We start from the raw sequence: 116,308 nt of genomic DNA on the forward strand, positions 1-116,308 counted from the left end.
CTCCTTCACAGGAGATACTCCCTGTACCCATCAGCTCTGCTGACAGCACAAATGACCACCCTGCTATGAAACACTGACTCCAGTCTCTTGGGAGGAAGCAGAAGAGAACCGTGTCATGGGCGAGATTCTTCCTTTAAATGAGACAGGGCTGAGTTTTTTCGCTATCTGTGCTCTCCATTTGTGCTCACGTTCTGCCGGAGGCTCATCGGTATCGCGGGATAATGGAATAAATGTTACCGTCCCCTGCTCCCCCTCCCCGACAAAGCCGGGTGTGTGGCTGTGGGAAGATTTTCAACCACCATTTGAAGCTTCAGGGCAAAATACGCTGCCTGCCCACGCAGCTCTCATTTGCATTCACCATCACCTGCCCCGAGCCCCCACAGGCAGCCGGGCTGTGGCACACCAGCCCTGCGGCTGCCGCACTTCCCGCAGCTGGACTAAGGATGAGAGCCACTTCTGTCGTTGCCTCTGTATCTCATGTACACAGACCACAGTTCAAAAGATCATTGAACACGATTGTGCCTAGTGACCTTTTTGTATTCCTGCCCGACTGATCTCCACAGCGCCACCAGTTCATATGGAAATCCGCCGCTGTAGGTAGTCAAGCTTTCTGTGGACAGCAATGATGTCTTGATTCCAGATCCGTCCCTAATGCTAAAATAGCATGGCCTATGCCATCAAAATACAAAGACGAACTCTTCTTCCTACTGCGTCTTTGTAACTTACCTGCATTTCCTTATCCTGACCAGTGACAGGGTTTTCTCCCCGAGGAAGGCATTCAGACAGACCACGTTTCAAATCCCACGTTTCAAATCCTTGTGGAAGTTCAGCCTTTGAAGATGAAGAGTGGTCTTCCTCTCCAGCGCTGCTCTCAAGCGAAGCAGCCCACAGGAAACAGCAAAAGGGACCTCTGGCAGATATTGCTGTTGCGGGGGACTTGGACTTACTAAGCCCATTAGCACATCCCTATCACATTCATAACGCCCACACAGGTTTTGTAATTCTCTTCCATTGTGTAGATCTACACATGGATTTTCTGCAGTCTCACACTGTCATTACCATAGACCACACATAAACAGAGACAAATCCATCCTATCAAGTAGAACAGCATTTGTTAAATTTTTCCACGTGCAGGACACAGAATTGATCTTTTTGATAACACAGAACAGATGAGTAAGATTCTACAAAGCACAATTTTTGCCAAGTTAATCTGGAGGCACGTTCCCGACCTCTGAGTTTCCTGGAGTTTTCTGGCAGTTTGTTTTAATTCGTGTTGCAAAAGGAAATAAAGGTTTGGGCAGAGATCACTATCTTGACTTGTGGACAGGACGAGATGCCAGGACAGATCTTCTATCAAGAAATTCATCACGCTCGCTCCATGTGAGTCCAGGATGAGAGGTATTTAAGCAGGATAGCTTTGGTTTTGTTTTCTCTACTTATCCACTTGCTAAGTTAATCCACTTACCTGGAATAAGTAGATCTTTTCTGGAGGAAAAGGAATTCCAAAAGGAATATGCCATATTCATAGGGATGAAAATATAATGCCGATGTCAGCAAAAAGAGCACCATTTTATTTTCAAGTATCTTACAGCCATGCTAGGGTCTAAGTTAAGCTTGCTGTAAAATGTAGTAGGATGTTTTACATGAGTAAAACAGCTGTTAATGAGATGACAAGCACTGACATCAAGGATAGAGGACACAGTGTCCCTTTTCCTGTGGTCTGAACACTTGTCTGCATCATTTCTATATCCACCAAGCAGCAGCTGGAATAAATGGTCCCACAATGCCAGAGATCCGAGCTTAGCTAGGAATAAAGATGTTTCTGTATGCAAAGAAACAGTTAAAGAATCCAGGATAATCTACACGTTGGAAGAGTTGTTTCTTGCTTACTCAAATCGAGTTCATGTGAAATTCTCACATTCTGATGAAATCCAGCTACTAACCTAGTACCAGCAGGGTAGTGGGTAGCATTGGCAAATCCTTAAGCATTGTAGCATTGCACTGCTATCACAGATGTACAACTAAATTACCTTTTGTACCACCTGTATCTATATTGAGAAGCCACGAAGGTCATAAGGAAAAGCTGAGATGATCCTGAAAAAAGCACCTGAGTTGGTGGAAGGCTTAGTTTAGCTACTCCAACTTTGGTCAGTCTCAAAGTATGCCCTGTGCCTCTGACTAAGCAGCAAGACGTGAGGAATGGTTATCCACATCGAGAAAGAATCCGTACAGAAAAATAGTAAAAGCTACTCACCTTTACACACTGAGAGCCCACCAAGTACCCGAGCATTACTCTGAGTCTCCTCCATGATAGGAAGGGGCGAAAGCCTAGTTAAACTATTGCAAAAAATAACCACGAGTTTCGACATCCCGAGTTCAGTTCATCCATCGGAGCTCACGGACTGAACGTTGGATTCTTAGAAAAGCAATTACAGCCCAATGGCAAACACCAGCCGCAAAGTTCGTCTCCTGTCGTTCTTTAGACAGTGAAGAGCCAGACAGACTTTTCCAGGCATATTTGGAAAGCTCTAGTTCGACCCCCTCTAAACTTCAGTTACGCTTTGAGACAAGAAATGGAGAATCGGCAAGAGGGAGAAAAGCAGCAGCTCCGGCAGAATTGCTGCCGTGACACAGGACACTTCCAGCTTTACCATCCCTGAGATGGAAAGTGCCGCAGAGCAGCTCCAGATCAGCCGACTCAGGGCGACTATCCTCGTCGTCGAGGACTCGGAAAGAAGAGCCCGTCCCCTCCTGAAGGGCAGGCGAGCCCCGAGCTCACATTGTCGGATTAGTCTTCCTGCGAAGGGGGTCCTTCACGCCTCTTTAACGCAGTTTAGCGGTTAGAGCACGGCACAGAAAAGCCAAGATCTGGTTTCAAAGCCCTCCTGAGACCGAAAGCTTTTAAAACAGTCTCCTCCCCCAAACAAGAGTGCCCTAATCACTGACAGAAGGACCGCCCGTATGGGGTCCTTCTGCGGAGCGTTCCGCCCTGTGCAATGCCGGCCGGGGGTGACCTGGTCGCTCAGCGGCTGGAGCACTCACCGCCGCGAGGTTTAGTCACCTAAACTTCAGCATCACCTTCAACAACCACCGAATACAACAGGAGCAAGCTCAGACAGCAGGGAACGGACACCAAACCCGTCCCTTTTCCACCTGTTTTCAGGACGCTGGCAGAGCTGGAGCCTCCCTCCCCCGGCGTTTCTTGGGAAGCTGCCGGCGATGTCCATTGCTTTGCACCCAACCGTTGCTGGCTCTCAGCCTGTCACTCGGACGGTGGCAGGACCCACCGCAGGGTCACGCAAAAACCTTCCTGCAGGCGCCCTGCTGCCGGCCCCAGGCCACCCAGCTCCTCCCGACAAGCCCAGCGCCTGCCTGCGAGCCCGGTCCTTGAGCCTGGCGCCGCTCGCCCGGGGAGCGGCCCAGCTCCCGGATCGGCCGGGCTCCCCCGCCGCCATCCGCGGGAAGCGAATAGCAGTCCTGGCCGGAAAGCGCATTAAAAAAAAAATATTTTAAAAAAAATCTGCCACTTCCAAACCGCTCCCAAGTCAGTGCGTCCGTCCTCGGCAGGGCACGGAGCCGCTTCTCGACTCCGGCGGGGCCCCGCAACGTTCGCAGTGCGCTCCGCGAAGCAGGCGGAGCCCGGCTCCCGCTTCCGCCCCTCCTCCGGAAGTACCCGGCAGCCTTTGCTCCCGCCGCGGCGCGCCGGACCGGAGCGGGCAGGCGTCCAGCGGGCGACAGCGACAAGGCGAGCGAGGAGCTGCCACCCCGCCTCAGCGACAGCTCCGGGGCCGGGTTCCCCAGCAGCGGGTGCTGTCGCCCCGAGCGGGTCTGGGCTCTCGCTGATCCCCCTTGAAGGGGAAAGCGACGATTTTGCCCGCTGTTAGCCGTCGGTGGGGCAGGGCTATACAAACTCAGCAACCCCGCCGGAGCAGCGGCTGTGCTTGTTCTGTTTCTGCCTCTCTCTCCTGTCGCTGTAGGTTTCATCCTCAACCGCCCATTATTTAGGCTGGAGTTCCTCCGAGTGAGGTTTATGGGAGGCCGGGTTTTCTCACGTGTTAAGTGTTTTAGGGGCACAGTGCCTGCGGCCTCCCCGATTCTGGGTTCTTCCTCTAAGGGAAGGCGTGTCTGCTAACACAGACCGCACCCGATCGTGCTCAGGCAGAGATATCCTCCAGCAATAAACCTTTTGGCTATTTATCCCACGGTGAGAGCTCAGGTAATAACTTCTCCACGCTGCCAGCCTTCCCCAATTAACATCCCTGACATCTGGGCGTTCGCAGCACCCCACACGTCCCCATTTTCCCGGGGGATAGCAGGCACCGAGACCCGGCGGTGGGCTTGAAGGTTAGCTGCCCTGCCCGCAGCGTTGCGGACCCGCGCAGGCAGCCGTGCTGTGTTACAGCCAGCCCGCCTCTTCAGGCTGCCCAGCGTTGAGAGGAGCTGAGCTGGAAATCCTCGCCATCTGCTCCGAGAAAACACATCAGGCACCGTTAGAGGTGGAGGATAAATAGTTATGGGCGGCAATTAGCACTGACCGAAGGAAAGGCGGGCGAGATCGGCTTCCCCGTCCGGGGGCGGGGGACGCGATATACAAGGCAGCCCCTGGGAGCGGGGCTCTCCCTGGCCCAGGACCCTTTGATTTCTGGAATGGATCTCGAAAGAGAGGGCGAGTTCCCCGAAAGCTGGCCGAGCTCTGCGAGGCTGGAGGGATGATGCCCACGCTCGGCCTGAATCCCAGTTCTCTGCGCATCCGTGCGCGATCCTGTCCCGGGGGTGGCGGAGCCCCCGTGTTGACCCACCCTGGAAAAGCTGTGCGGAGACCAGGCACCCCGGGAGCCCGGCTGGCCCATCCCATTGCCTTTCATTTGCTAAGTTCATTCCCCAGAAAACATTAGAACTACCTCTCCGGAGCAGATGGTTCCCCTCCGTCCCGAGGTTCATCCCGGACAGATTGCATACCATTTATTAATAACCCAACAGATGCTCGGGCACTTTCCAGCTCAGATTATATTTCCTAATTGCTCAGATCCCGGCGTGGGGGAGCTGTTCGTTTATCTTCCGCCGCTCCTCTTTATGCCTTATCAGCACCGACCTGACAAGGATGGAAAGGGTGAAATTCGTGTCGTGTGCCCCCCGCCCCGATCCTGCGTATAAGCGTCCGGGAACTGAACTAGGTCTGATGCCAGCCTTGGTTTGGCCCTGCCGGCCCCCGTGTCCAGATGAGAATCACCGCTGCGTGCTGCCGGGGCCGCCCCGCTCCCCGCGGGAACAGCACGGACGAGACGTCGGGTCCCTCCGGTGCTGCTCTCCGCGGCAGGGCTGGAAGCTGAGGCGCCCCGTTAGCAGCCCGCCTCGCCGGTGCCTGGCAGGGAGCGACATGTCGTGACAGAGTAAACAGCAGGAGTCGGGACTCACGCCCTTTACTTCCCAGGGTTATGCTAATTGGGTCGCGGAGAGCCAGGTTCCCCCTCCCGGAGCAGGTTTCCGAACAGAGGGGATCCCTGTATCGAGGTGAAATTAAAACAACCCAATTAAGAAAAACGATAGGCCCTCGACAAGAACTCCCCCAGCCTTGGGCAGTACAGGCAGGAAGACAGGCAGAGCTGAGGACCAGTGACCCCATCTCCCCCCCGGATGCAGAGAGGAGTGGGATGTACGGGAAGAAACTGCTTATGCCCTGTGAGACCCCTCCTGGAACTAGATAAGATGCTCTGAGCTCCAGAAAAAGCCATCACAGACCTTTCAGCAACGCTACGTTCAATTTTAATGTATAAAATGGGCTTTTCTTTGTTCTGTAGGGAGAAGCACAAAAGCAGCAGGTTGTTTATACTACTGAATAAACTAAATGCAGGCCTCTGAGGGATCTTATGCAAACCACTTACCTTGAAACACAACCCCACGGGAAAATGAGCAATGGAGAGATGCATCGTTAATGTTTTACATCTTCAGAGCAGCTTCCAAGTGGCTGGCTCAGCGCCAGTTAGCATTAGGTATCACGGAAGGTAGGGGCTGTGGTTATAATTCAGAATGTAGAAGTCACTTGTAAGGTATAAGTAGCAGGACATTTGGAGTTGAAGTGTAGTGGAGCATGAGGTAGGGGTTAACCCTAAAGGCTGAGGGCTTAAATTAAGTCTTGAAGCTGAAGGTTAATTGTTAAAGTGAGAGTTTGGAGGGAAAGTGCATTTATTGTCAGGATGCACACCATAGTGTAGTTTTAAAATAAAAATAGGAAGCATGTAAATCTTTCTGCTCAGTAGCAGCTGGGCTCAGTAAAAGGCACTTCACTTTCTGTGGATGCAGGTGAGAGACACTCTCAGCAATAACAGCAGAAGAATATTAAAGTCTGTTACATTTTTCATAGCTCCTGACATGTGCAATATAATTCTACTTCCTTGCCTTCACCATGCTCCCCATGCCCAACAGATTTAGTGCAGGGGTGAGTTTTCTTCATTTCAGCCTCTGTGAATAAAGTGAGAGAACTACTCAGTTGCAGGAAAAATAATTCCTTCCTCTTTGCTCGACAGCAATAGGGAAGAACTGCATGAAATTATGCCAGCCAGGCTTGCCGCAGAAAGGAGAATCAGGATGTAAAAGCGGGGAATGTTATGTTAAGATGGCCAGTGAGCATGATGTGAAGGGGGGTTGTGGGCTATCAGAGACTGAGCTCTTTGCAATTTCAGGTGGAAACCGTGTAATACCTTACACCTTGCTTACACAGCAATTTTATTTCACAGCAGAGGTTTTCCTAATACCTAGGTTTTCCTAATACTTTCTTACACAGCATAGGTTCCCCTAATACCACAGATTCCCTGAAATGTCCACCAGAAAGGGAATGGAGGGAAATTCCAATGCTGGTACAGGGTTCCTGGTCAAATAGTGGCTATTTTAACTAGCTTTCAATGTTCTGCCCATCTTCCTTCCTTCTTCCTGTAACAACAACTACAAATATTATCCCATGGCAGAAATTCTCATAGGCTGTTAAATTAGCAAAATCTCCCACCATAATTTTTTTCTTTCACTTTCCTTTGCTGCACACCAGCTGTGCAGGTCCTGAATGCCATCTCCTTTTTTCTTTCACAGACCTCCCAAATACATACGTCCTCACTGAGTTTCTTAGGCCAGGTCACAAAATAAAGCAGAGAATGAACAAAACCAGCAACAGCAACAAAAATATTTTCTGGGTTGATAAATGTTCTTCAGTCACTCACCACTTTGTGCCCCTGACAAATTGTCATCACAATGAGTAAATCTTTTTAAATAACATACACATTTTAAAGGAATATGTAATTATGTGATCTGTTGATGTTTTGCTATTTTTTCAGTCCCAACCTCCTAATTGCTGAACTCAAAAAAGGGGAAATATGAGGCATATCCAAAATAAAAAAAGTTGCAAAGTAGAACCTTGTAACAAAACAAACAAACAAACAAAAGTCAGGAGGATTCACTTCCTGCATTTTTTTGCTTTCTTTTCCATCACAACTGCCTTGAGAGTGAAAGGATCAGCTATACTCTTCATCACTTGGAGGACAGACATCCCAATAAAGACAAAATGGAAGTGTGCTCTGATGATCAGCCAGCATATAAGTGCAAAAGAGAACTCACTGGGGAACTTCAGCTCTTTCCAGAGCAAGGGCATGTGGAAATGTTTGGGGAAGAGAGAAAGAGGTGGGGAACCAAGGCTCATGGGGCACTTATTTGAAGTAGGAAAAAATACTTCATTACCTGCAGACTCTGCTTCTGCCTGTACAGATTTCTAAATAGGTACCAGTAGTGATGAGGGTGCAGGATCAGGCCCTGGGCGTTGTCCTTGTACAGTTTGACGGGAAGGCACAAGTTTTCTCTAAGATACAATCTGCTACAAACCTCTGCTCACATTGGAGGCAGAAAGGGTTGAATTATCATCAGTGGTTCCAGGGGCTTGGGCAGTTTGGAAAACTTCTGTGACCAGCTGGTCTTCTTCCACCTCTCCTAGGTCACACCACAGACTTAGCTAAAACCTCTTCTCTCCTCAGTGCCTTAATTCCCCAAACTTCCAATGTTTGAGCTTAAGTGAATGATCCTGGGCATTGTCATAGAAAGACACTTGCTTCTGCTCAAGCAGTACCAAAATTACAAGGTTGCCTGATATTTGAGGGGGGAGGCCACAAGCTGGGGCAGTCAATAGATCCTGGCTGGTGTGCAACTGGTAGCAAGACATGGTTAGTACAAGGCACATCCAGGCTTTGCGAGGCTTCTGCAAAGCATGGCTCCAAATGAGAGAAACAGAAACTGGTTTGCTTGATAGCTACATGGAATATTGCATTGGGCATTGTTGTAAGCAAGTGTGATGCAAATATGGAAATGGCCAAATTGTCTCCTTCCTTGCTGTGGCCACAGCAACATGTCTGTCTCTTTTGGGTTAAGGAAAGGAAAAAGCTGTGATCACAGAATAGTTGTGTTTGGAAGAGATCTCTGGACAACATCTAGTCCACTCTGCTCTGCTCAAAGCAGGCTGCCCAGGACTGCATTCAGTCAGTGATTTTACTCCACATGTTTCCTTGGGATCAGCTTTCAGAATTTGGAAGCTGAAAAAGTGGATTTGTTTGAAGAGTTTTGCTTGGTTTGTTTTGTTAGAGATATGTCTGCATCAATCTTGTTTTGGAGGTCTTTCTGTGCACATGAGCTTAAAAATGTTCTCTGCCTTTGTCAAGCCTGCTGTTCCCTACTCATCTTTAAGGCAACACCTAGCTGTATCCGTGCCAAAAGATTTTACTGAAAAAATACATAAAGCAGCAAGCAATCCAGTTAAGCCAATGAATGACAGTCCCACAACCCCAACCTAGAAAACACTGAAAGCTGCATCTAGATTGATACTTCATTTGCCACCAAAATAAATAAATAAATCAACCCTTAAGCACCATGACGTTCATCAGGGAAACAAAAGCTAGTGCAGATTAGCAGCCTCCTCACTTGGAACTGGGGCAGGAAAAAAAGATAACTGAAGCCTGACTCACAGTCTCAGCCCTTGTAACAAATCCAGATAACAAGGTCTACTATATTTTGCAAACTATAGGATACGAGGGACTGCAAATTTCCATCAGCCACCCTGGTTAGACTTGGAGCATGGACACCTGTCCCCAGTCTCTAATTTTTTTTGCTTTCCTCAACCTTTTGGTCTTTTTTGGGCAGAAGTGCACCCAGGCCTGCTCCACATGAAAACATACGCTTATGAGAAGATCTGCTGTCTCTGGTTCCTGCCCAAGGCCTTAGTTTGGCCAAAAGGGTCACTAGAAAGCTGTAGCTTGAGGCATTCTGCAGCTGCTTTATCTCTTCGCAAGGTCATTGGGCAATGCTGTTCTCCTGATTTTTTGCTAATACAAACTCCTTGCAGGCTTAATCCACTGCCTTGTTTATCACTTCTTTGCTTTTCCACTGAATCCCAGAAAGAAACCAGACACACAATCCTAATGGAAAGCTCGGCAGGTAAAGGGAGAATTTATATTTCACTTCTTCCTTTGCTATTGGTTTTACAAGTGATTGCTCATCAGAAACCAATTACCCCATAAAGGCTTGGGTTTGGGTCCCTACTGATGTTAGCAGGATGAATAGCCTCATTTACAATCTCTCAACTGGAAAACACAAAGTAACGATAATTAAAAAAAAAAGTCTTTTCTAATTCTCTCTGCCCCTGTTGTAATTCACAAGAAAATTAAAGTAATAACTCTCTCTGTGAGAGTGTTATGCGGATGCCAGGAGTCAGGGATAAATGGATGAAACTATCCCAGGCAAAGTCTCCAGGGAAGGAATCTCTGAGCAGACAACTGCTATGCCTTGCAAGATTCAAAGCTTCTCCAGCAATGCAATCTAAGCAGAGGGGAGGATGTTTCATTTTTCTTTCTTCCTTTTTCCCCCCTCTTTTTCACTTGAATTCCACCTGCAGGCAGCAAAACTTCCTTGATTTTTTTGCTGGGCTCATTTCCCACTCCATTTCCTTTTCCCATTTGCCTATAGACATCCTTTGTGAAGAAAATTCTCCATGCCAACAGAATCAAGCTTTTCACAAGCGGCTCCCAGAGTGGTCTTCCTTCCTCATTCCTTCAGCAGACAGACAGTGCCTTACTAGACAGAAAGCCCTGGGAGAAGACACAAGGGTCCCTATTGTGTTTCCAAGCTCTGTGCTGTGATTTGTCCCTGCAGCTCAGATCCAAGTTTTTAATGTATTTTTTATCTTTTTAAGAAGGTATAACATTAAAATAAAGTCTGTAACTTGCCCCTGCTGGTCTCCAAGATAGGAGGAGCAGAAATGATCTTCTAACTCCTCCCTTGTAAGACCGGAAGTGTCTTGCTGGTCAGCTGTGATACCCCACATAGATCCACCCTGGTTTTCAGACACCACAACACTGCACACAAGATGGCTCAGTAGACACAAGCACAGCAGATAGGATAGTTTTGTCCCAGTTGGGTGCTGGTGGTGTTGTGCATCATGGGTAACATGGAAGGGATACAATTTCACTAGGGATTTCACAGTTAGCAGCAAGGGATCTTAATGGATTCACATGATGACTGAGACTGAAAGGGATGCCTGGAAGTGATTGGGTCACCGTTCTGCTCAAAGCAGGGTCATATTTGATCCAACCTCACTAGGAAACTATAGCAGATATAAAACTTGAGCCAAAAGAGAGGCAGAAAAGAGGGCATGAGGGTGAACCCCACAGCAACAGGAGGAGCATGCTGAAGTCTGTTCAGATATCAAAGGAACATGACCATCACAGTGAGCACCATCTGACAGCCATTGAGGGAGTCAAATCGCTCATGTCATGTGGCACAACCAGACAAGAGGACTCTTGAGGAACATGGGAAAAGAATTCAAAACCAGCTGTAGATCTCCCTACATAGTGAGGCAACTACCATACTATTTTGCAGGGGGAAACTAAGAGGAAGAAAAGATGGTTTAGGTAAGCAAACTGAGTATAACAATGCATTTCGTGGCAACAGAAAATTTAAGCTTTAGTTTTAGGAACTGATTTCAGGATTACATTCCTGAAATTTGGTCTTCTAGGGGAGACAAAGCAAATAGCAAATCTGTTCCTTTGGTCTCTGATAAATGCCACTGATAGATAGGTAGGGCTTTATCTCCACTTCTTGTAAATTATATTAAAGGAATATCAAGGAGGAGACTGGGGACAAGAGAGATCCTACAGGTGGGATGCAGCCTCAGGTCAAACTCCTTACATTTCCATACCTGGGTGGATATGTTCCATCTGTTCCATTGGGGGAGCTTTGGAGATTTAGTCAATACAGATGGAACAACTGCAGAGCAAGAGCAGTCATAAACTGGGTGCAGAAGAGCAGCAGCTCTTTGACAGAAAAATTAAGCCTAGAGCACTCAGCCCTCACCCTTGGCAGTATGAAAAAAACTTTCTGTTAGTTAAAACAGCAAGAAATATGAACATGGACTTAAGAGGAGATTCATCAAACCAGCCAGGCTTCCGTGTGATGCTAGAGTCTAAACTAACCTCTGAATTTGGATACAGAAGATTTGGATACAGAAATTCAGTGATTCATTGCAATAGAACACAAAAAATTCAGACAGCTCATCTTTTCTCTGGGTTCACATAGCAATTTAACCCCAATTTTTCTATTTCACATGCAGCCTGCTATCACAGAGTCTCTGCATCCTGGCCTATCAGAAATCCTGCTAATGCTCATAATAATTTTCTTGACTGATGGTTGCTTTTCCTGCTTCTCTTTCCTTAATATATGATTTACTTTCTGTGCAGGCAAGTATGCAGGCAGTATGATATTTCTGGAGCTATTTGATGATATTTTCTGCTGTAGACATTATTGAAATGAACGGATTTGATGTGAAGACCTTAGTCTGGGAGAAGAGTCCCCTTCTGGGAATCTTCTCTCTCTCTTCATTTCTTCTGATGCATTTTTTCACCTGTTGTTGCAGATATTCCTAGCAATGAATTAAAATAAATACCTCACCACAAATGCCTACAGATCCTCTGAATGTATTTCTGATGGTTGACTGCACAAATGTTTTATTTTTCAATCTGTTTAACATGAACTTGTTTGCCCTGCTTCCTGGCATTGGAGAAACACTCTGAATTCCAAATGCTGAAATAAAAATCCTGCTATTGTTTAAAACATGCAAAAATGTATCATTTATTCAAATGTAAGATTTGTAAATCATTTAATTTCATGGGAGATTAATCACTAGTTAAAGTGCAGACTGCACTAGACGTCATATTTAATTTATTTTCAAAGCCTTCATTTATGCTTTTTGGTCCAGTATGTCATAAGATATTCAATACACAAAGGTGTCTACTTATGTCTCACAATAATTAAGCTGATTAAGTCATATTAGTGCTAACAAGAAGCATTAATTCCACTTGAGTGAACGCTGCAAATAGAGTCAGTGACATTTACACCACTTAAACTGCAAACACATTACAGGCAAACTGGGGAGGCAAAAGCTTCACTTAGCCCAGGCCTGTTTCTTCATCTGATCTCTGTGGAGGAGTTGGCAACTGATGTTTTCAGAGCAGTAAAAAAATGAAAAGGTGCAAAGGAGCAGAGAAAATCAGCATGTGACAATCATACAGACTATTTTTCAGTGTGGCAGAAGATAAATTATTATGACAAAAACTAAAGAATATTTATTTCTACAAAACATCTATTGAGATCAAAAAGGAAGCAGGAGGAGGGGATCCAGCCAAGAACAGCAGGCTGCTCTGTAGGGTGAGTCCAGGGAGATATTTCAGACACTGAGGCAATTTAAAAAGAAATCAGGATGGACCTTGACCCAGTCCTGGCTAAATTAAGGTATGTTCATTCCAGCATAATCTTAAAGTGAGAACAGAATAAAAGGAAACAAAGTCCTAGCATCTTCCGAGACTGTAATTAACCACTGAGTGTCACAGACTTCACTGTTAATTAACCACTGAGTGCCACAGACTTCGGGCTGGATCCAGAACCCTCCAAAGTAAATGCGCAGACTCCCACTGGTCCCCATGGATTTTAGCTTTGTCCTGTCAATACCAATCCCTCTGGGGAGCTGAGACCGCTTGTATTCGTGGCTCTACCCAGCCTAACCTGACCGCATGTAGAGTGCTGTGCCCCTGCTAAAGTTTCCTATGGGCTTCACTGACTGCTACTTGACTCCATGTGTGGCAGACCAGAGTAGAGCTGAGCACCAGCCCCTCTGAGTCCTTCTCTCTGGCCTCTTTTCTCTGTACCTCTGGATTCATTTTGTCTCTCTGTTACAGGCTTTCAAGTCATTACAGAGATAAAAGTAATGTTTCCATCCAAAGAGTCTATTCAGCAATAACAAGAACACAAAAAAAAACTATTTATGCTGGTGCCCAGAAGGACTATGTGCCTGCCTAGCATGGTCTGCAGCATTTTGCAGCCACTGCACCACGTGGCAGCTTTCCTGCTGTTGTAGAAGCAAATCTCAAGCTGGCTGGCAGGTCCCTGAAAGTCAGATTTGCCTCTGGATCTCTGAGAGAGCTGGAACATATGAGAGGGGCATATAGAGAGCATGCTGTTGAATATGTCTCCAAAGTGGCTGTCATGCCCAGTGCATTACCAGACTACAGAAACCAGCTAACACTCATGAACTGTGCAGACGTGTAAGCACAGGAAGAATTGTAAAAATAACTGGTTGTAGGGCAAAGACCTTGCATTTTTAATGACACCCTGTCCCTGAGGGAGATCTTCAAAGGAGATCTCATCTATCTATTAGATGGACAATTCTGAGCAGGCATGCCCTTTGAAGAATGGAGAGTAGTGTGGTTGAATTAGGTTTAAGCGACTGCTCTCTCCCTTAAAGCAAGTCCCTTTTTATTGTCCTTTTTATCGATACATTGATTGAGAAGAGAGATTGAAATTTAGCTCTTGTCAGTGCAGGACTTCCTTCAACTAGGCAAAAGGAGATCCTCAGGGAATGCGGGGTGTTGAGGCCTGGGCTGGGCACTGTGTTGACCTGCAAATCCCTTTTGGAAGAGGCCTGACCTGTATTATGGTGCAAACTTAGGGATCAGCAAGAGGCGCAAACGTGTGTGTGAGCCTTAGCAGTAGCGGTTAAAAAATGCCAACAAAATGCACTGGAGAGTGACACACTTGTGGGGAGGTGGCATAAGCTGGCTGCTTCGGTGCTCAACCTCATGCATTTCCAAGGACAGGGGTGCAAAGTGTCCATTTAAAATGCCTGTGTGTTTTGGGGCTCAATTTTGAGACCTCCCTTTGGGAAGCCACACCTGGGAATCTGATACAAAGCACCAGCTCCACGCCTTCATTTCGATCCTGGATACCATGAAGCACAGGTACTGGGCACTTTTGCTATGTGAGCTGAAACACAGCTAATGGCTTGGCCCTGCTGCAGAGGGGCTGTGGCTGAGCCCCTCTGGGCTTGCTGGAGAGGAATTGCAGTCCTCTCCTAATGCCTGACCAGCACCACCTGAAAATGGCAGGGAAGACATTACCAGAGCTAATCCAATAGAGGGAGATTCTCACTGCCCCTGCAGGGAGTCAGGTCCATTTGGTGTTTTTATTACTTCTTGAGGCTGTTATTAATTGTATTGTATCGCTACATAATTTCCTTGTTCTTTTGAAGCAGTGAAACAGGCTAATGCTGTACAGGGGTTCCAGGCAGTGGCTGTTTGGGGTTCTTTTTTTGCCCTTAACACTCTGCAGGGACCATTGAAGAATGCACTCGACAGCATAAAATCCTTCGTCCTGCCACCTAATTGGGACAGGGACTATTTCATCTACTGACAGCCAGGCAGATGTGAGCTGGGACTGAAGTCACCTGAAGCACCCAGGGCCCTTTCATGTCCAAAGCACTGTCCTCCTGGGTCCCTGACTCCCATGGGGCCCTTCTGAACATTCCCTGCCCTCTGCTTCCAGTAAAGAGCATGTTACCCACTTGTAGACAAGGACTTTTCTAGGGTAATCCCAAAAGCCACACTGTAGCCTCCCCAAGCCAGTCACTGGGCAAGCAGGGGGTAAGAGAAGGACAGCCATGGTGTGGCCATCTCAGGACTTCATCCAAAGGTGAACTGCTTCCCACATCAAGTCAAGAGTCATCCCACCAGCAGATACAGGCAGTTTGGTCCCAGGCAGTTGGTCCCTACACCTGGCACACATCCAGGTTACCTCTACGACTCCTGAGGCAAGCTGGTGGGTGGTGAGCATCCAGGGTAAAGCTTAAATGAACCATAGAAAGCAATGCACACTAACAACAATAAGCCATTACTGCCAGATCCAGCGCCCCCTCCCCAGCAGTTCAAAGCCCTTCATGCCCACGCCTTTGTGCAAATCCCTGCAGTCTCTGCCCAAGCTGGAGCATGGAGCAAGGAGCTGTGTGACATTTCCAGCACAAAGCTCCTCCTGGCCGTGACCCCAAAGTGCTCCTGAGTCCAGGGAGGGAGGCAAGGGGACCTTGAGCTCCCAGCATCCAGGTGAAGTGAACAAAATGAGTTCTCCTGGGCTGCTCCAACTCAGGAGGCCAGAGGGATATGCATGTTTGCTGGAGCTGAGAGCCCCTGCTCCAAGAGCTGCACAGCAATTCCTGCTGCTGTGTGCAGTTCAGGGACAGTCAGGAGACAGGGTGAGCTATGAAAATACAATTTATTGGTAAAAGTCAGACACTGTGCAGCAAACTTGGTTTAGAAAGAGCTGTCATGTTCTGCACAGATGGATTGGCAATGAGCCATCCTGTGACAGGAGCGATTGGCAATGCTGGCAGACAGACCAGGTGGACAGGTGTCGGGTGAGCAGGGCAGGGGGAGAGACTGTTCTGGGACTGGAGTCCTGCCCTTGAGGGCTCCTGACAGCCAGCTAAAAGTCCTCAAAGAGAAGCAGGGCACAGTGGGAGATGTCTGTCCTATGCAGGTGGGGCCCCCAGTGCAGGAGTTACCCCAGGCGTTCAGGACCTGGGGAAAACAGATCCAGGTGAGGGCAGGAGGAGGAGGGAAGAGGACTGTCACCTGTGCTGGGGCCCCTCCGATGGCTGGAAATTGTTTAATTCAGATGATGTTGCCTTGGGCTAGACAGTTACCCAGCAGGGCCTCACCTTGTGCATCTCTCAGCTGCTTAAGCTAACAGCTCTTCCGGCCATCCCGCCTGTGTGTGCTCCAGCCCATGCTGCTCCCAGTGCAAAGACTGGCTGTGTCCTGGACTTTGGGTCTCCAGCCCTGCAAGTGTCGGGTCAGGGTTTGAAGGGAAGCACCCATAATGGCTGGGTTTTGCACTCACTTCCCAGAGAAGCCAGCCACCAATGGCTGCTCTGGACATGCAACACTGGATCCCACTGGATCTCAGGGACAGAGCAATGATCACTGCCCCAGTATGTAGGGTCAGGCTTGACTGAACAAGGCTTGATCTGCATACGTTTTCCATGCCTACTGGGACAGAAATACAGGCATGCAGCTCAGTACATTCACACAGACAGACAAGACAAAGGAGTGACAACGTTTACAGAGATGGATGGTCCCTAAGGGGACATGGGAATGAGTAAACTCAAGGCAGATTTGCTTAAACCTGCTCATATGGACCCCCAACAGCACCTGCTGTCAACACAGGTCTGCAGGATGAGATGGGAGAAATGCGCCACCCCCTCCTCCTCCTGCCCATCCCTATCACTTCTCAGTCTCTTGCTCCTTAAATCCTTTCCCCATGCCCCGGTGAGCCACTATCTCAGCAGCCTGCGAAGTCCTGAGTGGTCCATACATGGAGATGTGTGCTGCGGGTGGACCTAGCAGCTGAAATAATGCGAATGATTCCCAGGGCCTTGGGCAGAGCCATCCAGGCCCAGTGCTGGTCACTATTTCAGGTCATTGCTGATAACCACACTGTCATGCCTGTCACAGTAAGTTGTCATCTTCTTCCTCTTGCCAAAGGTGGAGAAGCTGTTCTTGTTCTCCTGGCCCAGGAAGAGGGGCTCATCTTTGCTGGAAAGCAGAGTGGGGGTGCCGGGGATGTAGATGTTGTGCTGATAATCCAGAGCTGGGATGTGCCCTGGGTACAAGGGGCTGTACTGGGGTGTCCAGATGCTGTTGGTGCCTGCCGAAGCCTTCCGAAACTCTGGAGGAAAGATGTGTGAGACTGGCTCAGGGGAGGTCACATCCATAGCTCAGTGGGACAGTGACATCCATGTGTCACCATCCTCCCTTCTGGGGCAGGGATGTGTCCCCCCTACTGCATCTTCACCAAGAGACAAGAAGGTCTGGTCTTCCCAGCCCCAGCACCCCAATACTAACCAGAGACAGGGGTCACTGTTGTGCACAGCCTCTCGTGCTCCTTCTGGAGGGCTCTGTGGATTTCCCCCACGTCCTCCAGGCTCTGGGAGCTAAAGAGAGGAGACTGGTTCAAAGCTGCATTGGAGATAACCTCCCTGTCCGCACATCCCCCTTCCACCCACTCCCTCTGTTCCTGCAGTGCCAGATTTGGTACCTCTTCAGGGCAGGTCGCTGCATGTTTGGAGGTAGCCAGTCCATGTTGGGCTGTTTGATCTGGAAAACACAGGGAAGGTCAAGGCTCGTTATTGGGACCCTCTGTTAATCAGCCCTGGGACCCTCTGTTAATCAGCCCAGCCCTGCCAGCGCAAGGCTTCAGTATCCAGGGATGCAGGACTCCATCTCCTCCTTTGTGGAGACGCAAGCACGTTCCCATTTTAGGGAAACTGAGGCAGTGTTGAACCAGCCTGTTCCCTTCTGGACCTTTCCCACCCTCCTGAGACACTGGGGTTGTCTGGGGCTTGGTCTCCATCTCTGGGAGTTTAACTGCCAAGGTCTGTTCTTCCAGGGAGAAAGAGGGGCTTTTCCTATTTCTGTTAATTTTAAAAAGCCTTTTTTGCAGATGCAATGGTAACTTAGCCCAGGTGTCAGGCAACAAAGGGTGAGAGGTGCAGAAATTGGCTGCATACCCAATGTCACAGGGGGGTTGCAAACAACTAGGGGAAAATCCCATTAATGTATTAGAGAAGCAAGTCCAGCAGTGCAAGGAGACATGCAGGGAGAGCCTCTTGGCAGCGAGTCTTGGGCTCTCCTTGGAAAGGCTGTTTTATTAAAAGTCAAACATAAGTGGATTAGATGCCTCATCACTCTCCATCCTTGTAACCACATTTCGGAGAGTCTTGCATCGGGAAAATTAGACGTTCCTCATTTCAATACCTAACAAACATTGACATCAAAACCCCACCCTGAAGACCCCACTCCCTCCCTGCCAGCACAGCCCGGTACGGCACAGCGGCTGGGCCTGAGTGCCAGAACCAGGGCACGAGCGGTGCCGGCGGGGCCAGGACCGACCCCGGGTGCAGCAGCGGGACACTGCCGACCCCTGCTGGCACAGGGGAAACGGGGCGGCGGCGATGCGCAGGCTGTCCCAGCTTGAATGGCTCACCCACATGAAACAGATGCCACCCCCACCGTCCCATCATCCCCCGAGCACGGGAGCATTGTTGCCTGCACAGCATGTCCGATGCCTGTAATGGATGCAAAAGGCAGCGGGAAGGGATTTCCTCTCGCCTCAGCCGAGCCTGACACTCCCCCGGTAATTAGAACCGTTGGGAAGCTCGGTAGAGAGTTTCCCGCTGCCTGACGGCCCCTAATTCCCGCACCGATCAAAGGCGCCGGTTATTCTCTGGGAAAAGCCGTGCCTGGTTTCTCCCACAACAGAGGCTGAGGGAGGGGGCTAGGGGGACCCGTGGAGCACCGGTAAGCAGCGCCAGGCGTGGCGTTACCTGCTTGGATACATAGAGATGCTGGCGAGGCCGGGACTGCTTCCCGGGGTCCTTCTCATTGTTCCGGCGGGAGCTGCAGGGTTTGAGGAACATGAAGTCATGCTGGATAGATTCAGGACTGAGGCAGACCTTGTAGCAGTAGCCCGGGGGGACACCCCCGGGCACGTCGAGGCAGGTAGCAGCCATGGTCCCCGCAGGGGGCTGCACCGTCAGGTTGGACGTCTTCAGACTATCAGGGGAGGATCTAGACTGGGGGCAGCAGTGGCAGCAGGGTGGTGAGCAGCCATCACCTTTGCGGGAGCGGTGCTCTCCACGGCACCGAATGGCTGTGAGGATGAGGATGGTGAGGAGGAAGGTGAAGGAGATGGAGCCCAGGGAGACAAGAAGATAGACAGTGAGTGGGGCTTCTGGGGGGAAGCTGAACTCGCTGAAGTCAGAGAGAGTCTGAGGCATGGTCTCCACCACTGAAAGCAGAATGGACACAGTGGCAGAGAGGGCTGGCTGCCCACTGTCCCGCACCTGCACCACCAGCCACTGCTGGGTTGCATCCTGCTCCAGAAAGGAGCGGAGGGTGCACAGTTCACCCGTGTCTGGTGCTACACTGAAGAGGGTGAAGTCAGTGGCCTGGAGGAGCTGGTAGGAGAGGCGGGAGTTCAGCCCTGTGTCCGCATCCACCGCCGACACCATGCCCACGAGGTAGCCAGGCCCAGCTGATCGTGGCACCAGCTCAGTGGCCACGGAGCCGTTGCGCGGCATGGGGGAAACAATGACCGGAGCATTGTCATTCTGGTCCAGCACGAAGATGTGGACGGTGACGTTGGCACTGAGTGGGGGGAAGCCCGCATCCTGTGCTTGCACCTGGATCTGGAAGCTGCGGATCTGCTCATAATCAAGGGAGCGCAGGGCATACATGTGCCCACTGTCTGAGTTGATAGATACATAGGTGCCCACAGGCATGCCATGGATGTGCCCATCAGCAATGGAGTAGGATAGGTAGGCATTTTGTTGGCAATCAGGGTCCAATGCGCTGACGGAGCAGATGGAGGCACCTGGAGCGTTGTTCTCCATCACGTAGACGCTGTAGAAGGGCTGTAGGAAGCATGGGGCATTGTCATTCACATCGGACACTGGGACAGTCAGGGTGCTGTGGGTCAGCAAGGCAGGTGAGCCCATGTCCTGTGCTGTGATGCTTATGTTGTACTCGGGCACAACCTCCCGGTCCAGTGCCTGCGTGGTGACCAGCGTGTAGCAGTTGTGGAAGGAGGAGCGGAGCTCAAAGGGTACATCGGGGCCAATCTCACAGCTCACATGCCCATTGTCCCCAGAGTCCCGGTCCAGAACACTGATGACAGCGATGACAGTGCCTGTTGGGGCATCCTCCAGCACGGGTGTGGACACAGAGGTGAGGGTCACCTCTGGTGCATTGTCATTCACATCAAGGAGGTGCACGAGCACCCGGCAGTGCACAGCCACGGCCGAGGGTCCACGGTCCTTGGCTTGCACGTAGAGCTCGTGGAGGCTTGCCCGCTCATAGTCCAGGGGGCCCTTCAGCAGCACCTGCCCACTCTGGGGCTCTATGTGGAAGAGCTCCCGGACGTGCGGTGGTGCGTGCCCACTGAAGGAATACTCGATCTCCCCGTTGGGGCCCTCATCCAGGTCAGTGGCATTGAGCTGGATGACCAGGGTGCCAGCAGGGGCATCCTCAGGAAGGCTCACGCCGTACGAGGGCTGGTCAAAGGCAGGCACGTTGTCGTTTGCGTCCAGCACTATGACGAGGATGTGAGCTGTGCCTGAGCGCTCAGGGACACCACCATCAAGAGCAGTGAGCAGCACCCGGTGCGCACGTTGCTGCTCACGGTCCAGGGCGTGCTCCAGCACCAGCTCTGCAAACTTGCTGGTGTCACTGCGTGTCTGCACCTCGAGTGAAAAGAAACCATTGGGGCTGAGCCGGTAGGTGTGCACTGAGTTGGTACCCATGTCAGGATCCTGGGCGCTCTCCAGTGGGAAGCGGGCACCAAGCACGGCAGACTCAGCCACCTCCAGCACATACTCTTGCCATGGGAAGGTGGGCGCATGGTCATTGATGTCCAGCACCTCCACCTCGATACGGTAGAACTCCAGCGGGCTCTCAACGAGGAGCTGTAGATAGAGCAGGCAAGTTCCCCCGGCCTCGCACACCTCCTCCCGGTCAATCCGCTCGTTCACGAAGAGGATACCGTTCTCCAGGTTCACCTCCAGGTGCTGCTTGGCTCCGGCCCGTGACACGATGCGGAACCGCCGCGCCGACAGGGTGGACACGTCCAGCCCCAGATCCTGGCCCAGGTTGGCCACGAAGGCGCCGTGCTCCAGCTCCTCCGGCACGGCGTAGTGCAGCTGCCCGCCCGCCGGGCGCGGTGCCGGAGACCCGGCCAGCAGGAGGAAGAGGAGGGAGCGGAGGAAGAGCTGCCCCCGCCCAGAGCCTGCCTTGGCCCCCATGGCCCCGCAGCCCTCCCGGGGACGCGGGGTCCCACCCGCGCCGCCGCGTATCCCCTCGCCTTTGCTCGCCCCTTGCACTTCCAAAGAGTTTCGGGCTCCCGGGGGAGGCGGGGAAGGGCCCTGCCCGGAGCTGGGGGGCCGAGCCTTGGCCACCGGCGGCCGCTTAACCCTTTCCCTGCTGGCCCCGGGGAGGGGATGCAATCCGGGCCCCGATGCCACACCAGATTCGGTCTACCGGAGCCGGGCGCACCTGGGGAGGGGCATAGCCCCGGAGAGGTCCCGTTAACGGCGGTGGGAGCTCCAGCGAGACCGATCGCTGCCCGGAGCACTGGTATTACCCCGCAGATGCTGCGCTCGTCCCCGCGGTAGATTAAGAGGAGCCCGGATCGCGGCGGTTGCCAAATCCCCCCGCCGCGTCCCCCGCCGTGCCGGTCCTAACCTTTACCAGATGGTTAAGCTTCTCCAGACTTGATTACATTTCCCTGCACACCGTTTTCCTTGTAATGTGGAGCTTTTAATTACCGGAGCAGGGGGGATTACAGCCCTGGATAAAGCTGAGCCATTCAGCGCGGAGGCACAGAAAGACACGCCCCTCCCGCTCCTTCCCTGCCTGGTCCCACCCCCGACACTCCGCCTGCCCGCAGCCCCGCGCCCCTAATCCCGGTCCCCCACCGGGCACCCCAGTGCCAGCCCCCTCGGGGTCTCGGGGCACGATCCCGCCGGAAACCCGAGGACCTGCGCCCCCGCGGCGGCTCACCCCGCGGACACAAACTTTCCGCCCCCCGTGGAAGGCGAGGGGGAGGCGGCCGCGGACCGAGCCTCGGGTCTCCCACCGGCCCCCTGAGGGAGACAGACGGAGCCCCCTGCCACTCCCCCTTCCCCTCCCCGCCCCGGTACCGATCACGGTCCCTCCGCTGGCCGATCCGTTCTCCCCGCAGACCGGTCTCCAGCCGCCGCCGCGCCCGGGCAGCTCCACCCGTCGCCTCCCACCGGTGTCGGCCCCGGGGGCTCTCGGTAACAGGACGGGGCGGCCGCCCCCCACGCCCCGCGGCTGCTTAGGGCGCGGATAATCACCTAACGATCTAGTTAAGGGATCGGCGGGGCTCGGAGCGGCTTTAGCCGTGCAGTGGTATTTCACTGCCTTTGTCTCTGCCTCCCGGTCCCCGGTGGGAAGGGAACTGCCGGCCCCAACCGGCCCCCCCTCCTCCGCACAGGGACCCGCGTGGGAGGCAGGATCCAGGGGCTACCAGGAGACCGGAGGAAGCCGGAGGCGGCGGGGCTGGAGAGGTTTGTCGGGCTGGGGAAAAGGGATTTTTTCCCTGGGAGCAAAGCGCAACCCACTCGGGACGTGCCGCGGTCATGGGGCCGCCGATTAGGGAGAGGCGCGGGAAAGGGCGGGGTGGCGCCGCGGGGCGAGCAGGTGGAAGGAGCGGCGCGTCTGGGTCGCGCGTGGGCTCTTGCCGCTCACGAGTGGAATCGGGTGAAGCCCAAGCTGCATCGGAAGCACCGATCACGGCCGGCCCGTCCCCGGCATCATCTCCCACGCCACGGCCACCCCTGGCGTCGTCATTGTCACCCCCCTCCGCCTTGATCTGTTTCTTTCTCATCCCACAATCCCCACCCCCTCCCCCAATCCCCGACCTGCCTCCCCTTCCCCGCTCTGCATCACCACCCAGGCCTGCCCGGGGCTGGGACCCCGGAGGTGGGATGGCTGGGGTAGGGCTGCTCCGGGAGCCCCCCAAGGGCTGCTCAGGCCAGAGCGGGATTTGGGGGGCAGACGACACTGGACGCACAGATTTTAGGGGGGTCTCGTTTCCCTCTCTCCAGTCCTTCCCCGTCTCCGACCAAGTGCGTTCCGGGAAATCCTCGGAGCGGCTCTCGCCCTTTTGTTTGATTCAGATTAAAATACTCATTCTCCCCCCCCACAGGTGCAACCTGCTCCCTGCGGGATCCGTGCCCCCCCACCCTCCTGCCCGGTCCTGCCTGCCCTTTTCCAGCTCTGCTCGGAGGTGCCTCCCTCGCAGCTCTCCGCCACTTCCTTGTGGGGGGGATCAGTCGTCCCCCTGCCCCTGTGCTTCCCTTCCCTAAGGGAGGTCACGGGATAGTCCCATCCTGTTCCTTTTCCTCACCTCCCCAAACCTTGGGGTCCTTTTCTGCCCACCCCGGTCCCCACGATTCCAGGGGACCAAGGCCAAAAGTTGGGGGCTTGAGAGGGGACACAGGCTTATTCCGAGGATCCCTTTGCTGAAGGAAATGGCACAGGCTGGGGGTGGCTGGGGGTGCTGCAGAGGGTTGGGGGATTCAAAAAAGAGCCTTGTTTGGAGGGGCATAGCAGAGGAGGGTGAACAGCTGGATGGGGGAGATGGCATGGGGACAGTCTGGCCCAGCTAACACCCCACTTCACATCCTGTAGATTTTAAGTCCCCTCTTGTGATGCAGGGGAGCGTTCAGCTGCCAGCCCTGTTCTCTGGGGTAAGGAATCAGGACACAGCTAGAAGCTGGTTTTTGGAAGACACTGGAAGCTAGAAGAAGGGGAAGGTGTCTCTCTGAGATGTCTTGGCACAGGGGAATGGGTGGCCGGTTGCCACAGGTCAGCACTGATGTGCCTTGGCAAGGCCAGCCGGAGAGATCAGGGTGGGATGTAGCAGGAGACGCCGCAGGTTGAGCTGCCTTGGAAAAGCCACACAGAGAGCAAAGAGTTGAGGGACTGTCACTCAGCTGCCTGCAGGCACCAAACCTTGCCCAGCCACCACCGTCACTCCATTTTCCTGCCTGCTGCATTCTGGGGCAGCAGAAGGGTCTGCAAGAAAAGCTGTCCCTGCCAGACCACGCATCCCTTCCCCCAGCTCCCCAAGGCACCCGTCTGCCCAGCCATGCATGTGGGTTCGCTGCTCCCTTCTTGCTCAAAGAAAGAGCAGTTATAGTTTGCAGTGCCCAGGAAGGGAACCATGGTGGGAGGAGGTCTCCTGATTGAGGATGAGAGCACCCCTGGTCCCGTGGCTGGTAAGTCACTCCTGAGTTGCTTGTGCAGGGTCAGGTGCTGGGGGCTTGGTCTTTGAAGCCAGAAAGCTCTGTGCAGCAGGATGCCTTGATCAGTGGTCCTTCCCCTCTGAAGCTTTGGCTCCCTGCCTTTCCCTGAAGAGGATGGTGGCCATCTTGGTGTGTTTGTCTGGGCTGGTGGGGCACTCTGCCTGCCCTTGCATGCTGGGATGCAAAACATGAAACATGCCCAGTCTCCTTTCAGAGGCACACAGGGATGGGATGAGAAGCTATGGGCACAAGCTGGAGAAGGGAAATTCTCATTAGGTATTAGGAAAAAAAATCTTCACTGTGAGGGTGGTGAAACACTAGCACAGGGACCAGACTGGGGCAGGAATTGCCATCCTTGGAGATCCTCCTGAGCAACCTGATCTACCAGCCCTGTTCTAAGCAAGGATGCACCAGGGATCTTCAGAGGTCCCAACTGATCAAAACTATTGTGTGATTTGGAAAGCCCCAGTCTGTAGCAACCCACCCTGAGCAAAGGTGAAGTGGTCACCAAGGCAAGGGTGCCTAGAGAACCTTGGTTTCAAGGGAGTGCAGGTCCTGTGTTTGTCAAGGAGCCATTTCTTTTTGCAGACGCCTTGCCCAGAGGTGGGGTATGGAGCAATGAAGGATGCTGGGACTCCATTCCCACTGAAAGTCCTAGTCCATGGGCTCTGTCCTGCAAGGTGCTCGAGTTTCTCAGCACCCTCATATTCCCTGGCAGCAGTGTAGGTAGACCTTTCACACCAGGCAGGTTTAGACCCAGGGTGTGTCAGTAAAGTTTTCCTGAAGGTCCAGGTGGTTTGTAGGTGAGAAGAAGATGCAGCTGAGGTGTCCAACTCAAGGGCCACTACTGGTAGAGTAAACTGGATTCTCTTAGCCAGTGACACATCACAAAGCATCCCCCAACCCCTCCTGCTGGGAGAGATAGAGGCTGAGACACAGGCCCAGCTCTGTGCGGACCCTTAGTAGACATTATCTACTTTTGAGCATTTTCAGTACATGGAGGGCCAGTCCCACTCAGCTTCTGGGTGGGCCAGTTCTGGCTCCCTGTAGGACACAGACTTCACTGGCAGCTCAGGAAGCCAATGTCTCCACTCCTGCTTCAGAGGGGAGGATTTTCTTGCAAGCCCAAGCCTGCAAAGGCAGCTGATTTCATGGCTGGTGTCTTGTTCCTCTTGAAGTAAGAAACCTTGGACCCAAATCAGAAGAAGGGTCCCCATTATCCTGAGATCTGGGACTTGTACTGCTCTGGGCACCTTCTTAGAGGTTCCCCCTAAAATGTCCTGTGGGAATGTCTCCTCTCCCCTGGGAAGGACTGAGAAAGAAGGAAGGTCAGTGAGCAGGAAAGTAAGGGTGAGCAACGGTGTGATGCTTGCATGGGGGAAGAGCAGAGGCTTTGGGAGAGAGGAGTTAACAGCTCTCCTCTGTCAAGCACCAGTGTGACTTGTCTTGGAGTACTGTGCATAGTGCCTACATCTGAAGTTTTGAAAGAAGATTAAAAAACTGATTTAAGGCTTGGAAAAATATCTTACAGGGATAAGCATAAGTGAAACTGCCTGAACTCTGTGCAAAAAGAAGGCTTGATGGCAGGACCAGGGAGGTGTCACAAGGAGGAAAAGCTGAGGACAACTTGACAGGTAAGGGCATGTAGACCCATGGCTTGAGCCAGACAGCTTCATGCACTGGACAGTGAGAGGGGATGGAGCTATCAGGACTGTTGATGGTGTCCATGTCTCTTGGTGTCTGCAGATCCATGTGGAACAGAAGATGTGGGTTCATCGAGCCAAATTTCCCCAGTGTATCTTGGTGAAATGGGAAGTCTGGCCCTGGGGAGGGGAGTTCCGATTGACCTCACCTCCTCCAGCAGAGAAACCACTGCAGATCTCCCCTCCATGTAGGTGATCCTGCAAGAAATTTGACCTGCTCTTTCCTATGAGAAGAAGGTCCTGTACTGACAAGGAAGTATCTTGTCAGCTCCCAAAGGGCTCCAGGGAAGGGGCTATAACCCTAACATAGCCCAAACAGAACCCTAACAGCTTCCCTTGGCAGGACTCCATGACCCTGTGCTTAGATCCTGAAATCTCCTCTCCTCTCCTCTCCTCTCCTCTCCTCTCCTCTCCTCTCCTCTCCTCTCCTCTCCTCTCCTCTCCTCTCCTCTCCTCTCCTCTCCTCTCCTCTCCTCTCCTCTCCTCTCTCCTCCTGAAAAGGCAGAAAAAAGGTAGAAAAAGGCATGTTCTCCTTTGTCTCAATTTCTGATTTTTAGCCATCTGCTTCTATGGAGCCATCCTAGATCTCTGGGGATGCATCTCTGGAGAAGAAATTCCAATTCTTCTAGTCCTGGACAGATATGGGGATGTTCCCTGCTTCCCTGCCTCCCTTTCACTTAATTTCTCTGTCCCCATTCCCAGTATAGGGACCACCTCTACCATCCCACCCTCCCCTAGCCTCTGCCAGGGTCTGTGTGGCCCCCTGAGACACCCCCCAACATCCTCATCTGCTCCTGGGAGCTTTGCAGATCCTCCAGGTCTCCCTTTTCTCCCCTATCAGCCCTACTTCTTTCCTCTCTGTCTGGGAGATCAGTCATCGAGGGTGTTGACATGCACTCACCCGACTCCCCTGGGAGGATGGGGAGCATTGAAGCTGGGGGTGGTGTTCTGCTGCGAGAAGGCAAAGATGCCATCAGCAGGTGCTTTGATCTACAGACAATTACAGATGAGTGTAGGACCTCACTCTGCTCAGCCAATAAATAATGGAATTTGTGCGTTGACACAGACAGATTTTCCCCAGACTTGTCAGAGAAGGGAAGACAGAGAGTGAGCGAATGGGAGCCTGGGTGGCTGGAGGGAAGGGGAGAGGAGCAGGCAGGGGAAGGGACAAGGAGAGCCTGTGGGAAAACAGGGAGAGGGGGCAAGGGAGGAAAAAAAGAACAAGTTTGGGGAGGCAATGCTGATGGGGGAAGCCGGGCAGGGAGGAGAAGGAGCCTAAGGAACACATATTTGCAGAGGGGAAGGAAAATCAAGACAGGAACTGTGGGTGGAGGGGGAAGGGTGAGTGCTGCATATGCAGCAGGCTGGAAGCAGAGGGGGGAAAAAAATCTGAAGGTGGAAAAGAAAGAGAAGGAGGAATAAAGGCACGGCAGTGCCCTCGGGGCTCCCCGGCTACCTGGCAGATCACACGCACTCTGAGCAGGGACCATATTCCCGCAGCCCCCTGCAGAGTGGCTCTGACCGCCCCCAGGCGCTCAGCGCCGTGAAGCCGGCAATGAGGAGGCACGCGTGAGTTGGTGAAATGGTGCCACTGGTGCGCAGCCAACAGCAGAAATTTGCTCTGAGATCACAAGTCCCCGAAAAACCTCCTGCAGATGCCCTGTCTCCATGCTCCCCACGCACCTCCCCATCACCGTCCCCATCTCCCCCTCTCCCTGATCCATCTCCAGCCTGAAGCTGTTTTTTCTCTGGCTGATGATGTTTTTTTATTTTGCTCACAACAAAGAAATACCTCCTGAGCAAAGGGATATATTTTTCAGATCTCTGAAAAATATAAAAGGGGTGGGGGAGGGGCCCCCGGCGTCCCGGTGGGGTCCCTTTGCTCAGGAGCCCCCCACCGAGCCCAGCAGAAACCAGCCATCCTTCCAGCAGCCCTCCAGCCCAACCTGGCTATGGCAGCAGATCCAACAGGTATGGGGGGAGCCACCGGGACTGCCTCCTTCCTCCCAGTTTGGAGCACTCAAGGGCACCCTTACTCCCCTCTTGGCCCCATTTGTGGCTTGACCTGGCTCAGCCCTGAGTATTGAGTGTGTGGAAGGTGGCCCAACTTGCCAAGGTGTCCAGGCCAAGCACCACTTCGCTGTAGGTGTCCTCTGCTCCCTGCATGGCCCTTTTTGGAAAACAAGTGTCCAAGCTTCCCATCCAAGCTCCAGATGGGAAGCAAACACCCCCCAGCCCAGGGACCGCCCCCCACAAGTCTCTACCTTCCCCTACCCCAGCCTCCCATCCCTTCCCGCTCCCTTCTGCGGAAACACCAGCTCCAACCAGGTGTTGGACCTTTGCCCTTGCATAGGTTGGACACCTTGTCCCACCAGCTGAGGAAAGCAGGACAGATTACAGGTTGGGCCAAGGGTTGACTGATCGGGGTGACACTTAGTAAACAGGGTGCCCATAGAGCTGGGGGGGGGGGCAAAAATACTGGCTCCAGGGTTGTGGGGGCTGGTACCACGGCAGAAGGTCGGTTGATGGGGCGCGGGAGACCAAGGAGCCTCGCAGCCCTCGGCAGCCCACCCCCAGCAGAGCAGGGCTTTGGTGGTACATCCTCCTGGCACTGCCATTACAGATCAAAGAGAAGCAGGAGGGGGGCTTTCTGTGGATATCACCCATGGATGTTGTTTAGCTTAATGATGGCAAACGGCAAGAACAGCAGCCTAACTGGGGCAGCAGTAGCTTATGGCCTGAACAGTGGGAGGACTGGAGCTCCTGCCAAGCTCTTAAATGTCTCTTTTGGGAGTGCGGGATGTAAAACTGGTGTAAATCACTAAAGAGCTGGGTCTTTTTGCTAATAAAGTCACTGAAGCAGGTGATGATTCAGCTGGCCAAGGCAGAGTAATGCATGGAGCCAGGCTGGGACCTCTTCTTCTCCAGGATCACTCCAGGTCCCTGATCCCAGTCATTTTACTGGGATGGTGGGAACTGTGGGCTGGATTCAGCTGCTGCTGCTCTAGTCCCGAGCAGAACCCAAGGAAAGTGATGGGAAGGTGGGACAGCAGGGAGGGCAGGGTTGAGGGGGTGCACAACAGCCTTCCAGTTCCCTCTGAAGGAAGGGGGAAAAGCAGCTTCACACTGTGAGTGTTGGTGCTCAGCCCCTCCACGAGGCTTCAGTCCTTCCTCCCAGGATGAGACCAGGGAAGAAGATGGCTGGGAGAGAAGTGGTGGGGGCAAGATAGATTTGTATTTTCTCTGAGGTCTGCTGTGATGCCCCAGTGCTTCTCCAACAGTGCCATCAATATTTAATGGGGTGGAGCTGTAGTAGTCCAGCTCAGGCTGACCACGGTCCCCAGCCTAGCTGGGATGGAGGGGGTGCAGGTAGGTCTGCTGAATTGGGAGATCCTCTCCCCAGGTCCTCTGAGCCACATGCTGCAAGGAACTGCTCTGTGGCCAGGGCAGAGCCTTGCACCCTCTGCCCAGGTGCTGAGAACAAGCACCAAGCTGGCTCCAGGCACCTCAAAACACTTTCACAGTGAGACTAGGCAGGATATCCCAGCCTGGATGTGGGAACCATCCCTCTTTACTCCACCAGCTCCCAGTTCTAACCCATGGAAGAGCTGCACCAAAAAGGGCCACAGCTCTGGCAAGAGCGATGTGGGAATCAGCAGGCACAGAGCACCCCAGCCCTGTTTGCTGGTGGGGGGAAGCAGGAAGGAGAGCTGCAGAGCTGGGGCCCCCCTCTCTCCAATTAAAACCCCAAGCCCTGACCCACACAGGCGCATCCAGCACCAGCAGCCTTACAACTCAGCGTGGAGAGGGAGAGTGCTAATGAAGAGTCACAGAGAACCACTGCTCCAGCACTGGGGCCAGTGAGCAAAGGGTTAACACCCCACAGCAGCACTAAGCAGCAGTGGGAGCAAAGGCTTAACTTGGCAGGTGCAAGGAATGTTATCTGTCTCTTCTCTAAATATTATTTTCTCCCATGAAACCAGCTTTTCATCCTCGGCTAGAGGCAGCTCCTGCTGCTGGGAATCCAGCAAGAGCTTGTATTTGCTGCAGCACACAACACTGCTCCCAGCAAGCTGTTGAGACAAAGAGCCGCGCTCCCCTGATGAGAGCAGCCCCAGCACTGGGACCAGGCAGCAGCAGTGCAGAGATGCTGGGGCTGTGGCTTCAGCCCAGAGGATGCAGATGGCCGCAGGATGGAGTTTGGGTATCACAGGCTTTTTACCAAAGAGGAATCTCATTAATGAAAGCCCTCTCCCATCCCGCTGTACCACAGAGGGATTTCCTCCCCATCTCCCAGGATGGAGAGCAGCAGGCAGAGGCACTCGGAAGGGCTGGGTCAGGCCTGGACAGGCTCCAGCCCAGCGGCAGGAGGCTGCACAACCCTGGCCATCTTCCTGGGAAGGTTTTTCAGGGGCTGCCCATTTCACACCTCACCCCTTGGGTGTGCCGGGATGGAAAAGAACAGCAGGATGCTCTGTGGGGAAACACCAGCAGCAGCCAGTGGCTCCAAGGTCACAACCTGGGAAAGAGGGAGGGCACAGGGCAGCCCCTGCCCCTTCCCCAGAAGTCCAAACCATATTCAGGCTGCAGCAAGGGTCTGGTTGTCTGTAGAGCTGATGGCTGGGATAAAATGGCTGCTGCTAAATCTTCTCTGAAACGTCCTAAACTTTTAATGTGTATGAAACCACGGCAGCATCCCTATCACACCCTGGAAGGCACAAAGGCACAAGCGTCTTCTCTCTCCCATTCAGCCAGAGCCACGTGCTGCAGTCTGAACAGCACTAGGTACGTGGCTGGAATGAAAGTTGCCTTTCCAGCTTGTGTGCTCAAAGAGCATTTGCTGAAGTCAAAGGATTGCCAAGATAAAAGGGTCAAACCTCCAAGGACAGTTGTAGCTCACTGGCTATATATCATTTCAATAGCATTTTCAACAGGGATTATAATCTGAATTGAAGCGGAAAGACCCAAGGCAATGAAGCTGTCAGCAGTCTAAGATTAAGGAATTAAAACAGCAGCAAAGCATTACAGGATTTGTTCTAGATGTATTAGAAAGAGCAGGCTAAACACACTGCAGCCTTCCTTGGGTCGGAAATTTCACAGGAGTACAGAGAAGGGCAAGAGCAAGGATCTCATCAATATACATAAAAAGAGAGAGGAGAGCAAGAGCAAGCTATGGAAACCCAGCCACACAAATATAAATCCTAACTGTAGATGGAAATGAGTCACACAAGGTTTGACTGAGGTAAATAAAAGCAGAAATGAAGTGGATTTAAGGGATGGCAGAGGTGAAAAGACAATGATAGCCAGTAGACAGGAAAAAATGGCCCTTAATATACTAATGCTGGTAAATTCTGGAGCACAGCCCCACCTGCTTGTGGACTGCCTGATGGAAATGCAGGTCCCCAGTCCTGTCCTCCCTTCCCCTCTCTTCCCTCCCCCCTCCCATGTTCTTACACCCATCTCCAGAATTACTTGAAAAAGCCAAGAATGACAACAACTGCCTGCAAATGGGAGCTGGCAGCTGAGCCAAGAGAGAGGAGGTGACAAGCCTTGCCTTTGCCTCCATTGAGGTCCCCAGAAGGCCACCACCACCTCTACACAGCTTGGGAGATATCAGCAGGTCTTCTCAGTGGGAAGAAGCAGCTCTCAAAACAAAGAAGGAATCAAACTCCCACCAAAGGACCCATTAAAACGATCCATTTATTTCTGGCAAATTGCACACACCTTTCTTTCATTTGCTCTATCCTAGATCAGTCTTGGGGAGGAAGTTCTCCCCTGCCTTAAAGATACCAAAGTTATGGGACGAAACACAAAGAAAAGCAGGGAAGTATCCCTTGCAGATAAAATACACAAGAAAGTTTCAGTGACCCAGACTCCACGCAGCCACCAGTTCTGCTCAGCACAAGCCATAAAGATGCAGGTTGTACCGTGCAACACCACTTGCTGTGGCACATTTCCTTCAGTTACATGATCCAAAAAGAAACTGGATCACTCCCTGCATCTCAAACACACAGCCTGGTTGACAACTAAAACAACTAGGGCCCAGAACAACGATGCCTGGTTGACAACTAGATTATTCCCGAACCAGGCCATCTGTACAGAACAGTTGCACTTTATTGACACAAAAATGTACCCAGCAGAACACTTCCCTGCACACACAAGGCCATAGAGCAATGATGAGCAGCCAGATCTAGGACACAGAAGGAGATGGGAAGCTAATGACAGGCGGAGCTTGTTCTGCAGCACAGGTAGAGCACAGAATCGCTTTTGGACTCCTCCAGCCAACTTCTACTGGAAGATTTACATACAAGTCCTCAATCAAGTCTTTTAAGAGATATCCAGAGTCCCCTGGGTAAAAACAATCTGTTTCAAGAAAGAGGAGAGTCCAGAGCTGCTCAGTGATTCTTTTTGGTTGAGCCGAAACCAGAGAAACCCATCACAGCTGCCATTTCATCATCCTCTTCAAATGTCAAATCTTCCTCCGCCCGCCTTTTCTTCTCTCTCTGCTTCTCCTTCTTGTAGGCTTTGGCCTTCTCCTCCTGCAGCAAGGGACAGAACAGCAAAATAATTTGAACCTCCTGAGCAGAGTAAGCTTTTAAGACACCAGGCACTGCATAGTTAACCCAAGTCCTACCAACAGCACCCAAGTTGTGTCTGAGGAAATAAAATAGCCAGCAGAAATCCTGGACTACAGTCTCCCAGGAGGAGGTTTCCCACTTTCTCCAGACTACCCCACTAACCACCCCAAGAGCAGAGTCACACAGAGGACGTAGCTGAAAAGAAGTGTTATGAAACTCTCTCTTCCAAACAAACATTGGAAGTTTTGTCTGGAATCAACACTGAGGCAAGAAGGAGCTGTTTTTAAAGCAGGAGACGTTTCCCTCGTAGGATGCCCTGTTCCAGTGACTGCAACGCTGAATGTCGCTGCCTGTTGGCTTTCAGCCTGGCAGAGTGACAGCTGCTCACTGGAACAGAAGCTGAAGCCCTGAGCGGCTTTGGGGGGTTTTGGCATCAAAGAGTTTGTGCTGCTCTAATCAAAGTGTTTTGCTCTGCAAGGATCACAAGCCCTGGAACAGTGCCAGGCTTGTACCAGGCAACGTAGAGGCATGGCTTCGGCTCCCAACTTAGCAACTGCTCCTGCCATTCCCATCACCGTCCGCTGCGCCACAGCTACTGAAGACAGCTGTGCCCTGGAGAAAGCTACACCAAAAGTTGCTGCTGATTTCTTTGTTGCCATACATTGACGGGCAGTAGCTTTTTAACCCACAGCACTCCCTGCACTGCTGGGGCAACTGTCTCCTACCTCCCCCAAACAGATCAGGTTCAGCAGCACCAAAGCCTGCTCAAGAGGAGAACACAGGGCTGCTCTGTGTGCACCCCACCAGAGCACCCCTGCGGTGAAGTGAAGCTCAGGGCTTGGGCAGGGAGATTCAAAGGGACAGTGATTTTTAATGTTTGGTTGTTATGTGACTGCTGATGGAGGAGAAGCATCCACAGAAGGTCCTCAACTGTGAGAACTTTGTCAGGTTTTCAAATAAACTTGTCAGGGAGCTGACACCTAAGCCCAGGTTTGAGAGGAATCTGCTGTCTTTCACCACCTCCATGCACATCTCACATTACAGCACACCGCTCGCAAAGCCCTTCCACACTTGGGGAGGCCACACAGAACCAATGTGCCATGTGGAGAAGGATCCCAGCAATCCTAAGAACCATGGAAGATAAGCAGATCTGTGTCTTTGTCCCTTATCAGAGTACACAAGTTCAAACACAACTAATGGGAGACAAAAACTGGGTGTATTGTCAGGCTTGTGCTGCTCTCAGTGGAAACCTGAAGCACCAAAAGTTATCCTCACACAGAACGAGGGGAAAAGGGTTTCCAGGGACAGCAGCAGAAAACTTTTTAAAAAGCAAACAACAAAGAAGAAACAAAACCCACTCATAGCAGCAGACAAGAAGCCCATGCTACCAAGAACAAGCCTTCTGTGGAACAAGATTAGGAACCAGTGTTGATTTCCTCACAAAACACGTTTCTGAGGGGCTTTGCTTTGTCAGTCGTTGCCCAGACTCACCTCCTCACGGAGCTCCTTCATCCTCTCCTCAAAGTCATAGTCCTTCTGCTTCTCTTCCATCTTCTTCTTGTTCACCTCAAAGCGTTTCTTCACCTGGTCCAGCGTGGAGCGCTCCACCCGCATTGACATGCCCAGATTTCTCTGGTCTAGAAAACAGGAGTGGAATCAACCGTGTTCAGCAATACCTGTAGCCTTTGACGGTCTGCACATAGTCCCCATCCCCAATCCCAATTTAAATATCTCAGCAGCGCAGCCTCTTCCTGCCTGTCATTCATCCCCTCAAATCAGCTTCCAGGGCCAGACTACACTCATGCACAAGGCCATACACCCTCAAGGCTCAGTGCTCCAACCTGACCTAACTGCACTGAATCACAGGCCACACACCACTCAAAGTGCAGGGAGCAGCATTGTCCCCCTGTGTTCCCAAGAGGCAGAGCCCAGCATGGCACTGTACCACCACCCAGGTAACCCAGAGCCAGCTTGGGGAGTGTGATGCAGCAATGCCTCCTCCCCCAGAGAGGCATGCACTTTCTGTCCTCATCTGGTCCCATATTCCTACGCAGATTGGGATTTCTTATGTCAGAGGGGATGGGCTTTAGGGGGACACCATAACCTAAACCAGGCAGTAACTACAATGATCCGTACTTGCAACAAGAAGGAGGACGCAGCCTATTTTTTTAAGGTTCCCTCTTAGGATGCTCCCCATCATGTTGGTGTTCTGATGCTTCAGGAAATTTAATCTTGGAGCAGTGGAAAAAAAAAAGGTTGGAGTGTTGAAAAAGGGGCCAGAATAAAACTGGCAAGCTGGATCTCTCAGCTGTGGGAGAAGCTAAACAAGACATCAGTGGCTCTCAGTAAGAGTTCCTGCTTGCACAGGACATTTCCAGCTAAAGCAGAGACATGAAATATTAAACCAGGCCTCTGATTCAGTGGCTGCTTAGAGCAGATTCCCAAGTTTCTGCTCATGAGTAAGCCTAGGTTGAAGGGGCCACCCCCGACAATGTCTCCAACCCGCATTGCCTGGTGGATCCAAACAGCATGTTGACTCCAGCAGCCGTGCACAGGTTCGTCCCAGGGATGCAGCAGGACTTGGAAACTCAAACTACACACCAGGAACTAATAAGAGGGCTGCCAAGAACAGGCAGGTTTCAGCCAGATTTATGGACTGGATCAAAAGCTCCCAAACTTACTCTGTAAATCATACTGTACTGAAGAGCTATGCATCACTTTCCAACCCAGCTCGACCCTTCATCTCAGGCCCGTGCATAAAGTCATGCCAGGATTTCTGATTCCAGATTCGCTCACATGGACTTATTGCTAATCTCCCAACATGTCTAACAAAGCACTTCAGCGTCCTCCTTCCAGTCACATAAAAGCTTAGGGCTTTAACACATCGGGTTTTCTTTTCCTATATACAGAAAACTGGTCCTCAGGTCCTCTTCTGAACCCCCATTTCTCAAAGGTTCAAGAAGCCAAATGTGCAGGTCTGGATCGCATACATTGCTGCCTTTTTGTAAAGGGGCCATTTGTTGACTTCCACAGGGAGCCAAAATCACCTTCAGGAGCAGAACATGGCAAGAATGTGTCAGTGCATCCTACTGCTCCTTTACTTTCTCCACTTTCCCCATTCTCTGAACATGTCAAGGAGAAGCAATGCCCACAGTCGTGAAATAAGAGTCAGTTCAACGAGGGTACAGTCCTCTTTTTCAAGTTAAACACAGTAAGGGAACAGACTGATAAACTGGGAATTCTTTTCTCTTGTCTTTATCTTGGCCTGTTAACTGCATCATTACAGCAATAGAGAGAAGAACCAGAGATAGGTACAGGACAATAACACCACCACACTGCTGGACCCAACTACAGGGTCACCCTGCCCCACTCCTGCCTCTGCTCACCCTCAGCAAACCACAGCCTCCATCCTTGTAAACTCTGATCCATACCCTGGGGCTCAGGGACCAGCTAGTTTTGAGCTTCATACTCAACTTGTACAAAGAGAAGCTTCCGATCCAAAAATAGGCTAGTCCCATACCTTTTACTTATCTTAGAATTTCTTTATTGTTTCGGTGCTGTAAAAAAGCCTCTCTCCAGATTTTCAGAGGATACGTCAGGATTTGCTGACTCTGGGCTTCTCACAGCAAACACATTCTGAGTGGGGAAAATATGTCCACCTAACCAGCATAAACCAATCATTATTTCTTCTGGGCTTATTCCATGAAAATGGTCCAGCACCCTGGAAGGTGCCAGGAGATAAAGGCAGCACCTCCACAGCTCTCATGAGCAAACACTGCCTACATCCTGATCTCCAAAGCATACTTTGATCCATGTATAAGTGTTCAGCCCTCAGACACTGGTGATGCATGAAGCCCAGAGCGTTGCAGCAGCCCTTGAACTCAACCAACCCCCAACAAGGCAGAAAAATTATCCTTACGTTTTTTGCCATTGATGTGATCCAAGAAGTTAATGGAGTCTTTCACCACGCAGTCGCATACGTTACAGTAATACCTGGCAGGGGAGAGAGAAAACATTAACGCCAAAGCATGAGACAAACCTCATCTCACAGAACAACTATTTGAGGTAATCTAAAATGTGAAATCTGCATGTCACTTGGGATACGGCTCCTTTCTCCAGTGCAAGAGGGAGGCTACTTCCATTACGGAGAGCCCCAGTGAAAAGAAATGTGCAAAGGCACACCCCAGATTGACAGAGCTGCCCTCCTCCAAGGCAGGGCTGGCCACGCCACCCAGGTTTCCAGACTGCAGCCTGCTGAAGGCTCTCACCTGGCTGCAAGGTAAGTCCTCCCATCCCTATCCTCACAGCAGCAACTCCCTGCTTTATACAGCAGTGCTTTTTGCCCATCTTAAAAGCTGCTGAAAAAACCCAGCCAGGGCCTGCACTTCCATCCCTGGATGCTGTTCAGGGCTGCACATCTCCCTGGCATAGCTCGCTATTAGGCTACGACAGTGAAACATGCTTACTGTTGAGATGGCACAAACGCAATGCATTCTTTTCAAGCTCTTGATGGCTTAGGGTGAGCTAAGAATCATTTCAGCCTTTGGCGAGACACGATCCACACGAACAGTGGCCAAACACCATTCCTAAGGACAGGTATCTGGATTTTTCTCCCATTCCCAGTGCACAGATATCCAAATCAGAAACTCAAATCAACAGCAGAGAGGGTCTCACTGCAAGCAGGCCTCCTGGCTAACAAAACCCAAGCGGGCAGCAAAGATCTGCCTCAGTTGTTTCTACAGGTGGGAAAAGCAACACTGATATCAAGTAATAATGTCTGAAGGGGCTCAGCCTGCTGTGTCTCTTCCATACATTACCCCAGAAGACCCAGTTTAGGTGTAATACAGTGCGGCACCATTGCACCAGGCTCAAAACACAGGAGGAAATCACTACCTGGTGCACCGTAAGACCTCACTGCTGTATCACAGCCTCCCGGTCTCATCAGCACAACTCTGAGACTCCAACAAAAAGATGACAACCTACCCTCCCATCTCTGACTGAGGGGTAGTTTTGGTGATGACGATGGTTTTCCCCAGCTTCGATTCCAGGTCCACTTTGTAGTCTCGGTGCCGTAGAAGTTCCCTTTTGACAGGCTGAGCTGGTTTGCCTAAAACATAAGCAAAAAACCAAAGTGTTTATCAGAAAAGGTCAAGCTCAACACACTGGATTTCACATTGCCCTTGATGAAGAGGGGCTACCAGCAACCTGGGAACTACTTGATTCACGCAGAAATTGCACTTTTTTTTTTTAAAATCAGTAAAGGATATAATTTCCTCCTCACTTTCCTGGTTCCTATTAGAACCAGGTAGATCTGTAAGGTATCTCCAGCTCTGACGTTAGTCATACTCTGAGATCTTCTTGTTTCCAGGGGCTGATTGTTCCTGTCCCTCCTCAAAGAACAGAGAGACAGAGGCAAAGGTTCTCAGTAATTACTTTTGTCAAAAAATATATATTCAGTGGCAAGCACAGGAAAAAGAATCAGAGCAAGCTAGCCTTGAATTGCTGCTATTTCCCTCTGGGATTTCACTTCTAGCTGCCCTCTTCCTCTCAAATTCAAAGGGTTTGGGTGATTCACTGCCAAATGAGCAAAGCCTGCCTGAAGTCAGTTCACTACACACCATCTTTCTTTTCTCTCTCTTCTGTGAGCCGCTTCTCTGCAAGTTTCTCATATTCATCTTTGTCCCACTTTCGGCGGAAGTCCAAGTTCTTAGTCTGAGAAGGAAACAAAGTGTATTAACATTTATTATACGGTTTGACTAGCTCTGAGGGGAGACTGGGGAAAGAGGTGAAATCACTTGGCCTATGAGGCCACAGCAGTAAATTAGGGGCACTACGTTATATCCCCATGTCCTCTGTTTTCATATCTAGGAATTAAGGATGTAGCTTAAGAGAATAACACTCAGCATGCCTATATCTACTTCTTCTAGAAGGATTTCAAAGCACTGAGAAAAGTAACGAGTTCATCTTAATAGCTCCTGAGATTATTACCCAGGCTTTTGCTTTGAAAAACAGACACAAACGGGATTTAAACCCATTGATCTAAGACCTCAGAAGTGCTGCCTGACAAACACCGCACAGTCATTAGCAGGTTACACATACCTCTTCCAAAAGTCAATTAAACCCAAGTTGCAAATATCAGATGAGGAAGCCGTGAAACACAAGACAAGCTATAAAGAGTTTGATTAAAATGCAGGAGTACGGAAAGCTGTGTATACCTGCTCTCAAAAAGACCAGCAGTATGTCTATGCATTACAAGAATCAAAGCGCTGAGTTTGCTATGAAATCATAGGAACCAGTATGCATTTTTCAAGTCAGACACGCATACAAGCAAACCAGAAAAAGCTCTGAAACCCCCTCTGTCAAGGCATGGCATGGAGATAACTGGGGAAGCACCTGTATGAAACGCACAGTAAGTTGTCCTGCTCCTGCAACTTCATGCTGCAGACAGGCAAGGAAGGAAAGAAACACCTCTGAGGCAGACTGGCCCTTCAGCAGCTCCCCAGAGCACTCTACGCTAGCAATGCCAGGATAAGTTGAATTCAGGTGAAGCTGGCACTGAAGAATACAAAGACTATTCTTTTCAGGGGGCTTTTTACCTAGTCACCACCGCTGAGGGCAGAAGTGACTGGACAAGAATCCCTCTTCCATTCATGTCTACTCTCACCAGACCAGCACAGCCTCTTCCCAGTGTCTGCCCTGTCTGCAGTTAAGGCCCCTGCACCTGGTATTGGTCACAGCTTGTAACTCAGACACTTCTTTACTTTCCTGAGAAGAAAACTCTCTTTTGGTTAGAAAGCTGCATTTCACTCAGCACGGCAGTGAGAAGTTCTCAGTTTCATATTAAAAAAAGGACAGACGTATTTTAGAACACCTCTGCGAAAGAAGGACCCCTTCACACCCCACTGCCTTCTCCATTCAGCCAAATTAAGAATCCAATCACAATCCAAAGGAAATAAATCCCATTTGAAGCTATAGCAGCAGCACACTTATTTAACATTTTCTCCTCTGGCAATCCTTCAAATGGAACAAACAGCTACTGATAGGAGTGAAAATGCCTTAGGGTAGCATAGAAAAATTCTCATTTATTCCTAGTGCTTACTTTAACCATGTCATAACAGGTTTTATTAACCACCCTGAGCAAAAGAAAATAAAATATCACGGAGTGTAAATTAACATTTGGGGGTATTTTCCAGAATCTAGACTCTCCTGCATACCAGCGCATTATCACAAGTCATAGCTGGTGGGAGCCCAGGGAGGAGGCGATTTACTTGCTGCTTCACTCTCCTGTTGTAATAAAAGGGAAAGAGTCTTTCGCAGCTCTTTTACCAATCTCCCTTGTCCAGGCACAGGGAAAGAAATTAAACCCAAATGCGTAACAAGATCTTGGCTAGACATTATCCGAAATAACTTTTCTTAACTGGTCTGGTGGAGGCAAGGGTGGCTGCAAGCCCTAAAATTTTTTTCTAAGAAATGCTTTGGATGACAGAGAGTATTTCCCAAATAAGTAACAACAATTAAAAACCAGAAGTGCCCCATAGCCTCCTGTTCCTTCTGGAGGTGGACACAGAATGATCCGCCCAGTATCAGCATCAAAGCCTATAAAATAATACAGGACTCTCATGTCTGGCTCGATCCAACATGAACAGCAGCTGAGAATAAAACACAGGCCCCATCTCACTCCTGGGCAGACATCCTGCTCCCTGACCTCTCTCAGCACTGCCCACTTCTCAGCAAGTGGGTTCAAGTGAAGGAAAGACTGGCCAAGAAAGCAGAAAAGCACAACCCCTGCAGTGCTGACTGCTGTCTGAGGTATTACTGGAGATGTTTAAATCAGTGTGGCTCTCCAGTCACATTAGGCCAATGGTGTCCACCTCACTCATCCGATCTTGGCATTCCCAACACCAAATCCTGCTGGATCCATAAAGGCAGAAAGACCTCACTGCTACATTACACAAACTGAGCAACACCAATAAAATAATCAAGTTACACAGGAGCCATCGGAGACTCCAGAATCACAGTTATAGAAAGAGCGGTTTCTCCATGCAGGGTAGATGACAGCAAGCACCAACTTCAGCAGGACAGTGTGAGAGCCAGCTGGGAAACAGGCAACCCCTTCCCAGAGGAGCCAAGAAGCAACGGGGCACGACAAGAAGGGGAACGGAAGGAGGGACCTGCCTCCATCCCCCCTCACCCAGCCCCAGGAGGCCCCTGGGACGGGGTGGTCCCCTCTGGGGGGCTGAAGGTGGGTGGACACCCCCACCTCGGGGGTTGGGCCAGGCTCAGATCTCCTCACGCGCCACCTGGCTGAAACAGGGGCTCCCACGGGGGAGGCCTGGCCCTAGAAAGAGAAAGTCGGAGTGGGGTCCACCCCACTTCTAGCTCTGAAAACATCGCGGCCTCTCAGGGCGGCCCAAATCACCCACAGCCCACACACAGAGCGCACAGCGGTGTGAAAAGCAAGGATGGGGCCTCCCCACGGGCCCCTGCCCACCCGGGCACCCTCGGCCCCACCACGTCCTCCCCGCCCCGAGAGGTCCCTCACCCCGCGGCCTGGCAGCAGGCCCCGAGCAAGGCTCAGCTGCAGCGCGGCGGGGCGGGGCAGCCCTTCCCTCCTCCTGCCCCTCCAGAGCAGCCCCAGCCCTACCCCCAGCACGGCCCAGGGACTACCGAGCAAAAGAGAAAGCGACGGGGGCGGCTCCGCCGCTGCCGCCAGCACCTACCCCGCTACCCGACGCCATGTTGAGGGTGGGAGCGACAAGGGAGCAGAAACTGTCGCGCGGTGGCGCCCGAGCCGTAAAGCGAGGCAGTCCGCCCGAGCACCAACGAGTGCCAGCTGCTTTGGCCTAGAGCGCCGCCAGACAGCAGCGTCGCGCCGTCAGGTGGAGCCCGGCCGCTTTCGGGTTCCCCGGGACCGGCCATGCTGCGGCTGCGGCCGCTCGCCGCCGCCGGGCGCCTGCTGTCCTCGGGTCCCCGCCTCGGGCCGCCGCGCCCCGCCGGGGGCCGGGTGAGCCTCTCCCGGTCCTGGCCGCCCCCTCCGCTGAGGCCGGTCGGTTATCGCGGCCTCCTGTCCCGGCAGGTGCGGGCGACGGCGGGCTCAGCCGGTGGCAGCGGGCGGGGCCCAGCTCTGAAGACGCCCAAGGTAACGGCGGGGAGCGGGGGCCGCGCTGGCAGTTACCGGGCGTTGTTCCCGCCCCCCGTCCTCGCCGCTGACGGCCGCTCTCCGTCCCGGGTCAGGGCACCCGCGACCACCCCCCCGCGCACGTGGTGCTCCGCGACCAGCTCCTCGCCGCCGTGGTGGCCTGCTTCAAGCGGCACGGGGCGGCCGCCATCGACACCCCCGTGCTGGAGCTGCGGGTGAGGCCGCGCCGCGGGGCCCTCGGGGGGCGGCGGGACCTCCCTCTCCCCCTCCTCCTTGGTGTGGGGGGTGACCCCCACCGTGGTTGTGGGATCCCCCTCTGTTCCCCTGTGGGGCTGCGGAGTCCCCCCTCCTCCTGCGAAACTGGGGAGCACCCGTTTTCCCCTGGGCTGAGGGCGCAGGTTTGGGGCATGGCAGGGCGGGGGGGCCAGCTGTGACAGTCCCTCTTTGGTCCCCGTTGTGTGGGGGGATGGGGACATGGACCCCCCTTCTGCCCCAGGTCAGAGAGGGCTGGAGGGGGAATGTGTGTCATGTGTCCCCCCCCACTCTCTGCTCGACTTGTGGGGCTCGGGGGGGCCAGGCTCCGTGCTCTGTCCCCCGTCCTGGGGGACCCTGTGCCCCAGAGCCACCCCGGTCCTTTGCTGTCCCGCCAGCCCCCTCATCTCTTCCCCAGGAGACGCTGACAGGGAAGTATGGGGAGGATGCGAAGCTCATCTACGAGCTGCAGGACCAGGGAGGGGAGCTGCTGGCCCTGCGCTACGACCTGACCGTATCCTATGTTTGTCTCAGCCGCCCTGCGGCCCTCTGCGAAGGGGACGGTTGCATACTGAGGTCACTGCCACCTCCGCCTTTTTGGGTCACCCTCACCCTGCCCTGCCTGCAGGTCCCATCGGGGTGATGGAAACCTCCTTCCTGCCAAGCGGTGGATGCCCCAGCTGGTCTGGCTGTTGTTGGCATGACCTTACCTCAAACCACCCCACAGCCAGTCCAGGATCTGCAGCAAAGCGGCCCTTTCTTCTGTGGGCTGCGGACGTGCACCAGTATGCTCCACTGTACTGATTTTACCTCCTCCCAGTTACAGTCCCCTGTGCACTCCTGTCCTGCCCATCCCACCTTTCTAGTGCCTCGGTAGTTGTTCTGAGAGAGCAGTGGTGTTTGCTGCAGGTACAAAGCAGGTGTCCATCCTGGGCCTTCTCCACCCCCACGTCTCACCAAAAAACTCTCCACTTTAATGTCTGTATGTCTGTGCTATATGTTGAATTCTCTTTGATTGCACCGTAAGAGAGCAAAATGACCTAGCAAAGGTCTGTGTTTGGGAGGTGTTGATGTACTATGGTTCAGAAGGAGATGGAGTTGTCCTGATGTTGGAGGAGCTCGGCATGGTTCATCGTACTCATTGTCAGCCTGGGCTGATGATCTCCCTAGAGATCAGGGAGCAGTTGGCAAAGCGAAAGAGAGATGGGGAGCTTTGAGGTTCAGCTTTCTGCAGTTCAGGGGATCTCCATGTTCCTGTCCTTAACTCCTTGGCCCCCCAGGTGCCCTTTGCTCGCTATTTGGCAATGAACAAGATCACCAAAATGAAGCGCTACCATGTCGCTAAGGTCTACAGGCGGGACAACCCAGCCACGACCAGGGGCCGCTACAGGGAGTTCTACCAGTGCGTGAGTGTTGTGGTGGCTGCTGCGTGAGGGGCTGAGACCCCTTGGGGTGGGAGGGTGTGGGGGACTGGTGTGGTTTTTACCAGCTGGATTGTCTTCAGCTGCGGTGTGCCTGGTGGAGCTGAAGCACCTCAGCTGTGCCATGAGTCTCTGCCGCTTCTTCTGCCCCTAGGATTTTGATATTGCTGGGCAGTTCGACCCGATGATTCCTGATGCTGAGTGCCTGAAGATTGTGCATGAGATCCTGAGTGACTTGCATCTCGGGGACTTTCTCATTAAGGTGAGATCAGAGCGGAGTCATTTTCATACCTCTGCACCTTCCCTTCCCCTGGAATTGAGGTGCTGGTGAAAAGGCATGAGGAAGCACCAACAGCTGCAGCTTTCCGCACCTCTGGGGCAAAAAGAAATGGCGGTGGGGGGATCTCCCCTGAGCTAAGCGTGCCTCTCCCACCCCCAGGTCAATGACCGACGGATTTTGAATGGTGTGTTTGCTGTCTGTGGCATCCCAGAGAGCAAGTTCATAACTACGTGCTCTACTGTGGACAAGCTGGACAAAGTAAGTGTTTTGCTCATGGAGATGGCTTCCAGTCTCAGGGGGTGGATGTCTTGGGCTGGGCAGTGTCGTGGCTGTTCTCATCAGAGAGGTTCACAGCAGCTAAGCCATTGGTGTTTATAAAGGATTTGGGGAGCTCTTGGGTGTGGTTAAGAATAAAGCCTGGTGTTTCCAGTGGTTTCTGTTAACAATTCCTGTGAGATGCAGATCACTAGTGAGATTGCTGACTGCTGTCTTCCTCCATGTGTTCTGAATACATGGGCTGGTGGAGACAGTGGGTGATGAGTGTCCTGCAGCAACGGATGTTCTTCTCTCCCCTTGCAGATCCCATGGGAAGAAGTGAGGAGTGAGATGGTAGGAGAGAAGGGGCTCTCTCCTGAGGCTGCAGATCACATCGGGGAGTATGTCCAGCTTCATGGTGAGCACCGTGGGGTTGAGCCCTTGGCCTTATTCTTCCAGGCCAGGCAGGGAGGGCCAGCGATGGAGAGGCGTAAGGCAGCATACATGACTGGCCGGGCCCATTGTTGCGGGTGCTGCTGCACTGGCAGACCTGAGGCATGGCTTGTTCCCACAGGTGGCCTGGACCTGATTGAGCAGCTTCTCCAGGACCCAAAGTTGTCCCAGAACAAGCTGGCCAAGGAGGGGCTGGGGGACATGAAGCTGCTGTTTGAGTACCTGACCCTGTTTGGCATCACAGGGAAGGTGAGGAGGTGCAGAGGCAGGAGGGTGTGCTGTCCTCATGGCTGGGCAGCCTGGGCCCCCCGCGTGCACCCAGTGACGGGGCTTCCCTTGTGTCCTACAGATCTCTTTTGACCTGAGCCTGGCGCGGGGTCTGGACTACTACACGGGGGTGATCTTTGAGGCTGTCCTGCTGCAGCAGGAGAATGACCACGTGGAGGAGCCAGTCAGCGTTGGGAGCGTGGCTGGAGGTGGTCGCTATGACGGGCTGGTGGGAATGTTTGATCCCAAGGGACGGAAGGTGCCCTGTGTGGGGGTCAGCATTGGGATCGAGCGGATCTTCTCCATCCTAGAGCAGAGAGTGAAGGTAGGTGGTGCATGGGGGAAGGCTCTAGGAAGCCAGCTATCATTTATTACAGAGCTCTACAGCGGTGTTTGAGGGGAAATAATTTGGGGGGAGAGGGTAGCTCCTCTTATGCCTGAATTTCCGTGCACAGAAGATGGAGCACTTTTCTGCAACCCATCAGGATGCAGGCGTGGGCAGCTGAGGGCAGTGTGTCGTAGCTGATGCTGAGGAAGCATTAGAGACGGGCCCTGAGCTCCAGTTCTGGCTCTGAACTTTGTGCCCCAGTCACTTTGCTCTTGTCTCTTGCCTGTGAAGTTTTCTGTCCTGGGGATTATGAAGTGATGAATTCGGTAACAGCTGCGACACTCACTCTGTAATGAGCACCCTAGGAAAGCCTGTGAGGAAATTCATCACTCTGCATTTAGTTCTGAGCTTGTGATTCATAGCACGTGAGGCTGAGGCAGTGTGTTTGTACCTGAAGAATCAAAGGAGACATTGGAAAGCTGTCCAGGTCCTATTCGGGAGGGAGGGAGGAAGGCCAAGGTCCCATGGGAACAGCAGCACACAATTAAGTAGTGTATTAGAATGCAAATTCTCTGGGGTGCTCATTAAACTTGCCCATCTGTGTACTCTTTTTGCTTCTGGAAGGTTAGCCTTGCTCAGTAATGTTCACTGAACAGCAATGGTTAGCTTTTAAGCATGCTTGTTTTGGGGAGCTAAGTTAAGGTCTGAAGATAAGGTGAGATGAGCTTCTGTTGTAAGCTGCAGATTCCCTCAGAGCCAGTCACTCCCATGACCGTGTGTGTCCCTGCAGGCTTCTGGGGAGAAAGTTCGAACGACTGAGACACAAGTGCTGGTAGCTACACCTCAGAAACATTTACTTGCTGCGAGGCTGAAGCTCATCTCTGAGCTGTGGGACGCAGGAATCAAGGTAAAGGAAGGATGTGGGCTTGGCACTGGTACAGGTGAGGGAGGGAGAGTCTGAAGGGAGCTTAAGCTCAGCAAGACCAGCTCCACTAGTTGTGTGTCTCTTCAAGATCTGGGCCTGTCTGAGAGCTAGCAGGCAGAGATCTTAAAAGACAGCTGAGAGCACTAAAGGCAACCACTCACTGCAGGAGTAATGAGGCAGAGTTTTCTGTGGAGTTTTGGTGCTGGCTGTTTTGCTCCAAGATCCATCAGAGCAAATTTTGCACTAATGATTCTCCACTCCCTCCTAGGCAGAGATGCTGTACAAGAAGGATCCTAAACTGCTGAAGCAGCTGCAGTATTGCGAGGACATGGGGATCCCCCTTGCTGCCATTGTAGGAGAGCAAGAGCTGACAGATGGAGTCATCAAGCTGCGAGATGTTGCAACAAGAGAGGAGGTGAGAATGCCTTTTTACACCAGGTTTCAACAGTGCTTCCAAAATTTTAGCCATTAGTGAAAGGCTCCGGGTTTTCCCTCAGTGATGGTATTCCTTTGGGGAGCTGTAGCACAGATCTGTCGGGTGACTGCTCCAAAAAACGAGCACAAACTGCATTGGTATCCACAGCAAGTCCTTAGGACCAGATCAAACTGTGTTCTGCTCAGTGTTCCAGTGTTGCTACCTCCTCCTTTCTGTTTGGTTTGTAGGTTGATATCCCAAGAGAAAAGCTTGTTCATGAGATCAGAAGAAGGCTGGAGCCCTAGCACTTTTCTGTCCAGAGCTGCTTGACTGAACTGCTGTACAACTGGAACCTTCCAGCACCCTTAGCTGTTCACTTCCCGCTGAAGTCTGGTCGCCGTCTACTAGCTTGAGGCTCATCTGCCTGGGCTAAGGCAGTGTCAACACAGGGCACCTGCTTGGAAAGGAGCAAGCACATTTTAAAAGTTATGGATGTTGCAGTCACCAGGTTAACCTGGTTAACTGCTCTGAAGGATGGGTCGAGCTTGTCGGTTCCTAACATTGCAGTACCTGTAACTGTACAGCCCTTTACATCTGCTGTAGGCAGTTGCGACAGCAATGTGGGCAAACATGCTGTAGCTCAAGCAGGATCAGGCTGAGTTCTGTGAAGGGGAGGGAATCTGTGGCATGTTGGGTGCCTGCAAGCTCGGGATGTGTAAGGAGAGGGTGACAGTGGAAGGTCACCCCCACCCATCCGAGGGCTGCAAGGACCAGCCCCAGCCTGCAGCCAGGTTCTGCTGCTATGCACGCTCGGGGCTGCTGGTAGGGGAGCCTGGGCTGTGGCATCGGCCTGTGGGGAGGGATGCAACAGGGGTCTGGTGCAGCTGCGTGGGCAGGCTCCAGCTGGGGTGAGCGTGGAGGATCTCTGTATTTTTATACATTAAAAAAACAAAACAAAACGCAAAAACCCACCCTTCGGCATTTATTTGAGCGTCGTGACGCCGGTGCCTATCCCCGCGGCCGTCTGGGCGTTGAGCTGAGGGGCGGGAGTGGGATAACGCGGCAGTGCGCAGGCGCGGACCCGCTGCTGTGGCAACGCGCGGGAGCAGCAGTGCGCAGGCGCAGCAGCCGTCCTGTTGCAGTGCGCAGGCGCAGTCGCGGTGCGGCGGCAGTGCGCAGCCGCGGGCCGACAATGGCGGAGGAGGCGGCGGTCCAGATGCAGGCGGAGGCGGTGCGGCGGCTCAAGCAAGATAAGGCTGATCCCGATGAGGTGCGGCTGGTCTCAGTGCCCGTTCGCGGGGCTGGGAAGGGGTTGGCGGGGCTTCGGTTACGGGGCTGGGGAAGGGGACTCGGGGGTTGCTGGGAATGGAGTGTTGGGGGAGGACCAGTATGACTGCGAGCGGGATGCTGGGAGACTGGTGTGACTGGGGGGGCTGGCCTGGGGAGAGGGGACTGGGGCACTGAAAGTGTTGGGATGGGGAAGAGGGGCTTGAGGCGAACGGGGTGTACTGGTACCGGGCTGGAGAGAGGTCTGCTGAGGTGATTGGGGTGTGGTTGGGGTTGCTGGGCTTAGGGTGAGGGTGCTGTGGGAAACTGGGAGTACTGGTGTAGGCGTTGTTGGGCTAGGAGTGGTGGCATTGGGAAGAGGGGTGTTGAGGAGGATGGGAGTACTGGTCTGGGCTGGAGAGCGGAGGGGCTAAGGTGCCTGGGGAGAGGGTGCAGGGGAGACTGGGAGTGGGAACTGGTGATACTGGTATTAGATTGGAGAGAAGGATGCTTGGGGGTGTTGGGGATTGGGAAGAGGATGCTGGAGACTGTCGATGCTGGGGTGCACGTAGCAGGAGCTGGTGGTGCTGGGCCTGGAGGTGGTGCAGAGGCTGGTAGAACAGGAGGTGTGGGGACTGGGGAGGCAGATGTTGAATGTAACAGAGGTTGTGGGAGTCAGAGAATGGTGGGGGTGTTGGGGGTGCTCAGATTGGGGTGCTTGTAGCAGAAGTGGGGAGTACTGGAGAGGAGCAGGGAATGCCCCTCTGGTTGCTGTGGGAGACGGAATAGTGGATGTATTGAGGTTGGGGAGTCTGGGTGTACTGGGAATGCTGAGGCTGAAGGTATTGGGGAAGGCCTGAAGGCAGGTAGGCTTACTCCCAGCTCCCTCCTTGTTCCCTTCCCAGATTGCGAAGGAGGTGGCGAAACTGCTGGAAATGAAGGCACAGCTCGGGGGAGATGAGGGGAAACACAAGTTTGTGCTCAAGACCCCAAAGGTAACTTCCGTCAGTGCATGCACTTATGTGCCCCTCTGTATGCACAACCTACTCCCATGCACACAACATAGCACCCCCCACGCACTTGTGTGTGCAGAATCTCAGGTCAGACTCCCCTGTCTTTGTTCTCATTTCTGTTTCCCTTTTCACTTTTAGCAGCAGGGGAGAGAGGGGTGAAAACATCTCTGACAGCATCCGACCCAGATACCCTACTAACTTAAAGATTTTTCTGGTGCTTCTGTGACAAGCCAACCACTAGCTGGTGTGGTCAGGAAATCAAATTCCCTTTTGGTCAAGCTTTATTGTAGCTGCCCAGCGTGAGAGGTCTCATATCTGTTTGGATTGCACTATTTGAAGTAAGGTCATGACTTGTATTGCCTCGATGAGTTTAGGGTTAGGACTCTTCAGCTCTTGTAGCGCTGACCCCGCTAGTACCTGCAGACATTGGCTCTTATGGATCAAGGATCCTCACGCTGGTCCTGTTCCCTGTTAACCTGGCCAGAGTGGATGAAGCTGCTGGTAGGTTGGGTGAGCACAGAGTGCTGCAAAGTGCAGTTCTGCTGGTGCAAGGCTCATTGTGGGGGAACTGCAAAGCATAAGCCAGCCAAAGAAACCCAGATGCCTGGCAGTGTTTGCCAAGAATGTTTAGCATATGTTGAAACGTGGGGAGCAAGAAAGGTCTCGTGGCTTTTGATCTTGCCTTAGTCTGTGAGGGTGGGTAATCCCATTTACTGAGCAGGTCTGGCCAGCTGCTGACATTTCTGTGTCCTCTTGCAGAAGGACCCTTCCTTCAGGGGTACCTTTTCAGTCCCCAAGTCCCTGAGAATAGTTTCCATAATGCACTTTATGCTGAATTTTTTTGTCACCTGAATGTTTCATCACTAGCAGCTGACCAGAGACCAACTGTGCTTCCATGCTGTGGCGTGGAGACAGTTATGAATGCTGCTCACAAATAAAACAGGTTATGTTAATGCCACTGACTTAGGAAATGTCTCAAAACAGTCTCCCTTGCCCATTTCCTTTATCGTATGTTTTGGTAAATGTAATTGTGGTGTGAGACCTGGAAAGTGGAAGGGTATTTAACTGTTTAAAGATGTGGAGAGAGGATTTTGCAGCTCTGTGAGTGCCAGGGAAACACGGCTTGGGTTTCCAGCCCGTCTCAGCCATGTCACTGTACTGCTGAAAGCTGCTCTTCGCTGTGTGACCGGCAGGTGGGGTGTTACGAAGTTCCTGCTCTCGGTGCTTCCTCCTGCGTAACTACCAGTCACTAGAAAATGAAGGTGGGAGGTCTAGTTAATTAACAGTGATTTATGTGTTGCTGAGAGCCTAAACGTGGTCATCGAAATAATTCAGTGACTTTTAACAGCAAAGAAGTTAACAGGGAGCACATCCTAGTGAACAGTAGATGGGCACTTCACAGGTATCACACTTTGAAAAGATGATTTCAGTATGTGTGTGTTTGGAAATTGTAGAGCTGCTGGTTGTTCCACAGCTTCAAAGCGTGCCTGTCCTCTGATTCCACCTCTCAGGGTGGCTTGTTGTGCAGGGGTCTGGCTCATATGTTTGAATCAGAGCTGTGGCCAGATCCTAGCTGCGCTGTCATGCTTGAAAGTACTGAACCCTCTGACTGTTGGATCTGTGTTAGCTCCTTTGTTTCCTGCATCGTGAAACTCCTGACTTAGATTTAGCTCTGCAGACCATGGCAGATTGTGTCTGAGCTGTATCCTGATGTTTTCCAGTGTTTTTTGCTGCTGCTTTTTACCACCTCTCCTCATATCTGGTGTTTGGACCTGATCTCTCTGGTTTTGTTAGCAGTATGATAGCTTCCTCACATTGCCTCTCACGTCTGTCTCCACTGCATGCCTCTAACCCAATGTGTCCTTTGGTCGTCTTTTCCTTATCTCACCCCAGGGCACGCGGGACTACAGCCCTAAGCAAATGGCCATTCGTGAGAGAGTCTTCAATGTGATCATCACCTGCTTCAAGCGCCATGGAGCAGAAGTCATTGATACGCCGGTGTTTGAGCTGAAGGTGAATGAGGACACAGCAAGTTGGCTGAGCTGATGGGGATCCTGCAGTTGAAAGTCTGCGATGTGTTGAGGGCTGAGTTTTCTTCTTCCATCTCCTAGGTGTCCTCCCTTTCTCTCCTTGTTTTCTGTGTGCTCTAGGGCTGATCCCCTGTCACTGAAGATGCTGTTTGTTCCTGTGTCCTTTTGTTGTAGGAGACGCTGACAGGGAAATATGGTGAAGACTCAAAGCTCATCTATGATCTGAAAGATCAAGGAGGAGAGCTGCTGTCCCTGCGCTATGACCTGACAGTATCCTGCCACAGCCAGTGCTGAGGGGTCTTGTCACCTTTGCTGCCCTCCTTTTGGGGCAATGCTGTCCCGAGGGCAAGGGAGGAAGAGGGAGGCCAATCTCTTGGCTCTGACCCTGTACTGACAGGGAGAGTGTGAGCAGGTAGTGTGGTTCAGTGGGTGCAGAACCCTTGCTCAGTTATTTACTGTACGTTGCTTCTGTTTGGTGAAGTAACGCTTGTACGTGGAGGTAAGGGAGATCTGTATTGAGTGGGGTTTCTCCTACATCAGGGTACCCAGACTAGGCTGCTGTGGTACACAGAATGCATGAGACTGAGATCCAACCAAAGATGGTGCTGGAGGATGCCTGTAGGGACACTTAATGGCAGCATGTGGGCCGTGTCTTGGACAGTTGTGGAGACCTTGGGGAGCTGTGGCAAGTCCAGCCATCTCATAGCAGTTGCTTTGCCCCACAGGTGTGCACCACGCTGTGCTGGGTGTTGGGGAGATAGTGAGGACCCAGCACTCTCTGTGACTGATAACTGGGTGGGGTGATCCCTCCCTGTTCCCATCCTTAACCCTACTGTCTCAGGTGCCCTTCGCTCGCTATTTGGCGATGAACAAGATCACCAACATTAAGCGCTATCACATCGCTAAGGTGTACAGGCGGGACAACCCAGCCATGACCAGGGGCCGCTACAGGGAGTTCTACCAGTGTGTGAGTTTGGCCATTGACAGGGATACTGCTGAGTGAGGCTGTATGCTGAGCAGCGCTTGTGGGGACATAGCACCGTAAAAATGTAGGACCAAAGGCTGTGTTACCCTGCAGTGGCCTTCCCTGTGGCTGTGGAAAGCTGAGGAGGATCCACTAATCTCCTTAGCATGCCCTTATGGGTGGGAAGAACAGCTTGAGAGTGGGAGAGTGAGGACGATGGCTGTAACAGAGGCTGCTGTTGTATTTGTAATACAGCCCCAGGTGCCCCAGGCCTGCTTTGCACTGTGGAGGAGGGAAGTTCCTTGCTGCATCCCACAGTGCTTGCCAGCCTGGTGGGGGGGGAAGGATTTCCTTCTGATCCCAAATCTGGCAACAGTTGAACTCCTGGGTGTGTTAGCAGGACACATGAACCAGACGAGTGAGTGACTCAGCTGTAGCATATGCTACTTCTGTCCTGTGCTTAGTCAATCTTTATTTCAAACAAAGGGAAAAACCCAGAGGCCAAATTACAGAACAGGTAAGAAAGCAATTTCCTTTGTGGTTTTCTCAGATGAGTATGGTAGCTCCGAGGAATGGCTTTGTTCCGCTGTACTAACACAGTCCCCAGGGCCTCATGTTGCAAACAAATTCCTGTTTGAGAATATTCCTGTTTCATCATACAACCCCTGTGGATACCTTCCAGCTCCAGCTTGGTGAATTCCCATTTCCAGACAACTTGGGGTCTTTGCCTGCTGTCTCATCTGGAAGACTGTTCCAAGATCTCACTCCTAGGATAGCCAGAAATAGTCTTTTAATATCCAGGCTAAACTTACTTGTGTCTGATAGTTTACTTCTCCTTGTGCCAGTGCAGCTCTTTAAATGGTAGCTGTCATCCCTTGATATGGATTCTTCCCCTTTCCCAGATAAACATTTGGAAAATGTTTAGAGAAATCTTCCCCTCCTTAGGCGACGTAAATCAAGCTCTGTTACTTTCTTTCCTTAGAGATGCTTTGCTTCTTTGCTCAGCCTAGTAACTTTTTCTACATCTTTCCTTAAATATAATTCACCAGCCCTTGGTTGGCTTTTTTTCAGTGAGATTTCACCTGTGCCATGTACAGTGGTAGCGGCACTTTCCTGACTGCACCAGACCTTGCCCAACTTCCACAGGGATTGCATCAGCCTTTCTTGCACTCAGCTGATCAGGGATTAACTGATGTGATCTCATCTCTTTCCTCCTCCATTGCCCCAATTTATTTTGGAAGCTTGGTGAAGCCATGTTGAAATTTACCCACTTAATTAAAATTATCCCTGTACTCAAAATCTCATTGAAGACTTTGCATTGGGGGATTCATAAATGGGAGTCAAATAAGAGCTCTCCTGTTGCTTCTGTGTTTTATTTCTCTCTGAGCATTGATGTTGCCTTTGCTATTTTCCAGTCAAGGGTACCAGCCTATTAAAACATCTTGCTGTTGGGCTTTAGTTCTATGTGCTAGTTCATCTGGTAATTTCTGGTGGAGACCACTTAGGCTTTCTGATTTCATTTTCTGTCTTGGCAGTTGAAACTTTGGGTTTGCCTCAGTTGAGATCGCTTCTCTTGTCTTCTTCCCTGATCATTAACTTGATTGGCATGTGTATTAAAAATAGAACATCCTAAGAATGAAGGCAAAACATTTGGCATTTAGGTCATACCAAATAATAAGTAGTTTTCTCCTCCCCTTCCTGGTTCCTTTGTTCTATTTATTTATTGCTGATGATTGCTCTGCTGTCTCATTTTTGTTGTTTTTCAAGGATCTCTGTTTCAAAGTGTATTGCACAGCAAACTGCTGTGTCAGAGGCAGGGAGCAGGTCACACACCTCCAGAAGCAGAAAGCAGGGAGAAGCAGAACAGCTTCTTGCCAACTGTCTGCACTGGCCATGACACAGTACACAAACTCTTTGCAACACAGTGGACACGAGAGTACTGCTGCCTTCGATGAAAGAGAGTCATAACCCACTTCCTGTCCCTTCTGGATCTGATCGGCGAGGGCTAGTGCTCCCTTACATCCCATTTCTGTCGCTTTTTGTAAACAAACTGCTAACAGCAGAGTTGAAGCTGTGTTGCTGCAGCCATGCCACCAGTGCTGAATTGCTCACTGCCTTTTCCTGTGGCCCAGGATTTTGACATCGCTGGCCATTTTGACCCGATGATTCCCGATGCCGAGTGCCTGAAGATCGTGCACGAGATCCTGAGTGACCTGCAGCTTGGGGACTTTCTCATTAAGGTGAGACCGGGGGGGTTTCTCTGTGCCACGGTGGGAAGCAGTGGTCATTGTTCCTGTGGCTTTACACAGCAGCACCTGTTCCCACTCTAACCCCCACTAAGGCCTGATCCAGAAGTTCATCCCACCTCTCTGCCTCCTCATGGTATATATACTAAAAGGCTGGACCTCAGCTCAGGCTTGCCTCTAGCTGGGAATGCAAGGAGGCTTCCTGAGGCTGCAGTTAGCAGAGTTCTCTCTAGCACTAACCACAGTCCCCTGCAAAACATCCAGCAGCTAACTAACCAGGTGACTGTCATATTCACCGCCTGCAGTAAAACACAGGCTCTGGCCCAGGATCCCTGCACTTGTCCCAGCTCCCAATGCCCTCTTAGTAGCGACATCCACTCAGTGTGTGCGCTGTGTAGTCTGCAGACTCCTGCCTTCCCACCAAGTCCTTTCTGGGGCTGAGGCCTCTTCCAGAAGAGTCATGCCCTACTGTAGGGTCAACCTTACTATTTGCTTCAAAACACCTCTGTTATCTTGGTTGTGGCAGCAAATGGTGCTGGCTGTGCAGGTCAGCCGGGATGGGGAAGGGTGTACAGCAGTAGGAGAGTGATAGGTAGGAGTGCTGATGTGCCGGAGGGTGGTGGTATCTCTGAGAGGGACCCAGAGCTGAGTCGTTGCTGGGCTCTGCAGGGATGGTGAGCAGTGTGGGCTGGGTATTGCACTCCTAACTGCAGCCCCTGCTGGGTAAGGGGGCAGTTACCTGCCCTTGAATCCATCTGAGATGAGCTGAAGAGCTGTGCACAGGAACTGCCTGTCCAGATCAAGTTCAGCTAGTGTGTGTTATGGCAGTGGTGAAAGCGGATGCCTTTGAGGATGAGCAGGCACCTCTGCAATGGGGAACAGCACAATAATGTGCCTGCAGTTATTCTTGTCTTGCACAAGTGACTGTCGGGTTCATGTCAATGCTGGAGGATTACAAACTCCCAAGCAGTCTTTGTTTCTGCCTAATTTAATTGTAGATTTTCACACTACCCATGGAAATGTTGAATCCAGCTGAGCCTTTGGCCTCAATTATCTACTATTACAGAGCATAATTAAATGATGGAATTCACTATACTATAAAAAAAAAATCCTTAGCGAGGTTTTAACATCATCAGATGTCCCTTTGTTCTTACACTGAGAGAGCAGGGTAACATACTCTTCAGTCCGTGGTCTGTTCCTGAGCTGTTTTTATGTGTCCCCATGAGAGGACTCATAGGCCCCATTGTTTTTTGTTCTCTGTTGAGTGGAGGTGTCTGTGGCTTTAGAAGGAGAATGTGATAGCTCTACCCAGGTTTGGTAGGAGTCAGTTGTGCTAGTTGTCCTGCTGTGGGCAGAGAGGCAGATTAGCTCCCCAGGAATGGGAATGAGACAGAAATTGCAAACAGCAAAAAATCTTGGCAGCCATCTGCTAGTTTCTCTTCCATGCTTGAAACTAGAGAGGAGAGAAACTGGACTGAAGCTGAAGCATCTGAGTTCATAGTTACTGACTTACTCTCTCTCCCCCAGGTCAACGATCGGTGCATCCTTGATGGAATGTTTGCAGTTTGTGGTGTCCCAGAGAGCAAGTTCAGAACGATCTGCTCCAGTGTTGACAAACTGGATAAGGTACGGGCTGGAGCCCTGGGCTGCAACTGCCACTGCTGGAGTTTCAGTGAGTCTCTGTCCCTCTGGGCTGCTCTTACCATGGTCCATGAGAACTGACTGGAAAATGCTGATAAACGTCGAGTTGTTCTTGTTCCTCCCATTCTCTGGAGAGGAGGCATGCAGGGCACAGCAGCCACATAGGGAATCTGGATCCTGTGCTTTCTTCAGTATCTCCCAAGGTCCTGACAAATGGAAAGGAGGGAGGGGAAAAATGCTTTTCACATGGGAGGTTCAACATCCCAGACCTTAGCCTTCTTAAGATGCTGCTGCTTATGAACCAGGATCATGAAAACCTGCCCCCAGACTGGGCGAGGGCATTGAAAAGCCTTTTCAAATGTATCAGGTTCAGTCGGGTGGTGTGAGGAATCACGGTTGTGTCCTGGAATCACAGAATAGCCAGGATTGGAAGGGATCTTGAAAGATCATCCAGTCCAACCTTTACTAAAATTTCAGACCTCAGTTGCAAGGCAAGCGTGACATAAACGGTAAATCTCTGTGGTGATGCAGGAGTAGAGAATTACAATCGTAAGTGATAGTCTGTAATCATAGTCTGTAAGGCAGTTAGCTTGCAGGTGACAGGGCCGAGTTAAATGGAAGTCCACAGGTGAGTAGGCTGCCGGAGTTGTTGTGTTGTCCAGGACCCTATTCATAAATACTGTCCTGCAAGCTGGTGCTATTCTTGATTAGCGATGTGATGTCTAGCATCCCTGCTGAGCACATGGAGTCTGCAGCAAGTGCATGTTGCTGGCCAGGCTGTTTCAACATGATCAGGGCACCACTGGACAGCATGTGCCTCTGGCCGTTTGTGGACCCTCAGGAGGTGGTGAGGAGCAACAGGGAGACAGCAAAGAGAAGTGAGGTAGACATGTATGGACGAGGTTCCTATATTTTACCTGGAAATAGAGAAGAGGATTTGGAGTGAGAAGGAGTAGGAGATCAGAAAGACAGACCTGAAAAATAACCCCAGAAGCACGTTCCTGCCTCCTGGGCAGGGGAAGGCTGGTCTGTTTGGTGTTGCACTGCACTGTGTGCTCCCACAGCATGTCTACACACTCATCTGTGGCTGCCATCAGTGCAAGCATGTTTTGCTAAGAACAGGGCTCCTTGGGGCTGGCCTGGACTGTGCAGCATTCTAGCAGGGCGGACACGGTCACAGGGACAACATGCTGCTCAGTGCCATAATCTCTTTTCCCAGTGCTGTAGGATGGTGGTAGCCCATCCCACATCTCCTGCTCACTTCATTCACACCTCTATTGTTTTGGGCATGTAGCACAGGTACTTTTATAAAACATGCTGTGTGTAGACATCGCTGTTTTTATGGCTTGCTCAGGTTTGGTGTGACGCAGAACACCTCCCTCTATGCAGCTGCTCCTATAAGACACAAGGCAGGAGGTACTCAGCAAGGATTGTGCTCAGCAAGCTGCCTCAAGAGCACTGGCTGTTGTGAAGGTCTCTAAGGGATTCAGGCCTTTATGTAGCCCTTTGGGAGGAGGGAAAGGTGCCAGTGTAGGTACAACTTTTTATTTGCAGCTGACTGTCTTGACTGTAGGCCCTAGTCAGATATAAAAATGCTAGAGATCAACCTATAAATGTGTATACAGTCCTCCACTAATAGCTAAGGAAGAGGAACCTTAAAATGAAGTGCAATCTAAAAACTCAGTTTTCTTGGCTTGGGATCCAGAGTAGAATTTGGAGGCGAATTTCTGTGTGTGTGTGTAGAGTCATGTGGGGGACACTGTGGGCTGACTGCCTAAAGGAGTGCTCCTAACCTTCCTGTTAAACCCTGTTAAACAAAGTGGCCTTGTATCTCATCTCGTGTGTTCACGTGGCTTTGTTCAAGGATGAACTGTGTTTTCCTTTGGAGGCCTTGTCTGATGGTTGAATGAAGTCAGCTAGAGGAAGGCTCACTTAAAGTCCTGTTAGCAGTGAGATCTATTGCAAAGGCATGACCAAAGTGTAGATTTTCGGGCTGTGTATGCATGGAAAAGCAATAGGAAGGGAGGACTGGGCTTTTTTAGAATGGGATAATTTCCTTGTTTTCGTACTGAAATGCTGTGATTTATCTCAGTGCAGCTGGATGTGATCAAGACTCTGGTTCTCTTTGACCCCTTGATCAGTAGGAAAACTGCAGCGTATTCTGCTTACATTGGGTTTTTGCATCACCGAGCCATCTCCTCACACCTTTCCAGGTGGTAGGCATGACCAGCAACACTTCCTTGACTGGTGTTTATGACTAAGTACCTAACCAGGGAAACCACAGCAGCAAGACATCTCCAAACTCGGTGCTTTTACAGTGTTGATGTTCGATTCTGGGCAGAAATCAAAACCAAAGTATTTGTCCTGGGGCTTCAAGTTTTTGGGCAGCTTTGCTGACTGCAGGGTTGGGATACAAACAGACTGTGCAGAGGTTCAGGAAATGGAGTTATGACCATATGACCATGCTCTGAGAGCATCTGATCTGCTGCTTCTCTCATGTACCTCTTAACCACACTGACACTGATGGAGTTCAGCTGTGTAAAGATCTGTTGAGGGCAGATATGTCTGTTCATCTGTATTGGGCAGGACCACCAGAGACCTTCCCCAGGAGAGACCACATCCCTGAAGCAGTGGCTGATGTTCTTCTCTCCCCTTGCAGATCCCATGGGAAGAAGTGAGGAGTGAGATGGTAGGAGAGAAGGGGCTCTCTCCTGAGGCTGCAGATCACATCGGGGAGTATGTCCAGCTTCATGGTGAGCACCGTGGGGTTGAGCCCTTGGCCTTATTCTTCCAGGCCAGGCAGGGAGGGCCAGCGATGGAGAGGCATAAGGCAGCATACATGACTGGCCGGGCCCATTGTTGCGGGTGCTGCTGCACTGGCAGACCTGAGGCATGGCTTGTTCCCACAGGTGGCCTGGACCTGATTGAGCAGCTTCTCCAGGACCCAAAGTTGTCCCAGAACAAGTTGGCCAAGGAGGGGCTGGGGGACATGAAGCTGCTGTTTGAGTACCTGACCCTGTTTGGCATCACAGGGAAGGTGAGGAGGTGCAGAGGCAGGAGGGTGTGCTGTCCTCATGGCTGGGCAGCCTGGGGCCCCCGCGTGCGCCCAGTGACGGGGCTTCCCTTGTGTCCTACAGATCTCTTTTGACCTGAGCCTGGCGCGGGGTCTGGACTACTACACGGGGGTGATCTTTGAGGCTGTCCTGCTGCAGCAGGAGAATGACCACGTGGAGGAGCCAGTCAGCGTTGGGAGCGTGGCTGGAGGTGGTCGCTATGACGGGCTGGTGGGAATGTTTGATCCCAAGGGACGGAAGGTGCCCTGTGTGGGGGTCAGCATTGGGATCGAGCGGATCTTCTCCATCTTAGAGCAGAGAGTGGAGGTAGGTGCCTTTGGTGCTCAACTAAGCATGGAGAAAGAGCAAGGATTTACATCTTCCCCATGTATCCCCAGTCCAGCAGATGCTGAAGTGAGCCTTCCTTGCTGCAGTCATTGGTGGAGAAGCCAGACAGGCCTCTACTGTGCTCAGCAGCAGGAGTCAGAACCAGGACATAATCTCCAATTTTGCCTGGCTTGGGAGATGATCTCTCAGGCGGGGCTCCCACTGGAGACAAGACCCCTCTTCCAGCAGCCCTCAGACATGGCTTGTTCAGCTGTAGCTGGCAGGGGCACTTTAATCCTCAGGAGTACCAGGTACTCAGGTCAAGGTGCCTTAGTGTTCCACACTGCATTAGGCATCTGTGTGACTCCTTGGCAGGGTGGCACTGCTCTGCAAGGCTGGCAGGGAGACAGCAGCCTTGCACATCTACTCGTCCTGCCCAAGGCACTAGAGAGACCAGACAGGGATCGGATGTCCTAGGACAGGGACTGCAGTGCCTCTGGGGGTTTCTCAGATACCTTTTTCCTACTCCCCCCTCCTCAAAGTTGCTGTACCAATGTGTTGTCCTCCGTCCCAGTCAGTGGGTGTTAAATAGGTCTTTGTAGGCTCTCAAAACACTGCCGCACATTTCCCTCCCTTAGAGGCCTGTTGTGGGGAGTTCTCTCTTGGCAGCCAGACACAACTGGGATTTTTAAGTGGAAATTGAATTCTTCCCCCCACCACCTCCAGTCCTGGCCAGGTTTGTTCCTCTGCAGGTGACCTTTTAAAGGCTTCTCCCTTCAGTGAAAGCAGCGGCAGGAAAATGCCACTTTGAGTAGCCAGCATCTGCCATGGGAGCAGGTGGCTCCTGACAGCACTGGAGCATCTCAGCTTGCTGCTGTTAGTCTAACCCGTAGTTACTAGCTCAGCTGTAGAGCAGGCAGCTGCCTCTGTCCAGCTTCTGCTGGGCTTGCTGCTCCTGAGCTGCTTGGAGCAGATCCCGGGGAGGTCCTTGGGTGTGAAGGAACAGTCTCTAGGCAGAAACTGGCAGGGAAATTGCTCATTCTCAGCACATCCTTCAGTCTGCATGCACCTGCAGTGCAGGAGGGAGGCTGTGTTAAGCCCCCATCGTGGAACAACCACAAAAGATGAGATTCTGCTCCAGGATGGGGTCTGTGGGGCCTCCCTGACTCTCCTGAGTTTATGCTGTTCATCCCACTGAGCCTGATCATCTTCACTGCTAAATTGATGCACCTGGGGTAGTGACCTGGCCTGCTCATAGGGTCTCAGATATCTCTCTATGTCCATGGCATCTTTTGAATCTTGTCCCCTTTCTAGGCCTCTGAGGAAAAGATCAGGACAACAGAGACACAGGTGCTGGTGGCCTCTGCCCAAAAGAAGCTCCTTGAAGAGCGGCTGAAGCTCATCGCGGAGCTGTGGGATGCTGGAATCAAGGTATGACCAGGTGATGGCAGGGTCAGGAGATGCCTGGTCCACACTCTGTGCCAGGAATGCACCAGATCTGGCTTTGCTTTGGGAGGAAGGAGTCATAGGGAGAAGGTGGGCAGCCGACTGCCTTCCTGAATGGAGCCTGCCTCTTCTCGGTGTCCTGAATCAGGTGTTCTCCAGGAAGGGCTGGGCAGCATGACTTGGTTAGCCCTGTAACACTGCAGGGACTGCTGTGTGTCTGTTATTTCAGGACAGATTCCCAAAGCAGGCAACGCTCCAGCCCCTGCTGCATGGTAGCTGGGATACCAAGCTGCTTCCAACAAAAAGTAAAAAAACCAGGGAGTTTTGCAAGGAGAGGAGAGTGGGGCCAGGGAGGAGCCTGGGCTGTTTTCCACAGGCTGCTGTGTGGCAACTTGTGTGGCAGGGCCCTGCTGCAGGCAGACTCCCTTGATGGCTGGGTGGAGGAGAATGCCTCTGTGCTCTGCTGGGCTCCTGACCCTGTAGGGACACCACAGGTGTCAGCCCTGGTCTGACACAGACTAGAGCGAATGACCTGGTGCTTTCCCTGGATAAGCAGTGTCTTGTGGGTACTTTTGGGCTGTGTTGCATTACTTGTTAGCTGTAATGCCCAGCCTTCTCTATTAGCCCATCTTCTCCTCCACCACACATCCCTATGCTCACCAGATGGCAATTAGCAGACTGGCCCAGCAAAGCCTGGTTGAGGGGGTGCAGTGAAACAGGCCAGTGCTGATCTTGGTGTTGTGCTCTGGTTCTCTTCCAGGCAGAAGTGCTGTACAAGAAGAACCCCAAGCTGCTGAATCAGCTGCAGTACTGTGAGGACACGGGCATCCCTCTTGTTGCCATTGTGGGTGAGCAGGAGCTCAAGGATGGAGTTGTCAAGCTGCGGGTTGTGGCAACCAGGGAGGAGGTGAGGCCTGTGGTAGCTTGGTGTGAGGGGGATTGGCTACTTGACCCTTCATCCCAGCTCAGGCCAGCCCTCCAGACCCATCTGTACCTCACTCTGCAGTGGTGCCATCAGGTTGTACATGGCAAGGTGGCTTTGCTGGTCCACATTTTGAGTGTAGTGCCCAAAGGGGAGATCAGAGGAGTAAGGCACTGCCACCTGATGTGGAAAGCCTCCAAGGCTTAACAAAGCTGCTTACGCAGAAGGTGCAGTGAGGGGAAGGCTCTCCACATGCAGTAGGCAGGGGGGTATGAGCCAGGGCTGGCAGACTGGAGGTGAGGCCTATGGACTGATGGTGGTGGCCTTATGGGTGCACTTTTGGAGGCTGGGTGAGGTGAGTTTCCTCAGCTCCTGTTGACTTGCTCAGGAGCACATCCCCTATTGTCAGTTTGCCACCAAGCCCCCTATAACAGGTTCTCAGGATTTTATACATTGGCTTCCTCCTTAGATCTTTTCAAGCAGTGGTGTCTCCAGGGAATTCTGTAACACCTCATGTTCCAGTTCCTCATCCCGTGCAGTTTCCTGGAGCCATCGAGCACTGTTGTCTCCAGCTCTGGAGAGTTTTCCATCATGTGGTCTCCTTGAACTCCCAGCTGTTCCTCAGTTCAGGAGCCTGGAACATGGAGGGGCAATTCCATGGGCTGTATGGCTGCTCGTACTTTCAGGCCAGGGTGCAAGACCACTGCTGAAGGTCCTGGAGGTGCCCTCTTGGAATAGTGGGACCTGGAATGAGTGGGACCAGTGCTAATCTATGCACTGGTCTTGGCTTTGGAACCAGTAGGAAAGAGTGGGAAGAGCATCATGCTCAGGATCGTTGGGCAGGAGAGGGCTCGGCAGGGCTGCAGGCAGGTGCTTGTTCTCGCAGGTTCAGCTCTGCATGTGCTGCAGCCTGCTCGATCCCTGTAGAGGGACTGGTGACAGCACCACTGAATGGCCATCCAGTGGGCCATCCCTCTGGGACCAGAGAAGGTCACAATAGGTCAAGCTGCTTGTGTTGTATTGAAGCAACTTTGTGCTCCCCCTGTGTAGGTCAACATTCGCAGGGAGAGCCTGGTTGAGGAGATCAGGATGCGAACAAGCCGGCCTTAAACCCCTTCCGGACACGTCTACTCATTTGTTGGATTCTGGCTGACAGATTTCTTCCTGTAAAATGCCTTTGCCAGGCCACGTAGCACCAGGGTCTGGGGAGCCTTTGAAAGCTGTATTTATTCTTGTCTTGTGCCCTCCTTTTCCCAGTGGGAGCAGAGAGGCTGCACAGATTCCTATGACATGCCCTGGCCCTCGAGTTATGTCGCTGGAAAGATGTTTTGCAAGTGGCTCTGGCAAATGCTGGCCTTCTGTCTGCTGACACGTGGAGCCCTGTGCTGTCAGCAGATCTTGGGGTATTGGCTGCAGCTTCTTGTTCCTGTCACTTTGAATAAACATCCTGTCCAGTCTCTGCTCTGGCTGTAGGGAGGTGACCTTATCCCAAGCAAGATGTAAAGGCACTGCTCCCAGAAACATAATAAATCTGTCTCCCACTCCATGACTCCTGTCCCTACTTTCCACTTGGGGCAGGGATTTGCTTACCTGCCTTGCTGAGCGGAGCTGGTTTTTAAATGTCACTGTGGGCATCTCTTCAGCCATGATGCTCCCTCCTTGCCTTCAGATCTGACTGCTGCTGCCAACCTCTGTGCTATGTGCAGAGCAAAGCCCCCACCACGCAGGCTGGAGCTACCCAAGCAGCCACGCGTGGGCTCCCCATGCCCCAGTCACGGGTGAAACGGTCCCCCTGGCCGCCTGCAGGTGACTTGGGGTGCCCTCTGTCCCCAGCTCCTCTCGTTGCTGACCCATGCATCTCTCCCACATTCGTGCCCCAAACTGGGTAGTTTTTTAAATCCACGCCCCGCGGCTTCCTCGCGTGAAAATGCCGCGGGAGCTGAGTGCTTGGGGGTCGCTGCTCCCCTGCGGCGGGGCGAGCGCTGCCGGCGGGTCCCCCCTGCCCCGCCCGGGGCGGAGCAGTCGCGGCGCGAGGGGCGGAGCGGCGGCGCTGGAACCTTCTAGAGCCCGGCCAGGGCGGGGAAGAGGAGCAGGAGGAGCAGCGGCGATGGAGGCGGAGGTGGGTGCCGTCCGGGAGCGGCCTGAGGGGTACGGCGCTGCCGGAGGCGCGGGGGAGCCCCAGTGCAGGACACGGCTCACCTCCGTGTGTCCCTTCCCGGGGGGAGGGGGACCGGAACCCCCGAGACCCGTCTCGGTGTGTTGACCTCTCGCGGAGCGCACCGGTGGGCGGCGCCGGTCCCGGGGCTGGTCCCATCCCCATCCTCCCCCCAGTGAGCTGGGGCTGGTGGCCCCGGTGCCCCGTGCAGACCGTGGGGGTGATGATGAGCCCCGTTAGCACCTGTTAGGTAGGGGCTGCGGGCTCAGCTGGGCTCCGCTGGGGGAGCCGGGTCCTGCCTCTCCCAGGAGCCCTGGCACGTCCCCGCCGCGCACCCCCCCTCCCCCCCCACTGGGGGGCAAGGACGTACCCTATGCTGGGACCCAACCCTGGGAGCTGCAGAGTCATGGCAGGGAGGCTTTGTGGTGTGCATGGCTGGTCTTTCTGTGCCCTCTCAGCAGAGATTTCCCCTATATGGTCCCCACCTTCATCCAGAGGTGTTTTCTGGTCTTCAGGAAAGATGAAACCCCTTGGAGATAGAAAGGTGCTACCACCTGGAGATGCACAAGGTGAAGGTGCAGCCAAACTGCATTTTAGCCTGAGCTAGGGTTAATCCCACTCAGTGTACAGTTTCAGAGGCCCTAATCAGACTTCGCAGTACTTAATGAGCTAAAACCTGATGATGTTGCTACATGGATGGTGTCTTCAGACCCTCCTTGATGTCCTCAGAAGCCTGAGGAGACGCTGGTAGAAGAGAGTTGGCTGTCCTGGGGTCCCAGCCTGCCTGGGATCTCATGATGTGATGGGTCACCTTGGCTCTGTGCTCCAGCCCCCTCTTGCAGTGCCAACCAGCTGCTGTCTGTGTCTTGTCTTTCAAAGCCCTTACAGGTATCTGTAGGGGAACTGTTGGTGTCCTTGTGCCCTACCAAAGTTGCTGGACTTATTTATGTGGAGCAGGCTTGGACAGTGGGCCCGGTAGTCTTTTGGATGTGCAGTGTTGAGAGGCTCCTCGGGTTTCCTGAGGGCAGAGGGGTTACAGCATTTGCATTTCCACGTGCTGGCTGGTGCTAGGCCTTGCAGTTGCTTCATGGGGTTGGGATGCCTGCAGTTGGGAGGTCAGAAACTCTTTGCCCAGGCAAGCTCCAGTGTCATCTCCCTCCTCAGATGTGGACCAACAGTATCAATCAAGCCAATAAGATGGCCCTACGTGCCTGGGCAAAAGAAGCTGGCATCAGCTTGGTGCAGATCAATGGGCAGAGGCGATATGGTGGGCCTCCCCCAGGTATGTGAGAAGACCATCTTGGCGCTGTGGTGCCCTGGGAGCATGGCACGTAGGGTGCCTCGTGGGCACGGAGGCAAGGTGGGTCTCACCCACGTGCACCATGTCGCTGTGTGCCTGCAGGCTGGGTGGGCAACCCCCCGCCAGCTGGCACAGAGGTGTTCATCGGGAAGCTGCCGCAAGACGTGTACGAGAATGTGTTGATCCCGCTCTTCCAGAGTGTGGGGAAGCTCTACGAGTTTCGCCTCATGATGACCTTCAGTGGGCTCAACCGAGGCTTTGCCTATGCCAAGTACAGCAACCGGCGTGGCGCCAAGGAGGCCATCGCTGCCTTCAACAACTTCGAGGTGCAGGAGGGCCGCGCCATCGTGGTGTGCAAGAGCACGGAGAAGTGTGAGCTGAGTGTGGATGGTCTGGCCACCTCGGTGAGCCAGCGGGAGCTGGAGGCTGTGCTGCAGCGGGTCACGGAGGGGGTCCTCAGTGTTGCCTTGTATGCCAGCCCCTGCCAGAAACGGGCCCAGCTCGCAGTGTTGAAATACAGCTCTCACCAGGCTGCTGCCATGGCCAAGAAAACCCTGATGGAAGGTAAGTGGGAGGCTGGGGTGCTGTGGGATGCTGCTTGGGCTGATCTTCCTGGTGTCTCTAAGGAAGGACTGATTCCACCTCCACACTCAGCTGCGAGGTGACTTCAGCCTTGAGACATCCCTTGTTCTCTCCTGTGGGAGGCCAGCTGTCTTCAGTGGGGCTGATCCCTAGCAGTCCTTGGGCAGACCTAGTGGTGGTGGTGGTAAAGGGGCTGCTGGAGGTCTTCAGGCAGCTGTTTGCTCAGAGCAGGAGCATCACCAGTACCAGTCCAGGGCATCCAGAGCTTTGACCAAGTTATTAAACCCTCCTGATGGAGATGCTCTACCCCTCAGTGCCCCATGATTGCCTCAGTGCCCCTCAGTCCCATAATTGCACTGCCTTCCGATGAGACACGTTTCCCAGACATCCAACCGGAACCTCGAAAGTCCTGATTTGTATCCATTTCTGCCCCAGCTGAGAAGCACTTGGCTTTGATGTCTTTGCACCTTTCCCTAAAGGCAGGCTGTCCCTAAAATCCTCTGAGCTTTGGAGCCCCGAGCCCACCTTGGTAGCAAAAGCAGATGGAGAAGCAACTCCTTTGTAGCTGTGTGAGGGGTCGTGGAGGCAGGGGAAGGGATACTGTGCAGTTTGTACACTGTGGGTCAGTGCCAAGCCACCCGTGGGGGTCACTGCGCCAGATGCTGGGGGACAGGACGGTGTGGGATGGGGTGATACTGGAGGGCTGCGTATCTCCTGCCAGCTGCTGCTGGTCTCTCCTAGGGAACATGAGGCTCGGTGGGGTGGAGATGAGGGTGGACTGGCTGAACCCCAATCTGAAGCAGAAACTGCAGTCATGCGAGGAGAAGCCATCATCCAGACAGGTGCAAGGGTGCAAGTGCCTGGGGGTCCCCAAGCAGACACCCCCATCTCCGGTGCTGTGCAACGTGCTGGACCACCTGAACACCCTGTGCCAGAGGCAGTACCTGGGGACGCCCCTGTTCCTCACCAAGTGCGTCCAGGCAAACCCCAAAGGGTGGCTGCGGTTCTGGTGCCGGCTGGTGATCCCAGGGTGCCCTGTGCCCTTCAGTGGGTTCACGTGGGTCCGGCAGGATGGGCCAGGCAGGAGCGGACATGAGGAGGCGAAGGTTGCAGTGGCGCTGCAGGTTCTCCGGATGCTGGGTTAGTCTTTGCGTGGCATCGGTGCCAACCCCTTGCCTTTCCCAAAGTCTTGGAGCATCCCCTGGGAGTGTGGAGCTGTGGTGCTTCTAGTGCATGGGGGGACCCAGCCTGTCAGGCAGGGCTGAAACACTCACCCTCCCTGCCAGATGTGACCCCAGTGGCTCTGAGCTCTCTGTGGGATTCCCGGTTGGAAGCAGCGGATGCAAGGGGAGGGGGTTTTGCGGTGCTGCTCCCCACAGCACCATGCAGAGCCTGATGCTTTCCTCTCCACTGCAGGATGCCAGCTGACGTAGGCAGCCATTTTGCCTGAACCACGAGTTGAACCTGAGCCACCAGCCTTGGTGCCGCCGGCCACGGGAGCGGCGTGCAAGCCTTGCTGTGGACCTGGTCCTGTTCCAGCTTTGCTTTGAGTTTGTTTGGGTTTGTTTTGAGAGCCAGCTCTGGAGGATAGGGCTGCTGGCCAGGTCCGTGACAGCTGCCCTGTCCCCAGCTGGCCCTTGGGGACAGTTCTGGTTTTTTGGGATGTAGGTTCATCTGCCCAGTTTGGCTTCTTTTAAGTTGGTTTGTGTTGCTCTGCTGTGGTGGAGGGGCCCAGCGCAGGTCTTGGGAGAGGCAGCAGCTGCTTGGAGAGGCTGCCAGCATTGGCTGGGGAGGCAGAGGGGACATTGGGGGCTGCCTAAGTTCACCAGGGGGCTGTCTCTCCTCCGCTGGCACTCCTGGTTCATGAGAAACAGCCTCAGGTGAGGACAAGGCCACACATGGTGACCACCCTGGTGAACGGCGGACGTTCCATGGGCTGGTGGAGTGTTTGTGGGCTCTGGGAGGTGCAGGGCTGTTTGCGCTGTGGGGAAGCAGCCGTGGGGTTACCGGCTGCCTATGAATGATTCCTCGGGACCAGGAGGTCCGGCTGCATGCTATTCACTTGGTATTAAAGTAGCCTGGAAAGCACTGGCTGTGTCACGTCATCTTTTGCTCCCACATCCTCAGCTCCCTGCCTGTCCAGCGCCATCTCAGTGCTCTCCCCCCACACCAGGAAGCCTGTCTTCTCCAGCAGCAGAAGGGACATGGTGGGACTTGGATCCATCCTGTAGCCTCTGGGCTCTGGAGCCACAGCCTCCTGGGCCCCTGAAAGCAGTGTTTGTTCCTGTGGGAAGCAGCAGACCCTGCCACCCAGAGCTTTGTGTCCCCAGCTTCTCACCGGGGTCTTTTGTGACTGCCTTTCAGTATGCTCCAGGCTCCTCCGAGCACCTCTTGATGAGCCCCCAGTCATCTTTGAGTGCCTTTAGGTGCACCTCTGGGACACAGTAGCGCCTTTATGTTCCTTTCTGGGGCCTCCAAATGCCTTTCAGTATGCCCAGTGGTCTAAAAGTGGTTTCTGATGAGCAGTGGGAGCTTCCAAGTGCATTTCGGGGCATACCTGGGTGCCTCCGAGTACCGAGCTCTGCTAGTCCTTTCTCTTGTGCAAAGGACCCAGGTGCCTAGCTGTTAGCCCCCGGTGGCCTCCAAGGGCCTTTCTGTGCTCACTATGGTCCCGAGTGCCTTCTGGTGCACTTAGGGGGACTCCAGGTGCCTTGCAGTGCAGCACCAGTGGATTCTGAAGTGCCTTCAGGTGTCCTCCAATGGCCATTCTGTGCTCAATGCTGATGAACCGGTGCCTTTTGTAGTGCCCAAAGGCCTCCCAGAGCTTTGGGATGTGGCCCATGGGGCTCCAAGTCCATTTGGTGCACCTCAAATGGCCCTGCATGTCTGTCTCTGCTTCCCAGAGCTCTACCAGTACCTTCTGACATGCATCTGGACCCACAAAGTCCCTCTGGCAGCACCCAAGTGCCATCCTTATTCCTTTTGGAGATCCACAGGAGGGGATCCTCCAAGAGCCTTTTGGTGCACCCTCAGGTGCCGCCAGGTGCCTTTTTGTACTCCCCAGAGGTCTGTCTGTCCCTTCTGATGGACTCTCCAGGACTCCTCCCCCCTAGGACTCTCACTGTCTCTGTGCACCTGCAAGAGCCTCCGAGTGAATTTTGGTGCCTTCAGAGTGTTTCTCGTTGCACTGCAGGGGCTTCAATGTGCCTTTTCTTGTGACACCCTCTTCTGGGACCTCCGTGGGCCATTCTGTGCCCCCCAGAGGTCTACCAGTGCCATTTGAGGCACCCCAAAGGCCTCAGAGGCTATGCTGGCCCTGGGGATGTGTCCCAGCCTTGGTGTGGCTCAGGACCACATGGGAGTCTGTGATCACCCAGGAGCAGGGCTGCAAGAAGAGTCAACCCAGCTCCCAAAGCAGCCAAGTCTTTTTATTAGGACAGTCTGGAATAAGAGACACAAGCCCAGCCTCGGTGAGCAACCTGGAGAGGGAATCCCCTTCCCTGGGAAGCCCATCCATCTGCATCTACGGTCAGCAGCACCCACTGCATACACATACACCACATCTTCACAGCTATCTTAAGATGTATCTACAGAAACATCATTGCTTCATGTTTTTCATGGGAGGAGCCTTGACATCCAGCTGGGTGATGGTGCTGGTGGTGGTGAAGGGGTGGCACCACTGCCTGATTCTCCTGCTGATGGTCTCCACCTGGATCACAAGCCACCAAGAGCATAGGGGCATCAGCATGGCCCAGTAGATTCGCTCATAGTCCAACTCCTGGAAAAACACCCTGAGGGGAGCTGCTGAGGGTGGGAACCAGGGCCAAGAGCAGCCCTGGACTGCAGGGGCCAAGGGGCTTTGCCAATGTGAAATCCCGGTGGCCACCTGGGTGGAGGTAGCTGTGGAGGTAGACTCCACAAGGCAGATCAGAGCCGAAGGGTGAGGAACAAGGAGCCCCACAGGGGAGGGGAATGGGCAGAGCTGACATCTGAAAGGACTAGCCCCAAGAGCACCGAATCCTTCCTGCTACCATGGCCAAGGCTGCAGCATAAGCATCTTCTTACCTTGAAGATGTCAATGTGCAGATGTACCAGTGCAGAAGATGATGGCATGGGTGTTGTCACAGGTTTTGTAGGAGTCTGAGGCAATGTGGACCAGGCTGAGCAAGGCCTCAGGAGGAGAGCATCCAACAGATCCTCAGTGCCAACACCAAGTCCAACCTGTCCTTCCAGGTGTGGCCATGGGTGGGCAATGGAGACCAGGCAAGAGGGAAACTGGCACAGTCACAGCAGGGTGCTGCTCCCAGGGACACAACTGCCAGGCCTGGGATGGCACCAGGGATCTGCTCCGAGCCTTGATGCTGGGGTGTACCAGTGGTTTGTGGTCCTGGCCACCCCAGGTGTGCACTGGCCCTACCCCTCAGCTGAGACGATGGAGTGGGACATGGCCTGCATGATCTGCTCATTCTTCACCCTGATGCTGTAAGTGTGCAGGTGGGCACCCTCATCCATCCAGTACTTGCTGATGGGGATGCTGGATAACTCCCTGGGCCAAGAAGGAAAATTGAGCTACACTGGGGTCTGGCATGTAAATCCTTCTCCTGCTGCTGCTCTGAGGTGGAGCTGCAGAGATCATCACGCATGTGACTGAAGAATGACTGCAGGCAGGGAGCAGTCCAGCTCGACTGTTCCTCCGCAACCCTGCCCAGCCAGTACCTTGTGGTTCCCCACATCCATTCAGAAGGCGAAACCCAACAGCATGATCTTCTTGGCTGTGATGGTGTTGAAAAGGCAGGCAATGATGTGGGCAGTGAAACAGCAGCACCGGCACTCATTGAGCTCAAGGACCTGGCAGGAGGTGTGGCAGCAAGTCAGGCCAGGAGCTGAGCTGCCAGTGCTGAGCTACCTCCAGTGGGTTTAGAGCCGCAGAGGCAGACCAGGTTGAGGACATCTTTCTGTAGATGGCTGCCCTCCTCCCCCCAAACCTGCTCTGGCAGAGCACCATGGCCAGACAGTGCCGGCTGGGGACACCACAAGTTCCCTTAGGGACAGTGACACTGCAAGCCTTCCCCTCCACCCCCAGCATCCAGAGGCAGGTGATAAGCTGGAACAACCCCAGGGATGAGAGGACAAGCCAGTTGCCAGGTAGATCTGTCCCACCAGGCTAGATAGTGTACCAGCCTGGATGCTGGTGTGGACCCAGGGACCTTCCTTGTGCTTCCTGGGACAAAGCAGCAGGGACAGCCTGAGTGCAGCACATGGGCCTTAGAGGGGACACCCACAGGGACAGAGGGTGCAGGACCCACCCATGCTGCCCTTGAGGAAGCAGTTGGTGATGTGCTGGTCTGTGCTGATGGCATGGGCTGCTTCCTCCACAGTGGCCCTGGTCACCTCACCCAGGACACTGATGGAGTTGCTGCTACTAATCCTCCGAGCCAGGAACATGATGGCAGCCTGCGCAAGGGCAGTGTGTGGGACCCTCAACTGCATCTTCTGTGCCAGCTGGGGGATGGGAGCACAATACCAGCTTGGAGAGCCCCAAGGACCACGCACTGGGTTTTGGGCACCCAGTGTACGTAGGCGATGCTGAGGGTTTCAGTGAGCTTTTGCCCCTCAGGTGTCTCATTGCCACCAAGGAGGACACAGTCAGGGGTCTTCAGGTCAGAGGTGGCCATGCCTTTGGCCAGGACCTCAACAGGATGTGGGGGGCATGAGATGACATTGGAGCGCTGCAGCCCCACGTGCCCCTTTCTCCTGGTCTGTGCTGCCTTTCGGCTGCCAGTGAGGTACATGGGCCACCCTCTGCCACCCCCTAACTCATGGTCTCCCAGGGTCCCTGCCTTGCACCAGGACACGTTGGACTCAGTGTTAGCATTGAAGAGCCGCTGGATGCTCTCGCTACTTGCACAAGCACTGTGCTCTTCTCTGCATGGGGCAACCACCTGGTCCTTGCTGGGCTGAGGTTGATGCCACCCAGGGCTGGGCTGCAAGGGAAGGGAGAGGGCAGAATCTAGCCCCTGGACAGGAGAGCTGGATGCTGGTGGTGACCCCCTTGCTGCACCCAGAGCCTCACTTACCTGGACATGCCCAACCACTGGGCACATCTGGCTCCCCAGCCCAGGGCACTGCTCAAAGGTGGTGTGCCACGGCTGAAAGGCTGTGGGGAAGGCACTGCATCTGGCCAGGGCCACTCTGTGGGTGCAGACGTCACCCAGTCTGCAGGCTCCCCCACGGCAGGGGAAAGTGGTGCCAGTCCCCTGCCCCAGTCCACACTACCTGCAGCCTCCCCCAGGCCACCAGCCAGCCTGCCCAGCAGGGACCAGCCAGTGCCATTCCCAGCCAAGCTGGGAATCCCTGGCCATTCGGAGCAGTGGGAAAAAAAACCCTGGCTCCCTCCTAATACCAGCTACAAGTCACAGCACTCAGGCACAGGGCACTCTCCCCACCGCCACCTCCCTCTCCCCAGTGCCTGGCAGGCAGGTCCTGGATGTGCCCGGGGGTTGGGGACAGCCAAACCATCGGCACAAGGTGCTAGGAACTGAAAGGCACTAGGTTTATTTGTAATAGAGCTGATGTCTAAATCAATTTAAAAAGGCTAATTGACACACCTGCTTAGACAGCGGTGCAGGCACAGTGGGGGCCAGGCAGGCCCTCAGGAAAGGGATGGACCCGTTTGCCCAGGCCAGGCACCCCAGGACCCCATGTCACCCCCCCACTCCCCCAAGTAATGCCCTGCCTCGCCCCCCCTGCTCATCCCAGGACCCCCAAATACGCCTTAGCCAACCCCCACTCCCCCAGGGCTGCATACCCACCAGGGACCCCCAGCCATGTCCCCCCCATATCTCAGAGCCACCACCCCATCCACCAGGGACACTCAGCCACATCCCCCCATCCCTGGACCACTCACATACCCGGGACCCTCCGTCACGACACCCGCCCCCCCCCCCTCCCCCTCACCAGGGACCCCCAGCCAAGTCCTCCCCACCGAGGACACCCCACATACCGGCGCCCCCTCCAGGTCCCTCCTATGGGAGACAGCCCCTCCCCCAACACCCTCAGCCACACCGTCCCCAACCTCCCCCCATCCCGGGGCCACCCCAGGCTCCTCTCTCACGGGCCTCCTACGCCCCATAAGCGCTGCCCACCCCGTACGAGGGACCCACTGCGAGTCAACCCCTCCCAGGCCAACAGCCCCCACCCCCGATACCCTCTGTCTCCTTAAGAACTCGCCTGCAGTCCAGCTTGTGTGGCAGCCCTGGGAGCCAATCAGAACGCCGGCTCCCGGCCCACCGACAGTAGCGACACCACCTGCCCATGCGGGTGTGACCCCGCTCTCGAGACGTGGCCGACCAGAGCCACATCCCCGGGTATGCCCACCCACGGGGCGTGGCCGATCAGAGCTCCGCCCCCGCGCGGAGGGAGAACCCGCGCTGCCGACGGCGCTCCCCGGCACGGGCCCTGCCCGGCCCCGGCCCTTCAGTCACTGCCGTCGCTGTCGCTCCCCGCCGCCGCCTCCGGCTCGGCCTCGTCCCGCAGATCGGCGAAGAATTCCTCCCTGCTGCCCGCCGCCTTGCTGCTGAGGGCCCGCAGCGGCCCCCCCTTCTTCTTCTTCTTTCGGTAGTCGTCCACTACCAGACCCCCCAGGGCAGAGATGTCCCAGAACTTCACCTTCTGGTCATGGGCGCAGCTGGCCAGGAGCTGCCCGCCCGGGGCCACCGCCAGCTGCTCGATGGGCTCCCCCAGGTGCTGCCCAACACAGCCCAGCACCCGGTTCGGCAGGATGTTCACTGCCCTAGGGACCGGGGCGGGGGCCCAGTGAGGACCTTGCAGGGAGGCAGCGCTCTGGTCCACCACAAGCCCACCTGCTTGCACCAGCACAGGCTTGGCGTGCCCTCCCTTCCCTTGTTCCTAACCAAGGCTGATCTTGTCCCACACCCTCCCCAACCCATCCCACCCCATCCCATCCCCCTGACCTGATGACTCCATCCAGGGACCCCACACATACGATGCTGTCCATGATGGGGACCATGCAGTCAACGGATTCAGCCCTCAGAGCGAAGCGGTCGCTGGCAGCCCCAAAGCCGTCCCAGTTGAAGAGGTAGATGGTGCCTTCGCTGGAGCCACATGCCACTTTCTTCCCCCTCTAGGCAAGATGGAGGACAGTAAGGCAGACGCAGACCAAGAAACCCGGGGCGTGGAGAGGGATCCGCAGGATCCTGCTCCATGGCAGGGCCCAGTGCCAACCTTCAGCAGCACAACAGACGTCAGGTCCCCGTTCTGCGGCTCTGAGAGCAGCTCAAAGCGCCGCCTCTTCACATTGAAGACGCCCAGGGTACCATCACCACTGCAGGAGATGGAAGGGCCATGTCATAAGCATGGGACACAGTGCAGGGTGCTTCCCCCAGCCCTAAGGGAAGGCCCTGTGTGAGCACAGGGGAGCCCAACCCCAGCACCATGGAGCCCCTGGTACCTGGTGGTCAGCAGGATTTTCCCGTTACCGTCCACGGCCATCGCGCTGATGTACTCCTCCTGCTGATGGGCCTCCAAGACGGCATTCCCCTTGCGCAGGTCCCACACCTTCAGCACCCCGCCATCGTCGCCCGTGGCAAAGATGTGGTTATCAATGGGCAGCACACAGTTGAGGGCCGAGCTGCAGAGACCCCAGCCCCACACCAGCACAGTCACAGCTCACACCACGGGCAAACAGCTCCCAGAGCATTGGGGATGATACTCTGGCCTCTGCCTGCCCAGCCCAGCATTGCGTGGCCCAGGCAGAGGAGGGAAGGGGACACTGCCCCAGCAGTTGCTGCTTGGGACAAGCTGCCAGTGCAGACCTACCTATGGGCCTTGGGGAAGCGTGTTTCCAGCTGTCCCTCATCCACCGTCAGGATATGGACGGACTTGTCCTTGGACACAGTGAAAAGCTCTGGAGAGCCGCGTCAGCCCCCCCAGCCCTAGCGTCCCCCATTGCACCCCGGTGCCACCCCACGTCCCCCGCACTCACTCTGCCCGTCCTGGGAGAAGGCAACGTCCCGGCACGACTTGAGGTGATGCCCCGAAGACCAGAGCTGCCGGTTCTCCCCCTCGGTACAGGAGTACGAGTACCTGCCAGCACCGGGTCGGGCTCGCTGGGGCCCGCGGGAGGACAGGGAGCCCCGACGCCCGGTACGCAGCAGTTCCTATACCCGGCAACCCCCGTACCACGCGCCAGCGGAGACCCCACGTCTCCACTCACAGGTAGACGTCGCCGTCCACGTCCCCCGCCGCCAGCAGGGGACGGCCCGGGTGCAGGGCAATGGCGTTGGCCGTCGCCTCGAAGCAGATGTCCTCGGGAGTGTCCCGCAGCCGCGGCTCCCTGCCCGCTGGCTCCGACCACCCCTGGGGGAGAGCGGGGCGGTGGGGCCGGGGCCAGCGGGGCCGGGACCGCGCTATCCCCACGCGTGCTCACCTCCCCCGACGCCGCCATGCTGGGTCTCCTCTGGGCGCAGGCGCTGTGCTCGTTTGCATAGCACCGCCCCCTCATTTGCACGGGGCCGCCTCGCCGTAGGACGCACTCCTCTAGTGGTGCGCAGCGGCAGTGCCAGTCATGGGCCGGCTAGAGCCGAGGGGTTACGTCAGGCTTCGATAAGTTCGTTGTGTTTCGGGAGTCGGGGCACCCCTGCTGATCTGAGCCCAGCCCAGGCACATTCTCTTTGCCCACACAACCAGACATTCACGCACATTTAATGCGGTTTTATTATGGCTACATTTACACATCACAGGCTATACAGCAAACACTGCCGGGGAGAGCCTCAGCACAGCCCCACAGCACAAGGCTCGGGGGGGGCACATGCTGCCCAGCCCAGAGCAGAAAGTGGATGGCGGGGGAGGGGCAAGGAGAGCACACCAGCAAGCTCTGGGAAGGCAGCACCATCCAGCAGGCCAGGGTTCTAGGAACTGGGGGAGAAGATACTGGAGGTATCAGTACTTGGGACGTTTCACCTCAACCCTGGAAGAGACAGAGGGGCAGGACAGTAGTGAGGATGCAGGGCAGACAGCTCTCTCCCCCTCCCATCCAGAGCTCAGCACCGAGATCCACAGTTTCACCCCACAGAACAGTAGGGGGGGCCCAACAGCTCCTTGGGGCACCCAGCTGGATAGGGCAGAACTGTCTGGTCAAGGAAGAGCCCCAACACGGCCCTGGGGTCTGCTCAGCACTGTGGAGCTGAACAGGGCAGGAGCACCCTGAGGGGACCAAATTTTCTCCACTCTCTTTCTAGACCCACTGCTGAGAGCTAGGAGGGAGGTCTCTACCCCCTGCAGCCCCTGGGAGAGGTGGCAGGAGACAGTCAGGCCCTAGCACTGCCCTGCAGCCAAGCCCACAGCAGAGACAACTTTACTAACCCATCAGCCTCCAACTTCTTCCTCTTCTCGATGATCTGCAGAGAAAGCACAAAGTCCCATTACCCTCAGGGTAGCTGGCTGCTTGCATCCTACAATGTCTCTGCTGCAGTTGTAAGATACACCTAGGGAGAGCTGTAGCCAGGCCAGAGCAAGCTGAGGTGAGCTAAAGCTGTCCACAAGCTGCCTGGAGTTGAGAGAAGCTTGGCCTGTTCCCCCTTTGCTCCATTGCAGCCACCAAGGATCATTTGTTCTCACCTGCCCCTAGCCCATCCCTGTACTGTTGGGGTGCTCATGGCCAGCTCACCCTGCCAAGACAACCCCCAGCTCTACCAGTTAGAGAACAGGGAGCTGCTAAACATGCCTTGTCCCCTCCAAGCCCCTTTGGATGGCTCTGAGCTGCAGATTTTGGACATGTTCTTCTGCTGCAGAGCCCGGAGCAAAAAGCCCCCAATGGGGACTGCTCCCAGAGCAACAGCTCCAAATGCAGCTCCAGATGCCTCTGCAGTCCTGAGGCCCCAAATATTTGGCTGATGCTCTCTCGCAAGGAGCAAATCCAGCTTCTAGAGAGCCAGCCCTGCTGCACATGCACACTGGCAGCGCCTGGCTGCCAGGACATGGGCTGGACCAAAGAGCCGTGCCTAGGACAGCGAGGGCAGGACTATATGGGAGCTCTCATGGGCTACGCTGGCAGCTCATGGCCTACACAGATGATACCCCAGCACTGGGCACTCACCGCACTGATCTTCTTCCACTGCCGGTCCAACTCTGCCTTGTCATTTGTCTCCTTGAAGCGACGGGTTTTGCGTCCCTCAGACATCTTGATCCCATACTGGAAGGCCGCCCTGGGGAAGAAGCAAGACAGAGCTCACCACTCGCTGGGAATCCGCAGCCTGCTGGGGGAATGGACATATCTGCCCCAGCCATGAGCCCATACTCCAGAGCTGGCTTGGGCCCCTCAAAGCAGCAGCTGGGGAGGAGTCCTCAAGAGTGATACTAAGAGCAAAGACAAGCCACCAGGCCCATGATCCACAGCTCCTCCTCGGGTCCTCACCAGGGAACCCCCTTCTTGCTTTAAGCTCCCCCAGGACCCAGGTTTGGCCAGCATGGCTACCCCCACCCAGAATCCTTGCTCAGCCCTTCACAAGGGCTGCACTCACTTGGGCAGAGCCTCTTTGTTGTTCATGTATTCACTGTACTCCTCCTGAGTGTCGAAGTCCCAGCGGCCCAGAGGTCCCTTCTTGTTACCCTGCAGGGAAAGAATGAGTCAGAGCAGCTCCTTAGTTGATGCTGGCCAGGGCTTCTCATGCAGCCCCGTGTGCCCAGGCAAGATCTCAATCTCCCACTGGCTCCAGTTCAACGGGCTTGTGCACCCAGTCCAGCCTTGGGTCTGAGATCCCCTCCCCGAGAAGCCCCAGACAGGAGACTCTGTGGAAGAGGGAGATGAGACAGAGCAGCACACCTCCCCAACACCTCTTGGTCAAGTGCCAGAGTTGCACACTCGCTCCCTGGGACAATAGATCCCGCCCAGACCCAGGCACACAGCAGATCAGCAAACCCCAAAACACATTCAACATCCAGCTCCAGGGCATTCAACTCCCCTGCACAAGCCTGCTTCTTTCCAGTGGGATCTGATGCCTAGTTTGCTGGCTGGTCCTAAAAGCTGGTGACAGCGTACCTGATCCATTTTGCTGTAGTCCACCTCTTCATCGCTGTCCACAGCCATATCATCCATTCTGTAAAGAAAAGAAAAGTAAGGAAAGGGTTCAGAGTGGGTCCATGGGACATGGATTGGGACCTTGGAGCCAGGCTGCTGGCAGCCATCTCTCGTGGCCTCAGACCGAACACACTCAGTTCCAGGACCAGAAAGAAGTTCCTCAAACTGCAAGCCCTGTGGGTGAGCTGTACCACAAGGGCATCCAAGATGCAAACACTCTTAAGATGACTCTGCAGGCTGAGAATGGTTCCTCTTCTGCCGATGGACTGCTTTGCAGCCAGAGCTCAAGGAGCACATGAATTACCAGGGAACCCGGCAGACTCCCAGTCACCTCAGCCTCTCCATTTATAGCAGAGACCAGCTAAGAAAAGGCCAGGTTTGCCCAAATCAAGGACTTGGGAGCATTTTAAGAGTAGGTTGTAACCCCTGACAAAGCCAGGCCCACTCCTCCCAAGAAGTAGTGGGGCTGATGTTCAAGTACTTGCTGCCAGAGAACACCAGTCCCTTGGCACACCCTGCTCCCAAACCGCAGCTTCTTGCTGCTTCCTTACGTAGCAGGGTAGCACTCAGCGTAGCTGTTCGACATGCCGAAGAAGTCCCCCAGCTGCTTCTTGTCTTCTGGCTTCTTCAATGTGACAACAGTCAAGGAAAGCACCACCACGGAGCCTTACAGCTAAGGGCTGAGCACAGCCAGCCAAAGGGCCATCTGCTGCCCTAACAGAACCAAATTGGAAGCTGCAGAGCTTATATTTGCTGTATGAGCAGCAAGGTTTGGGCGGCATTTCTCTGCTACAGGAGGAAAAGCCCTCCCAAGTGAGGAAGGACAGTCACACAGCCATGCTCAGGCAAAGCCTGCCTGCAAGGGAAGCCCGACCCACAGTCGGCCAGGCTGGCACAGACAGTAAAGGATATGACTCTGCTCCCTCCCAGCCAGCAGCTCCAGCAAACTTCTCATTGATGGACTTGATTAGCTCCTTGGCTGAGCCAGGTCCTAGGGCAGAGAACACAACATGCTGAGTTTTGGGGGAGGAACAATTCACCGCAATACACACAGGACTGCACAGAGCCCCCTTCTGCATGACCGATTCACTGGGATGGGATAACAAGCAGGACAGGCTGCGTATGAGGTAGAAGAGTAGGAGCCAGGAGAATACCGAGGAGCAGCAAACCAGTTTGAGCACAGACAGGGGCAGGCTGATCCTAGGAGACCTTGAATCCTCCTCAGCTTACAGCCAGCATAAGGTTGTTTGAGCTGGTCTGCTGCCAGGGAAGGATCTCCACACACACTCAACCCAGGCTGGCATGCAGCAGCCTATAGGCACGAGACCCTTGACCCCAAAACCCTCACAGCAGGCAATTCCCTCCATCACAGCTGTTTCTGGGAGAACAAGGAGCTCATGCAGCCAAGCAATTCTGAAATCTGCAACCCCCTACAGCCTCACTCAAACATCCAGCCTCATTCAAATGTCCACACCACTTGACTCACCTTTGTCGATGTCTGTGGGCTGCAAAGAAGAGAGAGAGATACCATGTCACCTGGGAGGGCTGAAAGCAGGCAAGTGACAGTGCTGCATGACTTGCAACTCCACTTTAAGACTCTTTGTGGCAAGCAGAGCTGAACCATAAAAGCTATTGGCTTATGCTAGTCCTACCTTACTTGCTGAAGGAGAGGTCAAGCAACCAGCCACCCACCAGCCCCTGGCTGTAGAGACAGAGCTCAACAAGAACTGAACACTAGCACGTGTGGGAACATGACCAGAGACACCCAAAACCATCAGGGTGACCCCACCAACTCCACAGCTGCACTCCCCAAAGGGCAGAGATCTGGTAGGACAGTCCAGGCTTCATGAGCAGAGGCTCACCTCATCATCAGCCTTGGGCTTCTCAAAGTAGCTGTGCCTCTTCTTTTCCTCCTCCCGGTCACGGTCCCTGTCCCTCTCACGCTCCCGGTCCCTGTCACGTTCTCGGTCCCTGTCACGCTCCCGGTCCCTGTCACGCTCTCTCTCACGGTACCTCTCCCTCTCCTTCTCCCGTGGCATCTTCGCAGTGGAGGGCACATAATCCCCAATGTCTTCAAAGATGCTAGAAGTGGAAGAGAGCCTGCAGTTACAGGTGCTGCAAGAGAAGAGGCTCCCTTTGAACTGGAACCTAATAAAGGAGCACGCAGCACCAACAGAGCTAAGGACACCACTAGAACTGGCTTCTACATCTGTCAGAGGTATTGCTGCATTTCTGCTCTCTTCTGCTGCCTGGACCTGCTTCTTGTGGACCAAGACAACACAGAGCCCTTGCCTGCCTCAAGCCTGAAATAAAAAATACAGAGCTTGCCTCCAGCCTTGTCCTACAAACCGGAGGTCCAAAGAGGCAGCTGGCTCCAGAAGCGCTAAACCCAGCCCTCTCTAAACGTGGTGGGCCAAAAAGACATTCCTTAAGGTAGAGATCTGTGACCCCACAGCCTGTGGGCAGGGAGGCACTTACTTCATATCAGCTTCAGGGGGCTTCTTCTCATCCAGCTTCCCTGCAAGGACACAACAGCACTGAGAGGCTCATCATCCACTCTGCCACCTGCACTGTTTCCTTGTCCCCAGTCTGGTTTCCAAGCCCCAAGACTGGCAGGCCTGGAGGATGTCCTCACTTCCTCTCCGGTGACCACATCATGTCTAGCCCCCTCAGGAAGCCATTTTGTCCCTCCCCAACACGGGACATTTCCCCAAGGAACTGGGCCTTAACCAGGAAGAGTAAAGCATCACAAGCCACCCTTGCAGCTATAATTTCTCAGCAGTTAGTGCCCTGCGGTTCTGCCACAGAACAGCCTGCCTTCAGGATGCAGTGCTCAGGGAGCTATAGGAAATCGCCGTCCTCTAAGTCCACTGCCCCATGGCACAGGGGAATGCAGCAAACCAAAAACACATCTCATTCTCTCGGGATATGCTTCAAGCATTACTTGCTACTACGTGGTTCCCTTCAGCTCCTACCTTTGTCTTTCTTCTTGAGCTTCTTGTTGCGGGTCCCTTGCCTGAGGTAGGAGAGGATCTGTGTCAGTTTGCTGATGACAATGTCATTGGTGGTCAATGTGGTCTGTGCCTGAAAGAGAAATCCCCAAGGAAGCATCCAACTCCCTTCACAGGGAACCCTTCCTAGCAAGGCCTGCTCTGGCCAATTCAGACCAATGCAGTCACTGGATGCTAGCTGGGTACCTCCATGGTGGGGCAGTCAGCCTTGCTCCGGATCAGCGTGGTTGGGATATCTGTGTCAGCATACTCATCGTCCAGATCTACCACGTAGGCCATCCTCCCCGGCAGGAACAGCTCATTCCGCTCGTAGGCCTTGTTCTTGAACAGAATGCGATAGATGTTGCGACCTGGAGGGGAAGGAAACGTGTGGAAGAGCTGCTCTTACGAGAGCAATGGACAAGCCCATAGTGAAGCATATTCAGTTTATCAGAAACATCAGAATCACTTCCTAAGAGACACACTTCCTCCAGCCCTCAAATTCAGGACACCTACACCTTAGACTCTCCCCCTCCAATGGCTAGAGGTTTTCACTGCTCCATTCACCCTTCAGGATTTCTCCCACATTCACAACACAACACAAGGTGGGGAACAGACACATCCACACAATCTTACCCAGACGGGTCTTAAATTCAATTTTGTTCTCAGGATCTTCATCTTTCCTGAACAGAAACAGAAAAGAACTAGAAGTATTATGCTAAGCGTATGCCTCCTCTGCATCTTCCTCTCTGGGAAGCAGCTGCACTCAGGAGCGCAAAGTCCTCAACCACTCACTTAGTTTCTTTCTGGGGCTTCTCCATCATTTCCTCCTCTTCCTTCTCCTTGCTGGCAATCTCAGCCCGTACCTGGCCACAGAATAAATCCATGCATTTCAGACCAATCCATGTCACTGCTGCCCATCAGAACCAGTAAGCCCACTTCCACCAGCTCCCCAACCCTTCATACATCTTTCCCAGAAAGAGAAATCCACACTGACAAGACTGAAGCACCTGTAAGTGGCAACTACTACCCTCTACCCACCCTCTCTGCCTGTGGGTAGACAGGGTAGAAGAGCAGCATGGTGATATCTGTGCTCACCTTCTGCAACAGCGCGAAGTCCAGACCCTTCACCAAGTGAGTGTGCTCCATGTCACCACCCAAGAACTTGGACTCCTGGATCAACTGTCGCCTCTTCTCCGCAGCAGATTTATCCCTGTGCAACAAAAATGGAGCCAGTTACGAGACAGCCTCTGGAGCAGGCTGGCAAGACAAGGCCATGCTACAGGTTCACGCACGCCTCTGCTGTCGGCCCCACAGCTCTGTAGTTGGCAGTTGTGCTTATCAGCTCTGTTTCCTCGTAGTCCTTGTTCACACCATCTCTCCTCTCCTTGGCTCGATCCCTATACTTCTCGGCCAACTCCCTCTCACGCTCTATCTCCTGCTGGCGCAGCTTTGCATAATAGCTGGGGTTGGAAAAAGAGCTCAGTGTTAGAGTGACACGTTCACACTTTTGATGCGCCTGTCAGGTAACAGCCCCCAAGACCCAACACATGCCTGTTCTGCTCCCAGCCCCTTCCCCAAAAACATACTAAAGCACCATGGGACACAACATGCCTGGAGGCCATCAGACAAGATGAAACTGCTGTACTGAGGCTAACTGAAGAGGAGCTCAGTCTTCCCTTCCAAAGGGAAGAGGTCAAGTGCAGTCCTGCTGTGCAGATGTGCCCCAAAAGACACAATCACCAGTGCAGATGTCCCACCATTGCCCTGCTCTGCCAGACACCGGCAGAGCCTCTTCCGCTTCTTCTGGAGGTGAAGCTTCACACCCCCATCCTGCTGCCGCCCTCCCACATCTGTTCCCATAAGCAGTGACAGTCACTCAGTCTGAGCTCTTCTCACTCTGCTTGCCTCCAAAGCCCCAAAATAATCCAGGCCACTCAGGGTCCTCTTTGGTAGCCCAGGAGCTCAGAAGCTGCTTCCATGGGAGGAACATGATGTACGAAGACAAGTCCTGATGCATCGCTTTCCCCATTTACCTTTTCTTCTTCCTCCTGCGAGCAGCTGGGTCTTCATCTTCATTGTACTCCCGAGGCATCCTGGAAAAGGGTGAGAAACCACATGTACAGTCTGCAGAGCCATACAAACACAGGCAGCTAGACAAGAATAGTCCCTCAGACACAGTAGGGCACCGAGATGCTCAAAGATGGGAAGAGTACAGTCCCATTTCTCCCTAATTCCACTCTGTCAGCAGAGAGAGGAGGGGAAAGCACTGATTTTCACAGAACAAAAATTAAATCTGCCTCCTGCACAAAGCATCTTAACAGCCATGCAAGACTCACTGTTATTTACAGTAGTCCTGACCCACTTGTTTCTCCACTTAACACATACATGTACCGCTTGCATGGACCCAAGCACAAAGCAAGGCCGAGGTCTGCTCCTCAGGCCCTGTCTGCACACTCATTAGCAAAAGCCCCTTTAGACACTCCACTGCAGAGTGCAGGGGGAAGAGAGTCACAGAATCACAGAATCGTATAGGCTGGAAAAGACCTTTAAGATCATCGAGTCCAACCGTAAACCTAACACTACCAAGACCACCACTATACCATGTCCCTAAGCACCTCATCCAAACGTCTTTTAAATACCTCCACGGATGGCAGGAATGGAGCCCCAGAGGGAAAGTGGACATGCTTTGTCCTACAGTCCTGTGAAATAGAGTCCTACTCACTCATGGTGGCGAGATTTGGACGGTGGCGCAGATGTTGGTGCGGCCCGTGGGGTCATGAGCAGCTTTCTGAAGTCTTCATTGGTCAGCTTGGACCTGCAAGGAAGAGAGGAAACAGAAACCAACATCCTCTAATGAGCTTCGGCAGCCTGACGGCTTCTGAGGAGGCAGAGGGTTTGGCAGCATGTCCTGTGCGATCGAGTTGGACACGGTCCCCGTGAAGGGAGCCCAAAGGCTGCATTGCACCAGTCACTCCCAGCCTCTAGATGGGGGAAATCGGCCTTGAGCTTCATAGTCCTGATCCAGTCATGCCCCAGTGTCGTACTCACTGGTGGAAGGAGTGAGAGTTGTCCACATCATGGCCATCAGGGGCCAGGGGGTTGGAGAACGGTTCATCTGGGGGACAGGAGAAAAGAGAGCGCTCAGAGTCCACCTGCTGTATGGCTCCAACCCCTCTCCAACCCCCACAATCTTCCCAGCCTGGTCCCTGGACCAGGGAAGACAGCAGTGTTCACCCACCACCCTGCTCCTCCACCAAAGCCCAGGCTGCTGACACATGGGGGCGGCCTCACCAGGGCACACGGGATGAAGGTGTCCTGGTGTCACTGCCCAGCACGAGACCTTGCTGCCCCGCCAACCCGACTGACTCCGTGCCCTCCCGGTGTTCTAGTGCCTCCCCCGGGACGCGGCCTCTGTGCCTCCCCGGGGGTGTCCCGTCCCCTTCACCTGCCACCTCCCAGGACTGCCCTTGCATCCCCTCCACCCCCAGAAATGGGCTATTGCCCTGTCCCCTGAGCGTACTCCAGCGTAAGTCCCCCGCGCAGAGGTTTACTCCCAAACACACCCCCGGTTTGTCCCCACGTTCCCCCCGAGCATCTCCTCAACCCCTGGGCTGCCTCGGAGTCCCATCCCGGGAGGTCCCCTCCCTCCGACTCCGAAGGCTGTCACCGTACCCCTTCTCCCAGCAAGACTGTTCCCCTCACCAGGCTGGGAGTGTGCCCGTGCCCGCCGGCGGGGCCCGCCGGCGGGGCCCGCCGGCGGGTCCCGCCGGCGGGTCCCGCCGCAGCCCAGTGCCCCAAGCTCAGGGTGGGCCTACACGGCCGCCCGCCGCTCCCCTACTTCCCTGAGTGCCGCGGCACACCCCACCCGACGATCAGATACCCCAGCCCCAAGGTGTCCCCTCGCCCCACTCACTGTCGCGCTCCGGCATCCCGGCCCACTCCACAGCCCCAGACCACAGCCCTCCACCACTGCTGCTCCCCTTCCCAGCACTCCCCGCGGCCGGCTAGCCCGCCCCCCGCCCGCATTGGCCGGCCGCTGGCCGGCGGGAGCTACGATTGGCGGACGCTGAGATTGGCGAGCGCCGAAGCCACACCCCCACGTTGTTGTCAGGAGCGGAGAGAAGATGGCGGCGGCTGTGAGGGGCATTAGGGGCGGGCTGGGCCGCAGCCTGCGGGAGCTCCGCATCCACCTGTGCCAGCGCTCCGCGGGCAGCCGCGGTGTCAGGTGAGCCGGGGCCAGGAGCCGCAGGGCGGGGGGAATGAGGCACTGGCCTGCCCTCAGCCTGCACGGTCCCAGCGGACTCGGCCACGGAGATCCGCCGTTCCTCCTTCCCTCCCCAGAGACTTCATCGAGCAGCACTATGTGACCCTGAAGAAGGCAAATCCCGACTTCCCCATCCTGATCCGCGAGTGCTCTGGTGTCCAGCCCAAGCTCTGGGCTCGGTACGGTAAGTGGGGGGTGCCTGCCGGGAAGCACCACCTGAGGACAGCTAGAAGCCAGCGCTGGAGTCTCGCGATCTGCAGTAGATGGGGGGGTTCAGCGTTTACAGTAAGGAACATTGATGGGGAGGGAGCAGCTGTCCACGAGGCAAGGTGGGGATTGACTTCAGAGAAGTAACGTGGTGGGAGGCAAAAAAGAGACCTGTGGCTTAAAAGGTGATTTGCCAGCTTGTGGCTGTGATCTCCCACCGCTGTAGGATTCCTATACAGAAAAACGTTTCAGTTTTTTGTTTTTCACTGCGTTCTCAGTGAAATGCCAACGAGGGAGCAGAAAAGCTTCTCCATACAGGCTTTGTTTTCTTCCTAAAGCCATCTGGTCTGGACAAAAATAATTTAGAAACTTTCTTTCAAAGACATGCAATGACTCTTTAAGCATGAGTTTCCCAGTGCAAGTACATGGGCCAGTAGAGCCTGCTGCTATAGTGCCTGTCTCTTGTCTGTATGTGACTTGCAGGGAAATATACCCTGGGTAGGGGCTGCTGAAGCAACAGCAAGTTTTTCACCACTATTTTACTGAAGTGTTGGTGAGCATCTTGATGTGAGCAGGCTGAAAGCCACCAGGTTGCTTTGGGATGGGGTAGTGGTCTCTGCCCAGCTGCTGCACAGCAAAGGTTAACAAAAAGAGGCAAGGAAAGGTGTTATGCTGCATTGGCTTCTCTCCAAGGGAAAGGCTGAGAATAAAGAGAAGGTGGAAACAGTAAGTTGAGCACAGGGAGGCACACAGGGGAGTGGGAGTGGTAGGTGTGAAAGGGTGGTGACAGGAGCCTGGGCTGTGACACCAGTGGTGCTTGGGAAACCTAAAGCAGGGCTTTGGGTTACCCTTGCACCAGAAAAGGACCAAGGCACCTGCTCCCTCTCTCACCCTCTGTCTTTCCTGCAGAGTTTGGCAAGGAGAAAAGTGTGCCGCTGAACAACCTTTCCGTGGATGAAGTGGCCAAGGCCTTGGAGAACATTGTGAAAAGCAGGGTGTGAAGACAGACAGTAAATATGCATGTGCTGAAGACCTGACTGATGATCTTTAATGTAAAACATGTATCTTTAATTTATCAACCACATAAATGCAGCATGCTTACCCTGAGCTTTGTGCGTTGTGTCGAAAGCCAAAAAGAGATGTTAGAGGGAATGGCTGATCCAGCAGGGTTTATACACCACCTCCCTGGCATCAAGAGCCTGACTGCCTGGGTTGCAGCTCAGCTCTGCCCCTGCACCAAGCTCTGGGGAGGCACAGGGCAGCCTGCTGGTAGCTACAAGGTGGCGACAAAGACAGAAACAGCCGTATCTTATCCCCGTGCAGCCAGCACTGGTGTTTACAGCTGGTGGTTAGACCCCTAACTAGCCCTTGGGAAAGCAGGGCACAGGGTGAACAAATGGTTTACTCCTCTTCGGAGTGCAGAGGGGGGGAAGGGAGGTGGTGTGGCCTAGGAGAAGGCAGACAACATGGCGTGGCAGGGACTGAATGCGGAGGCTCCCAGGGGCTGCCCAATGATGTCCAGCAGTGCTCGTGCCCGCTCCTGGAGTTCTGGGGTGCTCTGGTGCTGCTCGAGGGCCTGGTGTCCACCTTGCCTGACAAAGTCAGCAGCAGCCTGTGCGAGACAAGAGGGGTGAGAGCTGGCTGGCTGCCACCTGAATAGCTGCTACAGCTGATCCTGTCTGTCCAGAGCCACCACTGTACAGCCCAGGGAATGGGGCTGAAGGAATTCCCCAGAGCCCTACCAGACACTGAAGTCCCAAGCCAGGTAAATCCAGCCATGCTGATTGCTGGCTGGGAGTGCACAGAACTTGAAATAAGCACAACTGAATCAAAAGAATCCCCCCATAACCTCAAAGGGTACAAACAACTTGTCCAAAAAACAGTCATTGTAAATGAAAAGGAACTCCCCAGAGACACAAGAAGGGCTTCCACCCTCTGCATCACACAAGTGCCCCCCTTCAGGCATGTGTCTGGGTGCTGAGGAATAGGGGGGTTAGCGTACCAGTGACTGAAGGCAGTATTAATAATAATAGTCCCCATCCCCAGCTTTACAATCTTGTGCTTGATTCTGGGGCAGGCACCCCCTGCTCTTACCTCTGGCCAGTGCAGGAAGAGGAGGTGCAGCAGCTCGAGGCACTGCCCCACCACTTTGGGGTCAGGTAGTGCAAGAGTGGGCAGCAGCAGGGGCAGGGCAGGCTGCTGGTGCAGCTGCTGGCAGTAGGCTGGCCCCTTCTCCGCTATATTGCACAGAATTGTCAGGACCTGGACGGAGAAGTTGTGAGAGGGAGTGAGCAATGAACGCTTCGTTAGTGGGCACATTCCTGACAGGCTTAGGAGGGCTCCAAAGAACTCCCCATGTCCTCTGTGGAGGTCCTGCCATGGGCAAAGCCATGTGCCCACCAACCAGTTGGATTTTGAATGTTCCTTAAAAGCCTTCTCCATCCCCACCCCAAGGCACTGTTCATCGCCGTGCCAAGCAGATGCAGCTGCACCATCCACCCCTTGGCAGAGCATCCCCCCAGAACCTCCTAAAGCTTTAGGGTCTTCCAAAAGAAGGTGGCAGCAGCCTCCCTGGTCCCACTCCAGGTGCTGGCAGGCCTGGCCACAAGTTCACATCTGCCTTGGGACCCCTGTTCTGCCAGGACAAGACTTTGTCAAGGGTAAATACAGACGTAGTGACTTCAGGGGAGGCAGATGGTGACTCTACCACAACACGAGACCTTCCGCCAAGCTGCTGCTACCACCCCAAGCCAATCTCAACTTGAGCACCTTGCATGTGGGATTCATGTTCTTGAAAGTCCAGTGCTTGAAAGTCCAGTGCTTCCCCCCAGACCTGGGGCATGAGGCGAGGTCTTACCAACATACTGGCCATCTGGGAACATGGCAGGAGCTGCAGCAGGGCTGGGAGCAAGTCCAGGGAGAGCAGAGCGGAGCAGAAGAAGTGCTCATCTGCTAGGGTGGGCAGAGAAGGAACGTGTCAATAGAACTGAAGTTTCTGAGGGAGGTCTCTGTAGATGTCTTGTAGCCTGTCTCATGGCAGATGCCCTAAGTCTGCCAGCAATCAAGGCAGGTCCCGGCAGCAGCTCTGGCTCTGCTGACAGCCCCATGGGACACTCACCCGTGAGGTTGTTGAGCAGCCAGAGACACTCCTGTACAATGAACGGGTGCTGCTGGAGGAAGCACTGCAGGATGAGGAAGAGGGCGATGAGCAGGCGCTCATCCTGGATCTGGACTTCGCAGCCCGTCTCCTCTGCGAGCAGGTTGCTGAGACACCGCAGCACCGGGCAGATGAGCTGTGATGGTAGGAAACACAAAGCCCTTTAGCCTGACTGCATCCCCACAGCAGTGCTAAGAACGGCCAGCATCCTGCCCACGCTTACCAGCTCCAGGCCCTCAGGAGCATCTTCAGGGATTTCAGAAGCCAAGTCGAGCAAGAGCGAGGTGAGGGCAGGCAAGGCCCCCAGCGACAGCAATGCCGTGTTGGCTGTATGGCTGCAAAGGGAAGGGACAGCGTGGTTGCTCTTGGCACTCAGAGAAGGAAAACTGCTGCGGCCCTCAACAAACAATAGGGCCTGGAAATTTGTAGCGCTCTCCTGAACCACCATAGGGCTTATTTCATGTTTGAATAGCAGCTTGTTTCTGAGCTTATAAGAAAGCTTAAAGCCCATGGAAAATAGACCCACTGGAATTATCTGTGCGGGCCTGAAAACAACAGCCCCAATCCTTCTTTGAGTACCCACACATTCCTTTCTGCTGCGGGTACTGAAAGAGATGGCACTGGAGCAGCCACGCCAAGGCAGACAGAGATTGTTGGCAGCAGCCAGCCCAGCCAGATGACACTGGGCCAACCCCAGAAGCGCGAGGATTCAGGGAGCTTGGCTTGGAGAGTGCGGGGGACAACTCCAAACAAGGTGAGGCAACTGGCAGGGTTTCAGAGGACTAGGAACAGCCTCCTCAGGTTTATCACCTGTTATCACCCTATAAAGGAACTCACTGATCCTGCAAACAGCATGTGTGTGCTCAGATATGAGAGTGGGAATGCGCAGGATGGCAGGGAAATTGCTTTCCCAAGGGAAAGGGGCAAGGGGAGGCAATCCAGGTCCCCTCGCAGGACCCTGAGCCTTTGTGCCTCTCTGTTTGGCTGTCCCCAGGGAACTCAAAATGAGGAGAAAAGCATGTTTACCTACAAATGATGTAGTGGAGACACCATGCAAACTCCACAGCTGCTCCTATCCCAGCCTTGAGGCCGGAGCAAACCAGTCGAAGCATGTGCTGGGGGAGAACAGAGTCCAGAACCAATCTGGGGTCAGAACAGCAGAGTTAACAGAGGCACAGGCCAGAGCACAGGCAGGACAGACAACTGACAGGGAGACACTAGTCCTGGCCACTGAGCAGGGAGCTGCTCTCCCTCATACTGGGGGCTACATGCTCCAAAAACACACCTTATCACCTGAAAGAGACTCTTATCCAAGGGCTTCAGCCTCAGGCACCACTAAGGCCCAGCACAAGCTCTCCCTGTCCGTGGCAGGGCCTGGGGGCACTCAGGATACCTTGGCTGGGGTCACATTTTTGGCACTGGGGGCTGTCAAGCTGATCTTTTCCTTTGCAGGAGGAATACAGCCAGAATTTCCCTGTGAGCCTACCCTGCTCAACACTGTCCTTTACCAAAATACCAGAGCTGTCTGCTCAGATGAGGCTGAGGGAAAAGAGTCAAGCCCCATACCCTGATCTGCAACAAAACCTCCATAGTTCTGTTAGGATTCTGCTCTGAACTATTAATATCACTGGGATGGGAAAGGTAGCGTGGTCCCTGGCACGCAAATACTGTGCTGGGCGCCAGGGCCCATCCTGATGCAGGGTTAAGAGGCTCAGACTCACGGTATGATCTCTGTGGGGGCTTCCTTGGCTTGGAGGAGCTGCGAGAGGACATAGCCCAGACCTTCCAGCACAGCCTCGTGCGGGGACTGCAATCAAACAGAACAAAGCTAATCCCACATGACAGAGCTGGGGGATCCCAGGGTGCCAGCTGCCGTGCTGGTGAGAGGGAAATACCTCTTTGTAACACCAAACCAAGCAGCTGAGCGGCACAGTCTCTCCATGCCTGGAGAAGAGGGGGCACAGTAGGAGACTGGGAGTGATAGAGCAACCCGTGGCCACACCAAGGCTGAACTGTGGCCTGTCCCCACACTCACATGGGCTGCAGCTGTAGGGAGTCGGGAGCCCAAACACAGCAGCAGTTTGCAGATCTAAATGCTCAAAGCAGCACAACAGCCCTGCTCACTGTGTTGGCCTCGTATGCCTACTGGACCCAAGTCATGCAGAGGGGAAGAGGCCTGCAGCTCCCCATGTTACAGACTGTTTATTGGCAAGCCACAGTTACGGATGTGAGAGATTCAGCTGGAGAAGAACACAAGGTGGTGACCTGAGCCCCGAAAATGGAGTGCAGGAGAGCCCATGAGAGACCCTCACCATGAGAGCCCATGAGAGACCCTCCCCTGCAGAGGGCTGTTCCCTCTGCAGAGGAGTCTCTGCCCGTGGCCACAGCTGGAAGGAAGGCTGGTAATTCAGTACTGTCAGACAGCATCTAAAGGGCATAAGAAAAGGCGTCTTTCTGGGGCAGGGCAGGGGAAGAGCGTGGCTGAGCTATTTTACCCACCTGGATGCAGGATGCCAGCACTGGAATGATGCCCTGAGGCAGAAGCTGCTTCCTCACAGCTTCACTTTCTACTACCAGGTTCCCCAGTGTGTACAAACACAGCTCCTGAAACATGCCAGAGAGGGCACGTCACCTCCTCCACACTCCCCAGTCAGGACCCTGGCCAGCCTGGGCAGCCAGCAAGGCCTCTAGGTCCCTGCACCCCAGGACTAGGGCACACACTTCCCCTGAGTGGGGCAGAAGCTGTCTTCAGAGGGGTAAACATAGATGGATACTGCTGGACTCTCCAGCTACCCGATTCCCAGCTGTATCAGCTTCAATTTGTCCTTTTTCTATCTGGCTTAGGTTGGGATCTGATCACTTCTACTTTGGAGGTTTTTCAGGCTTCTAATTATTGCTATGACATTTCCCTGAGACCCCTCTAATTCCACAGTATTCTCCTGGAGACTGCCTGTGTGCTGCATTAAAATGTGATCATCACCTTGGGGTTGCACCCCATCTTGTTCCTTAGCTCTGATCCTGTCTGCTTCTCAAAGGAGCACAGCGTGCTGCACAAGGTGCAGTGCTTGGCAGCTGGCAAAACATACGGGCGTCCCAGAGCTACTCCAACTGTTTGCTCCTTTGCCCAGATCAAACTGCACAGCTTGGAGCCAGAGGTGCTCTGCTCTTCCTCCCGACCTGGACAAAAGCCTGCCTGCTTGTTGCATGAAGGTAAGCTGACGAAGTAGCTGTCCCTGCATCCCAGCCTGCAGCTGCTCATTTCTTTCACTTTTCCAAGATCTGTTAAAACACCTAAACAGACTTGCATCTAGTATTTCTGCTTTACCCACCACACAGACACCAATGTATCTCCTGTACAGGCCCTGCCTGCATCAAGAGGCCAGACCACACATCTGATGGAGTCCAACTGCCACAGCCTGCAGTCCCTGATTCCCCAAATAGAGCTTGGAGCTGAAGAGGAGGAACCCATTGCAAATTGGGCAAACCACTGTGTCCTGGGCTGCAGCAGGAGGATTTGCCTGGCCTAGATGAGGCTTGGGAGCATTTAAGAGCAGCCTGCAGCTACCTGGAAGGAGGTGCAAACACAATGGAACCAAACTCCTCTTGGTATTGGGATGGGGCACAGTGAAGTGGGTCTCCATATTTCCAAGACTTGGCTAGAAAAAGGCTCGCTGCCCTGGGCTAGCACTGAGGACAGTCCTGCTCCAAGGGGAAGGATGGACTAAAGACTTCCAGAGGGGCCCTTCCCACCAGCACTCCTATGTGAGCCATGTTAGGCTAAGGCCGGCCAAAAGAGGTCAACACCCAACTGCTACCAATGGATTACCAGGTGCCAGAGCCCTGGCAAACACAACCACAGATCTCACCGTGAACTCAATGCTGTGTCCTGAGAGGTAGGTGAGGAGATAGGAGGTCACTGGCAGACATGCCTCAGCCACAGCAGGGTCACTGGAGTGGGAGAGCTCGTGGAGACAGCGGGCTGCCTCCATCTGCATGTCAGCCAGACTGCTGGTGAAGAGCCCGATGAGTGTCCGGATGCTGCCCTCCAGCCTAGTAGAACCCAAAGGGTGCTATCATCTCCTGCCTTCCCACTCTTGGCCACACACCAGCTCACCCACATAACAACTGGGACAAAGGGCCACTCTGGACATGCCCTCGATAACAGCCATGCAGTGCCAGACCTGGGCTGACCTGACAAACTTCTGCTGAGTCTCCTTGTTCCGCAGAGCCCAGCGGAGGCAGCTGAGTGATCTTTTCCTGTCCTCTGAACCGCTCTGCACACCTCTGAGCAGCTCAAGAACCTATCAAAAAATTAAAAGATGGGTGAATTTCAAGCAGTGCCAGGGTTAAGATTTCATCCTGTCAATGCTGGAGGCAAAGAAACCCAGGGCACAAAGATGGTCACAAAGAACCTTACTGTTTCTCACCATGTCTGGCAGTGACTCAGAAAACACTCCCAAACCCACTCCCACTTAGGCTCCTCCACATGCCTAGAGGCTGGGGAAGACCTCGAGGACCCCCATCACCATGGAGAACATCATGCTCTTCACCTCATCCTCCGAGAGAGGGTCCGGCATGATCTCTGCTCCATCCTGTCCACCCTCCTCTGCTGTGGTGTCCTCCCGCAGAAGACGCTTGCTGACCAGCTGCTCCTGCCGCCGGGCTTTCCTGAGAGCTGTGATTGAATTGGTCACCATCACCACCTCCCTAGGTCAAGACAATTCTCCATCCCACCAAAGAGCCTCATTCCTTTTAACAGGGAGAAACTGCCAGTTCCTCTTCGCGTGAGCCAGGAGGGTTGCATGAGGCAGTGACTGCATTTAGACCTTGCATGCCACAGGGCTGCAGGGACGGGCATACATCAACGCATGAAGCCATGGCTGGGCAAACTGGCATGAAGGCAGGATAGAGGTGCGAGGACCAGAGCGGCCGCACTGGGAGAGACCCAAAGATGGCTTTAGGTAGACGAGACCTTGGAAAACCCAAACCGCAGGGAGATGGTTAAGGAAATGGGGCACCCAGCGCAGAAAAGCCACTTGGATTTAAAAAAACATAAGGCTGTAAAACGCTTTCCCGAGTGAGCAGGGAACCCACAGATGCCAACCATCCCGTCCACCCCCGATATGCGCAGCCAGAAGGGGCGGGGGGCCGGGGCTCTGTTTGGGTCCCGCTGTAGGGCAGAGCTGGCGGCCGCGGGGGCTCCCACCGGTGGCCCCGCCACCCACGCGGGGGGGGCCACAAACCCGTCCGGCCCCTCCCAATCCCAAGAGCTCTCTCTAGGGCCCAGCCCCGTCCTGCCGCGCTGCCCCCTCCCCGCCCGGGCAGGCCCCGGCCCCGGCGCGGACCTGCCTCTCGCTCCCGCCGCCGAGCCCGCAGCTCCTCCGCGCCGCGGCCGCCGAGCCCGGCCCCATACCGCCGCCGGCCCCACATGGCGGCGGGGAGGAGGAGGAGGGAGAGGCCGGGGCGGGGCGGGCCGCGGGGACGAGGGGTGGGCAGGACCCGGAGCGGGCAGGGCCGCGGGGAGGAGGCCGAGGAGGGCCGGGCCCGGGGCGGGGCGGCGGGCATGGCGGGATCGCGGAGGCGTCGGCGGGGCCGCCGCTGCCGTTGCCGTTGCCGCTGCTGTTGCCGCTGCCTGGTCCTCGGGCAGCCCCGGGAAGGGTGGCTAGGACAACTCCCCAGAGGCCGGAGCCGTGCTGTCCTCCCCGAGGGCTCAGCCAGCGGGTCCGCCTGCAGCTCAGGGAGCCCCGGGGGTCGGGGCCCAGGCACCCCCCTGCCTTGCCAGCTCCCAGCGCAGGAGGACCAGGGTCGGCCCTTCCTGGGGCAGGGGCTCTGCTGGGGCACTCCCTGCCATCCTGCTGCTGCAGCTTCAGTAGGGAGCTTGGCCAACCCCCCTGCGTGGCCGGGGTCGGTCATGGGGAGCACGTGGTGACCCTCTTCAGAGCGGTCACGGCACAGGCACCAGGGATGGGGTGCAGGGCCTCCACGAGGGAACATAGACACAAGCGTGCATGGCAGGGGGAAACCAGCCAGAGGATGAACTCCTCTGGTCTTGCAGGGCTGAAACCAGCCTCTGGGCTCAGGCAAGGCTTCTGCTCGTGCAGGGCTGGATTGCTTGTTTGTTGAAGCCAAAAAAACCCAGAGACTCACCATAAACGTAAGACTATGGGGCTCGGTGTCCTGGGATCTTCCACAGTGGCGATGAGAACAAGAAAGTCATCACCCAAAAGATGGCTCCAAAACCACATGTCTTTGAAGCAGGGTGTGGCTGACCACTGAGGAGATAGAAAAGCTCATTTTTCCCCAGAAAGCCTTTTGGGGGAATTTGCAGCTGGTGGCTAAGAATGAGCAATTAAAAGGTACCAGGCCCAGACAGTTAGAGCTGCTGACTTTACCCAGGGGAGTAGTGAGGAGAACTCGGAAAGGCAGCTACAATTTTTCCACAATGGACACAGGAGCAGTTTCATGTAACCTGAGAATGGAGAAGGGGAATCATGGAATTGCTGAACCCCTCTGTTCAAGGAATTGCTCAAGCAAAGGCACCAAAAGCAGTGCAGCACTCGGCCTGAGATGCCAAGAACAAGAAAACAAGCTGTAGTAGATGTAATGACCAAAAGGAGACTGTCCCTTCAGCCACCCCAGCAGCAGAGTGCCAGAGTGTGTGGGACAGTCAGCTCCTGCCCCAGCTCTTCTCGCATTGATAGTGTCTTTCTGCAATGCTGCATTAACAACAAACTGGGAATTGCATCTTCTAGCCATACAGTTTCATTGCCTTTCTGAAACCCTTTCTGAAATCCAACATAGGCAGAGAAATCCCTGGGGAAGAAAAAATTCCTGATGGATCTTTCCAAATGCCTGGTGGTCTCCGCTTGCTGACGGGGGGCATTAACATTTTGGCATAGGTACAGCCACCAGCTGCCTAAGGAGCACGGGGCAAGTGATGTGAGTTCCTTGGCCAAGCCAAGTAGCCAGGTTGCCAAGGAAACCAATCCTGGGTGAAGAAGTGCCCTTCACGGCATTGGGCTGTGCACGCAGTGGATGGGAATTTGTCCTGTCCCCGCCCTACATGAGAAACAGGCATCTGGTCGTGGTCTGGATACCGGGTATGACAGTCCCATACCCTTCTGCATTGCCTCCTGCAGGGTGCTCAGCACCCAGTGGGCTCCAAGGCACAGCAAGCCCAGCGTATCTGGAAGCAAAGGTGTGTTTGGACTGGTCCCCAGAGTGCATTTAGGGCACCTTTACCGCATTCTCTTCCGTGATCCTTCCTAGGAAAGTGAGCAGCATTGGCACTTAGACCAAAACCCTTCCCAGCCCACAGCCGCAAGAGCTCCTTGCTGCAGGGAAGTGAAGCAGAAGTGACTTGGGCGGTTGCTGCATGGCATGTTGCTTCCCGTGGCACAGCCAACCCTGTCCTGCTCAGGAAGTCACGCAGCAGGAGCAAGGGCAGTGCCCGGGAACCTGCCTCCAGGTGCCCTCCAGCCCCGACCGCGTGGATCTAAACACAGGCAGGACGGGCTGCGGAAGTGCCAACGGCAGCTTCAAGACACCTGCAGGCACTGAGGTCTCATCCGGCTGGAGGCAGGGGAGGATCAGGCGCAGGAGAGAGCTGAGCACTTTTAGAGCCTTTGGCTCCTAATCCCTGGGATTTGGCAGCAGCTAGAGGAAGCAGCTGCGGGACAAGGAAACATTTCAGTCGTGAGCTGACTGGTGAGTTACTGGACAAACCCAGCGCCGTTTCATGCTGCCCCCCCCCGCCCATCCCCCCAGCGAGGGGGGCTTTGCACAAGTGCTGGAGCAGAGCTTCTCCCCGGGAGGGTAGTAGGGTGGTGCAGCCCCGCGACAGCACAGAGAGGTAGGGAGAGTTCCATTCTCAGAGGTTTTTGAGATGTGGCTCATCTCTAAAATCAGTCCAAAGACACTGCCCTGTCTGGGTGCTCGGACAGAGCTGAGTCAGCACATTCTTAGGAGTCTTTAATCTTTGCTTGCTGTTTTTTTGCAATCTGTTGATAAGACTCTCCCGTCAGCTGGACAGCAAAGCAATACTCGGTGCTGACAGGGATGCATACAGACCCTCAGAAATTATTTTCTACTGTCTCCTTGGAGGATGGTAATGAATCAGATTGCTGGGTGAGAAAAAGGAAAATATGAAGCCCTCTGTTGCAATTTCCTGCCCCAGATTACAGTGCGCGCCATGCAGAGAACAGAGCTGTGGCTCTCCCATCCTGTGGTCAGACTGATACATCTGGCTTCACTGTCCGTAACTTGGCATTTCTGGTTTCTCCTGATCTGTGGGATTTCCTGGTTGCTTAGGAATGGGAGTCTCTGCAGCAATGCAGCCCAGGCAGGAAAGCACAGAGCCTGGCACCTTCTGCCTTGGGAGGAGCCACCCTGCTTTGCTGAAACTCTGCTTTTGGGGTGGGGTGAGACCAGTGCCACTGACTCCCTGCTGAGGAGCAAGTGGCACAGGTGTAGCTCTTGGGTGTTTCACTGGTGAAATGGGCTAAGAGCTTTGGCCTCAGTCATGGCTGAGGAGCCAGGCGGGTGCTGATGGGGTGCGCTGGACCCACGCAAAGGGCAGTTGGGCAGGAGTGGTGAGAGCAGCGCTGTGTCCCTGAGGGGTGGTTCTCTGGGGCTGAACCTGCTCAAGTCAGCCCTTCCATCAGCTGGATCTGAATGGTCCCCTTGGCTGCCACTGCCACAGGAGTGCTGCCTTTCACTGTTGCTCTCCTCGTTTCTAGGCTGTTCACCATGAGTGTGGCTGTTCTCCTCCTGGGGCTGGGGCTGTTGGAGGCAGAAGGCAGGTGTTTCTTCAATCGCACTCAGGAGCACTGTTTGTGCTACAGCCTGTCCCAGGAAAGCCTAAGCAGCATCATCCAGTGCCTCCCAGCCTCTGTCGTGGAGTTTCGGGGGGGAGAGCTGGAGAGATACGTAGCCTTCCCCATCAGTGACCTGGACCCCTCTGCCATTGAAATGCTGGGCTCCCTTGTCATCAGGAAAATAATTTTTGGTGATCTTCTGGTGCCTGAGATACTCCTCGCCCGAGTCCTGAGGTTCTTCTCCTACACCCAGGTGCAGGAGCTGGTGTTTGAGAGCTGCATTTTTGAGGGGAGAGGAAACTGGGCTGAAATGGCTGGCCAGGATTTGCCCATACTGTCCCTGTACTTCCACAATGTGACATCTGCCCCGCTGACAGGCCGCGAAGAGAACTTCTCTAGTCTGAGCAGCTGGCTGGAGACCCTGCAGGAGCTGGCTGTCACAGCCTCCCATGTCACCAGCCTGCCCTGTGGCATCGGAAGGGTGTTCAGAGCTCTGCACTCCCTGGACATGGCACAAAACAGCCTTGGGGATGAGAGCTTGATGCCTGCCTTTTGCAAGGGGGCTTTCCCTCAGCTCCAGGTACTGAGTCTGCAACGCAACAACCTGACATCCTACCACAGTGTGTGCAAAAGCGTGCAGCTGCTGCGTGAGCTTCAGCATTTAGATCTCAGCCAGAACAAGCTCATGGCAGACCCATCCTCCTCCTGCCAGTGGCCAGTGGCCCTCCGAATTTTTAACTTGTCTGGCACTGGCTTGGATGAAGTCCTCACACCTCTGCCTCCCAGTCTAGAAGTGTTGGACATGAGCTGCAACCATCTCCATGCAGTAGACATCTCCCTCAGCTCCCTGAAGAAGCTCTTCCTTAGCCAAAACATGCTGCAGGCTGCCCCCTCCATCAGGAATTGCCCCATGTTGGACACCCTCCACCTGGACAATAACTCAATTACAGAGCTGCCATGGGATGAGGTGAAGCTCCTGGGGCGCCTGTGGGATGTGGCTGCAGCTGGCAACCCCTACAACTGCTCGTGCTCTGGGGCTGGGGGGGTCCAGGCGCTGGCAGGCCTGGTGCACCTTGGGCAGGGCTGGCCCCAGGACTACAGGTGCCACTCACCCCCTCACTACCAGGGCAGGCTGGTGAAGGATGTGCTGGTCTCAGTGCTGCAGTGTAACAGTGCTGCCGTGATTGTTCCTGTCTGCATTGCCCTCACCCTGCTCGGTGTGGCCGGGGCCATCTACCTGGTCAGATCCAGGCCCGGGCTTGTCCAGCCCTGCCTCAGAGTGTGAAGGGGATGTGTGACCATTCCCACCAGTGCTTCCCTGTGGGGACTCAGCCCCAGGGACTGGAAGGCCAGGAACTCTGTGGGAAGACTCACAGGACCCCCAAGTGCTGGTGAGGAGCCCTCTTGGTGTCCCCAGTCCAGGCTCCCCTGTGGAGCAGGACTGTCCCCAGTGTTATCCCACAGTGGCTGTGGCTTTGCCCATCCAAGTTTTGGGAAAACCCCCAAGCAAAGCCCCTTGCTATGCTTTATCCCAGGGCTGCACCCTCCCAGAGGGGTTTTCCTTATGGCCAACTCTTAGCTCCCCAAGCCCCAGCATGCACCCATTGCCCCTGTGATTTCATCTGCCCTGAACAAGAGGAGTTTAGCTCTATCATATTTGCACCACTGCAGGCAATGCTCAGATGCCCCAAGCCTCACTGGGGTCTGGTGGTCCCTGCCCAGAGCCCCCCCACCTTGTAGCCCTGTGCCCCCCAGCCTAGTTGTCCTTGCAGCCTCCGTGGCCCCTCTGCTGGAATCTCTCCTCACGTGGGGCTATGGCTGGGCCATGGCTGTGAAGACGTCTGGTTTGTGAGGATGTCTGCTTAACTGCTATTAGGCATAAGAGAAAAACCACAAAAGACAGGAAAATGAATAAACACCCCTATACACAAACGCTAACAAGCAGGAGGTAACAGAGAGAGCAACCAAGACCCAAGCTCTCAAGGCACTAGTGGACGAATGCCTCAAGTGTGACCTTAAAGAGGTTCAACCAGAAACTTTTTAACTGATAAGAAGAAAATGGGTTTACTCTGGGTTCTGGGTTATTCAGAAAACATCTCACAGGAAAATTGATTATGTGATGCTGAGGGAGATTGAGGAAATACAAAACTTACTGGGGAACACTTATGGGAAGGATCAAAGGAAGGATCATGGTGGGTGGGTGGGGAAGGAACAAGTATGGGAAAATGGGGACAGGGAAGAAGGGGGCTGGTCGTAGGTAGGTAGTGCTCGCCTGGCCAAGCCCTGCACTTCATCCCCATGGTCTGTCCTGCCTTCTCATTAAAATCTGCTCCTGGGTATTTTCTGTATCACCTCACTCTCTGTTCTGTTTGTGCATATGTGTGCATGACCTGCAAGCAAACACAGGCTGGACTAGCCAGTGGGTGGGAAACCAGAGTGTGGAAAGACCCAAGGCTGGAGCTGGAGAGTGGCTAAATAGGGCCCAGGGTCCAGCTGTGGATCCGTGATGGGCTTGGGGTCTGTTGCGTGTTCGAGGGCACACGGGTGTGCACCTGCCTGTGGGTCGAGGGTGGGGGTGTGGGATTGTGCCACCAGCCCACATCAGCCCTGAACAGCTGGAGGGGAGGGATGAGGCCGTGCTGCCCGTGTGCTTGTGTTCATGGGCGCGCTTTTGGTGGTTAGATGGGTGCTAGCAAAGGCACTAGCAAAGGCTCTGCTTGTGTTGACCCGTGTGGATGTGTGTACATCAGGTGTCTGCATTTGCATCTTGGGGATTGGTGCTCAGTCTTGCTACTGGCTGGACCTGGGAATAGGGAGCAGCAGCTGCTTTCTAATGGATGAGGAAGGAGAAATCCCTGTCTCAGAATCCTAGGATTTGCTTTCCCTTAGCAGCACCCACATGGAGGCACAACCCCATCCCTTGCTCTGCTCCTGATGGAGCCCCAAGTGCTGTTTGCTCCATTTGCAATGATGGCTCATGTCCAGCCTGGCATCACCCTCATGCCTGAAGGCATTTGGGCAGGTAGGGGCTCAGGGAGGCAGGGGAAGCTTTGTAATCTCATTCTGTAGGGGGAATGGTGGCAGATGGAGGGACGCGTATGCATCTTCTCATTGTGCCTGGTCCTATCCAAACGCAAGGGGCAGGGGCTGTCCTGGGACCTCTCTTCTATCTCCCACAGTGTGCATTTCCAAGACCACATAGATTCTCAGCTTCGGCATTTCCTTTTGTGCTTTCTTGGTATGACTGATCTCCAATAAACATGATTCTGTGGTTTGTGGTTGCTTTTGGTGTCTAGAAAAACCTTCATGATAGTCCAAGGTCCCTTGTCTCCTGTCCCTGGCTTGCAAATATGTCCCTCTTGGAGCCAGGAGCACACCAATGGTGTGAGTGGGTCCCAGCACCCACCTGCCTCCCATGGCCCCGCTGACTCCTTGGCTAGCAGGGCTCAGCCTCCAGAATGTGCCTCCAGGCTGGGCTCGGTCCCTGCCAGCTCTGCCCACAGGACTGTGGCCAACATCCATTAACAATGCAAGGGAATATGATCCCCCTGTTTAGCCCCATCTGCTGCCCTGTCCAAAACAGCAGCTCAAGGGCTCCGCATACTGAGCTAGCCATGGATGCTGGGGAGGTGAGTGCCATCGTGGGGGACATCACAGGGTCGTTTGGAGGGATCTGTCCCCTGAACTTGGATGCAACACGGCCAGGTGCTGCCCAGCTCCCCAGGGGCTCATCCAGCTCCTGGCAGGTGCCGTGCGCGTGGCGCAGGACTCGTCTCATTCCCCCTCTGCCCTGTGTCCCGGCAGACCAAGCAGGATGTCTCCATACGAGCAGCCATGGGACTCCATCAGGCAGCAGGTAGAGCTGGGGCTGGGGACACCTGCAGTGTCCCAGTGCCTTCATCCCAAACCCCTGTGCCAGGGAACTGGGCTAGGGTGGCAGCCACAGTTGTGGTGGCACTGGGACTGCTGGCCACGCTGGTGGGGCTGGCCTGGGCAGTGGTGATGGGGAGGGGACGTCCGCCCCACCCCAGTGGCTCTGAGCACTGTGGTCATAGCAGGAGGGCTCAGGGATGATGTGAAGTCCTGGGACCTGGCCCCAGGCTGCTGGGGGGAACAGAGCTGGGGCAGGTGGGGATGACGCCCCCACACCACCCCACACTCAGTGTTTTCAGGGCTAGGGGAAAGCTGGGTAGCCAGCAGCGAAGACCCCCTGCAGCTTCTCTTTGCTGGGAAGGAGGTCAAAGTGAGAGTGGCAGGGACATGGGCATCAAGGGGACGAGGGTCCCCAGGGAACCAGACAGGAGCAGCGCGCCCAGTTCCAGCCATCTGCCACGCTTGGGACCCAGATGGGTGCTGAGGTCTTGGGCTGATCCTGCCCTACACCCCTAAGGGCCCCCTCTCTTGTGGGGGTAACCAGATAGCAGAGGATGGGAGGGTGTCTCCCCCCACCCCCACCCCTGCCTGTGCCAGGCCCTCCATGTCACCCCTGCCATCTCCATCCCAGTTTGCCCAGTCTCTCCTTTACCCTGCACTGGTCATACTGTGATGGGGGAAACCTGAACATTATCACCCTCCCTCCCTCGTGCCCAGACAGCTGCTTGACTGTCAATGGCATCTTCCACTTGGATGCAGGACAGGTATTGTGGGCCTCAAGTCCTTCTTCTGCACCCCTGTCCCCAGCCAGATGAGCCAGGGACATGCTGGCCCAAGCTGTGGGCTGGGGCACCCAGCTGTGGTCCTGGAGGCACTGGGCACCACTGCCAGCTCCTCACGTGTTGCAAGGCAGTGCGGGGGATGCGGGGCTTGGTCCTACGTGTGGCTCTGCTGGTGTTTCTCACACCTTCCCTGTTTCCTCTTGGGTGCTGGGACGTGGCTGCCGTGCTGTGCCATGCTGTCTGTGCCTTACTGCCCATGCTGTGCTCTCTTTGGCATGCTGTGCACCACTGTGCCGTGCCATCCATGCCATGCCATGCCATGCATGCTGTGCATCTACACTGTGCCATCCATACTGGGCTACCTGTGCTGTGCTACCCGTGCCATACCATCAGTGTTGTGCTGTACGATCCATGCCAATGCCCTCCGTGCTGGGCCATCTGCACCACGCCATCCATACTGCACCATGCTGGCTGTGCCATGTCATCCCTGTTCTGCTGGCTATGTCTCTCCTCCCAGGAGAAGGTCCTGGAGTTGGCAAGATCCCAGCTGGCCCTGGTTCCCCTTGGCTACAGTGTGTCCCTGCTGCTGTGGGACCCCCATGGCCCTGAGACCCAGCTACCCTTTCAGAGCATTGTCTGGCAGGTGAGGGCACAGTGCACGGCAGCGGAGAGGCGACAGGGAGAGGTAACAGTGCAACTGCATGGCGCTGGGCTCCCGGGTCATTCAACTGACCCCAGTCCTGCTGGTATGGGTGTGAGACCAAGCCATGGGTGCCAAGAACCAATGGCTCCCAGCTTGACCGGCTCGTCCCCAGGTGATCGACACCATCTTCCAAGAACTGGAGGCCTTGGGGGGCAATGCACAGAGCCTGCAAACTGTCAGCCTGGTCCAGGTAGGGCAGGAGCAGGGCTGGCCAGGATGTCCTGGGGTGGGGGTCCCGTTCCCTCTCTGTCAATTGCCAGACCCTGCTGCGCTAAAGGGGCATATATTGCCCCAGTACTGGCATCCAGTCCCTTATGCCAGAGGGTGACCAGGGACTGGAGACCTTTGGATCCCAGGTTTTCTCACCTCTTTGCAGGGCTTCCCAGGCATGGGAAGCCTTGGCTGCCCACGGGGCGTCTCCCAGGCTCCAGCAGCATGGTAGGAACAGGGGAGCCCTCTAACACCTTCCTGCCTCTAACACCTTCCTGTCCACCATGTGGCTGGGCTTTTCCTGCCAGCCGCTGCTCCCTGTGGCCTGAAGGACCCTCCAGTGTATTCTTGGTTGGCACAGGAGCAATGCCAGCTCCTGCCACCAGGCTGGGCCCTGCCCTTTAGCTCCGGGATGCTGCCAGGGACCTGCCAAGCTCCACACAGTGCTTGGGCATTCCCAGGGCTCTGCCTTTCCCTGGCCCCGGGGCTGGAAAAGCTAGGAGTAACCCTGAGATCTCTCCCTTCTCAGCCCTTACCTGTGCATGGCCATAAGCAACCTGGGTCCCCAGTGAGTGCGGGATAGCCAGCAGCCCAGCACTTTCTCCCCTCCCACCTAATGCAGCCCTGTTCCAGGTCTGCAACCATAACAAAGCCTGGGACCTGCTCTGTCCTGACGGCTGAGCCCTGAAAGTGATGGATGTCATGCCCCTAGGCCTGTAGGTACCTGATGCCCTGTGGTCAGGCAGCTACTCCTAGGGGGCTCGTACCCCAGCATCAAGAATGAGGCTGGGCAGGGAGCACGGTGCCCAGCCAGAGGACAGCCAGGGGTATCCCTCAGGGGGCCAGGGCATGCAGGAGGGGGTGGATATAACCCTCCTCGCTCACTCTTGTCTCTGTTTCCAAGATGGTGGAGGAAGCAATGGAAATTGCCTTGCCTGATGCCCAAGCTGCTATCAGTGTCTATGCCTGGGGGCTGGGTGCCATCCCAGCACTGTTCCAGGGCTGTGCACACCAGCCTCCCGCAGATGGATGCTCAGTCACGCAGGGGTGAGGGACTCAGCCGATATCCTGCAAGGACTGAGCTGGGATGGTGCCTCAGGAAAGATTGGGCCACAGGGTGCCCGGGTTGGCTCCGGGCATTGTCACAGCCCCACTCACCCGCTGGTCTCTCCCTGGTGCCAGCAGCCTCTTCACTCTGTGGAGTGGGAGCTGGAGGGTAGCAGGAGCCAGTGGTCAGCCCTCAGGATCCTGGCATCCCCTGGGGCCCCCGGGCCCTGCTCCGACCTGTATGTACTGGAGCTGCAGCTCAGGGCTGGGGCTGAGCCAGGTCCCCCCTCTGGCACCCCTGTGGTGCCTGCTGTGGGGTCAGGGAGGATTTGGTACCCAGAGGTGAAGCAGGAGGGACCTGGACACCCCAACAGGAGTCCATGGCTGGGAATCAGGGGTGTGCCACCACCCCTTGGGGACATGGGCTGGCTCCCAGCATGGCTAACCCATCCTCGGGCTCTTGTGGGTCAAGACTCAGCCTGCCCAGCGCGTGGGTCTCAGCCCCATCCCTCTCCTGGGGTATCTCCTGCCCACTGTGCAGGGCACTGGCCACTGGTCACCTCCCACCTGATGCCAGCTGCCTGCCCTAGATTATTGAGCAGCTGCTGGAGGGGAACAGGCTGACATTCCTGCTGCTGTGTGTGATGCTGCCAGGTAGACCCTGGGACTGTGACGCTGCTTTGGGATGCCCCTTCCCTGAGGTTTCTCCCCTACCCTGCCCCATGCCTGGCACTTGGACACTGGCCACTGCCTGGGGACTGGCACAGTCAGCGGAAGCCGGCTCCGCTCATCCCTGTCATCCCTGATGCTGTGCCAGGCACCGGGACATCTCTGTGCTGGTGGACACCCGTGGTCCCTACCCAGGGCTTGCTGCTCTCCTAGACATCTCCGGAGAAGAGATCCTGGCGGCCCTGGGGCTGGCCAATCGGCTGAAGGGGCTGGCCAAGATGATCTCAGCCACCCTCTGAGACCTGGTGCAAGAGGTCACAGCACATTGAAGGGAGATCCGAGGGCTGCGGACGGAGCTGCTGACTGGAGCTGGCCTCCCCAAGCAGAAGATGGCCATGGCCCAGCTGCGGGGAGCCCTGCAGGAGCTGCAGGTGGGGAAATGTCCCTGGCCACCAGATGGGACCAGGATGGCACTGATCCTCCCTGGTCAGATGAGGTCTGGGCTCTGTCCTGGTGTCAAGAACCCTTGTCTGGCACTGAGGGCAGAGGCTGGGAGCTGGGCTGGGATGTGTCCCTGGAGCTGTGCTATGCCTGGAGGTCTCCAGCACCCCAGCAAGGACCCCCAGCCCCTTTTTCCAGGTGCTGAAGAGCCAAAGGTGAGAGAAGAAGCAGGCAGTGGCTGAGGTGCTCAGGACAAGTCAGCCGTGCCAGCCCAGTGCCAAGGTGGGCACAGGTCAGGCCACGGCCCCCTCATCCAGGGACAGCCCAGGTGCAGGAGAAGCCCTGAATCCTGGTTGCATCCCTGTAACATCTCCTCCTGCTCCCACAGGACCGGGTCTCCGCAGGGAATACAGCACCAGGCCAGCAGCCTGGGACCCAAACACCCCCGACCAGTGCCAGCCTGGAGCTAGCAGGTCTGGAGCATGGGGAGAGGCATGTGCCCCACGCCTGGGTGGCTGATATGTGGGCACGAAGCATCGCTTTACATGGTGGGAAATGGCTTCACTCAGGGGCTGGAACAGGCCTCAGTCCTTCATTTAAACTGGCTTCTTCAGCCCCACCACATCACGCTCATTCTCCTTCCCTCTCCCCGACCAGGGACGGGTGCCAGCGAGAGCAGCCAGGGAGGGGACAGCTGAACCCCAGGGAGCACAGGGGAGGGCCTGCTGGAAAAGCCCTCGCCGAGCAAAGCACCACAGCCATGGCCGCTGACTGGGGGTGATGCAGTGAGTGGGAGCCCACTGGGTCCCTGGCTGCTGCTCCTGGGCAGGGGCCTGCAGTCCTCTGCACCAGCAGCACTAGGTCCCCACACTGTCCGAGCCAGCTCTGCTCTCTGCTAGGCAGGGAGCCAGTGCCAGCCATGCCCATCCCTGGAGGTCCAGTACACCCTGACCAAGGCACAGAGGTAGCAGCTGTGGGCTCAGCACTGCCTGCTCCTCCAGCAAGAACTTGGGGATGGGGCAGTGCCAGGCCAGGAGGTGACCAGGGAGGTGGGCATGGGAAGAGAGCCCATCACTGTGGGCTCCACACCCTCCTCCTTCTCTGGTTCTGCTTTCTCAGGGCAGAGCAGCCCCAGGAAGCAGAGACACCCCAGAGCTGCCCTGTCCTCATCCCTGTCCCCTGCAGTGGGACACAGCTCGCTGGCAACTGGAAGTGGCCACACTGGGCCCAAGCCTGGAAGCAGCACGGAGGGAGCAGGAGGCAGCCGAGTGGGACCTGGAGGCCTTGCTGCAGAGCCACTGGCAGGAGAGGCAGGCCTGGAGGCAATACCTGCTGCAGGTGGGCAGGGAATGCACCTCCAGGCTGCCAGGGCCATGCCAGGCAGCCCCAGGTGTCCCCACAGGTGCTTCAGGAGCAGCAGCACCTGGCAGAGGAGCAGAGGGAGGCACTGGACCACTGGCACTGGGTGCTGCGGCAGGAAGTGCTCTAGGATGCTGTGGAGCTTGCCATGCACAACCAGCTGCTGGAGGAAGCCAGACAGCTGGGCTTGGCCAATGCCGCCACACAGATGCCCTGAGCCAGCATCCCAGGGTGGTGGGTACTGCTGCCCTGGCAGGCTCACTCCAGGGAGCAGGGGTTGAGGTGGCAGGATGGGGTGCCTGCAAACCCCTGCCACCTCAACCCCTCCTCTCTGGAGTGAGCCACCAGCCCTGATGCCAGTGGACCAGCCAGCCTCAACTAAAACAGTTACACAGCACAAGGCCTCCCATCCTGCCTGCTCTGGCTGCAGAAACCTGGCCCCAGGGAGGGGGCTTGCTGGCAGGAGGGGAGCGCATCACCCCTCTGCTCCTACGGGGAAAACCCAGCTCTGCCATTAGGCATGTGCCTGCAAGAGCACGGGCTTGGGCACAGCCCTACAACAGGAGCAGAGCAGGAGTGGTGGGAGGGCTGGTGACCCCTGGGCTTCTGCCACATGGAAAAAAGCAGGTGCCCCTTCACTGCTGAGTGTTGTCAGGCTCAGACATGCCCCTGGCCCCCAAACCTCTACCAGATGAAACAGATGCCTTCCTGCAGGGAGGACAGACACGTGTGCTGTTGAACCACAACTTTAATAACCCCAGCCAAAGCCAGTGGTGACTTCTGCCTGCCAGGAACTCACTAGCCACAGCATTGGTACAAATTCAGGTGCCATCTCCCTTTTGGGTAGCAAGTGAAACAGTTCCCACATCCCGCTATTCCCCATCCACACAGAGCAGCGACACCATGCCCAAGAAGGGGAAAAGGGGCCTAAGGACAGAAGCCCCTTCAGCCAGGGGCTGAGGCAAGGGGTGGGCTGCAAACCCACAGAGAGAGGTGGGAGAAACACCTCTGGCCGTGGCTTGAGGCTCTCCAGGCAGCAGCACCCAGCTCCGTGCAGATAGCTGGTACCTCTACAGACCCAGAGGGAGAAACCCTCTTCCACTCCTCACTGAGGGCTCAGAGGAGGGGGTCACAGGCCAGCAGGGGTCACCTCCCACAGCACCAAGGTTCCCCTGAAGCCAAGGGCTGAGGATCAGCTGGGCATGTCGGATGGACATGGCCCCCCCGCCACAGGGAAGCACCACCCACTCCTGAGTCAAAACAGCATCAGACCAATGCTGGCCTGGCAGCAATCGTGCAGCAGGGCTGCCTGTGTGCAGAGCCCACAGCAGAGCTAACCACTGCAGGAGCATTTACAGGCACAAGAAACAGGTGTGCTCTTTGGTGCAGAGAAGATGGAGGAAACAGCTTGAAAACGCAACACGCCACAAGAATGAGGTGCTCAGGACCCACCCAATCGTGCAGGAACCCTGTGGCACAGAGCCCGGCCAGGATGGAGCAAGGCCCAGCTTCCCCCCTGGAAACAGGGACAAGGCACTCTCCCCCTCAGCACTCCTCCTCCAGGGGCCCCTTGCTAGCCTTGCATGCACCCACCAGTAATGACTCCCTGCAAACAGTACGGCAGGGAGGCTGATAGCCAGAGCACTGCTGTGCTTCCAACACCAGCCCCAGCACAAACACTAAACACCCCTGAGGCCTGAGTAAAGATTGTCCTGGCGCACCCAGGGCAGGAAGGCAGCAGCTATGTAACCCCATAGTACAAGTGAACAGCGAGGCTGACACATGAGACGGCAACAAAGAAGAGGAGGGTGAGCTGCAGGTTGAAGAGGGTGGCTGACAGGAGGGCGTTGACCAGGATAGAGCACGAGATCACGAAGAGCCTGGTGATGTTACTGCTGTGCTTCATGACCACGGACATGATCAAGCCGTTCAAGGCCTGGCTGACCACAATCACTAGCACCCAGGAGGAAAAGCCCTCCAAGAAACTGCCCTCTGCACTGCTCCAGAAGTAGCCGATCAAGTTGAGCAGGACCCCGAAGAAGTAAAGGAAGAGGTTCTGAAGGCTGAGAGGCAGCGCCTGGGTTTTCAGGATGGCTTCTGTGTAGACAGCAGACAAGCCTGATATCAGGCAGTACACTGAAATCAGGAACAAGCCCACCAGCGTGATGTGCAGCTGCATCTTGGATGGGCTGCCAGGGTCCTCCAGGCCACCACAGCTGTAGCTCACCCCAGCTGCCACCAGCAGGAAGAGAGCCAGCCATTTGCGCATGCTGAGTCTTTGTCGCAGAAAGAGGCTGTAGAGCAGTGCAGTGCTGACAATCTTTAAGTTACTCAAGACCTGGTAGGTGCTGGGATCCATGAAGAGCTGCATGTGAACCACCAGGTTGTTGTTGGCAGCATAAAGCAGGGCAGAGAGAGCGAAGGGGGCAACATGGTGCCATGACACAGCAACTCCCAGCAGCTCCCGGTTCCACGTCAGCAGAAACAGGAGGGAGAACACCAGTTTTGTCAGCTCAACAAGAACCACAATGGACGTAGAGCTGAAAGGGATCAGCCCATCCACCTTGCACAGGGTCAGGAGGGGAGCATGAGAGCCATATATGGCTACAGACAAGACCAGCATCAGTCCCCACAGCCCCTTCCAGAGCACCTGGTTTGCAGAGCCAGTAGCATTACCAAATATCACCATTTTCAGGTGGTAGCCAGCAAGGGCAAGCTCCTATCAGTGCAGACAAGGCCAGCCAGACTTGCACCCTAGAGCATTCAAGAAGAGACCAAATACCATGAATTTAATGAGCCTGATTAAAACAGGATGTTACCCGCTACATTTCTGATGCAGTGGAAGAGAATCATTTTGTCTTTCATTAGAAGAGAACTACAAGCCTCCCCAGGAAGCCACACAAAGCATGTTCCTAGGGCAAAGCGGGCGCTTGGCAGAAAGGCATACGGGTAGTGAGCATGATGACATGTCACAGGCAGCCTTTCAGTCTGCAGGGGAATAGGGAGAGGTGAGGTGAAAAGGCAGCTGGCAAACTGTCAGCTGCTGATGCTTCCAAGCTACTGTGGGTAAGTGGAGTGATCACCACTGTCGTGATGCTTTAATAAACACCCCATAACCCGACCTGCTGACATCTCGCAATGATGTGGTATAAAGCCCTTTTCCAGTGGAAAAGAACAGTGTACATGACATACCTCTGAAAGCCCTAGGAATCTTCTGCACCTGGTAACTAAGGAGCACTGTTCCTACAGTCACCACTGCCAAAAGGCTCTTTGCTAGTCCCGACCTTTTTTCAGTGAACTGAAATAGTCCCGGATTGTCTTTTCAACGTTGGGGACGGTGTAGTTCTGAGCAGCATATATCCCTGTGCAGGTCCCAGCCACGAATCCCAGGACGGACGAGAAGCGAAGTTTGGCTACCAGGTAGCCTGCCAGGAAGCCTTTGAAAAAGGGTGAGGCCAACACAGAGCCATCCTGCAGAGAAGAGTGAAGACTGAAGTCACCGGGCAGGGTGGGCTTGCACAGGGAATGCAGAGGAGGGACGACGTGCCCCGGGGACTTTTTTTTTTTTTTTACCAAGCCCCCTCAAGACGGGTGACTGGTCCGCCCCGAGGCACACGGGTCACCACACACCGGCGGGGGAACCGCGTTACCTGCCCCACGTCAGCGTGCACCTCGTCCTCCACCCTGCGCTGCAAGCTCTCCAGCTGATCCTTCAGGAAGGCGAGGTCTTTCAGCTTGGGCAGCGGGTCCTGGAAGAGACACACAGACTGATGCCCAGCCCCACAGGCAGCGTCCGGGAACGAAGAAACAGCCCTGCCCGCCGCACCAACCTACTCACCTTGTCGTCCGCCATCTTAGCGCAGGCGCTGCCCGCCGCGCAGACACCGCCCCCTGCGCAGGCGCTGCCCTCCGCTGATTGGGTCGCAGGGAGGCACGTGACGCTTACCCCCGCCGGCCCGCCCAGCGCCATCTTGAGACGGGGCGGGCCAGGCGCCGCTGTAATGGCGGGCGCGTCGCCTCCCCCCTGAGGGCCGGCCCCAGTACCGAGCCCCGCAGAGTAGCGGGAGCTCCGGGGCCGCCCCGGGGCCGGGGTAGCCAGGAGCTCACGGCCGCCCCCAGCGCGGTCTGGACTCCTCAGAGCGCCTGTTGAGGCCCAGCCGCTTTCCCGGCCCTCGGGGTGGGGAGCTCTGGCTGCTGCTGGCGCGACGCCGGCACCCAGGGACTGAGAAGAGTGGTTTGGCCCATGCATGTAGGAGAGAAGGGCCTTGGCGGGCCTGGAGCGGGGCTGGGGGCTGCAGCCGCTGCTGCTGTGCCCGTGGCCCTGTTCTGCCCCGAGCGGGTGGGAGCTGCTGACAGTTGTGCATGTGATCGCTGCCCTGGGACGGCAGGGGCATGGGGGCCTTCAGCACAGGACGGGTGCACACGTCTGTGTCTCTGTTCTTGGAGGGATCCCTTTGCATGGCGAAGGTCTGAGGATCAGCCCAGCATTCACCCTGGGCAGTCCGGGGGGCATTCCCCTCCCTGGCCCAGCAGGCTGGTAGGGAGAAGTCCCAATGGCTTGCTAGGCCTTGGCAGAGCATTTGTCAGAGCTCAGTGTTCAGGCGCCCCCTTATCTCTGTCCCAGAAGATGCTGCTGTGGTGCTGGGGTTGGCTGCAGTGTTGGAGTGGCCCCACGTATTGTTGCCCTCCACTTCCCCTGCCTGCCCTCTTTAACCACACAAACAAAGCTCTGCCTTGGGCTTGGGGTCCCAGTCACAGCCTAGCGGGACAGACACATCCTGACTCGGTGTTTGTTCAGGTCTGGGGAGGGAGCAGCAGAAGATGAGCAGGAGGGTCTGTGAGGGGTACAACAAAGAGGTGCTGCCTTTGGTTTCTAGCCCACTGGTAGAGGACAAACCGCAGCATGGTGTGGGAACAGCCTGCCAGCTCTGCAGGGATGGTTTTGGCAAGTGGAGACCACTGCAGGAACATCACGCCTGCTGCATGGTAAGTGACAGAGGCACAGGAGCAGGCTGGGCCTAGCCTTTGAGTCATTGTCTTTCCTCTTGCTCCCACTACCTGAACTGAAGAGGGAGGTAAATGGGGTCCCTGGTGATAGAAACCTCCATCCTCCTCTGCCTTCATGCTTCATGCTTCTGAGTGTCATGCCATGGCTTTTCAGCATAGCTCAGAAGTTAGCTGAGGTGACAGCAAGTTGTACGGAGCTGTGGCTGAAGGAATCACTTGTAGGTCTGTTTGCCTCTGTAGTCTAACAGCATAGTCTAACAGGAGCTGGTGGAAGGCCAAGGCTTATGTAAAGCTGATAAGGGGGATACAGGCTGGAAAGCAGAACATCTAAACAAGAATTACTGTCCTTGGGAGAGAAGCACATCCTGAAGAAATATGTAAGCTAATTAAAATGTTTTGGGAACCATCTGAAACAACTAGTAGAAGTGTGATAAGAAGCACCCTCACGCAAACTATCCTCATTGTAGGACTAAAAGTCACACCCCTCAAGCTGGACACCCCGGCCCAAGCAGAGACCCCTCACCTTTGAGCATACATAGAATATTAAAGTAGCACTGTAGCTTTAAATTGAAATAAGAGAAATGTAGACCAATGGAAAACTGCTTTGTGTAATTACTTATGCATATGCATAACTGGAATGCATAAATACTGTACCTGTATGACAGAACTTTGTGCTAGCTTTGTGGAGCTACCACCTAGCACCCATCTCTGCACAGACATGAAATAAAAATATCTCTGCCCTGTGTGTATATTGGTGTCTCGCACACTGGGTAAATGACCTCACACTTGTGGGATAACACCTCTACCTGCAGTCTCCCAAAGATGTTGTGATCCACTTGTTGGCAGGGGCTGCTGTCAGAAGAGGCAACATATGAAGGAACGTGTCAAGGTACCAAATGGAGTAAAGGCAGCTGGGTGAGAGAGAGAGTCCAGAGCTGGGGTTTGAAGGAAGCGCTGTCAAGGCTGGCATGGCCTAGCTGTGATCCCAGGCTGCCAGGACCTGCCCCTCTGCAGCCCCTGTTCTCTCAGAGTCTCTTCCCAGGGACGTATGGGGACCGGGCTGAGGAGATCTCTGCTGGTTTGCCTGCAGCTGTGCCATAGGGGATTGTCTGGCACCTCAGTGTGGATGTGTGCCCCGAGGACACTGGAGTCTTGCCTTGCTCATGAGCAGTGACACAGGGCTTGGTTTGTCCTTCATAGCAGCGAGGATATTTTATGAATGGATGACCATTTCTCCCTTGCCAGTCCAAGAGGGAGATGTTCCCCTGTGACCCGGGCAGCAGCTCACATGGTGCACCTGCTGTGAGCCTGGCAGTACGTGGTGCCTGTTGTAGGGTACCATGCCTTCAGGCCCACATGGGTCAGCTCTTGTGTCCCAAAGGGCCCTGCTGTGTAAGTTTGTGTGAGCAGATGCTGTAGGTGTGGACAGAGAAACAGCTACCACAGAACAGCAGGCCGGAGAGGAGAAGTACATGCTGAGGGGCAGCCTGTGAAAGTCCCCCAAGAACTGATGAGAGACTGGAGGCTGGCATTGGTTTTTGAACCCACAGGAGCTGGTGAGCATAGGATCCCACAACACTCCCGGCACATGCGAGCATCAGCTGGGGGTTGTGTAACTTGTGCCAGGTCCATTGCACACAGCAGGATTTTATACAAGCATCTGATGAGAGCAGAGTCTCTCTGAGGGATATTGCGAACACCTTCCTGAGGGGGTCTGGTGTGTCAGTGCAACACTGCACTCCGGGGAGCAGCTGGGGTCGGCTTCCAGCTGTTGATGCCTGAGCGGGTGTGAGTGACCCTTGTGAGTCGGTGACTGTACTGTGGGGCTGGTTATCTGTGGTTGGTACCAGCTTCAGTCTGTTAATAGCAAATGCTTCATGGTCTTCTAATGGATGTTCTTAAAGGTCTTCTAATAAATACCAACTCTGACTTGATCCCCTCTCAGGTAAAAGGGAATTTACATCACTTGAGCACCCCTTCCATGTCCCCCTCAGAGGGGGAGCACTGGGAAGCTACAGAGCTGGGGACCCCTCTCCATCTGTGTGTGCTGCAGTGCCTTCAGGCACTCCAGGCCAGCAGAGAAAAGCCAAGGGCCACCACAGGTCACCACCTCCCAAAGGCAGCAGACAGTTGTCGATGGGTGTGCAGTCACCAGAGCAGGTGAGGGGGGGATTCACCCTGTAGGGCTGGCCAGGAAGAGCATGTTGTCCCCACAGCCCATGCAGGAGACAGGGCAGCCCTTGGGTGAGGGTGTGCTGTCCCTGGCATGTGGAGGGGAGCTGAGCCCCAGGGATTGCTATCTGCAATGTATTCGTTAGTGAAAAGCTGTGTGCGGGGTGAATGTCTGCTACTGCAGCTCCAGCCTAGAAAGATGTAGAGCACAGAAAGGTAGCAAGCAGCTTCCAGTGTAGGGATCTGTACCAAAATATTAAGGGCTTGAGTCTGTGTCTCATCCCATCTCTGCTCCTTCTCTCGTGGCAAGCCCTCGTGTTGGGCTGCTGTTGTGGGCCTGGCAGACAGCTGCACTGGAGGCTCCAGTGACTGGTCCTGTGGCTGGTGTCAGGCACAAGTGGCAGGACATGTTTGGTCCCAAGTGTGGTGCCTCATCCTGTGGCTCAAGATCCCTCCCGCCCTCTTCCTGGTCCTAGACCGAAGTACCAAGACAGCCATCCTTTTCCCAATAGCAAGGGGTGGAGGCAATCCCCCTCAGCTCTTTCCTGCTGCTGGTTTCAGGGCAGAGATAATGGTCTCTGGCCTCAGGAGGCTGCGTCCAGCCCAAAGCAGTGTCAGGAGCAGGAAAAAGAGACAAAACATGTTCCAACCTAATTAACCCCACTTCCTCTCCCTTTCATGAGCAGGATGTGTTTGTGCAGACAACACTGTGGGCTCTTTCCTCAGTGGTTGAAGCAACTCAGATGTCAGTGCTGTTTTGCTGGGGATAGATGGTGACTCAGGGCATCCTCTCTGCATCCATGTCTGCCATGGTTACCCAGGTCACTCGTGCCCTGAACAGCTTTGTGCCATACCAGCCAGGTCTGGGAGGATGCTCAGCTATTATGGGAGCAGCAGGTTGGCTGCGCTGGCTGGCTCCTGCTCTTACTGCAGACCCCAGCACCAGAGGCCAGAACAAAATTAATGAGGAAAGAACAAAAATGACTCCCTGAAACTGACACCTTGATGTTACTATTTAAAGGCTAGAGCTAGCAGTTCTTTCTTTGCTAGTAAGAGGCTTGGCTTAGTAAAGAGCTTGGCACAAGAAAGGACCCTGTGCAGGCCCCTGAGCCACCTGTGACCCCAAACTGGCACCCAGAAATAACCCCACTTCCCTACTTGGTGCTTTAAGTTGTTTTTCCATTTCTTTGTCTGCTCACCTTTCTGTGAGACCTTTCTGTGAGACGGAGTAGGGGGACCATACTCCGTCTAACATATCTGTTGAAGGTGTGAGCGAAACAAAAACTGCAGCACTTTCAGCCTGGGAAATGGGCACTACAGAACTACAAGCAAGACTGAGGAATTGTGACAAATGCATGTTTCAGATGCTTGGCTAACAATTTAATTAAAAATTAGGATGTTTTACGTATATGTTACCCCTATGTATGCTACACCAGGATTTAAAGGCTCAAGGATTTAAAGGTGTGAATTTGCAGGCACAGCTGTGTACTAAAACAGGCAGTGTGCAAGAGCATTGAGACAGCCCTGTGAAGGCTTCTGGACTGTCAGGCTGCTGGCTCTCAATTTATATGCACTCCCCATATATATTATACTGCTCCCACTGACCCACTGGGAACAGGAAATGAAAGGGACTGTGAAGTCAGTAGCAAGTGCAGCACGAAGCAGAGGTGGTTCATTAATAGCCAGTTTAACTCCAAGAGATGCGAGACTCCAACCATGGCTGACAGCCGAAGCACTGAGCTGTTGTTTTTCTTGCTTTGCAGGATGCCAAACATTAACCACAGAGAGGCATGAACTTAGTGAACCTGCCATTTTCCTCAGCTACTTCAAATAAGCCCACCTTTCAAGCAGTATTTTTGCTACATGAAAGGTAAAAAAATATCAATGTGATTGCAAGGGCCTTTCTTGGAGCACAACCGCAAAACTTGAAAAGTGCAACTTAGTGCGGGCTGATTGTGAAAATTTGGATATTGCTAAAAAGCAACACTTGAGGGCAGCATAGCACCACTGAAGGTGCTGCACTGAAGGTGCAGTCATTGCTGCTCACCTCCTGTAGCTGTTGCTTCATGAAAGGTGTACCCATCGCCAACCTCACAGGCACTTTTCTTCAGAAGACGACGTGCGCATTTTTCTCCACCGAAGCACACGACCTTCCCTGGCTGGCATGCACACCTATCTGCCAATAACTTGTTTTATTTCAGCCTCACGAAGTGACCACCACTGCATAACCTGGTTGTAAAGCATCATCATACACAAAGTGTTCTTTGCTCTGGACGTGCACAGTTATCAACCAAACTCATCTGCTCTTTAGGAATTACATGGATATAAGATTTAAGGGTACAAATAAAAGTAGGTCCTGGGGAATCTTTTTAGCTATTGTCAAACTTCACAAATAGTTACCTTTGGCTTCTTCTCCCCTCTTGCCCCAGATACAGAAGCATCCTGCATTTGCAAGGATCCATATCTGACCTTTTCAAACAGTTAGAAACTTTCTGCCCAAAGGCTTCAGGGCCCAAGTTTCAGGATGAGTTTGTAGCTCCCAGGAGTGGAGGGGTAGAAGCACAAATGAAGCTGAGAACAATTCCTGCCTCTCATCCCCAGAGAGGGTATTACAAGTGACTCAGGTTTGGGGGTCTTCTAGAAGATCTGTTTTGTTAATGCCAACATTTATATTCAAGCCACTGCATAAAATCTTTAAAGAGTCAAAATTGACTCTGGGTCTTCCATTAGAAAGAAATGTTACAGCCAAGGTATATACTTGGCATAAGACTTCATGAGACAGTAATTACCAGGAATGTAAGCAAAAATGAGAAATCTCAACACATTGTCCATGATCCAGTCACAAACCACCAGCATTATAAGAATACACTCTTTACCAGCATTGTAAGAATACTCTCTTTACGAGCCTTTGCAGGGACAAGGTCCCACAAGCACAGACAGCAAGAGCAAGAGGGAGAAAACCAGCATCCAGATCAGCTGCTCAGATTCACACATAAGTGAGAGTATAGCCAAGAGCAAGGAATGCTGCATCTTTTCCCTTTGTTCTTTTTTTAAGCCATGTGTCTTTCCTTAAGCTGCTGATAATGATAAGTGAGTACATAAGCATTTTGTACACCACTAGATCAACTCCAGTTCCCACCACAAACTGAATGAATTTAAATGACTCAGTAAGTTTTTCTGATTTTGAGCAAAGCAGTGACTTATGCACAGTCTTGGGGCTACAGAAACTGTGCAAAGGCTTAAATCTGGAGACAAAAAGGGTCATTTCCCAATGGCAAATAGCAATGTGCCCCCAAACCCTAAGTGATGCTGGAT

General features: G+C 54.4%; 12 protein-coding genes across 26 annotated transcripts; 5 read left to right on the forward strand and 7 right to left on the reverse strand.

Annotated features, from left to right (window-relative positions):
• Positions 1-16,813: 16,813 nt before the first annotated feature.
• On the reverse strand, positions 16,814-21,205 carry LOC140656672 (protocadherin-10-like). Its single transcript, XM_072872680.1, has 4 exons — positions 18,731-21,205; positions 17,443-17,501; positions 17,250-17,338; positions 16,814-17,073 (listed from the first exon to the last, which is right to left on the reverse strand). The coding sequence occupies exons 1-4, from the start codon at positions 21,203-21,205 to the stop codon at positions 16,814-16,816; spliced, it is 2,883 nt and encodes a 960-aa protein (XP_072728781.1).
• Positions 21,206-30,822: 9,617 nt separating this feature from the next.
• On the reverse strand, positions 30,823-41,290 carry ZMAT2 (zinc finger matrin-type 2). Its single transcript, XM_072872371.1, has 6 exons — positions 41,237-41,290; positions 38,135-38,228; positions 37,500-37,623; positions 36,436-36,509; positions 34,008-34,153; positions 30,823-32,477 (listed from the first exon to the last, which is right to left on the reverse strand). The coding sequence occupies exons 1-6, from the start codon at positions 41,252-41,254 to the stop codon at positions 32,334-32,336; spliced, it is 600 nt and encodes a 199-aa protein (XP_072728472.1). The 5' UTR covers positions 41,255-41,290; the 3' UTR covers positions 30,823-32,333.
• A 111-nt stretch (positions 41,291-41,401) lies between these two features.
• LOC140656533 (histidine--tRNA ligase, cytoplasmic-like) lies at positions 41,402-47,207 on the forward strand. Of its 3 annotated transcripts, XM_072872373.1 has the most exons (13): positions 41,403-41,520; positions 41,593-41,655; positions 41,751-41,870; positions 42,326-42,421; positions 43,188-43,313; positions 43,483-43,590; positions 43,768-43,866; positions 44,188-44,281; positions 44,438-44,565; positions 44,666-44,908; positions 45,702-45,818; positions 46,105-46,251; positions 46,500-47,207. In XM_072872373.1, the coding sequence occupies exons 1-13, from the start codon at positions 41,434-41,436 to the stop codon at positions 46,554-46,556; spliced, it is 1,485 nt and encodes a 494-aa protein (XP_072728474.1). In that variant the 5' UTR covers positions 41,403-41,433; the 3' UTR covers positions 46,557-47,207. The 3 variants fall into 3 exon arrangements, with proteins under 3 accessions (XP_072728473.1, XP_072728475.1, XP_072728474.1); XM_072872372.1 differs by having other exon boundaries at positions 41,402-41,655; XM_072872374.1 differs by lacking the exon at positions 41,751-41,870 and having other exon boundaries at positions 41,402-41,655.
• Positions 47,208-47,392: 185 nt separating this feature from the next.
• LOC140656331 (histidine--tRNA ligase, cytoplasmic-like) lies at positions 47,393-62,708 on the forward strand. Its single transcript, XM_072871877.1, has 13 exons — positions 47,393-47,521; positions 48,423-48,512; positions 50,424-50,543; positions 50,735-50,830; positions 51,402-51,527; positions 53,657-53,764; positions 55,298-55,396; positions 58,071-58,164; positions 58,321-58,448; positions 58,549-58,791; positions 60,106-60,222; positions 60,998-61,144; positions 62,210-62,708. Exons 1-13 carry the CDS (start codon positions 47,444-47,446, stop codon positions 62,267-62,269), a joined length of 1,506 nt encoding a protein of 501 aa, XP_072727978.1. The 5' UTR covers positions 47,393-47,443; the 3' UTR covers positions 62,270-62,708.
• WDR55 (WD repeat domain 55) lies at positions 56,174-74,684 on the reverse strand. Of its 7 annotated transcripts, XR_012044058.1 has the most exons (11): positions 74,645-74,684; positions 74,432-74,574; positions 74,201-74,301; positions 74,035-74,122; positions 73,667-73,846; positions 73,441-73,540; positions 73,170-73,339; positions 72,427-72,988; positions 69,913-70,044; positions 69,262-69,742; positions 68,621-68,905 (listed from the first exon to the last, which is right to left on the reverse strand). XR_012044058.1 is itself a non-coding variant. In XM_072871881.1 (8 exons), the coding sequence occupies exons 1-8, from the start codon at positions 74,660-74,662 to the stop codon at positions 72,677-72,679; spliced, it is 948 nt and encodes a 315-aa protein (XP_072727982.1). In that variant the 5' UTR covers positions 74,663-74,684; the 3' UTR covers positions 72,364-72,676. The 7 variants fall into 7 exon arrangements, 4 of the variants coding, with proteins under 4 accessions (XP_072727983.1, XP_072727982.1, XP_072727981.1 ...); XR_012044057.1 differs by having other exon boundaries at positions 68,620-69,742; XR_012044059.1 differs by lacking the exons at positions 68,621-68,905; positions 69,262-69,742; positions 69,913-70,044 and adding an exon at positions 56,174-56,328.
• On the forward strand, positions 62,844-67,264 carry DND1 (DND microRNA-mediated repression inhibitor 1). The gene is made up of 5 exons (XM_072871878.1): positions 62,844-63,278; positions 64,479-64,596; positions 64,717-65,178; positions 65,938-66,336; positions 66,613-67,264. The coding sequence occupies exons 1-5, from the start codon at positions 63,087-63,089 to the stop codon at positions 66,627-66,629; spliced, it is 1,188 nt and encodes a 395-aa protein (XP_072727979.1). The 5' UTR covers positions 62,844-63,086; the 3' UTR covers positions 66,630-67,264.
• A 229-nt stretch (positions 74,685-74,913) lies between the features above and the next one.
• IK (IK cytokine) lies at positions 74,914-84,296 on the reverse strand. 2 transcript variants are annotated; one of them, XM_072872327.1, is made up of 20 exons: positions 84,200-84,296; positions 83,335-83,401; positions 83,009-83,101; positions 82,320-82,379; positions 81,579-81,746; positions 81,382-81,496; positions 81,079-81,149; positions 80,920-80,966; positions 80,491-80,654; positions 80,269-80,377; positions 79,772-79,811; positions 79,156-79,408; positions 78,780-78,798; positions 78,204-78,284; positions 77,845-77,923; positions 77,255-77,312; positions 76,737-76,825; positions 76,313-76,421; positions 75,580-75,614; positions 74,914-75,184 (listed from the first exon to the last, which is right to left on the reverse strand). In XM_072872327.1, exons 1-20 carry the CDS (start codon positions 84,213-84,215, stop codon positions 75,157-75,159), a joined length of 1,701 nt encoding a protein of 566 aa, XP_072728428.1. In that variant the 5' UTR covers positions 84,216-84,296; the 3' UTR covers positions 74,914-75,156. The 2 variants fall into 2 exon arrangements, with proteins under 2 accessions (XP_072728428.1, XP_072728429.1); XM_072872328.1 differs by having other exon boundaries at positions 79,156-79,375; positions 84,200-84,295.
• Positions 84,297-84,353: 57 nt separating this feature from the next.
• Positions 84,354-85,864, forward strand: NDUFA2 (NADH:ubiquinone oxidoreductase subunit A2). The gene is made up of 3 exons (XM_072872336.1): positions 84,354-84,511; positions 84,628-84,734; positions 85,667-85,864. Exons 1-3 carry the CDS (start codon positions 84,411-84,413, stop codon positions 85,756-85,758), a joined length of 300 nt encoding a protein of 99 aa, XP_072728437.1. The 5' UTR covers positions 84,354-84,410; the 3' UTR covers positions 85,759-85,864.
• On the reverse strand, positions 85,793-93,494 carry TMCO6 (transmembrane and coiled-coil domains 6). Of its 6 annotated transcripts, none has more exons than XM_072872331.1 (12): positions 93,260-93,494; positions 92,465-92,589; positions 92,106-92,215; positions 91,781-91,964; positions 90,414-90,518; positions 89,636-89,721; positions 88,941-89,057; positions 88,138-88,249; positions 87,876-88,050; positions 87,615-87,706; positions 86,852-87,019; positions 85,793-86,369 (listed from the first exon to the last, which is right to left on the reverse strand). In XM_072872331.1, the coding sequence occupies exons 1-12, from the start codon at positions 93,477-93,479 to the stop codon at positions 86,205-86,207; spliced, it is 1,659 nt and encodes a 552-aa protein (XP_072728432.1). In that variant the 5' UTR covers positions 93,480-93,494; the 3' UTR covers positions 85,793-86,204. The 6 variants fall into 6 exon arrangements, with proteins under 6 accessions (XP_072728432.1, XP_072728436.1, XP_072728434.1 ...); XM_072872329.1 differs by having other exon boundaries at positions 85,797-86,369; positions 87,615-87,709; XM_072872333.1 differs by lacking the exon at positions 88,941-89,057 and having other exon boundaries at positions 85,794-86,369; positions 87,615-87,709.
• A 1,513-nt stretch (positions 93,495-95,007) lies between these two features.
• On the forward strand, positions 95,008-99,971 carry CD14 (CD14 molecule). Its single transcript, XM_072873559.1, has 2 exons — positions 95,008-95,621; positions 96,653-99,971. The coding sequence occupies exon 2, from the start codon at positions 96,663-96,665 to the stop codon at positions 98,013-98,015; it is 1,353 nt and encodes a 450-aa protein (XP_072729660.1). The 5' UTR covers positions 95,008-95,621; positions 96,653-96,662; the 3' UTR covers positions 98,016-99,971.
• A 6,589-nt stretch (positions 99,972-106,560) lies between these two features.
• Positions 106,561-108,503, reverse strand: SLC35A4 (solute carrier family 35 member A4). The gene has a single exon (XM_072873320.1). It carries the CDS (start codon positions 108,501-108,503, stop codon positions 107,556-107,558), a length of 948 nt encoding a protein of 315 aa, XP_072729421.1. The 3' UTR covers positions 106,561-107,555.
• Positions 108,504-108,574: 71 nt separating this feature from the next.
• LOC140656967 (SLC35A4 upstream open reading frame protein) lies at positions 108,575-109,713 on the reverse strand. Its single transcript, XM_072873321.1, has 3 exons — positions 109,653-109,713; positions 109,465-109,563; positions 108,575-109,285 (listed from the first exon to the last, which is right to left on the reverse strand). The coding sequence occupies exons 1-3, from the start codon at positions 109,665-109,667 to the stop codon at positions 109,088-109,090; spliced, it is 312 nt and encodes a 103-aa protein (XP_072729422.1). The 5' UTR covers positions 109,668-109,713; the 3' UTR covers positions 108,575-109,087.
• Between the last annotated feature and the right edge of the window lie 6,595 nt (positions 109,714-116,308).

Source organism: Ciconia boyciana, chromosome 9 (genome assembly GCF_034638445.1).
Source record: "Ciconia boyciana chromosome 9, ASM3463844v1, whole genome shotgun sequence".
In the NCBI taxonomy this organism is placed as follows: Eukaryota; Metazoa; Chordata; class Aves; order Ciconiiformes; family Ciconiidae; genus Ciconia; species Ciconia boyciana.

Coding starts and splice junctions, on each gene's coding strand:
- WDR55 (XM_072871879.1), bottom strand. Junction 74,123..74,200: donor CTTCTCCCAGGACGGGCAGA/GTGAGTGCGGGG, acceptor GCGGCTCTCCAG/AGCTTTTCACTGTGTCCAAG. Junction 73,340..73,440: donor CGTCTGTTGTGCTGCTGAAG/GTTGGCACTGGG, acceptor CATCTTGCCTAG/AGGGGGAAGAAAGTGGCATG.
- TMCO6 (XM_072872329.1), bottom strand. CDS start 93,479: ATGCCCGCCGCCCCGCCCCGGGCCCGGCCCTCCTCGGCCTCCTCCCCG. Junction 91,965..92,105: donor ACTCAGCAGAAGTTTGTCAG/GTCAGCCCAGGT, acceptor GGGTTCTACTAG/GCTGGAGGGCAGCATCCGGA. Junction 86,370..86,851: donor TCTTCCTGCACTGGCCAGAG/GTAAGAGCAGGG, acceptor TGTCTCGCACAG/GCTGCTGCTGACTTTGTCAG.
- NDUFA2 (XM_072872336.1), top strand. CDS start 84,411: ATGGCGGCGGCTGTGAGGGGCATTAGGGGCGGGCTGGGCCGCAGCCTG. Junction 84,512..84,627: donor GCGGGCAGCCGCGGTGTCAG/GTGAGCCGGGGC, acceptor TTCCCTCCCCAG/AGACTTCATCGAGCAGCACT. Junction 84,735..85,666: donor CAAGCTCTGGGCTCGGTACG/GTAAGTGGGGGG, acceptor TCTTTCCTGCAG/AGTTTGGCAAGGAGAAAAGT.
- LOC140656533 (XM_072872372.1), top strand. CDS start 41,434: ATGCTGCGGCTGCGGCCGCTCGCCGCCGCCGGGCGCCTGCTGTCCTCG. Junction 43,591..43,767: donor TCGGGGACTTTCTCATTAAG/GTGAGATCAGAG, acceptor TCCCACCCCCAG/GTCAATGACCGACGGATTTT. Junction 43,867..44,187: donor CTGTGGACAAGCTGGACAAA/GTAAGTGTTTTG, acceptor CTCCCCTTGCAG/ATCCCATGGGAAGAAGTGAG.
- DND1 (XM_072871878.1), top strand. CDS start 63,087: ATGCCGCGGGAGCTGAGTGCTTGGGGGTCGCTGCTCCCCTGCGGCGGG. Junction 63,279..64,478: donor CAGCGGCGATGGAGGCGGAG/GTGGGTGCCGTC, acceptor CTCCCTCCTCAG/ATGTGGACCAACAGTATCAA. Junction 65,179..65,937: donor CAAGAAAACCCTGATGGAAG/GTAAGTGGGAGG, acceptor GGTCTCTCCTAG/GGAACATGAGGCTCGGTGGG.
- LOC140656672 (XM_072872680.1), bottom strand. CDS start 21,205: ATGGGGGCCAAGGCAGGCTCTGGGCGGGGGCAGCTCTTCCTCCGCTCC. Junction 17,502..18,730: donor ATCTCTATGTATCCAAGCAG/GTAACGCCACGC, acceptor TGTGTTTTCCAG/ATCAAACAGCCCAACATGGA. Junction 17,339..17,442: donor CAGCGACCTGCCCTGAAGAG/GTACCAAATCTG, acceptor TCCTCTCTTTAG/CTCCCAGAGCCTGGAGGACG.
- ZMAT2 (XM_072872371.1), bottom strand. Junction 36,510..37,499: donor CCTCAGTCAGAGATGGGAGG/GTAGGTTGTCAT, acceptor CTCCCCTGCCAG/GTATTACTGTAACGTATGCG. Junction 32,478..34,007: donor TGAAGGAGCTCCGTGAGGAG/GTGAGTCTGGGC, acceptor CCCTTGCTGCAG/GAGGAGAAGGCCAAAGCCTA.
- LOC140656331 (XM_072871877.1), top strand. CDS start 47,444: ATGGCGGAGGAGGCGGCGGTCCAGATGCAGGCGGAGGCGGTGCGGCGG. Junction 48,513..50,423: donor TTGTGCTCAAGACCCCAAAG/GTAACTTCCGTC, acceptor ATCTCACCCCAG/GGCACGCGGGACTACAGCCC. Junction 58,165..58,320: donor GGAGTATGTCCAGCTTCATG/GTGAGCACCGTG, acceptor TTGTTCCCACAG/GTGGCCTGGACCTGATTGAG.
- IK (XM_072872327.1), bottom strand. Junction 80,967..81,078: donor AAGCCCCAGAAAGAAACTAA/GTGAGTGGTTGA, acceptor GTTTCTGTTCAG/GAAAGATGAAGATCCTGAGA. Junction 80,378..80,490: donor CTGACTGCCCCACCATGGAG/GTACCCAGCTAG, acceptor TTTCTCTTTCAG/GCACAGACCACATTGACCAC.
- CD14 (XM_072873559.1), top strand. CDS start 96,663: ATGAGTGTGGCTGTTCTCCTCCTGGGGCTGGGGCTGTTGGAGGCAGAA.
- SLC35A4 (XM_072873320.1), bottom strand. CDS start 108,503: ATGGTGATATTTGGTAATGCTACTGGCTCTGCAAACCAGGTGCTCTGG.
- LOC140656967 (XM_072873321.1), bottom strand. Junction 109,286..109,464: donor TGCACGCTGACGTGGGGCAG/GTAACGCGGTTC, acceptor TCTTCTCTGCAG/GATGGCTCTGTGTTGGCCTC.